Source organism: Coloeus monedula (assembly GCF_965178545.1).
Source record: "Coloeus monedula genome assembly, chromosome: 19".
Classification (NCBI taxonomy): Eukaryota; Metazoa; Chordata; class Aves; order Passeriformes; family Corvidae; genus Coloeus; species Coloeus monedula.
The window spans coordinates 11,081,630-11,216,944 of record NC_138799.1 but is presented as its reverse complement, the minus strand read 5'-3'; the positions used below and the strand labels follow the sequence as shown (position 1 = coordinate 11,216,944).

Genomic DNA, 135,315 nt, shown 5'->3' with positions numbered 1-135,315 from the left:
CTGGTGACAAATCCTGTCACTCGCCACACTCGTGTTGTCTTCGCAGGGAGATATTTGCTTTGCCTCGGGGGCTCCTTTCCCCGAGGGTGGCATTTGTCACCAGCGTTATGGATGCAGCGCGTCCCCTCTCCTGACACCACTTTCCCATTAGCAGGAGCGCATCCCGCTCCTCCAGCCCTGCCTGGAGCATCCTCCGGCACAGGTGCAGAGATCCATCTTCCCGGCGGGGACCTGCCACGGCCCCGGCCCCGCCGGCCCCGGTTCCCATTGGCATTCAGCCGCCGCGCCCGCCGCGTGCTCCCGGTCCAAATGCAGCGGAGCCGCCGCCGCGTCCTCGGGGGCCGGGGCCTTGATTGCATCCTTGTGCTTCCATAAATCAGCCCGGGGAGCCTGGCAGCGCGAGGGGGGAATGGCAATGTCACAGGCAGGGGACGAACACCGCCGTGCCACTGCGACGGGACGCGGGGAGCAGCATCACTGTGTCACTGGGATGGGATACAGGGACCAGCATCACTCTGTCACTGGGATGGGACACAGGGACCAGCATCACTCTGTCACTGGGATGGGACACAGGGACCAGCATCACTGTGTCACTGGGGTGGGACACAGGGACCAGCATCACTGTGTCACTGGGATGGGACACAGGGACCAGCATCACTGTGTCACTGGGGTGGGACACAGGGACCAGCATCACTCTGTCACTGGGATGGGACACAGGGACCAGCATCACTGTGTCACTGGGATGGGACACAGGGACCAGCATCACTCTGTCACTGGGGTGGGACACAGGAACCAGCATCACTGTGTCACTGGGGTGAGACACAGGGACCAGCATCACTCTGTCACTGGGGTGGGATGCATGCCAGCATGCCAGGAGCTTTCCCAGGAAGAGAAGAGCTGCTCCCATCCAGCACCTGCACCCTGGGGCACCTTTGTGTCCCGTGGTGCCCGGGGATGGTGCTGGAGCTGGGACCTGCCCCGATGCCCTCTGGATCCCCAGGTTTGGGCAGCCACAAGAGGTTTCCCTTGGGAGGGATCTGCTGCCTCCTCCCCTTCCTCCTCCTCACCCCTCCCAGAATCTTGTCACAGCCCCTGGGTGACCTGCCGTGGCACCGTGCCCGTGGAAATCTGCAAACCCGACCCTCAGCTGCCAAAACACCGTCAGAAAAATCAGGAAATCAGGTGCAAATGGCAAGAGGAGATTAACGGGAGAGGAGCGATTGAATCAGGGGCCATTAACAGATTAAATCATTACACGGAATCAGATCAGTGCACAAATAATATGAATAATAAACGTGGCTCAGGGGCAGCAGCTCCTGCTTCCAATTTATCTCAACCAGAAGGCGAGGGCTGGTGACTGCACCACCCACGTGGTCCAGGGACAGAGGACACATGGAAGAGCTCCGGGGTTGGGGACAAGAGCACCAGATGTGCCAGTGTGACCCTGCCCCTTTCTGCGGGTCCCTTTTGGGGTCCAGGCTCACCCCACCAGCATCCTGCTCACCCCAATGAGGCCTTGCCGCCTCCACAGCCCCAGCAGCCCTGCAGGGACTGCCCTGAGCCACTCTCCTCATCCAGCCTTTCCTTCTCCTCCCAATCTCCTTCCCGGTTGTATTTCCTTCCCTGTCCAGGTTCCCCTCTGGAGAAGGGGAGCAGCCACCTCCCTGCTCTGCTCCAAAAGGTTCAAAAGCAGTGGGGACACGTCAATAAAAGACTCCAAACAAAGGGAAAATGTCTTTTCTCCCCAAGTTCATTTCATTCCCGTCACCAAAAATCCCAAGGAATGGGAAACAAAGCCTGAGCAGCCTCTTCATGGGCACGGGGAGGGGGTTGAGTCCTCCCTCGGCTGCCACAGGGTTAACTCACATCTCAGAGCCATCACATTTATTCTGCTGGTGAATCCTTTCTTCCCTAAATTCCTGCTTGCCCAGGAAGGCTGGAGAAAGTCTGAGCTGCTGCGACAACACCTGGGAACAAGTATTATTATGTGGTGTGACAAGGTTTGATGAATTCCTGTGTGCCTGGGGGAAGGGACTAAGTAGGTGAATGAAGTGCGAATATTCTCCGTGACAATCAATACCCTCGATTGAGCCGTCTCCGCAGATGTGACATTTGGAGTTCACTTCCTTGGATGGACTAACAGGATTTATGTCCTCGGGAAGAGGAGGCAGCAGGGAGTGAAGGGCTGGAAGTGGCTGGCACGGCGTGGGCACAGGGTTGGGGTGGGGCGATGGGTTTGGTGTGATGGGTTGGGATCATTGTTGGGGTTATGGAATGGGGGTGATGGGATTGGAATGACAGGTTTGGGATGAAGAGCTGGGGTTGTGGGTTGGGAATATGGAGCTGGGGTGGTGGATTTGGGGTAATGGGTTTGGGATGATTGGGTGGGAATATGGAACTGGAATGATGGGTTGGGCTGAAGAACTGGGGGGATTGGCTTGGGTTGTAGAACTGGGGTTTGGGTCATGGGTTGGGGTGACGGAGATGGAGAGACGGATCTGCGGTGCCCTGTTGGGGTGATGGGGGTTTGGAGGATGGGTTGGGATAATGGTTTGGGGTGATGGTTTGGGGGGGTGGAGCTGGCGCCGCAGACTTTGCAGGGAGGTCTTTTCCAGGGTGAGGGGGCGCCTGGCCCTCACTCTGGAATTGCAGCCGGTAAAAGGGAAAGAGGAAACTGGAGCAGGGGCACCGCCACATGCACAGCCTGCGGTGGTGGGAGCCATTTCCCACGGGATCCCGCCCCGCCATCCCCACGGATCCCCCCAGCCGCCATCCCAGGAGCCCTGGCTGTCATTCCCTCAGCCTCTCCCTGCCGGGACTCACGGCCCCTCGCCCCAGGTGCCCCCACACCCCGCCGCCTGCCGCGGCTCCGGGATTCCCGTCACATCCCGCAGCCCCGGAGCTGCTGCCTCATGCCCAGCACGGCCATTTGTTTGTGCTGGTTTCAGGCAGACTGATGGTTTTAATGGCACATAATCATTTTTCAGGAGTCATTTGATGCCACTAATCATGGCTGTGATCCGGCACGCCGGGATGTGTAATGACAACGCTGAACAGGAAAAATGGCACTCGGATCCTCCGCTCTTCCCGCTCTAATCTATATTTTACCACATCTTTCTACCTAATGATACTTATAACTGTTAATAAATGACTACTTAGGCACTTCCTTTTTATTTTTTTTTTGTGGCAGTGGGTGATAAAATAATTCTGGATTAAAATATCAGGATGGGAAAGGGAAGTGGGGGGTCAAGCGTTTGCCTGGGCTTTGGAAGGAGCTCACGTGGTGGGAAGTTCGGAGAGGCTTTCGCTGCTCAGAACTTTATGGCCTCTGGGTTAAAATAACAACCGCTAAAAAAGAAGAAAAAAATGTAAAAGAAACCGTCTTTTGATGAAAAAATCCTTGCTGCAGGAAGAGGATCCTCCTGGCCAGGTGCCCAATGTCTTCAGGATGGATTATCGTGCCGTTCCTCACACTCCAACTCAGTTCACGGCAAAATTAAAGAGAATCAGGCAATTTAAAAAAATATATATAATTTTCTTACTATGTTGTCTTCCCTGAGCTACTAAAAGCCAGGGACGTCAGACAGGGAACGAACTCGGACGGAGCATTGAGAGTTCCCTTCCCTTCCCTTCCCTTCCCTTCCCTTCCCTTCCCTTCCCTTCCCTTCCCTTCCCTTCCCTTCCCTTCCCTTCCCTTCCCTTCCCTTCCCTTCCCTTCCCTTCCCTTCCCTTCCCTTCCCTTCCCTTCCCTTCCCTTCCCTTCCCTTCCCTTCCCTTCCCTTCCCTTCCCTTCCCTTCCCTTCCCTTCCCTTCCCTTCCCTTCCCTTCCCTTCCCTTCCCTTCCCTTCCCTTCCCTTCCCTTCCCTTCCCTTCCCTTCCCTTCCCTTCCCTTCCCTTCCCTTCCCTTCCCTTCCCTTCCCTTCCCTTCCCTTCCCTTCCCTTCCCTTCCCTTCCCTTCCCTTCCCTTCCCTTCCCTTCCCTTCCCTTCCCTTCCCTTCCCTTCCCTTCCCTTCCCTTCCCAGGATCCCTCTGAAGATGTAAATCTTAGAGTTTTCTCTTTTTTTATTCCCCTTATTTTTTTTTTCCTGCTTTCCCTCTTTTTTCCCCCTGTCTTTTTCCTCTTTTTTCCCCCTCTTCTTCCTCTATTTTCCCTCCCTCCCTTCTCAGAAGCAGCAAATCACTTTGATGGCAGGAGCGAGGTCCTTCACCACTACATGGAGTCACCCAGTCCCCTCTATCCATCATCCTTAACTGATTAGAATGCAATTACTCATGGATTCCTCCTCATTATTCACAGCCCCAATACTCAGGATAAGGATTCCCTGGGATAAGGTTTCCCCAGGATGAGGATTCCTCCTGGATGCTCAGGGAGATCCCAGGCAAAGCCCATCCTTGGGGCGCATCCATCCTGGTGATCCCGGATCTCTGCTGGCACAGGTTGGATGGGGCTTGGAGCAACCCGGGACAGCGGGAGATGTCCCTGCCCATGGCAGGGGGTGGAATGGGATGAGCTTTGTCTCTTCCAACCCCAAACCGTTCCATGATCCCACGATCGCTCATCTTGCTCCATCAGCAGAGGCAGCATCTGGGTGAGGGGACGACCCCTGGGACTCCCTGGAGCTCATTCCCAGCCCTTCTCCCCCTGCTCCCGCCCTGTCTCTGCCCTCAGAGCTGCCTGAGAGGTTTTCCTTCTGCAAAGGAACAGAGCAAAGTGCTGCTGCTCCTCTGTCCCGGTCACTGGCGCTTGGATTATCCCATCAATCACGGAGCAGTGCCAGCGGTGGCAGGAGCCAGGCAGGCTCGGAGGGGGATGGATCCTTGGTGATGCAGGAGAGATGGATCCAGCCTCAGCATCCCACCTGGACTGGGAAAACCTCCCCAAAACCTCCCAGGGGACTGGGCATCCCAGCCTGGATCCCTGCTGGCCTCAGGGCAGGGCTCCGGTGGCACATCCCAGTGGCACTGCCAGGTCCCCTCCCAAAACACATGGCTCTCACCCAGGATGGCCGTCCCGTATCTGGGAAATCCCCTTTGGTTTTCTCTCCTTTTCCTCCCTCAGAGGCAATTTGGCCATGCAAAGTTGTCCCAGGTACCTGCACATCCCACAACCCCCCGGCCGAAGCCCTGGAGCATCCCAGGATTGCCCCAGGACTGTTCCCGGAGCCAGGTGCTGGCAGCTGGCGCAGCCCTGCCGCCTCCCGGCTGTCAGCTCAGGAATATCCCGATGGATCCAGGGGCACGGGGCTGCTTGGCCACCTCAGAGCCCGGCTGGGCTCTCGGCCACGGAGCGGCATCCGTCGGCCTCGCCATCTGCTCTGCGCTGCAAACGTGTGGAGACAAAGCGAGTGTCACCTGTGCTCATCCTCCAGGATGGTGGCAACTGGATTCATGTCCCTGGAAGAGCTGGCATGTGGTTCTGTGTGCCCCTGCCCACCCCAAAACTTGGCACTGCTGCCCTGGTGCTGGGTGCTCCCCATCTTTCCCCTGTGCCCTTTCAGGACGTGTCACTGTCCCCACCACTGGCAGCATCGTGGCTCTGCTGGGAAACATCTTCCCTATTATTTAAAGTGTAGGCACAGAATATTTTCAGCTCTTTTGTGTTTTTTTTTTTTGGTGTGCTATTTTTTAAAAAACTCTGTTTTTAGCGTGTTTCCCTCCCCTGGGAAAGTGGCAAGAGGTGTTCCCACCAGGGGGACGGGGACAGGGACATGTAGGACCCATCAGCAACCGGTGACGAGGAGGTTGGAGGGTGACAGTAACTCCAACCCTAATAAATCATGGTGACACCTTTACACGGGGCCACATCACATCTCAGGAGCCACCTAATTAAAAACAGGAACAAAACAGGACAAGAAAATAACTTAATTTGGGTGTCTCTGCCTTGCTCACCTGGGGACAGCTCTCTGTGGGGGGAGGGTATGTTTGATCCTAATTAGGCTCCAGTTTGGAACAGGGATGGGGACAGGTTGCTGTCCTGGTGATCTGGGACACCGTGACCCCGCAGAGGGGGCTGCTGGCCCCAGGAGTATTTTTTCCACTCATTCTTTTCTTTTTAATCCAACCTTCCAACTGGACCCAAAGGGGCTGTTTATAGCCCTGCCAGGACCTTGGAGTGTCACCAACAGGTTTTTGGGGAGTAGGATGCTCTGGATGAATGGGTGGAGCTGGCACAGGGCTTGGGGACATCATGGCACAGGGACTGGCACTGTGGCACAGGGCTTGGGGCATCTTGAAGCTGAGCTTGGGAACATTGTGGCACAGGGCTTGGGGACTTCATGGGACAGGACTTTGATTAAAGCACAAATTCCTGCCTGGCTTTGCTGGTTCTCATCCCAACTTGTTCTACAATTTCCCAGTGGGAGGAAAAATTTCCATAATGGGCCCCTGGGGAATGGCTGGAGAAGGATCCCAAACATCCCTGATCAGCCCCTTCTGTCACAGTTATCTCCTGCTTTTCTTCTCCCAAGGAAAATTAAACCATCAATGGGATCGGGGAGCTCCAGCATCTCCCCGGTAATTTTTCCTAATTGCCCAGGAAGTGGAGGGTAAAGGCACCCGGCCCCCTCAAAGGGAATGTGGGATCTGTCTCTGGAGGAGCAGGGAAGGGAGACGGGAAGCACCGGCCTCTCTCCAGTGAGGAGAACACAAACCCTTTCATGTGGCGCCGTGGAAAGGGAACGAAAATCTCCCGGAATATCCCAGGGAGACCACCCAGCCCTGCCCCTGTGATCCCCGTTTTGTGATAAAGCTTTGGGGCAGCTTTGGAGAGGAGAATTCCAGGGATGTGGGCACAGCTGCCTGCTGCTGCCTGCTGCTTCTGCCGATGGATGGGGAATTCCTGGCATGTGCCCGGTTGTCCCAGCATCTCCCGGCATGACACAGCATTTCCCAGCACCTCCTGGCACATCCCGGCATGTCCCAGCACGTCCCAGGGGGCCCAGCGTGATTCCCACATCCCAGTGCTGCCTGGGCAGGCCCCAGGGCTCGCCCAGACTTCCCTTTCCAGTGATTTAGTTTCGGGGTGCAGGGAATGTGGCTCCTTTCGGGATGGCGCTGAGAGCATTCCGAGCACTTGGTGCCATCCTCAGCCCCACATGGCCACGGCTGCTGATCCCAGCCAGCAGCTCCGGAAAATCTCCAGGAATTGTCCTCAGAGTTGGATGATTTTCTGCTGGTTTGGAGCGGAGCCACGAGCCTGGGATCGGAGGTGCTCGAACGAGTGATTTTCCGTGTAGATCATTCCCTAATTAAACCACATCCTGAGTGGCTGCGTGTGAGCAGGGAGCGCCGGGAAGGCGACAGCTCCCGGGAATGTGGGATGTGCCCCCGCCAGTCCCCACACTGGTCCCTGCCAAGCCTGGAGCTGGTCCAGTCTCCCTGATGGAAAACTGGAGTCTGGCTGCCATGGCCGTATGAAGAAGAAGCAGGGATGGAGCAGAGCCAGCCCCGACCCTTGCACAGCTGGAAAATCCCCTCGAGTTTCCATCCTTCCCATTAAAACCAATCGCTTCCTGCAGGAGCATCGCTAGCTGCTCCAGGCAAACCCTGGAAATGGGTGGATGTGCAGGAAGAGGGATGAGTCCATGCAAACCCCCGGAGGGTGGAGGAGCTTTATCAGCCCTGCTCCTTCCTGGGAGGTGAAGCTGCCGCTGCCAGCCCCAGGCGCCCCCATCCCTGTCCCCTGTCCCACCCCGAAGCCCTTGGAACTTCAGGCCCCCACAGGTGTCTCCCACTCCCACCCACCCCTTGCTGGGGGCCAGGGCACGACCTCAGCGGTGCAGGGACACGTCCCTGCTGGAGATGCCACCGAGGCACTACGATGTCCCCAAGGGGTGGGGACGGGGGTCAGGTGAGGGACACGACGTTCCTGGGCTCACGGAGCATCCTCCGGAGCCGCCGGCGCGGAGCCAGGCGCACGGAGGAAGGGGCTGCACGGGAGGAATATTTTTAGCTTTCTCATTAACCGAGTCCTTTCAAATTAGCCTTCCATTAACCTCAAAGCGCAATGAAAGCGCTGCAAAGCGAGCGTGGGATTTTTTCCCCTTCCCTTTCAGGGCTTAAGGCTCCTGCGGAATATCAAGGTTTTCCTGATTAGCGTCACATCTGCCTTGAAGCTCTAATGAAGGGAAGTTGTGTGGGGGCAACTTTTGGGAAGAGCTGGGCCTGTGGCAGTGGGGTTGAGGCAGCTCCTGCAGTGTGGGACCCCCTGCCCAGCCCTTCTGCGAGGATCCATTGGGATCCTCCAGGAATTGGCACCTCCATGCCCATTCTGGAGGTGCCCGAGGTCAGGGTGATCCACTAAACAACGGAGAATCATCACAGCAGGGCTCGAAGCTGCCCAGGTGCTTCCTCGTTGGCACCGGCTCTTCCCATCTCCACACTGGGATTTTCCCTGGGTTTTGGGGGTGCTGGTTTGGGGCTGAACATTCATCTGGGTACTGGAAGGCTGGGAGAGCTGGTTTGACACCCCTCTGGCTCCGGTGTCCTCCAGTGTGGTCTTGGGTGGGATGGGATGGAGATGAAGGGAGGGAGATGGAGGAAGGAGGGAGGTGGAGGGATAGAGATGGAATGAGGATGAAGAAGGGATAGAAATAGAAGGAGGGTGAAGATGAAGAGAGAGAGATGATGGAGATGGAGATGGTGGAGATGTGGATGGAGGAAGGAAGGAGGCAGAGGAGGGAAGGAGCAGAGCCTGGGACAGGATTGCTTCCAGTGCAGCAGCTCCTGGTCCTGTTCCCTGCCACGCGTGGGGCTGCTCCGGGCTCAGGGGACCCTCCCCAGCTCCGAACCCACCTACGGAGCCAGACCGGGAACCCAGGGCACTGGGATGCTCCGGGCCAGCCCCTTGGGATCCCCCAAATCCTGCCTGTCCCCCGCACACCGGGATCCAGCACATCCTGAGCCGCCTCTGACGAGAGGCCGCGTGTGCAGCACTCACACACCCAGGGCTGATTTCCATTAAAGTGGAAAGCAGAAATAACGGGAACATCAAAGGGAAATTGGAAAGACAGAGGGAAAAAAAAAAAACCAAACGGGGCGGAGGAACGGGAGACGGAGGAGAAGAAAGGGAAGGAGCTGCTCCGCGCCGGCGCCTGTCCTGCAAATTGGAAGAGCTGCTCGGAGGTGTCCACAGGCGACCCTGCCAAATCAATTGATTTCATCTCTGGGCACAGAGGCCTTTTTTTATTTCACACCAATTTTCACGGGCAGCGTCGGATGAAAATGGCAGAGACGCCGAGAAGGGGGAGTGCCGGGGGAGCGGAGGGGGACAGGAGGGACCGGCTGGTGACAAAAAGAGGATGAGGGGAGGGAAATTCTGCTGCCAGGAGGTGCCTGGGGATGGTCCCCTGCTGTCCCCCGCTGTCTCCCGCTGCCCACCACGTCTCCAGTCCTTCCCCACCTCCCCCTGGGGACCCAGCGCGGGGCATTCGCATCCCCCTCCCCCCTGGGACACGGGAATGAGGGCGAAGCCCCGAATCCCGGCAGTTTTCCCGAGGTGTGGTGGGAGCATCCTGGTTCCTCTCTCTCCCGCACGCAGCCGGAGACTCAGGCAGAGAAAAATACCCGCTGACATCAAGGTTATGTAGTCCTGGGCTGACAAGATGGATTATCTCCCGCAATCCATCATTTCCCTGGCTCCTATTGCAGTTTTCCTTTTGCTTTCTCTTCCCCCTTTTTTCTTCCCTCTCCTTTTTTTTCCCTTTTTTTTTTTTTTTCTTTTTATGAGCAGAAAACGTTTTTAGCAACCGTAATAGCCACGGCTGGAGGCAGGAATGGGAATCCATCATTTATTTGGCGGGGTTGGATAATAAGTAAGCCCAGGCCTAAATCCCATGACCTTGAGAATTAAATAATAACAATAATAACACTAATGAAATCCCACGGAACTTCCCACTCACAGCAGCCCCTCTCCCGCCTTGGCAGGTGGAAAAGGGCTGGGATTATTTTTCCAGTAATGAGGGTTGTGAGAGCTCCCATGGAAACGCTGCAGATGAAGGGATGGGGGCTTTGTCCTCCCTCCCTCCCCCTGCCCTTCCCGGGCCCCCTCGGGTGGCACTGCCAGCAGCGGGAAGGCTCCAGGCTGTGGGGATGGGGGCACTGAGACATTTCCCTCTGTGCTTCATTTTGACATTTCCCAAGGAAAATTTCCCAGCCCCTTGTCGCACAGCAGCATCTTGCTTTGAAATCCAGGATCTCCAACCTGTGACAAAAACCCAGAGACAGGGAGTCAAAACATTTCCCCTGCCTTGACTCCCCAATTCCCCTTTTCCTCCCCTCTCCCCAGGGATTGGGGTCCCAGGGCAATGCTGGCATCCCTGGGCAGGTGCAGACCCCCGACGTTTGGACTCTCTGATCCTCACGGATCCCTTCCCGCTGGAGCTGCTCCATGGTGCTCTTTGCAGCCTTATGGCGCCTTCAGGGAACAGCGAGGCCCGAGCCAGACCGGCAGCGTGGAAAATGGAGAGGGAAAGTCAACTCATCGCTTAAAGATGGGAATAACTCCCTCGGCGTGACGCTGTGCAGCTCTGGTGGAGCGCAGGAGTGGCAGGGACTGGTGGCACGGGACGCCCTCGGGGTGGCAGGGCTGGTGCGGCCGCCCAGACCATGTCGGTGCCTCAGGGGTGAGAGGATGGAAAGGTGAGGAGAATTCCCGTCTTTCCCGCACTGCCCAGACCCCAGCCCGGTGTAGGAACGCTCCGGAGGGGCTGGGATGGGGGCAGGAGGGTGAGTGGCACAAGGGTGGCGTGGTGGCAGCGCATGGGTGGCAGTGGCTCTGTGGCGTGAGCTCTGGGACCGTGCCCTGGCGAGACCCAAAGGAGCTCCAGGGAACTTTTGTAAAGGAAAATGTGAATTTCGGGAATGCGGGAGTTTTCCTTCCTGCAGCGGGAGCAGTGATGGAGCGCAGCCACTGCCCGGGGGTTTATTCCGTCTGGTCTCCAGGGGCGGAATCCTCAGGGTGTTCAGGGTGTCACATCAGGGTGTTCAGGGTGTCACATCAGCCCCGTGTCCCCCCAGGCTGGTCGGGGACCCTCGGCATTCCAGGGACAGCAGCTGCTGCCGGGGGTGGCCAGACCCGCTCGGTCCCCGCTGCTCCTCCTGCTGATGAAGCCATTAAAAATCTACCAAACGTGCGAAATTAAACAGGGCTTTTGCACGCATTGAACGAGGCTCTGCCGGAGCCCCGGGGCGCGTGTGCGGCCACCGAGGCTTTGGGGGCTGTGGGGAGGACGTGCATCCCCACGTCGGGGCTGAATATCCCCAATTTGGGCCTCAGCATTCCGTCTTGGCTTGGACAGGGACTCAGAGCCCTGGAGCGGTGCTGGGGTGCCCCAGGAGAACCTCCAGGGGATTTCTCCAGATCCAGAGGCTCCTCTTCCTGGAGCAGGGGGCCTGGGAATAATGGCAGCGTGGGGAGCGGAGTGATTTGCTGCAGGTTTTGGGGTGCTGGGGTGGCAGCTGGCCCCCACTGGGACGATGGCTCTGTCAGTGCCCGGAGCCACCGCAGCCGCGGGGTGCCCGGCAGAGCCTCGAACGCTCCCCATTAATAATTCCCGGCTCCGGAGCGTTGTCACTCGGTCGGGGGTTGCAATTACAGCGAGCCCCGGGGCTGGAGGCATCACCTCGCTCGGCTGCGCCGGCGGAGCCCCGGTGTCACCCGGGCTCACGGAGCGGGGACAGGAGCACACGCACCCGTCCTCTGCGGGGACCTGGGCTTAATTAATCTTCTGTCGAGCAGAGAAGTGGGAATGGTCCCGGAGGAAGCCGAGGAGATGATTGTGCTGGAGTGAGACAAAAGAGAACAGTTAGACTGTGACAGCTGATATTAAAATGACTACAACTCACTTCACCCCCCAGTCAATGCATTATATTCCTTATAAATAATGGGATACTCCAGGTTAACTGTCTGTTGCTGCATTCCAATTGTTGATATTTAATTAGCTCTAAAATTAAAGTGTTCTTTTATTGCCCTATCGTTAAGGCTGCCTTACTTCTAATTGATTGAGATTGAAGTGCCTCCTCTCCCTCCCTCCGGGGGCGCGGCGCCGGGGGCAGGTTTGGTGACAGCGTGTGACACCTGCAGGTGCGACAGGAGCAGAGCTCTGGGACACGTCCCCAGGGCGTGGGGGGGGTCTGGGCTGGGCCCTGTCCCCAGGGAGGGAGGGGACACTGTTTCCCCCAGCCCCTTCCCCAGTGCACCCGTGGGGGACATGGAGACATTCCCCGTGCTGGATCCGGCCCCTGCAGGTCCCAGTTCTCACTGGGATCACCCCAAATTGATGAGGGCCCCTTTTCCCTGGCTCGTGGTATAAATCCATCCCGACAGCGGGCTCAGGACCCTCCACACCTCACCCTCGTTGCCTTCATTGAAAACCGCCCCAAAAACTAATCCTGGAGCAATCCAAGGAGGAATGAGGCACCAGAACTGAGCCTGCTCTGCCGGGCACCGCAGTGTCCAGGCGCCAGGGCAGGACCTGCTTCCTACATCTCAAAAATGGGAGGAATTAGGAGCCCTCTGATCACCCTGGGATGAAATTTCAGAGCCCGAGCTGGGCACCAGGAGTTTCTACAAAACCCCACCAGCTCCCTGCGAGCTCTTTAAAATCCCGATGCATAATTTAACTGGAGTGACTGAAAGCAGGAATGTGGGAAACCCTCACCCTCAGGCTGCGGGAGAACGCTCCCTGCTCCCCAGCATCCCAAATTCCTCTAGTTGCTCCATCCACATCCATCACGGCTGCGGGAGGTGAGGGGTTTTTTTTGGCAGGGCCGTGCTCCAAACCCAAAGAAAAACCAGTGGAGTTTGTTGACTGCGGGTGCTCCTGGTCCCGCTCCCGCCTCATCCCGGTGCGGGGACCGCGGGATGCGGAATTTCGCGGTGCCTCTTTCATGTCAGAGCAGCGCCGAAGCGCTTGGGAGAGTTAATAATAGAATAGCAGCGGATTAAACAATGAATAATGGAGGAGGGTAATAGAGAGAATAAATAATATATTTACAGACTTGCAGTCCTGCTCCCCGGCGTGGGGCTGGCAGGGTTGTCCCCGTGGCACAGCCGGTGCCAGGTCAGGGCTCGGGGCAACCTGGCAAAGCCAAACTTTGCCGGAGGGTGCCAGTCCCCGCGCTGGGTGACACGGGGACGTAATTGGGCAGCAGCTCCCAAAGTGGTGCTCCCGACCGGGGCTTGCAGGCAGAAATCCTCTCGCTGAGCCGTCTTTTCATGCTCCCTGGCTCCTGACGAACTCGATCTTGCTTGGCTCTAATCCCCAAACGCTCTAATGAGGGGTTGTTTTCCAAGCAATGCGCCAAGTGACAAGGACGGCTGCTCCTCGCCCCGCGCGGCTGGCACGGGCCCGGCGCTGGGGGACAGCAGGGTGGCACGGGGGTCCCTCGGCTGGCAGCGGGCTGGCGGCAGCGCGGGGCAGGTGTGGGGTGCCGGAGGATGGTGATTCCCGGGATCTGCTCCCGGGCACGCTCTGCTCGCTCCCCAGCTGCTCCCGTGTGCCGGCCACCAGCTGCTGCCGGGATGCTGGGGATGGTTGTGGCTCTCGCTGTGGCACAGGGCTGGCGTGGGGGGTCCTAATGAGCATCCCGGGCTGGGGTTCCCCCAGGCCGTCCCTGGTGAGGGTCACGGTCCCCGCGCGAGGCGCAGGTGGCAGGCGGCAGCGGGACGGTGATGATGGATGGGGCTCGGCCGGTGGCAGCGCCGATGACACCGAGGGCTCCGGCTGATTTATCACTCACCGCGATGGGCCTGGAGGTTGGGAAGCTGGATGGGAGCCAGAGGCAGGGAGAGATTTCCTTGCGAGAGGGTGCGACCCCGGGGAACCACCAACGCTGCACTGGGCACCCCAAAATATCGGGGGGGGGGGACACTCAGGGAGGGACTCCTGGTGCCCAGAGCTGGAACCACTCTGAGTCCTGGGTCTGGCAAAGGGCTTTGCCCCCTCAAATAGCCCCGGGGAGGGCTCTGCCTGCCCCGAGCAGACCCCTGCCTGTGCGTCCCCGCGTGTCCCTCCCGGCTCCGTGTCATTAATTCACCTGTCACAGGCTAACGTGGAGTCGGGATAATATTGATGTGGCCATTAGAGCGCGGGGACAACAAGGCACAGCGCCTGTGCCACCTGCAACTGGATCATCCCCACCTCTCCTCCGGGTGCCACAGGCGGGTCCTCCCCTCCGTCACCTCCCGGGACCAGTGTTCCCACCCCCCCCGTGCCGCGGGTCCCGGTACCCGGGAGAGGAGGGAAAAACGCTGGGAGCCCTTAAAATAACACCCAACTGTTTAAGGATGTGAGATCCGTACTAAATCTCGGGGAAAAGGAGCAATTATCCTGTCAGAGAAGGTGATATAATTTTGGAGAGCTGGCTCCGCAGCTGTAATTTTTTTCCCAACCGTTTCTCCCCCGGAGGGATTTAGTGGCCAATTATCCATCAGGGAGCGGGAAGGTGCTGGCTGCCAGCTCGGGGTGCCGTGTGTCCTTTGCCATGTGCCATGTGCCGTGTCCTGTGTGCCATGTGCCCTGTCCTGTGTGCCATGTGCCGTGTCCTGTGTGCCATGTGCCCTGTCCTGTGTGCCATGTGCTGTGTCCTGTGTGCCATGTGCCCTGTCCTGTGTGCCGTGTGCCATGTCCTGTGTGCCATGGGCTGTTCTGGAGAGGGTGCCCAGTGCCGGGACGAAGCGTGCTGGGGCTGCTGGGGCTGCTGGTCCTGTTTGGGTGCTGGCTCTGTTTCGGGGACTGGTCCTGGTGTGGGTGTTGGCACCGTTTTGGGTGCTGACACTGGGATGGGTGCTTGCACTGGTTTGGACATTGGCAATGCTGTGGGTACTGGTTTGGGCACTGTCCCTGGTTCTGGCACTGCTGTGGGTACTGGTTTGGGCGCTGTTACTGTTTTTGGCTGTGGGTACCGGTGCTGGCGCTGGCACGGGCTGGGGTCAGGAGGGCGGGCGCTCCCACCCGTTGGGCTGCTGGGGAACGTAATTAAGTGCGAACTTGTCATTTTTTTAATGAAGTGCCAGCGCTGGAGTTTATAATTGCTAATGAGCCCGAATAATAATTAGCTGGGTTTTAATGAGGGCGATGATCACTGGGAGGGAGAGAGCGGCCGTGCTTTGGCCTCGTTCCCTGCCGCGCTTCTGTGCTGTGTCCAGCAGCCGGGGTCACCCGTCCCCAGCGCGGGCAGCGGCCCCGTCACATCTGTGCCATCCCTCAGAGCAGGGCCACCATGTCATGATGCCACGCTGGGGCTCAGAATCCCAGGAAGTACAGTAGGAATCATTGGATGCCGAGAATGTTTCTGGTGTCACTTGGGAGCACGGTGGCACCAGGGACCTCCAGGATGAGTTCTGCACTCCGGGATGGCCCCACAGCCCTGGCACATGTCCCCACACCCCATCAGAGGGTGCCATGGGGAGATGCCACCACTGTGGCACACGTGGCTCTCTGGGCAGCTGGAGGGGTCCGGGACACTCCCGTCCCCCTGAGGGCCACGCTGGGATGAGGTCTGTGAGCACCCAGGTGCAAAGGGGATGTGGAGGGTTGGCCACCCAAGCTGTCCCTTCCTGGGGACACCTGGGTGCTGTGTGACCCCAGCGTGTGGGTGTGGGTGCTCCAAGCTCATCCAGTCCCAGGGGAACGCGAGGACTACGGGATCAGAGGGCAAAAATTAGCCAGCTAATTAGGCAATTGCAGGTGATTATCTTTAATTAGAGAAAGAGAGAGGTGTGAAAGGATGGGGATGTGGAGGCTGCCAGGGAGATGCTGAGCTGGCTATCCAAAATGTGGAGTCTGGGACTGCTGAGCCTCCGACCACCTCGGCTCCTCCTGCTGAGCACCTGATCCTCGCTCTGGAAAATCTCTCTAATTGCAGCAGAAACCTTGAGAGCCGCCGGTGATTGCATCCAAAGGTTCATAAAGCAGGAAGCAAATTCGGGAGACAGCTGTGATGTTGCTTCAAAGAAAATTTTAAAAAAACAGGAAAAAAGAGCGGGGATGGAAACAGGTAAAGCTGGCTGGGCAGCTCCACGCTCAGTGTTCTTTATGGAGATAAATAACTGAGCCATGCTGGGGGACCTCCTGCACCCCCAGCATGGAGCTGCACGGTGCCAGTGGTGTTGTTTCCTCTGGATGCTGCTGGATTCCCAGGAAAAGTGTCCAGGATGTGCCCTGGGATGGGTTTGCTGCTGGTGATGGAGCACACCCCCATGCCGAGGCCATCTCTGGTGTTGGGGTCCCCAGAGCCACTGCTCAGCCCCGCAGCTGCCACCCCACCCTGGCAAATGGTGTCACCACGTCGTGGATGTCACCCCTGCTCCACCTCACGGAGTGGGAGGAACCCACCCTGCTCCAGACAGGCCCATTAACCCAGCGCACGCTGTTATTTCTCGGAGGTGTAATTAAATTTAATTGTCAATTACAGAGTGACAATGTGGGATCGGCACCACCCCGCCCATCCCCCGCAGCGGGGAGCGGATCCAGCGCCGGGACCCCCCCGTGCCCCCAATCCCTGATCCCCCAGAACCAGGAGGCTGCGGCTCTTCACGCTGCTCTGGTTTCTGCTTCCTCACAAGAGCTGAAATCTGACCTTTTTTAATATACAGGGCTGCGATTCCAGAGCCGGGAGCAGCTCTGGGAGGGAAAGGTGGGAGACTGAGATGGGAGCGGGGGAACTATCGGAGTCTCCAAACAGATGGGTGGTGGTGTGGCACCTGCCAAGGGCCGGGCTGAGCTGGTGGCAGGGATGCTCAGGGAGCACTGGGGGGATTCAGGAGCCTGTCCCGGTGTCCGTGGGTTGAAGGACAGGAGGCAGAGATGGAAAAGTGCCCGTTTAAAAATCAATGGAAGTGTCATGCACTGGGAGCGGGACTGTGCCTGGAAATTGCAGCCGTGTGCGGCGCCGCCGAGGCCCCGATAATTGTGCTTTTCTTCTCTTCCTTTCTTTCCCTTTCTCCCGCTGCGCTGCAATAATTGGGAGCTGTCGCCCGGCTCATCCACTCGGCTCCGGGCGGCAGCGCTGCAATTATCCAGCGGCTCGGGAACGACGCCTTCAATAGCCACACACACGGCACACTCTGTCCCGGCCCCATCCCTGTCCCTGTGTCCCTGTGCCCATCCCCAGGACAGCCACATCCTCATCCTCATCCTCATCCTCATCACCATCCTCATCCTCATCACCATCCCATCCCCATCGCATTCCATTCCAAACCCATTCCCGTCTAATCCTATCCACATCCCATCCCCATCCCCATCCCCATCCCCATCCTCACACTGTCTTCATCCCAGCCCATGCCCTTTCCCATTCCTATCTCCATCCTATCCCTGTTTCCATCCCCATCCCAACCCCATCCCACCCCTTTGCCATTCCCATCTCATCTCATCCCATCCCATCCCCATCTTCATGCCATTCCCATCATCATCTCATCCCATCCTTATCCCATTCTCATCCCCATTCTCATCCCCATTCTCATCCCCATTCTCATCCCCATTCTCATCCCCATCCCCATCCCAGGACACGGTGCAGCAACTGGAGTGAATCCCAACCCCGGGCCGTGCCCCTGAGGCCACAGGTCCCATCCTGACCTACTTTCCCAAGCAAATCCTTCTCCGTCAGCGTTCCGGCGCCGGCTCCTGCCTGGGAGCCCCGTGGGGGGCCGTGACTCCCAGGGAGCTTCCTGACAAACGCTCACAATAATGCAATTATGGGAGAAATAATAAATGTGTCAGTCCTGCAGGTGGGAATTTCCCGGGAGCAGGGAGCTGTGCCACTGTGGCCACGGGCACTCCCCGTGCATGGAATTAAGCGGGAAAAGCCCTCCCCAGCCCTGAGTTTGTGCATTATTGATGAACCTCTCAGGGCAGCCATGACTTAGGGGCTCTCCTGCCTTGCTTATCCCTCAGATTTCTTCCTTGGATTGGTGGGATCCATGGCTGGCCATGGCACCATGGAGGAGAGATGCCTTTTCCATGACGCAATGCCAAGGAGCAGCCAGGTCTCCCACCAGCAGGGAGGGCTGGGGGCTGCAGGGCCGTGCCTGCATCGCTGGTGGGGCTGGGATGGGTGTGAAGATGGGGACAGGGGTGGTGGCTTCCCCATGAAACCCCTGTCCCCAAGGTCCTCGGCTCGGCTGTGCTCCCACACAGCCCTGGCAGCCGAGGGATCTGCATTCCCCAAAGGATTTTCTTAATTAGGAGACTTGACAACCGCGCTGGCTCCCGCACCCACCCGGCCCCGCGCTCCAAAGCTCTGCCCACCCCCTGCCACAGCACTGCGGGGACACCGCGGTGGCACCGGCACCGCACGGAGGAGGGGACAGGGACCCTGTCCCCCGTCCCGCGGTGGGGCTGAGCTGGGAGGAGAGGCTGGAGCCGCTCCTGCCTCCGGGGTTCCTTTCCCTGCTGAGGCTGGTGCTGAGGAGATTCAGAACTTTGGGGTGGCTTTGGGATCCTCCTGAGAGGGGGATGCACTGCCACCTTTCACCCCCTGCTCTGTCCCTGCTGTCCCCAGCAGGGATATTCCTGCTTGGTGGCCTCATCTCCATGGCACCTCCAGATGGCTTTGGTTTGATCCTGGGGCTGCCCATGGGGTCAGGGCTGGGCATAATGGCCACATCTGTGCCATAGCTGCGCCGAAGCCGCCGTACCCGTGCTGTACCTGCCGTACCCACACCCCCGAGGCAGCAGCACGTAGGCACGGGCGCGTTCCCACAGCGAGGAATTGATCCCTGCTGTTGCGTTTGTGAGGTGGCGTAATCCCACGGAATCGTCTCCGTAATATCCCAAACGAAAGCATTTATTCTTGCCAAAAATCCAATAAAGAGCTCAGGCCTCCTCCACAGGCAGATAAAACCCAGATTAACGGGGGTGCCAAGATCAAAAAAAAAAAGTAAAAAGAAAGAAAGAAGGAGGAAACTCTGGGAAAATGAGCGCGGGATGGAGAGGAGACTCCTGCCACCTTCTCCTTTCCCGAGGCTGCTGCAGCTCAGGGTTTTATTACAAAAAGCCACCTAAGTATTACAGACTAATCCCTAAATCCCAGCCTAGTAAAATATGGAATGGATTTTGTAAATTGTGCCCTTTACAAAGCTGATTGAACTTTTTTTTTCCCTTTCTCTTCTCCTTCCCCCTCCTCTCCCAGGGGATCTTTTATTCTCCTTGGGGACCATGATGGTTTTTGGTGCCCATGTCCTGGCTCTGTTCCTTCTCCAGCCCGACCCACCTGCTCCCAGTTTGGAGCTGCTGGATGGTGGGAGGAACGTGGTAGTGAGCCTGGATTACGGTGAGGATGATCCATTGGGATGGGATGGGATGGGGATGGAGATGAGGATGGGGTGGGATAGGATGGGAAAAGAGGTGTGATAGGGGATGGGGGAGGGAAAAGGGAAGGGGAAGGGGAATGGGCATGAGGGAGAGAATGGGAGTGGGGAAGGGAAATGGGATGGAGATGGGGATGGGAATGGAGATAAGGATGGGGAAGAGGAAAGGAATGGGGATTCAGGGTGTGCCAGTGGCCCTGTGGCCAGAGCTGGTTACCTGTGCTGTGACTTGCTCTGTTCCCCATTCCATCCCCGCTTCCCCCTGGCACCCGGCTGCACAGAGGCAGGGATGTGGCTGGGAGCACCAAACCCTGTGGGAAAACCCCTCCTCCTCCCCTTGGCCTGATTTTAGGGCTTTCTGCCTTCCCTGGGGTTCCCTGAGGTGATGTGGGGCTGACACAGAGGTCCCTGTGGGGATTGGTGTCCCCTGGGGCTGCCAGGGCACCCACATTCCCTGCCGAGCCAGCAGGGCCGGAGCCAGGATCCGGGAGAGGCTGCTGGGGTCACGCAGGGACCGTGCTGTCCTTGGCTCCTCCTCGGAGGCTGCGCAGGGCCTTGGCTGCCTGTGCAGGCAATAAATCCGAGTGTCAGCCGTGCTGGGTCAGTCTGTCACCTCTGCACGGCGGTGACTGCGAGGCGCCACCAGCCCACACAGCGCCTGGCCAAGCACCCTCGGGCTCCTCGGGATGCTGGGATGCTCCTTGGGGCTGTGGAACCTGGAACTGGGATTCCACACAACCATCCCTCCGGGATGAGCCCAGCGTCACAGAGCCTGTTTGTGCATGGGAGGGGGATAAATTTGGGCACTGCTTTCCTTCCTCCAATGTTATTTCCTGTTTTTTTAATATTAAAGCAAGATGTTGCTGGAAAAATATTCTTCCTTCCCTGTTTTTCCATCAAATTATTTTGCAGAAGAACATCTGGCAACAGCTCACGAATGGGCTACTCCTGCCTGTCGTGGCAGCGCTGCCCGTTCCCCGCAGCTGCTGGGGCAGCTGGCAAATGCCACCTGCCACCACGGTGCCATCATCCCGTGCCACCGGCTGACACGGCGGGCACCGGGGATGGGGACCGGGCAGCATCGTGTCCCACGTAGCAAACGGGGGAGCTGGGGAGAGGAGAAACATCTGCCACGTCTTTCATTTGACTCCGTTCCACCCCGAGCTGCTGTTTCCTTTGGTTTGAGGGAAGTGCGGAGGCTGACGGACACCTGGGATCAGATCCCAGCTCTGAGCCGGGCTCCAGCCTGCAGCAGCTGGAGCCAAGGCCGCATCCCTGTGTGGGCTCGGATCCTGAGCAGGATTTGGGGGTGTTTGGGGGGTGATTGTGCATTGAAGCCCCCCCCAGCCGGGCCTGGGCTGAGCTCTTGCTGCTTCTTGCTGAGGGGCAGCCTCAGTTTTCCCCAAAACCAAACGGCACAACCGGGAGCCATCCATCCCTTCCTTCCCTGCCACAGCCCATTCCAGGGATGCAACACCGGCGTTACTGCTTGGAGCCCGTGCTGGAGGATGTTAGGTGGTAACCATGGCAACGGCCAGGTTTCTCTTTCCTTGCCCTTGCCAATCACCTTGAGATGCCACCACGTCCTGGGCACCAGCCGGGCACCTCGTGCCCCCCCCCCGCAGCTGTCCCCGAGCTGTCCTGGTGAATGTGGCACCAGACACAGTGCTGGGGATCCCCACCATGGTCCAAGGACTGCATCCAGGCATCCAGCACCACCCAGGGATCCCCTCGCCGCGGGGTTGGACGGAGAAGGGACCCCCACCCCGTCCCACCGCCGCGTCCCCACGCTGGCAGTGTCCCTTCCCTGCAGTCCCGGCGGAAGGAGCCCTGCGAGGCGCTCCCAGCAACATCTGCAAGTGCTTATCCCCGCAGCCGGCCTGGCCCTTCCCGAAATAGCTCTCCGGGATGGCCGCCCATGCCAGCACTGATGTAATTTGCTTTTATTTCCCTCCCGTCTGCTCCTTCCCCGCCGAGCCACGATTCCTGTCAGGCGCGCTCTGCGTCGGGGGCTCTGCTGCCGCAAGCCCGGCACAGCCGGGGCGCTCCTGGATGATGCTCCCGGTGCCGCGGAGGGGCTGGGGGGGTCCCGGTGCTCTGGTGGATGTGGTGCCATCGGAGGCTCCTCATGTCCCTCATCAGAGCTGGCACGATCCTTATTTCTCCAGCGTGGGGGTGAAATTAGGGGAATACGGACTGTCGGCTGCTCTGGTGGGGTTGGTGCGAGCGGGGTACAGCAGGCCCTGAGGAGAATCCCGATGTTCCAGCTGTGCCTCCCCCGGCCCAGGAGCTCTGCAGAGGGGTGATTCCCTGGCTCATGGCTCTGGGTGTGCAGGGTTCGCCCGCAGGGTGCCACAGGGATGGGCACCATGGCCATGGGCAGCATCCCAGGGCTGGAGGTGCCTTTGCCCCTCAGCTCCCGGCCCCTCTCCGTGTTCGGGGGCTTGACTTGGCCACTTCCACGCAAGCAGAGACAGCTGGGCGCTGATCCAGAGCGGAGCCGGCCAGCTGGCGGCCTCCCCTCGCCTGGCTCCGGCACTCCCTGGCTCCGGCTCCGGCACAGGCCTCAGGAGCAACGTGTCCACACAGCTCTCGCCAGCACAGCTCCATCCACCCCAGTGCCTCCCACCACCACCATGGGGTCCCGCCCTGGGGTCCGGCCTCTCCCTTTCACCAGAGGCGTGGAGGAACAGGAATCCCGGGCAAAAATCCATGGAGAAAATACCGTGCCCCCAATGTCCCCTCAGCCCCCTCAGGGGATGTGCCGTGTCCTTGTCCCCTTGCCTGTGCCCACTGCCACCGAGCCGCTCTGAGACTGCGTCCCCCATCCCTCCCCACCCCGCAGGAACACATGGCACCACGTCCTCAAATAATTGCTTCATTACGGGCTAATTACTGCAATTAGCTGAGCAGAGCTCCTGCAAGGCGAGGCACATCCCTCCAGCCTCCAGCCCATGGAGGTGGCACCGTGCATGGCACGGACGGACCTGCGGATGCTCCACCTGGATCAAGGGGTTCCAGCTTGGCACCCTCAGGGTGCTCCGTCCCTTGGGGGTTCTGACAGGAGCCCAGGGCCAGGAGTATGGATCTGTGGCCACCCCAGAGCTGCATTGGCCGTGCCAATCCTGGCAGCAGCACCCGCAGTTTGCCGTGGGATGGGCGCGTGCCAGTGGCCAGTGGCAATCCATGGTGCCGGTCCCTGGCTGCATGTGAGGTTGGTGACATCCAACACCAAGGGATTGCTGTTCCCTGATGACCTTTAGTGGCTTTTCCCATCTGCCTGGCTCCTGGCACTGGTGCAGGAGCTCATGGTGGCTCTGTGGCTCTGCCGAACAGGAGCAAGGCTGGGTTTACCTTTAATCCCTCCCCTGGACCTTCTTCTGGACACACTAGAGATGGGAAGCAGAGGCACCTCCAGCTCTGGACACTCCAGAGGTCCTGGGGTGGTTCTTGCACCACTCAGCACTGCCACCACCTGAAGCCTCTGCAGGAGATGGGGTGCAGTGGGCACAGAGCCGATTGTCCGCATCTGCCCCCCAAAATGGGGAAGCTGTGACAAGCAGAATGCACAGAGCCCTCATCCTCCACTGTGATGCTGGTGCTGTCACCGTCCTGGTGCCACTGTGAGATCTGGGAGTGCCAGGACCGCCGTGCCCCGTGCCAGGGGTTGTGCTCAGCTCCGCTGTCATTGTCACGGCCGCGCTTATGAATAAATGAAGTGCGAGCAAAGCGTCTGCCTAATGGCACGATGACAAATGTGTACGAAAACCGGAGGGAAAAGGGAACGATTTGAGGAATTCAATTATTTAACAGAAGCTTGTTACTGCCATTGCACTGGGGAGCCTCTGCCGGCACAGCCCTGGCTCCGGCAGGGGGTGGCAGGAGGTGTCCTGGGGTGCTGAGGGGGGTGTTGGGGGCCACAGCTCCCAGGGGTTGGGGAGACACGGGGTGGGGGTTCTGCAGGAGCTGGTGGCAATGGGAGGGATTCATTGGCACCTCGGGAGGTGCACATGGACTCAAACCCCCTTGTGCTCAGCCTGATTCCTGAGGCTGGACATGGCACAGAGTCTCATCCTGCTCGGTCAGCACCTCGTGGATCCAGCCCTGGTGATGCCACAGTCTAATGTCACATGAGACAGAGAGGGACTGACACTTCAAGTGGATTTAAATCAGTCCCACTGTCCCCAATGCCCAAGGGCCGTGCATGGCGGGGCCGTGCTCACACCAGCGTGGCACAGGGGACGAGGGGCACCAGCTGCCTGTCCCCGCTGCCTCGAGCTGGGTGCTCGGAGGGTCCATTCCTCCCTTTTGAGGTCACGGAGACCTCCAGCTCCTCCTGCACTGCAGCCAGTGCTCGCTCCCCGGGGCTGTGGGGCCGTGCCATGTCCTTGTCTGCGGGTGCCAGGAGCCGAGGCCAGCACGGATCAGTGCCCACGTCCCTCCCCAGGCAGCCGGCGGTGACGGATCCTGGCAGGGGACAGGAGCATGTGGATGTGGGCAGGCTCTGGCAGGGCCGTGCGCTCCTGGGGCTGTTCCCCGTGCACGCCCCGCCGCTGCCTGGGGACAGCTGGCTCTGAGCTCCATATGCTGGAGGAGATGAGCTTTATCCACCTCCAGCCTCCTCTGGCTGCAGCCCAGGCTCAGGCTGGAGTAGGGATACTGGGGTCTGGCACAGGATCCCTCCACCTCTCCTTTCCCTCCCTGCAGCTCCGTGGGGCGGCAGCAGACCTGGCTGAGCCCCGGTGGGACACCGGCGTCCTCTGCTTGATCACTTAACCACAAAATCCAACAGGAGCGCGGCACGTGCTGAGCATCATCCACCGCCAGATCTGCACAGGGCCGTGCATCCATCGCCGGCCGCTCCGCGGTGACAGCCGCCGCCCGTCCCAGCGCCCAGGGGACACCGATGCGAGCATTTAGGGCCCTTTTGCCAAAGGAGCTCCCGGCGCCGCTGCCCCAGCAGCCTGGATGCTCTCTGGAATTCTCAGCCCTGGCAGCAGCCAGAAGGAAGCTGCTGTTTGCCAGGGAGGCAGAGCCTGGCAGGGGCTGCGAGGCTGCAGCCGGTGCCAAGGCGGAGAGCCGCGCCGGGGAACGAGCCCGGGCTCATCCGCAGGGCCGGGGAGAGCCGCGGGTTTGGATGCCGACCTCTGCTGAGCAGGACCCCGGTGCTTCCTGCCGCGGAGGAGCAGGATTGGTGCTGGGATGTGCGTGGCCGGGCACCCCCTTTTCTAGTACGAGGCTCCCCAAGGATTAGGGGCCAGCTCGGAGCCCCGCTGTCCCAGCCCCCCCTCCGCGGGGTCCCTGCGGAGCCGCAGCCAGCGGGTGGCTGTTTGGAGAGGAGAAAAATCTCGGCATCAATCCCAGCGGGGAGCAGGGGCGGTGATTTAGGGGACCGGTCACCGCCGGAGCTGATGATGAGCTGCGAATGGAGGGGAGAGAAATCAGGCGGTGACACAAAGTGGCATCTGCTCGCACGGAGTCGCCCGCCCCGAGGAGGGGATAAATCCCTGTCGGCACGTTCCTGCTCTCCGGAGAGATGGATTTGGAAGGGAGGCAGAGGCTTGGGTGTGAATTATCGGCTGAGGAGCACTTGTGCCAGCTGGCAGGGGAGCCCAAGGATGATGGGACTCCAGTCTGGGGCATCAGGGATGACGGGACTCTGGTGTGGGACCGCAGGGATGACAGGATTCCACCACGGGACCCCAGGGGTGCCGCGTCTCCAGTGTGGAACCCCAGAGATTCCAGGTCTCCGGTGAGGGATGCCAGGCCCCCTTTGCTCCACACGGTCCCTCCTCTTCCTCCCAGCCCTTCCACCTTCTTTAACTCTCAATTCCAAACAGCCCAAGACGAGGAAGGAGGAGGAAAAGGAGACTCCGGAGCCTGTGGTTTCATTCCTGCACATTTCTTCCCTGCATGCCAGATGGGCAGAAGGAAATGATCCATAATTCTTTATCTGGAAGTGCTGCAGCAGGGCAGAGTCACCTTCTCCTGGTGACTCCAGCTCCACGGTGGGGGGTTGGGGATGGGGGGGTACCCCCACTCCCAGGCCCCCCATCTCCAGCCCCCTGCCTCAAAAATGGGGTCACGACCAGGGATCCTGCTCCATCCCCTCTTTCCCAAGCCACCCCCCATCCCCGTGCCCTGTCACTCACCTCCCCGAGCCCGACAAATGATTTACGGGGAGATGATGTACGACTTGCTTGCTCATCCAAGTTTTCCTTTAAATGAGGTTTTTTTTGGAACAGCCTCACAAATCGATCCCCTGTCACCCATCCTCTGCTCCTGCCGTGGGTAACGGCAGGGAAATGGATCCCTGGGTCCTTGGGAGGAGCGGGGGCTCTTCCATGCGTGTGTCCACAGCCTCCCCGTGCACGTGTGCTGGGGGTTGTGGCACACGTGGCTGCACATCAGGATTTCGGAGTGTGCACCCTGGCTCGGGCTGTATATCTGGGTGTGCAGAGCTTTATGACAACTGAAATGGAAAAGACAATTGGATGTCAAAACCTATCCCAGGAACCCATTTATACCCACTGACTTTTATGGGATTCCCACTGATTGATTCGAGCACCATAAAACTTTCCACAGCAGCTCCCAGCCCTCCCAGCCTCGGTTCTGTAGGGATGGGATTGACTCCTCTGCCTGTGTCTGGCATTCCTGGTGGTGCAGCTTCTTCCCAGCTCCTTCTGGGAGAAATTCCAGATCAGGGATGCAGCACCTTGCCATCCATCCCTCTACTGGAGCAACAGGCAGGATGGGGCTGGAGGCCATGGCTGGATCCCGCATGTTTTCCTTGGGAAAATCCCTCCTCATCCTCGGTTTTCCATTCCCAGTTGCTTTTTCTCCTCGCAGAGGTGAACTTCACACTCCTCTGACGGTCTCCAAGTGACAGCCCTCAGTGCCACCAAGGCAGGAGCTGGGATGCTCCACGCTGTCCCCAGCGGGACAATCCATCACCCTGCACCAGTGGCACCGGCACTGCGCTCGTGTGCCACGGGCAGCTGGTGGCTCCAGGAAGCCAAAACTCCAGGTGTGGACACAATTCATCACCCCCAAAACCCAGCGAAGCTCTGGAATCCTCCAGAGAGTGGCACAGGGACATGGGGCTCTGTTCGCCCAAATCCTAATCAGAATTCCCCAAACCCCCGTTTTCCCCTTGATTCCCCCAAATCCTAAGCAGGCTGCAGAAATGAAGCACTTCTGGATAGAAAGGAGTGGAATATTTCCAGTTGGAAGGGACCTGCATGGATCACCTCCCCACAGCCCCCCAAACCGGCCTAAGCAGCGGATGTCCAGGGAACCTGTGCCAAGCAAGGCCTCCCCTGAGCTCCCAAAAATAAAATAGTTCCATGTCAGAAAGCTTTAAAAAGAGGAAATGGGAACCATAATGGAAAAGATGAGGAATACGGAGAAGAAACTGGAATGTTAAATAGAGGACAAGCAGTGAAAAGAAGATTCTGGTGGGGGAAGGAGCGGGAAGGATGGGGGGATGTCCCCAGGGAGGGCATGGCGGGGGGGCTGCAGGAGGTCCCCAGTGTCACCAGGAGCCATCGGTGGGCACGGAGCTCGGCTCAGCCCACGGGGCTCCAGCGGCCCCCATGTGTCCGCGCTGGGGGGGTCTGTCCCAGAGGAAGGTGATGGGGAACCCTTCCCCAGCACCCCCGGAGCCTTTGGCACGGGTGGGAGCGGCTCAGCCGCCCTCCAGCGCTCTCCTTCCCATGGCTGAGCGCGCTGACCTTTCCCGGCGCTTCCCGGCTTTCCTGCCGGCTGCTGGATGTGCTGGGAGCTGCGGGGAGGCGGCAGCCGAGCAGCCCCGGCCCCTTCCCCCTTCCCAGCACCTCCTCACATGGATACCTCCGGGTGTGCGCGGAGAGCTTGGACACAATCAGGACACGGGAAGTACAGCACGGGGACAGGCAGTGGGCGGCTGGCAGAGTGTCCCCAGTGACAGCGCGGAGTGATGGTGGCAGATGAGGGTGACAGGCAGAGTCTGGAGAGGACGGGGGGCACTGCCAGGACTTCCCAGATTTGGGCTGGGAAGGTCCAGTGCAGGCTCGTGCCGCAGCTCCAGGGAGGGGGTGACGCAGTGCCCGGCGTGGGGTGCAGCTCTCGCATTGCCATGGCACTGCCATGGTGTCACTGCTGCATTCTGTGTCACCGCTGCACTGCCATTGTGTCACGGTTGTGTCATCATGGCCTTGTCGTGACACTGTCGTTGTGTCACCATTTCACTGCCGTGGTGTCGCCGTTGTGTCACCACGGCACTGCTACCCCATCCCTGCAGCACCATCACCACACGACCCTCCCCCTCCCGCTCCCATCCCGCCCTTCCCAGAGCACCCCGGTTTGTCCCAGTGTCCCTCACCTCGAGGTCTCCTCCTGATGGCTTTTCCCTGTTGCCCCAAATCCTGGTCCCTGTGGGGCTCCTCCATCCCGGTCTCGAGCTCGGGAAGCCGAGGGCAGCCCAGGGCACGGCTGAGCTCCCGGTACAGCGCGTCCTGGGAAGGGCAGGCACACACGGCTCTGTGCTCCCGCGTGTTCCCACCCCTCGGATAAAAGCGCTACTCCTGGAATAAAGGATTTCAGAACCTGCTGTGCCTGTGTGGATAGAAACTCATTTGTTTAATAGGCAGCAGTTTGGCTTTGTCATGTTCATTTAGTTTTTAATGACGCACAGTTGTGCCAATATTGATTTTAGCTTATAGGGACTCAAAAAATTTACTATCTGGAATTATCTGAAATGTAGCTGTTTCATCCAGCGGGCAGCAAGATGGATCTTTCCCGGCCTTGCTCCCAGCAAGGCGGTGGCACCAACCAGTCGGGAAGGGCTCCGTGCCATCCCTGTCCCCATCTCACCCAGTGTAGTGGGGCTGGACCTCATCCAGGGAAACTGAGGCACCAGTTCAGGGGTGGTTCCCCCAAGTCTTGCCTGCAGGGTTGTGCTGGGAATTTGCTCCAGTTGTGGGGTCTTTCTCCCTGTATCCCACAGGGATGTTTGCTGTGCGAAGGAATGTGCTGCGAGAGCAGTGCCAGGGCTCAGACCAAGAGCCTCGTCCTTCGCCAATGCTTAACGAGTCAACAGCTCTCAGGGGTGACAAGAGACAGCAAATCCCATCCATGGCCCCTTGGAAGCAGAATTCCTCGGCGGGAGCCAGCCAGAATCCATTTCCTGAGCGTCTCCGCGCTCCCTGGGGTGACAGGGGGGTGATGCTCGGGGTGTGGTGACCCGGAGCCCCTGGGGGAGCAGAGTTGAGCTGGCTGGAGCAGCAAATCCAACAGGATGGGTGGGCTCTGCGTGGGGAGGGGGCTGGGCAGGGACCCTCCCCTCCTGCCTGGGTGCCCCCACAGCCCGATCCCAACCCAATTATGGGATAATTCACTTTGAGGTTTGGCTGCTGCTGACGGGATTGATTGAGGAGCTGGTAATTACATCTCCCTAAAAGGCCCCTGGGGCTTTGTGGGAACACAAGTGGGGAAGGGAAAGGCTGATTTTTATGGGGGGACAAGCTTGGGGAGCTGGCCAGAGCCACGTGTCCCCCTCGCCGTGTCCTCACTTGTGCCCACTCCCCTGCCAGGCAGGGATCTCTTGCCGCAGCCTGAGCTTGGTGTCATCCATTATGCAGGTCTATAAATATATTATTTACTATTTCCCCGATTTTCACTCATTATTTATCACCTGCAGGCAAGGCTGGAGCCCCCAGCCAGGATCCTGCCCCACTGTCAGGGCCGGGGCTCCCCCCTTCCCTCAGCAGCAGAGGAGGGTGCTGGGAAGCTGCAGGCTGGGGGCCCCAGGTACCCCCTGAGCACGCCTGGCGGGGTTTCAGCTGCAGGTGGGTTAAATCTCCTGCCTCAGTGCAGAGCAGAGTTGGGATGAGGTTTCTGTGCAGCTGCTCTGGGATGCCCACCCTGTGCCAGGGCAAGGAAATGCTGGAGCCGGCCCTTTCCATGAGGGATGAGCCACGAGTCCCACCCGTTGGGGCCTGGTAAGGTGGGCTTTGGGCTCTGATGCTTTTGTGGGGTTCTGCTGGCAGGAACCCCAAATTATGGGGTGTGAAGAGTGCCCAGGGGTGCTGTGGGCATCCACAGATCTGTGGGAGCTTCAGGTGGTGATGGCAAGGTCAGGGGTGCTGGGAGAGTGAAAGCACATGTGACATCTCCTAAAAACTGATCTGGTGTCCCCCCCAAGTCTCTTTTGGTCTGGATTGTCCAACAAAACCCCCACTTCTCTGAGCTTTGGATGTGGGAATCAGGGATGGGGTTACTGCAGATGCTCTGGTTGAGGGGAGAGGGTTTGGGGGGGCATTGGCACCCCCAGCCCGGCCCTGGCTGCTGGGGGGGGGGGGGTCAGCAGTGAGCGCCTCGAAAACCTCAGCTCCTGGAAGCGTGTGATTAAGTGAGAGACTTGGATGCAGCCCCCAGCAAACCTGGCTGGTCCCCAGCTGCTCTTCCCGAGGAACGCTCAAAGGTGGCCTTTAAATGTTAAGAAATCATGTTAAAATGAGCCAGAGCCTTAGTTTAAATTTTTAATCTCCTGATTTAAAAACTCAGCCTTGAGGTCTGGGCTGTTGGTGGGGGCTGGTGCTGCTGAACGGGCGTTTCTGTGCTGGTGGTCTTGGGCTGTGGGGTCAGCTCTGAAACTGGGGGTTGCACCTTTGCCCTCCTGCTGCAGAGTGGAGCCAGCTTTCGCCATGGCTCATCCTCGGGCTTCTCTTGGCTCTTTCCAGCCTGTAGGAAAAGGAAAACTTGGCTTTGCAGGGCGGTGGAGGAGCAGCTTGTGTGTCTGGGAGGGTCCTGGTTCCATGGTTCCGGAGAAATGTTTCTGCCCACAGTACCTGCAGCCTGAAAGGCGTTCTGGAGGAGGATTCACCAATGTGAGCCCTCAGTTGAGGATGGAAGGGTCTGGAGAAGCAGGAATGGTGTTTCCCCCATCCTCAGCCCCTCTCACATGGAGCAGCACACGGGGATCCAGGTGGGAACCCCCACATCCTGCTTGTTACGTGGGAGAGAGGCCCCCCCGCCGGTGGGAGCAGCTCTTGCCTCGCTGCCCTGAGCTCCTCGGGAGCCGCCGGCGCAGCGGGGAGGAGGATAAAAGCTTTGGACGAAGCAAAGGCTCCTGCTCTGCCCGCCTCCCCGGCTGCTGGGATCAGTGCCTTCCACCTGCGCTCTGCACAGGCAGAGGGGAAGGTGAGGAGCTGTCCCGGGGTGCTCAATTAGAGGGGCTTCAGAGCAGGAGAAGGAGCTTTAATGCCAACACCAGAGGGGGTTTGGGAGTCCGTGGTGGTGCTCCGTGTGCCAAACCCTCGTGTTTGGATGGGAACCAGGGGTGGTTTGGCTCGGTGGGGGTCCCATGGTCCCCACACCCACCCTTAACCCCCTGCTCCAGCGGTTCGTGGATTACTTGTGCCCATCTGATGGGTGCAGAGGTGGAGCAGAGCGAAGGTAGCCACGGGTGGGTCTCCCTGCAAAATCTCTGGCCCTTTGTGGCTTGTTCCCAAAGCTCTCCAAGGAGAGAGCCAGATTCCAGCTCGGACATGGGAGTCCTGTCCCCAGTGCTGGGGAGGTGACGCTGCGCTGCTCTCTGCCAGCTCAGAGCCCCCAGCATCGAGCACGGGCTTGCTGGGGGCTTGAAGGAAGATCTTAATTGGGCTGAGATGCCCCGAACAGCTGATGCTGGGAGAGAGCCCCAGGGCTGGGAAGAGGAGCAGCCCTGGCAGGAAGGAGAGGGCACGCTCCTGGTGCTGTTCCTTTCCTTGGTATTTTTTTAACTTATAAAAGATTTAAGATGTTTCTGTTCTGTGCCTCTTTAGAGGCTCCTTGCACAGCTCCCGAGGGCGGTGTGGAGCCCTGTTTGATGCCCTTCAAGGAGAGGCAGCTTCAGCCCTGCCAAAAATGGGGCCTTTGCCTGTGTGTGGCCTTCCAGGGCTGGGAAGGGCCCTCAGGGCCCAGGGAATGAGGTGGCTGTGATTCATCCCAAGCTGCAGCCCTGGGGAGAGGGGACCTGTGCTAAGCCCAGGTTTGAAGGGAGCAGTTAAATGATTGCAGAGGCTGCTCTGGCCTGCAGCGCTACCCCGCATTGACTCTTCCAGCAGAGCTGATGCTTCTGGAGAAAAATGCCTCTTTCAATCTTAATTACAAAAAAAATAGGTGTTAGGGAGCCTTGCTGCAGCCAGAGTTATCCTCCCTGTTAGAAATGTGCACGTTGTTGCTGGTCTGGATTGTTCTGGCTTCTCTTGCTGCCTGTGGGAGCTTGTTACCCTGCTGTCCGTGAGGCTGCCGAGCCTCCCGGATCCAATTTCTCTTCCCTGCGTCGGTGCTGACAGCCTGTGCTTACATCCATCTCCTCTCCCCTTTGATAGCACAGAAGGACTGAGCTCCTGGAGTCTCTCACTCACGGGCAGCGCTTCTGACCTCTCCTTGCGCTTCCCAGCCCTTTCCCAGAGCAGGGATTGTGGATGCTGCTCTCCTGCTCAAGGAACAGGGATGCTGCTGGGAGTCGGTGCCTCCTCTGAGGAAGGTGAGGGATGCTGAGGACGGCTGAAGCTCTTGGCTGTTTGTCCTGCAGCCTTTGGATAATGCTGGTCCCCAAAGCTCCTGACAAGCCAGCAAAGACTTTTACATTTCAAACAAAGCCTTGATCTTTTTTTGGAACTTGCCTTGGTTTCAGACAAGAGTTTTTAATTCAAGCCCAGCGCCGTATTTTGGGTTTGACTTTGATGCGCCCTCTTCAAGCAGGAGGCAAAATAACAGCGTTCACATCCGCAAATAGCCCCGGGGCGGGTTCCTGCTGCCCGCGGCCGGCGGCTTCGCGGGGCCAGCCCCTCCTTGGCCGGGGCTCCGGCCGCAGCTCGGAGATGTGCAGCTGCCGGTGGGGACTGGAGACCCCCGTGCCGGGGTCAGCGATTGAGAGAGGAGCTCAAAAGCACCTTTTAGAGGAGTCTTGGAGAGGCAGGAGCCGTGTGATGTGGCTCACGGGGGTCTGTAGGGATGTGCTGTCATGATTCCTGCTGTAATTGTAAGTGGTGCTGCCCCAAATTGTAGGCCAAGTTGGGATTCCCAGTCATATTGCTGGAGGAGGGGGCCAAAACTCATGGGAGATGGAGAAATGCTCTGTGTGGGGCCGGGGTGACCCAGCAGCACGAGGAGGACACAGCCTCCTACCCAGCCGTCACCTGGAATGTCCTCAGGGACACGGGGTGGGTGGCAATGTGGGGCCACCGGAGCCCGCTGCCCTCTCTGATCCTTGGCATGTGCCAGCGCTGTACAGAGCAGCTCCGGGCTCTTCCACACGTGTCTGGAGACAGGTGTGTTGTTACCTGCTGGAACTTGCTCCTGCTTGGAGGGATTTGGGCAGAGGAGAGCTGGCACAGAGCTGGCGGCACTGGGAGGGGGGGATGTGCTCTGGTGGGAACATCGATGTGAGATCCAGACTCAATCAGTCTGGGTGACCGTGGAGAACCAGGTACCTGTGCAAGTGGGTAATAAACTACTCACAGCTCTGCAAGATTAATGGTAATAACCATAAATCAGTGCTGGCACCAGGGTCAGACCCGGATTTATGGCCCTGGAGACAGGAATTCCTGTTCTTCATGGAACAAAGCCCTGATCCTGCATGGGCCTGGGAGCGTGCTGAGTGTTATTGTGGCTGCAGCTCGTGTAGAGGTGCCTGGGGAATGGATCTGAACCCCCGACGGGGGCTGAGCTCACCCTGGCAGGGCAGCCTCTCCCTCTGCTTGTTCCAGCCGGCAGCGGGAAACACCTCCCTGAGGGGTGAGCCAGGATTGCTGCTTCCCACAGCACATTGATCCCATCATCTCGGTTGAGAATGCCAGCCACGGAGCTGATTAATGCCGGGGTGGGCAAGTGCTGGGTTATTGTTCAGTCTCTCTTCAAGAGGTCGATGGGAAATTTGGCAGTAGCTCTCCAAATATGCAACGTGCACACAGGCATTGTCCCTGCAAGGACTGTGCAGGATTTACACGTGAGTGTTACATTGTAGTGGAAATGCACACCGGTGCCCGGGCACTGTCACACGCAGCTCTACCAATGCCTGTGGGAGAGTGTTCCCTCCGTCCCTGCCCTGGTGTGACCTGGCAGTGCCGGGGCTGGCTCCAGGCTAATCTGCTCATGCTTTCATTTCACCCTGATCCTTGCAGGTCCCTTGGCTCAGAGGTGCCGTGTGTGCTCAGGAGGTTGATCCAGAATTCCGGATGGGTATTTCCTCCTGTGCAGATGGTGCAGGTCCTTGGGTGTTAATGCTCGGTAGCAGCCGTGACTGAGCTGCTTTCCCCTACCTAATGCAAGGCACTGTGCTATGTGCTAGCAGAAAGCACAGACATCTTTTAAGGATGTGTGATCCTATTGGGAGCTCTGGGCTTGAGGAATTGCAGGATCAGGCCTGATGTGGTGGTGTGTTGTCAGGGAGGTGCCGCTGGGTCATGTCTGGGGTTAAACGTTTTGTTGGGTTTTTTTCTGAGAAGCCTAAAATGTTTGCTTTGGTAATCCTGTGTCATTGAGTTCTGCCTTAGAGCTACCTGGGGGATGTGCTGTGTCCTCTTCACTGGGGTCGAGCGCTGATGCTCTGAGTGCTGTTGAAGGGACTGGAGCACCGAGGGGTTAGGGTGGGAGCTGCAGACAGGAGCCGCTGCTTCTACAGCGGGGGCACCGGAGGAGGGGGGGACCCGCCCGCTCCGCACGAACCGGGGGCGGCCGGTGGGGACGCGCCCGCTCCCTCCGCGGCCGCTGGGTAGCGCTCGGGGCCGCGCCGTCTCCCCGCCTCCCCTGTTCGGGCTGCCCCCGGCTCCGCCGAGCCCCGCCGCCGCCGCTCACTCCGCCGCCGCACCGCGCAGGAGGAGCAGCAGCGGCCGGAGCGCCGAGAGGGGTCGGCGCGGCGCCGCCAGTCCGCCCGCGGCGCACCGCCGGCGGCTCCGAGCGGGACCCCGCGCCGCCGCCCGCCGCTGCCGCACTTTCCCCCATTCCTGCCGGGGACGAACCCTCCCCCTGTCGCCCGGAGCCGCCGAGGAGGGGATGTCCCTAGGCAAAAGCTGAGCGCTGGGGAGGGGCCGCCCCCCGCCCCCAAACTTTTCGCTCGGCCCCGGAGCGACGGGGACCCGGCCCCCATGGAGCCCGGGCGGGCAGGAGGGGCCGGGGGCGCGGCGCCCTGCGCTTCCCGTCCCCTTCCCTGACGCGGGGCGCAGCGCTCGGGGAGGGGCTCGGCTGCCGGCTCCGCTCCGGATTTGGTGGTCCCGGCTCCGCACGTCCCTGGGGAAGCTGCCGATGGTGGGGAGCTGCCTGCGGACCGCCCCCAGCCCCACGAGGAGCCCTTCACCCCGGCGCCTTCGCCTCCCCCTGAGCAGCGCTGCTGCGGGGGTCCCTGCGCCAGAGCCGCCCGGATTATAAAGTCGGGGAAGTTCTCCCCCCGCCACCCCCCCAGCTTGTCTCGGCGGAGCCATGGCCCGGCTCCGGAGCTGGGGGCTGCTCTGCTTCGCCGTGCTCGCCCTGCCCGGCCCCCCGGGAGCCGGCGCCCAAGGTAAGGGGATGAGAGGGGCGGCGGGAGATGGACTACGGAGAGATGGAGGGTCCCCGCGCTGCACCCCTCGACCGAGCCTTCTGCTACCCCGGGCTGGGAGATCGGTGTGCCAGCCGGGGGGTGGGAAGGAGGCGGCTCCGGAGCTCCTGCCGGGGGAAGAGCAGCATCCGTGATATTCGCAAAGCCTCCCCGGAGCCAGGACTCGGGGCCCGCCGGTGCCGGGTGCAGCGCGGTGTCCAGGGGGGTTCAGGGGGACGAGCAGCATGGCTCTGCTCTGCCTCCTCTTCCCCATAACTGCCCTCAGGCAGGAGACGGGGGGAACGTGTTGCACTGAGCATGAAGTAGAGTCTGTGCTGGACCACACTGGGAGGGTGAGCAACCGCGGGGGTAGCGTCGCCCATTCGCCCCCCCCCCCCCCTCCCCGGGGACCCCATTGTACCCCAAAATCCGGGGTGCAAGTTTGGGGGATTCCCAGGGAGCAGCTCCTACCCTGGTGTTGGTCCATCGACTTCCAGCTGCTGGTACGAGCTAGCAGGGGGCTGGGGGAGTCTGCACCCCCGAGCCCCTGTGGGTGCCTGGGGTTCCCACTGCACCTCAACAACCCTTGGGGGCTGCAGGGCTGCCGGGCAGGGTGAGCCCCTCTCTGCTCCTCGCCCTTGGGGCTCGGGCACAGCACAGGCTGGTTTTAGCTGCTCCACTACCCCACAGGGATATAAAAATAGTTTGTGGCCCTTTGGGGTGCAGCTGGGGTTCAGAGGGGCCGGGGGGACCCTGTGGTCCCCTTCCTGGCCGTGAGGGTACCTGCGGGCCTGAAGAGGAGGCTCCCGGCTGGCAGGGCTGCAGCGTGGCTGCCTCTGTCCCTGCGCTTGGACTGAGCAGATCCAGACTGGAAACGGGGGGGGCACAGCTGAGCGCAGCGCCGGGGGTCCTCACCCACGACATTTCTTGCCCTTGTTTGTGGCAGCAAGTGGAGCCAGAAGTCCCTGTGCGCTCCCGTGCTCCCGCTCCCCCTGAGCCTCCCCCAGCACTGCTATAATTTCTCAGTAATTAAGTTCAGAACATAACATCTAAAGCGGCAGTATATTATCCGGGCAGGCCCTGTGTGGGGAGCTCTGAAGGTCTCTTTGATTGATTCACTCCCTTGCCGAGTTTCTCTTCTCCTGGCTGGCGTCTCCGGCTGGCGGGTCCCCTGTGATCCGTTTGTTCCCTGCCCGCGGGACGGGCTCCCGGGGTGACCCAATCTCCTTCCATTCATGCGTGGGGCTCCGGGGTCTCGCTGTGGGGTGGAAGATGTGGGGCTGCCTGTGCCCCAGCCCTCTGGAGGGGTGGGGAAGGGGCTTTGCTCTGCTCTCCTGGCGCAGGAGCCGAGCTTTGCGGCTCTGGCTCTCTGCGGCGCGTGTCACGTCCTCTCGGGCGCTGTGACATTGCTCGGTGCCCGGCCCCGGCGTGGCAGCGGCCACGAGCGAGCTGGATCTGCTGGAGGGATCATTCCCAAAGCCTGGCACGTGCCCGCCTCCCCTGCCGCGGGTGGCACTGGGGACGCGCCAGCAGGGTCACCTCCCGGCTGCGGTGCCCGTGGGGTGCCGGCGCTCTCCGCTGCATCCCGCTGGGATGGACAGGGAGTGGGGCGATGGGGCTGGGAACAGCCCGGCACAGGGCTCCAGGCTCCGGTTTGTCCCCACTGCGGTGGGGCAGGCAGGGCTGGCAGCGAGGGGCAGCAGCGCTTTGTGCCGGGGCTATCGATTCTGGCAGCCAAAGAAAACGGGATCAATCGGGAAGGGAAGGAGGAGGCGACGGCTCGAGACCTCCCCGGCCGGGGCGCAGGGGCTGCCCGGGCACGGGGTGAGGCACCTCCATACCTGTGGTTGGTAGAAAAAAGGCCCCTCGCTGCCCGTGAGAGAGGGGATGGAAGTTTAATCACAGCCCGTCTGTGCTGTGTGATTATTAATTACCCGTGGCAAAAAATAACTTATTGATTAGGGGCCTCGTGCTAATTACCCGGAGCCCAATGCGGAGCCGGGGGAAGGCTCAGCCGGCAGCGCTGCCCGGGTGGGAGCTGTCGCAGTGCGACCTGTGCCGGGCCCGGGGGCTGTGCCAGGGCTGGGGGCACGGGCAGCCCACCCTGCCAGCAAAGGCTCCTCTGGCTGAACAAGGCAATAAAGGGCTCCCCAAGAGCTGGGGGGAGCCTGGGGGTCCCCAGCCCCCTCCTGCTCACTGTTTGTAGATTTTCTGACACCCAGAGATGTGGTTTCCCCACATCCGGTGCTGGGGGCACAGCCCGGGACCCCCCGCGCTGGCACAGCACCTCTAATGGGATTGAGAAGGCTGCGGCCAGTCCCAGGAGGGATTTGGGAGGCTTAAGGTTCCAGACGGGATTTGGGGCAGGGGCCTGCCATGGGCAGCTTCCACCAAAGAGGCTTATTAGAGGTGGCAGCAGGGGAGTTCCAGCATCTTCTCTCCCCGTGTGTGGGGCCTGGGCACGTCTGCACACACGGTGCCCTGTGGGGCTGGGCGGGAGGGACAAGGACAAGTCCCTGCCCTTCCTGGGAACGTGATGCTGGTGCCGGGCTTACGCCGGGACTTCAGTGACAAGAGCTGCTGGTTCCTCTGTGCTGATGGCATCAGGGCAGGAGGGGATGGCTGAGCCCAGGGTTTCCTTCCCTGGCTCGCTCGTCCCTGCCAGCGCTGCCACATTTGCTGGTGGCCTCGTGCAAGGCTCCGGCTCGGGAAAGAGAGTGCCTTTTAGGGGAGAGGAAGGGAAGATTAAAATTTGATGCTGCTTGGGAAGCCATTAGTGCTTGGGCACAGCGATGATGAAATTTTGATGACCTGATAACGGTAAGGGAGGGGAATACAGTCCTGTCCCAGGCAGACGGTGTCACTGTGCCCTGTCACTGCGCTGGTCCCCAAAGGTTTGGGGTGCCAGCTGAGGAGAACAGGCAGGATGAGAGCTGCCAGTGGGATGGTGATGGGAGCTCGTACTCACCTCCAGCTGGCAGCGCCGGTGGGAAGGGAGAGCTGGCGGCGGCTGAGCAGCTCCTGCCCCGATGCCATCCGGGGACCAGGGTGAGTGACAACGTCGAGTGCTGCTCGTCCCTTAGTGACGGGGACTGGGCTGCGGTGGCATTTCCGCTCAGCAGGAGCACACGCAGGAGCTGGAGGAGAGCGGGAAGGAGGGAGCAGGCGGATGCTCGGCTGCTTGAGAACCTGGGAAAACGCTGATAATTAAACCGGGAGGAGGGAGGCTGGCGGGTGCTGTGACGAGGGGTGACCCTGCCCCCGCCACTCCGCGAGCCGTGTCCTTGTCCCCAGCCCGAACCAGGCTGGTTCCTGCCTGGGGATGAGCTCCAGCCACACACGCATTACTGTAGGCCCTACACAAACTGGTTTGGGGCTGTGTTGGTGTTTGCAGCAGCGGCACAGGCAGTGCCTGGGGAGAAATGGCCCCGTGGGGCAGCGCCGTGTGGGAGCAGAACCCGCTGGGTGCTGGGAGGGTGGGTGAGTGGAGGGTGCCCTCCTCTCTGAGCCCTCGTTACTGCCCCGAGCTCATTAGCGAGTGGCTGGCGTGTGGCTGGGTGAGAAACGGCCGGGGAGAAATATGCTGCTGTCAGAGGTGATGTGATTGTGCTAACGAAGGGCGAGCTGAGCCCCCGCCGTGCCCGCGGTTGTGCCAGGGCTGGTGGCTCTGGTGCTCCACTGGTGCCCCATGGCACTGCGCCTTGGGCTTCCAAAGCACCCGAGGGGATCCAGAAGCTCTGGGGGGATCCAGCAGCCCTGTGGAGCTGGGATGGCCCAGGGTGGGGGGCACTGGGGTGTCCTGGGAGCTTCTCTGCCAGTGTAGCGGAGCATGGCATGGAGCTGCTGGATAGGACATGGGGCCAGGATCACTCAGATGTGGTGGTGATGCCAGGGACCACCCTCATCCCCACGGCTGCTGCTCTGTTTTGGGGTTCCCCCATCCAGGGAGGTGGATCCAGCCTCAGGACCTGTTTCTGTCACTCCACCCCGCCAGCAAGCAGGAATGTGCTGGCAGCAGCTCCCTGCTCTGCTGGCCACGCTTGGCATCCCTCACATCCTGGCCATGCTGGCGATGCCACTGGCATGGGCACTGCCCTCAGCACCCTCCATGGGTTTGGGGACCGGCTCTTGGGGTGCATGTCCCACTCCCAGCTTTGGGGATACATCCTGCACCCCCCTCCCAGTGCTGCCTCACCTTCCCGTGCCTCTCCCCAGCCTGACTCCCAGCACCTGCCAGTGCCCGGGGCAGGCAGTGGCCCCCTTGGCGGCCCCCTCCCCACCCTCCCCTCGCCCCCAGCCCCGGGGGTGCAGGAATGCCTGCCTGGAAAGCCATGCCGGGCTCGGGTTGCCTGGGAACTGGGAAACCTGATCCCTGGGAACGGGGGCCGAGGGCAGGGGACATTCCCGGGCTGCAGCTGGTCCCCGGCCCCCTTTGTCTCTCTGCTCTGATGGGGCCCCCAGGAATGGAGACTTGGGGCGTGGGGGCTCTCGGCCCGGAGCAGGGCCATCCCTGGGGACGCTGTGACTGGATGTTCTGGGGTGTCACCTTCCCGTGTGGATCAGTGTCACCACCGTGGGCTGGGGAAGGGGACCAAGGCCAGGTTGGACGGGGCTTGGAGGAACCTGGTCTATGCAAGGTGTCCCTGCCCATGGCAGGGGTGGGACAAGATGAGCTCTAAGCCTCTTCCAACCCGAACCATTCCATGACTCCCTGAAGGCCTTGGGATCAGCTGCTGCTGCGTGCCAGCAGCTGGGCATCCCGGCTGGCCCTGGGATGGCACGGTGGCGATTCCAGGAATGCTGGGGTCCCCTGTGCTGAAGCCACTCTCCCTCCCTGCCAGCCATCATTGTCTCCACCACCCACCCTGACACGTGGCAGCTCCTGAGCATGCCAGGAGCTTCCCTCCAACCTGGGCAGTGAGGGGAAACCGAGGCACAGGGCAGGGGTGGTGGTGGGGACGGTGGCAAGGGGACTGTGGGGCTGGCTGGTGTCCTGATGCCTGATGGCGCTGGGTACAGTGGGAAGGGGACCCAGGAATGCGTGAGCTGCTCCCATGCCTCCCTCCCTGTCTGTGCCGAGGCCCCGGGTGCAGGGAAGCCTTGATGAGTTTGACCATTAGCAGGAGAAGCCGCTGAACTAATTTTAGCCCCGGTAGCTAATTGCTTTCTGCACTGCTGGGTGAGCCCACAACCTGCGAGTCCTCAGCTGTAACCTTGAGCCCTCCTGGCTCCGTGCACGGCACCACCGGGGTCCTGCCAGGGCAGAGAGTGGGATGGGGATTCGTCTGTGGGATCGCTGGGCCCTGGAGGGACTTTGGGGTGTACAAAGCTGGGAGGGGTTGGGGTGCCTGGCAGGGTCCTGCTACCCCTGGCTTGGATCGGCATCCCTTGTGCCTTGCATGGAATGGGGACAGGCGGTGTGGGAGGACTCTGGCCATCCCCTGGGCCAGCAGAGGTGGCCATGGGATGTGGACCCCCCAGTGGTGAGTCTCCTTCATCAGCTTGGTGAAAGGAAGTGCTGGGTTTGGACCCCCTTAACCGGGAATTGCTGGATCCAGGGGGCATTTCCCCAGGGCAAGAGGGAGGCTGAGGACACACGCGCTCCCTGTTCCTGCCTGTGGGGATGGAGCTCTTCCCGGGATCCCCAGCTCCCGGCAGTCCATGAAAGGCTGGTTGGGGATGGAGCGGGATGCGGACACGCTGCCAGCCCCCGGCCCAGCGTGAGGCCGGGATGGATGGGTGGATGGATGGATGGATGGGTGGATGGATGGATGGATGGATGGATGGGTGGATGGATGGGTGGATGGATGGATGGATGGATGGCCGGCCGGCCGGAGGGGGCTGGGACCGGCGGACACAATAGCTCCAGTTTCAGCACCCCGCCTCCTGCATGCCTGAAAAACAGCTGATGGCCGTGAAGGGGGATGAAATGGGATTAGCTGCTGCTTCCAAAGGGAGCGTGTCCTGCGGAACCGGACAATGCGCCCGCTGCGCCCCCGCGTCCCACCACAGCCCTGCCCAGAGGGGCTCGGCGCTGCCTCCTGCCCTGGCTGTCCCCAGGGGGACCTGCCGACCCTCTGGTGCTCCAGCACTGGGTGCTGCACAGGCTCCCGGGGGTGCTGGAAACCCCGGGCTGGCCTGGAGGCTTCTCGGTGCTGCTTCCAGCTCCGAGCAGCTCCCAGGGGACCTGTTGGGGTGGCAAGGGCTCGGAGCTGTCCCAGCCCAGCGAGCTCTGGGTGCCCAGCCTGGAACCCCGCAGTGAAAGGGAGAAGGGAACCTCGTGGCACAAGGGGCTTGGCAGGGTGGGCACCTCGTGCCCTGGCCCCCCTGGTCGGTGCCGGGGCACGAGGGGGACCCGCGGGGTGTCCTGGGGCAGGAGCCACGCGCGGCCGCAGCTGCGGCGCTGCCGGGGCGTGCGGTGCCGTGCTCGGTGGAGTGAACTGATGTTTATTTTGATAACGAGTTCCCAATGCATTCGCAAACTAATAAAATCAACTCATTAGGGTGGGATGTTTCATTCCGAGCTCTGCCGCCGTCGGAAGAGCCCTCCCCGCCGGCTGAGCACCGGGAAGCGCTCGGCACCCGGCCCCGGCGCGGAGGGAGGTGATGGGTGCCTTCATCGCCTCCTTGTCTCCGCTCTCCTCGCTGGCAGGGTGGGCAGAGGGGCTGTGCAGGGCGGTGGAAGCAAAGACGCGTGCGGCGAGCAGGGCACGGAGCTGCCGGAGCCCTTCCCCCGGGGCGCCGGGGGAGTCTCGCTCGCTTGGCTTCTCCCCATAAGCTTCACGTCAGGCTGGAATCGCTGGCGCGGCGTTGGCTGGAAAAGCCCCTCTGGCTGCGAGAGCCACAAGTGTGTGAATAAATGCGATGACCAGAGTTTGCTGCGCTGCCCTGGAAATTCAGGGCTGGCTGGGGGGGGATGCCAAGCTGCCAGTTCTTCCCCCACCCGAGATCAGGGTTGTCTGGGAAGGAAAAGCTTTGGAAAAAAAGCTTTTCCAAGCAAAACTCATGTTCGCTGTCATGCTACAGCTATTTCTGTTTCAAGTGAGCAATGCAATGACTAATTAATACTTAGGAAAAAGGATGTCTGGGCAACACCCCAGTAAATGGGCGAGTGCCCGGTGCCCGCTGGCTCGGGGCCGTGCCGTGGGGAGGGGGACTGTGGCCGCCAGCGCCTTCATCCCGCCTGGCACGGGCAGGGTGGGAGCTGGCAGAGCATTTTCCATCCCGCGGGGCTGGTGACTCGATTGCGTCAGTGCCCTGGGAAGGGCTGAGTGGGGTTTTTCTTGTGGTTTCTCTCTCCTGTTTTTCTTTCCCCGCCGGTTTTTCGGTTGGGAACGCCGCCTCGTTGGGATTCTCTGGGAAGCGGCTGTTGTGTGTTTGTCTGTCCGTCTGCTGAGCATCCTGCGGGGCCGGGGGTTGGCGGGACACGGGTGCCCCTGGCAGGAGGGACATCTCAGGTGCTGCTGTGGCTCCCGCAGGGCAGGTCTGTGGTGGCTTTGCTTTCCCACCCCCTTACGGCTGCTGTGGCCCCAGGAGCTGCCACAACGCAGGGCTGTGGTGTCCTTCCAGGAATTCCTCGAGGATACACTCAGCGTGTTCCGTGGGGCCAAACCCAGCCCTGAGCTGTGCTGGCTGCCCCGGGCTTGTGCGTCAGTCGGTGGGGTGGGTGGCAGGGGATGACCCCCTGGGGACGGGGTCCGGGCTCTTGGGACCCCCACCTAGCTTGGCAGCTGGGTGCGGAGCCTGCTCCTGCCAAATCCTCGTGGGGAAGCGCCGGTCTCGGCTGGGAAGGGCTGGGAAGGGCTGAAGTGCAGGAAGGGGGATGCACTTTGACCCCCTCTCGTGCCCGGGGAGCGTCCGGCTGGTGGCCGGTGTGGGGGGGGGGGTGGAGGTGATGTCCGTCGATCCTTCCCTTCCTCAGTGTTTTGGAGCCTCTCCCGGGAAAATCAGCCGCAGGATCCGGCCCCTCTAATAGCGTTGAGTCACTCTCCGGGTGTCCGTGACTCACAGCAGTGACCCAGATACGGCGGAGCTGCGTAATCGCGGGCTTCGGAGGATTTCTGCCGTCGGAAGGAGTTTGCTGGGGAATGAGTTTTTGTCCAGAGCCTGGAGCTTGTTAAACGTCCCCAGCTGGGGACGGGGCTGTGCCTTTTGTGGGACAGGCTCAGCAGGACAATGTCTGTCTGTGCCACCCGCAGCAGGGCAGCCCTGGGGATGTCCCTGGGCTGGGGGGCTCCTGTCCCCTGTCCCCTTTGCTGCAGGTCCCTTCCAGCTCCTGGCAGCGTTTGAGTTTGGAGCTGCGTGCCCTGGGGCGCCGGGGCTGGGATCAGACTCCGGGGTCCGTGTGCTCGGAGCCGGGTGTGGGGGTCCGTGGGGGCTGCCCGGTGCCTCGGAGCACAAAGCTCTGCTTGTCGGCCCCCCGGGCTCGGGGCTGGGCACGCACAACGGGGCCGTGTGTGTGTGACTGTTTGGGGTTTCCCGGGAGGGAAATGTTGGTTTTTCCAGCGGCAGGGATGGGCAGGCACACAGCCCCGCTCTGTTCCCAGCCACGGTGCTGAATAAATCCCTGTTTCCCGGCCAGGGCTGATGCTTCTCCGTTGGCTCTGGGAGCATTTCAAGCCTTACCTTACCCACGTTGTCACCGGGGTGCACCTCGCTGGGTCCCCAGTGCCACCGGGCTGGCTACTGAGGGCTGTCCCGGGCTGTGCTCCGGGGGAGTCCCGAGAGGATAACTCTGGCACAGCCCTGGCTCTGCTGTGGTGGGCAGAGGAGGGTCTGTCACCAGGTTTGAGACCCCTGATGGCCGGGGACATGGGCTGGGAGCTGCTGAGGCATTGGGGAAGGGATTGCCGGGGTGAGAGTGCAGGGGAAGGTGGCATCAGCTCCAGCACCGCTGCTGGGAGAAGGGAGATTCTGAGCCTTTTCCAACACCCCTCATCCTGGGGGAGCCGAGCTCCCCCCTCCCCACATCCCCCATCCCTGGAGGGGTTCACCCGGGCGTGGTGAGGCTGCCCACAGCCCGCTGAGCCCGCCAAGAGCCCCGGCTGTGGAAGAGGAGCTTGTTATGGAGCCATCCTGCTTTTAATTAACAAATTAAAATCCTAGTTAACAATCCAGCCCCAGGGCTGTTGGAGGCTGGGAGAAGCTGGAGCGTTTGTTATGAAAACAGCAGTTAATTAACAAATAAATAAATAAGTATGGGCCTGGAGACAGATGTGGGAGGAGGAAGGGGAGATGGCAGCGTGGTCGGCGTGTCCCACCGGCCTGGCCTGGCGGGATGCAGTGAGGGAGGAGGATATCCATCCATCCATCCATCCATCCATCCATCCATCCATCCATCCATCCATCCATCCATTTGTCCTGGGGGATGCCATGGCCCTGCTGGGCATTGCCAGCTCCACTCAGAGCCACTGGGTGCAGAGGGCTCGTGCTGGCAGTGCCAGGGCAGATCTGGCCACGTTCTGTGCCGAGGCCACCTTGGCTGGGCTTGGAGCTCCTGGTCTCTGCCTGGGCTTTTCCTGAGCGCCGCTGGCTCCGGGAATCACCCCCCTGCGGCCTCTCCCCCACCTGGGCCCGGGAAGCACCGCGGCAGATCTCCAGCAGAGATGGATGAAGTGTGACACCGGCAAAAGTGCTGTGCAGCCTGCAGGTGACACCAGTGCCGTGCTGGGGACCGCAGGAGGAGGGGCACAGCGCTTGGGGGGCATTGCTGGGGCCTGCTCCTGCATCCCTGTGCAGGGACTGCCATGGTCCCCATCAGTGTCACCTTTGCCCTGGGATGGGGCTGTGGGGGGGATCTGGGGAGTGCTGGGCACTGCAAGGAAGGGGGTGCTGTGGCCGTGCCCCCCCTGGCCGTGCCCTACAGTGGTCAGCTTGGATTAGCCACAGGGATGTCACCGAGCGCCCCGAGCGGTGCCTGCTGCCAGCGGGGATTATCGCCACGGGTGGCTGGTGGGTGCTGACGGGGCCCTGCGGGGGTTTGGGGTCACTGTGCTGCTCCCCGAGGCGCTGTGGGGTCACCTGGAGTTCCCAGTGCCAGTGCCGCGGGCAGGGGTGGCTGTGGGATGTGACCCAGTGCCGCGGGCAGGGGTGGCTGTGGGATGTGACCCAGTGCCGCGGGCAGGGGTGGCTGTGGGATGTGACCCAGTGCCGCGGGCAGGGGTGGCTGTGGGATGTGACCCAGTGCCGCGGGCAGGGGTGGCTGTGGGATGTGAGCCAGTGCCGCGGGCAGGGGTGGCTGTGGGCACCAGCGTGGGGATGTGACCCAGGGCCTGTGTGAGGACGGGAGTGGCTGAGGGGATCACCGTGGGGACGTGACCCCTCTGCCAGCCCACGTCAGGGCCCTGCAGGGTTTCCTGTGGGGTGAGGAGGGGGCAGAGCCCACGTCCCTCCTGCAGCTTCACCTTTCCAGAGGCTTAAGGGAAGGAAATCAGTTTAAGGTCTGGCTCTGCAAGGCCGCGGTGTCACACAGGCAGGAGCCGTGCTCTGCTGAGCAGCTCCTCCAGGTCTGCATCTCCGTCAGCCTCCCCCTTAATCCCATTACCGCACCTCTGCAATCATTTTATGGCATGTAGGGAACCCCAAATCCCCTCTGAGGGAGGCTCAGGGAGCAGGGCAGCAGTGCCAGAGCTCTGGGCTTTGCCAGGTCCAGCCCGGCTCCTCATCAGCTTCGGCTCCCCTCCTTTGCCAGCCCTGCTGGGGTCACGGGCACATGTCCTTGCACCCTTAATGGGAGACGTCCCCACATCCCCAGAGCTACCCATGACCCCAAAAGCCTTTTTCCCGTGTGAGGGAACTGCTGAAGCAGCTGCACAGGGAAGCAGGGGGTTGGATGGAGATGAGATGCCCCTCCAGCAGGGCAGGAGCCGTGACGTGAGCCCAGGGAACAGCGTGCCCATGGCCAACAGCCCCCTCCTGCAGCCCGTGCCCCTTCCCCAGGGCAGAGCAGCAGCCCCCAGTGCTGTGAGCAGCCTGGCAGCTCAGTGAGGCATCGAAGCCAGGACGGACGCGTTCCAGCAGCAAGGTCGTCGCAGGGCACGTGCTGGGGGCAGACGGCTGGAGGGCACTCAGTGCCAGCCCTTGGAGCCTCCCAGCTCTTCCCTCGTCATGGGAAGGACGGGTTCAGCACCTGGCACGGCTCCGGGCTCCGCTGCTGGAGGGATGTGGCCGCTGTGAGATGCTCCCGCATCCCGGAGCGCCGGCAGCGCTTCCGTGCTCCACGAGGGTGGTTCATCCCTGTGATCCCGGTGTGCTTGGAGCCGAGGGACGGGCGCTGTCCAGGCTGCTCTGCCTCGGCTGAAAACCCCCTCAGCTCCTTTTTGGTGGGGCTCCCACCGCAGCCCCCGCTGTGTCCCGGAACGTGGTGCTGTGGGGGGTCCCCAGCCCGAGCCCACCAGGGAGGCAGGGCCGCCTCTGCCAAGAAGGAAAATCACGCCCAGCACTGTTTTTTCTGCATGGCAAAGGGGAGGGCTGGAATTCGCAGCCCCAGAAGCTGCAGGGCACCATGTCCAGGTGCCCCTCTGCCCCTGCTGTCTGGGAGTTCTGTGGGATTGGGGAACTGGCAGCTCAGGGGGAAGGGCTGGGGCGTGGGTGGGGACAAGGAAAACCTCGTGAGACAGGGATGGGGAGCCAGGCTGGGGGACTGGAGGGACGCTGTTCTCCAGTAGAAACTGGAGCACCGTGAGCTCACAGGTCCAGGAATTGACCCCCCAAAAGCTGCGCCGTGGCCCTGCTGCCTTCGCACACCCCCAGCTCCGGCTGCAGGACTTCCCACCGTGGCTCTCACTGCCTCGGAGCACCGAACCCCTCCTAAATAATTCAGGAAGGCGAGTGCCGTCCGCAGGGGCTGCGGATAAACGCGGCAAATGGCTGAGAAATGGAGCGTGTCCTTTGGGAGCCACCTCTGCGCGGGGTGGCCGGGCCCCTCTCCTCCCTCCCGGCCCAGGTGGCGACTCCGGGCCCGCACAGGTACAGACGCCGGGGAGGAGGGGACGGAGCGGAGCTGTCGAGGCCACTGGAGCATCGGGAATTGCATTTCACGGCTGGGCAGGCTGGGATACCAACCCGGCCCCGTGCGCCGGGCGCTTGGAGAGGAGATAAGATTTGATTAAGAAGGCTGCTATTAATTTATGGCAAGTACACTCACGGCAGTGGAGAGGTTGCTTTTAATTAATAGCCAGAAGGAGAGTTTTAAAGCTCTTGGTCTCAGTGGGGGGAGAAGGGAGGGAGGGGAAAGCAGGGAAGGAAGGGAACAAAGTAAGTTGGGAGGATTAATGGTCACATCTGCAATTATAAGTCTTTTTCTTAGTAAAAAGGGCAAAAAAACCCACATCAAAAGACCTGCCGTGAGGGGTGGGGGGTGGTGTGCGGGGCAGCCGGGCTGATCCCTGGGAATGGGATGGGTGGGACTGTGCCGGCTGCCTTTGGCACTGCTCCGTGTGGGGAGCGGGGCTGCCCTGTGGCACCAACCCAGCCTGGGGGACAGCAGGGCACAGCTGGGTGTCCCTGCGGCTGCTCCAGGGCCGGCTCTGCCGGGATCGGGACCGAGGGCCAGTGCTGGGCTGGATCTCATGGAAGAATTCTTTATTGTGAGGGTTGGAGGCCCTGGCACAGGGTGCCCAGAGCAGCTGTGGCTGCCCCTGGATCCCTGGCAGTGCCCAAGGCCAGGCTGGACACTGGGGCTGGGAGCAGCCTGGGACAGTGGGAGGTGTCCCTGCCCATGACAGGGGGTGGAACTGGGTGGGTTCTGAGGTCTTTCCCAACCCAAACCACTCTGGGATCCCGTGACTCTGTGATTTTGGCTTTGGTGGTGATGGGATGAGGAGGATGGAGCCGTCCTGTCCTGCTGCCAACCCTGTGGGATCCCCTCGGAGGCTGCAGGGAGTGGCTCAGGTTGCTCTGCACCTGCCCCGCTGCTGGGAGGAGGGCGAGCAGGGCTCGGCCAAGGTTCCCAAACCACACTGACCCGTTCTTGGCTTCATTCTTGGCACCCCCAGGCGGTTCCTGGACCCCTCGGTCCCCGCCCGGCAGCACCGTCGCGCTCCGTGGCTCCCCAGGTGCCGGCAGCGCTCGGCATTTCAATTCCATGTTTGCTTTTTATTAAGGGGATGGAGCCGTGTCTCAGGAATACTAATGGCTCCGGCAGCGGCGGAGAGAGCCGCTAATCCCCCTGCACCTGCCACCCGCCCGCCGGGGACCCCGGGAGGGCCCTGCCTGGGGACACCGGGAACACCAGGGGCCGTGCCGGGGTGTGGCGGTGGCTCGGTGCCCTTGGGGACACCTGTGCCATTGAATCGACCCGGTGGCTTTGCCAGCACCCACTGAAAAACTGGTGCTTCCCAAGGGCACCTGGCATCCGACAAGCTGGGAGTGGGACTCAGCCGAGGGGTGGCTGCTCGGGCAGGGATTCGTTTGTCCCCAGGGCCACCGCGTCCCCATCACCCCTTGGATGGCCAGCATGGATTCCCTGGGGCCACCTGTCCTTGCACCCAGCTGAGGCTGTGACCCCACCGCGGTGCTCAGGGATGCTCTGGCCCCCCATGGGTGCTGTTTTTGGGGGCCATGGGTGACGTTCCCCCCCTCCCCAGCCCCCCAGATGTGGCGTGGCTGCGGTGGCGCCGCGGAACCGTGCTGCGAATATGTTCCACAAATGAATAATAAAAACAAAGGAAAATTACCCTCTTATTGAAACTCATTTTATGAATAAAACAATTATTCTGCTAATTGAAAAAATGTGTCGTTAAATTAAATGCAGTGGTTCCTATTAAAATTTTAGTGGATTTCTTCTTCTCCTCTGTTTCTTTTCCCCCCTTTTTCCTTGCCTCCCTCCCTCCTGCCTCCGCTGGCGGCTAAAGGCTGGTAATTATAGCGGAGGGTTTCGCTTTCTCTTTATTGTTTTTTAATCTCTTCATGCTGCGGAGCCAGCGAGAGTCTGATGCCGAAGAGATTTAGCTCCATCTCCCCGTGCTGGGGGGGACGGGGGGGACTGGGGCGGGAGCTGCTCGGTGGCAGTGCCAGGTGGCCGTGACACTGCTCCTGGAGGGCTGGCATCTTCCTTACTGGGCTGGCATCTTCCTTTCCAGGCTGCCATCCTCCTTTTTGGGTGCTGATAGCCTGGGAAGGATGGGGGAGCCCTGGAAAGCTGTGGGGGCAGCAGGGACATGGCTCTGTCCTCTCTCTGTGGTCCAGATGGGGTGTGGGCAGTGGAGTGGGCACTTCCCAGAGCTGCACCGACCAGAGAAGGGCTGTTGGGAAGGAGGAAGAGGATGGAGCTGTTTCCCTGAGGCAGTTGCTGGTCCCTGGTGTTGGCTGGGCTCTCCTGGGTACCTGGAGCCCGGAGTGAGGGTGGGCTGGGTTCAGGACATCCCTCTGGTGCCGGTGGGCATCGGCTCCGTTGGGATTCCCGGTGCATCCTGCTGGATTGTGGTAATTAGCAGGAATGGGCGCTGGGCTGGTCACCTCCCGGTGGGTGAGCTGGGGAGCGGATGGGTGTCACCGCTGTCCCTAAGGGGGGTGGCCCTGTGCTGAACACGAGCAGAAGTGGGGACTGTGTTGTCCCCTGGATGGTGGTGCCAGGCAGGAGGGGACCCGGGTGTCCCATGAGCCGCTGGTGCTCCGGGGGTGCCCGGGGGGGCCTGTGGAATTGGATCTCCTGCCCCCATCCCCATCTCGCCTCTGAAGGGGAAGGGGAAAGGAGGGGGCTGCACCCTCCGTCCCTACCACCCCCCCGCCAGCAGCTGCCAGGCAGAGCCGTGCCCTTGGCAGGCATTCCGGGATTCCTCCAGGCTTAAAACTCCCCGTCCCTTCCCATCAAGAGGGATTTGAAGCCGGGGAGAGGGGAGCTTAGTTCCCAGCTCGCCCATTACGGCCGGGAATTACGGCTCTTTCGGGAGCCCTGCCCTACATCCGCGCCCGCTCCGGCTCTAATGCCCCGCCGGCCCTGATGTAACTAAAGTGCAGAGGCCAAGATTGTGATCCCATTAGGCGGGATTAGTGCCGTGCCAGGGCCTGGCATTAGATTGTCGTCGGCAGGGGAGGGAGAGAGCTGGGACCGTCCCTGTCCCTGTCCCCCTTCCCTGTTGCCAGCCCTTGGAATCCCATCCGCCACCGCCGGCAGCTCGGCCCAGCCCCGGGGTCAGCGGTGAGGGCAGGATGGCGACAGAGGGGCTGGGTGGCACTTTTCTTTGTGGAGGGGGCACTGCTGGCATGGCCTGGCATGGGATGGTGTGGCGGGGGGTGGCACGGGAGCTCCGCACCGTCCCGTGCCGCCGGCAGATGTGCAGATGTTCCCGGAGACGCCCCTCGCGGCCGCCTGTGCTTGGAAAGTGATGAATTTCTGCACCAACTAATTAGCCTCTAATTAGCAAGTGGAGTGTAAACAGTCACAACAGATGGGGGAGAGGCGGAATGAGCAGTAATGACCCTTCGTTTGGGAGGGACGTGGCTGTCACCCACCGGGAACCCTCCCCCTGGGCCCAGGGCAGGGGGAATGGCAGCTCCCATCCGTGCCAGCTCCGTGGTGACGTGGTGGGAGCTCCATGAGCCTGGATTTGGTGACGCCATGGCCTGTCGGGGATGGTGGGAGAGAGGAGCTGTCCCCAGGGAGCAGAGCTGGGATGGCTGGTGCAGCTGGAGAGGGAAACTGAGGCCGGGAGGCTGCAGAAGGGGCTGGGGATGAGGGGGACAGCGCTGCTCAGGACTGCGGCCCCCACTCTTCTCCCCTCCAAAGGCTGCTGTGGGCATCCCCTGGGAAGACCAGGAACACCCGGTCTTGTCCCTGGAGGCCTCTCTGGAGACCTCGGAATTAACGAATCACGTTCCCCTCCCTGGATCCCTCCTCTCCTCCAGCTGCCCCTGCTGCTGGGTTGGGCTCCTTGGAGGGGCACGGGGCTCCCAGGAGGACGAGGAGGATTCCCCCTGAGCTCGGTACCACCTTCACCTCCCACAGGGGACCCCCAGGATCCCCATCCCTGCTGTGCCCTGCCGTGGTCAGGGTGGGTTTGCCTTTCTGGGGGCACGGGAGGCGCTGGGTGCGAGGCGGCCGCCGTGACCTTCGCGGGCGGATCACCACGGAACGATCCATGTGGAATCAGGAGCCACCTCTCCTCCTCCTCTGCGCCGTTTTTCACCCCTTAATGCAGAACAGATGGCTCGGGCGCTTCAAAGCGTGATGAGCCTTAGCTGCTTAAAATCAAATTAGGATGGATGCGAACGGCGGGCGGGCCCAGGGGAAGGTGCGCCAGCAGCACCCTGCTTCCCAAACGCTTCCCAAACGCCTCCCAAACGCCTCCAGAACACCTCCCAGGTGCCTCCCAGACACGGGGTGCTGGCTGGGCACGGGGGGTGCACTGGGCAGTCCGGTCTCAGTCCCCGGAGCGCTCGGCTGGAACCCGGCAGCACAGCCCATGGGATCAGCATTCCCTGGGGATCAGCCCGTTGTGCCGTGCTTGGATCCTCCCTGCGGCTGCATGGTGCCCAGTGGACCCCAGTCTGGTGCATGGCTCATTTACTGGTTTCATGCAGGAGGTGTTTGGATCCAGAGCTGCCATCTGGCTGTGCCACGTCCCCATCTGGGCCCTGCTCTAATTCCAAAGTCTCCAGGGTGGCGTGGGTGAAGCCCCGGCCTTGCAGGTCAAGCTCTGCCATGCTGTGGTGGGGACACGTGTGGCCACCGCCGTGCACAGGTGACACAGGTCCTGCACTGGGATGTTCCCGTGAGCCCTGTGGCAGCTGTGTCCCTGCTCCTGGGGCACCCTGAGGGCTGCAGGGCTGCCGTGAGCTCTCCAGCCAGGGAGCAGCGTGGCCGTGGATCGGGCTCACAGCAGTGGTGCCAAACCTCACAGCCAGGGCACCGAGCTGCCACTGGGCACCGCTCTGCCCCTGTGCCACCCGGCACACGCTGGGCTGCTGTGCCCTGGTGTCCCAATGCCCGGATCCATCCCGGATCTGAGGCAGGGACACCAGGATGAGTGAGGGCTGCCCTGTCCAGCCGGCACTGTTGAAGGTCAGAGAGGAAGATTAAATTAACAAGCCACGAGCTGCTCCTTCCCTTCCTAACGACTCGCCTGGCATCCAGCACCGCCATGCCCTCCCCTTCGCCAGGCAGGGTGGTGTAAATCCACTGGGCATTCCCATGTGGGTGTGCAGGAGCCAGTGCCGAGGAAGGAGACCCTCAGTGCAGCTCTGGGGGTGTCTCTGAGCTCCCACAAACTCCTGTCACACCCCCAGGGTGGTGGGCACTGCCTTGGTGCTGCTCACGGCGTGGGGATCCACGGCAGGAATTCAGCTTGAGCAGACAAGAAAGCAAAGCCCTACCCCAAAGAAAAAACCCAGAGCTGTGATTGAACGTGCACTTGAAAGCTGCTGGGGAATATGAATGTGCCTTTGAAGTAAAAGGGCTTCCATTTGTTACGCAGAAAATGGAGCTGTGTGGTTCGATTTATAGTTTTACTTAGCAAATAAAACAGGAGAGGAGTAAGTGGCTCTGCCTCGCTCCGCTCGCAGCCCCTCCGCCCCTTCACCCCCCGAGTTAAAAGCTCGGAGATGCTACAAAGGGAGCCGGGAATAAAGCAAAGAAGCAGCTTAGATAAACCTGCAGCGGGCTGAGCCCTTGCGGGTGGGCTGCTGGAATGGCTCAGGGAGGGACAAGGGACAGGGAAGGGGGCTGGGTGGCCTGGCTGGAGCAGAGCGTGGGGAGGTGGCTGCGGGGTGATGGTGGTGCCAATGGAATCATGGAATGGTTTGGGTTGGAAGGGACCTTAAAGATCATTTTGTTCCATCCTCTGCCGAGGCCAGAGACAGCAGTGCTGAGTGTCCATGGGGCTGGCAGGATGTGGGTCCCTGATCCCTCTCCCTCCTCTCTCCACAGACGATGTCTCCCCGTACTTCAAGACGGAGCCGGTGCGGAGCCAGGTGCACCTGGAGGGGAACCGGCTGGTGCTGACCTGCATGGCCGAGGGCAGCTGGCCCCTCGAGTTCAAGTGGCTGCACAACAGCCGGGAGCTCACCAAGTTCTCCCTGGAATACCGGTGAGTCTGGAAAGGATGGTCAGTGTCACGGTGGGCTGCCCAAGGAGGTTTGGAGTCCCCATGCCTGGAGGTGTCCAAGGAAGACCCGGACATGGCACTCGGTGCTCTGAGCTGGGGACGAGGCGGGGATTGGGCACAGCTTGGATGTAATGACCTTGGAGGTCTCTTCCAGCCTCAGTGATTCTGGGATTTTGAGTCTTCCTGAGCATCCAGGACAAATCCTGCCTGGAACACCGGTCCCTGGCAGGTGCCAGTGCCAGGGCTGCCATCCTGGAAGGCGGCACAGAGGCAGCGCTTGGCAGCCCAGGAGCTGCTGGCTCTGTTTGCAGAGCAAACGGAGAGTTTAAGCAGGTCAACACCGGGGAGAAGGTGTTTGCACAAGCGGATTAACACCTTAACACCGGGCTGCGGATCACAGCCCGCCCGTGGCTGCCTGGGAACAGCCGGACCGGGAAGGGGCAAGGCGGGGAGGCATGAGAGAGTGCCCAGATCCAGCCCCATGTGCCAACTGATCCTGGCACAGAGCGACTCCAGCCCCTTGGAGATGGCCTGTAAATCAAGGCGGGCACCTCTTGCCGTCTCCTGTGAGTGTGTGTGTCGTCCTCTCTGTTTCAATCAATAATTCAGGTCGAGACAAGCCGTTCCCCCTTTCCAGGCATCGAATCCAAAGGCTTCGTGTTGCTGTAGCAACGCGGAGCTGCTCCGGGATGCCGGGAACGCGGAGAGAGTGGCTGGGTGACGTCGTGTGCCGTGCTGGGATCCTGCAGCCCGGGCTGTCCTTGGGGACCCTGGGGACTGTCCCCCACTCAGGCGTGGTGGCTGCAGCTCTGCAAGGCCCTCCGAAGGGGCTGGGGGCCCTGTGGGACACCCTTGTCCCTTGCCATGGTGTGGAAGTTCAGAGACTTGTTGAGCCCCACAATTCCCAGAGCTCCCTCCTGTCAGGAATGCGGCTCTTTCCCAGGCAGGAGGAACGAGTCAGGACCCTGACCCCAGGCTCTGCTCTGTCCTGGGAGTGGGTTGGGGTGCCTGGGCGTCACCTCCAAACCCAGAATGGGGATTCTGACTTCTTCTCCTGAATTTCTCCTGGGTTTGGCCCGTGCCTCAGTTTATCCTTCAGTAGCAAAGGGGCCAAGCACTGGTGTCTGTGCTCCGGGATGCCCGGCAGCTCCGCATCCCTGCATCCCTGCATCCCTGCTCCAAGGTCACTCCCCTCCCCCGGATCTCTCAACCCCCAGTTCCAGCTTCCATCCAGAAAGGATGAAGGAAGGAAGCGAGAAACCAACCAAACAAACAAACACGTGGGGAAAACCCAAACAAACCCAGCACAGCCAATGGAGCCGAGAAGGCACCGTGCAAATCCCTGCCGGGCTCCCACGGAACCTGCCAGCATCCCTTGGCTCTGCCCGGGGCTCTGTGGGGATTTAGAGTGTGGAGATGAGGCTTTGGCTGTCTTGCCTGGCACTGGAGGCTGCTGGTGAGAAGGCGAAGGACCAAAATTAGTTATGATGGGCAGAAATTGAATTTTAATAGAGCTGTCGGTGGCGCGGAGCCAGCCCGCTCAGGCAGTGGGAAGGTTGTAATTAAAAGTTAACGAGTTTAGAAACAGAGTAATCCTTGGAGAGGGGAGGGCCGGTGCTGATGGCCGGGGAGGCTCAGGGATGCTCTTGGCCGAGCGGGATCCGGGACGGCTCTGGGGGCGTCGGTGCCCTGGGTGAGGGGTTTGGGGTGCACCAGTCCCTCCCAGCTCGCTGCTGCCGTGTGTCCCCCGCTCCAGGGACAGGAGGACATTCCCCAGAGCTCGGCTGTGCCCATGAGGGCGGCTTTGGAGGGGACGATGTGCTGCGGGGGGCTGTGCCCAGGGCCTGGCTGGACTTGGTGGTTTCACCTCGTGGTTCCCAGCCAGGGCACTGTGTCTCCAAGCATTTCATCCTCATCATCCTCACCGCTGCTCCCCAGATCCCCTCCTGAGCCGGGCATCCCTCTGGCACTGCTGGGCTGCAGTGGCCCTTGTGCATTTTCCCCGTTTTGGGGGGCTGCGGGCAGGGGGTCGCGGTCCCCTCGCCCCCCTCGAGCCGCCCCACTTCGTGCTCGCCGGTGGTCGGAGGAGCTCACGCCATGTTTCCAGGGAAGGAGCCGCTCTCCCAGTTTGGCAGCGTTTCCATGGCGACCGCCCTTTCCTTCCCGCAGCGGTTCCGCCGCCACCGGAGCGGCTCTGGGCGTTCGCCCGGTGAGCGACGGGCTCGGGCAGCTCCTCCTCTGCGTGGAGCTGATCCCCCGGGAGCATCCCTGGGGAGCACGGCGGGATCGCTTGGCTCTGTGAGCTTGTGGAGCCAACCTCCCTGAGCAGCATCCCGGGGGATTAGGTGTGATGAGGGACTCCAGAAGGACTGGGGACCAGCCTGGGGCTGTGTGTTCGTGGAGTCTTCCCCCCCCCCCCCGGGAGCCATCCCTGGGGACTGTGGGAGATTGGGCACCAGCCTGGCTCTGTGCCTGAGCATGGACCCATCCCCCCGGAGCATCCCTGGGGATGGGAGCATCGCAGCTTGGTTCCACACGCACGCAGAGCTGTCTTCCCTCAGGAGCATCCCAGGGGATCGAGCAGGATGAGGGACCCTCGAGGGATTGAGCAGCAGCCTGGCTCTGTGTGTGTGGGGGGACATCCTCCCTTGGGAGCATCCCTGGGGACCATGGCGGGATCAGGGATCAGCCTGTGGCTCTGGGTGTGCCCACGGACCAGTGACCCCAGGAGCACCCCTGGGGATGGAATGGGATCAGGGACCAACTGCCTTCCCCTCTCCTTGCTCTCTCCATTCCCTGCCGCTGGCATGGGGTGCAGGAGGACATTTTCCCATGGGATCCCTGCTGTCTCCTGCTCCAGGGACCCCACAGTGACAGCCCTCCGATGCCCACCGAGGTGACAGTCGTGCCCACACGCTCGGGTGCCCTGGCCCTGCTGTCCAGGGCCAGCTCTATTTCCCCTCTCCAGGGTCTCTCCAGTGCCGGGCTCTCCGCGAGCTCTCCGGAGCGGCTCGTACGAGGAATCATAACATGCAAATCAGGCAGCTTGATGTCTTTAATGAAATCCTCGGAAGGGAAGCTCTTCTCTGGTGAATTGAGGATATTTATTCCTCATACAAGAAATTTAACATGCAGATTAGTTGGGTCTGGTAATTTATCACATGAGATTGTCCTATTAAGGGCTGCATCGAGTCCTGCTGCCTTCAGAAATTACCTTACACATAGATTACCTCCGGACAGACTCCCATCCATAGGGATGCATCTTCCAGCTCCTAAATCAGCCCTTGTGCCTCTCCTCATGGCCTCCACAGCTGGTGCAGGAGTCCAGCAGCTACTGAAGGATTCCCCGCCTCCTCTCAAGAGCCCAGATCCCCTTTGCTGGAGCTTGGAAAAGTGTAATTCCATCTCTGACTCCGGCTGGCTGTGCCCCAGCTCCTGCTAGCCAAGCAGGGCTGGCACAGCTGAGCCTCCCAGTGCCACCTCCTGCCAACCCTGGGGTGGGTTTTCCAGCACAGGGTGCCTCTGATCCATCTCCATCTCCTTCCAGGAGCCTTTCTGTGTGGGCTCACCAAGATTTGGGGCAGATTTGGGGTTCTTTCAACCCCCACTCCTTGCTGGGCTGTTTTGGGGTGTCCCCTGGGGGTGCAGGGACAAAACTGGCTGCACGTGCAGGACCCCAATGAGACTCTGTGGCCTGGTGAAGATCCCAAATGCTTGATGCCCAGAGTTTATCCCCACATTATGTAAAATACGGAGCCAGGAGCCCCTGAAATTCCCAGACCTGGGGCAAACAGGATGGATCATCCCCGGATTCCTGCTGGAATCTCAATCTGTGCTGCTGCTCACCGGGAGCTCATCCCTGCTCTGGGGGGCCCAGCTCTTTGCCAGCTCAGGTGCAAAGCCCAGCCCTCTGCCTCGGGGAGCTAATTACCATGCAGTGAGTTAATTAATGGGAGCTGAAGAACATTGGAGGGGTTGTATCCAGGCTGGGTGGGAGCCCAGCAGGGCGTTTCTGCTTCTGGTGGCTCCAGCCTGGCCTGTGTCATCTTTGGCATCACCATGCAAGTGGCAAAGCCCCAGGAGTGCCGGTGAGGAGCTCGGGCAGCATGGGGCGGGTTTTCCTGGGAATGCTTGTGCTGGGAAGGCTCCTGCTTGTCTCTGTGCCTTGTTTGGAATTGGGGGGACACTTGAGTGTTGGCGTGAGGAGCCGTGGGCACAGGGCAGTGGTGCCAGTGAACCGCAGCAGTGTCGGGGCTGGCAGGAGGCACCTGGTGGGATGGCAGTGGAGGGAAACTCCCTGCTGGGATCTCACAGGGGCTCAGGAGCCACGGCAGAGAGGACAGGGAACTGTCAGGTGAGAGATGCCACCAGAGCTGGGAGGTGGCCAAGCTCGTGGTTAGCAATGCACCAGAGCCCTCCGGATGCCGCAACAGGGATCGAGGCTCGCTCCGTCCCTGCTCTGCAGGAAGGAGGCTGATTAATACACGGGCATTAATTATTAAATGGCTCATTGTTCTGGCAGGGCCAATTGAGGCAGCGATTTACGGGGCTGCCGGCGCCCGCCCAATTCCCACGGCCGAGGGAGGGAAAACACTCCGGGCAGGCGGAGAGGCGGCGGCCACGTGGAGCCAAACGGAGCCTGTTGCAATCGGGAGCTAATTGAGATCCAATAGCCCAGTTAAGCGGGGCTGATGGAGCACCAGGGGGGTGCTCCCAGCCACATCGAGCGCTGGCCCGGCGCGGGGGCCAGGACACGCGCTCGGATGCTTCGAGTCGTTAGAGCTCTGCTAAGTGTGTTTTAATGCTCACTTGACATTTCATTATCCCACAGTAACTATTCAAACACACGTCCCCTCCAGAATTAATTAGTCGTTATACAGGATATTAATCAAAGCGGACTGTGCCAGTGTGCTTCCATCCCAAATCTGATCCAGCTGTTGCTGTTACTGGGCGGCACTGGAAGAACCTCACAGATTTCTGTGCTCTTCTGGCTTTCAATTTGATGGATCAAATCCTTTGGCTGATGCTTTTCCCGGCCCTTCTCCACCCCCTCAATCTAAGAATAATTCGGCAGCGTCAGCCCCACGCTCCTCAGCAACCCTACAATAACAGAGCCACGGCAGCAGCCGGAGCTGGGGCACGGCTGTGCCGGAGCGATGGGAGCAATCCTGCGGAACACGGCGGTGCCGTGCCAGGATCGCACGGTGAGGAGCTGGGCACGCTGCTGTGCCCTGCCCTGCCTCGCCGACGGCATCAGGGATGGATGGATGGATGGATGGATGGATGGATGGATGGATGGATGGATGGATAGGTTGTCATTCCTGGCATGCAGCCATCCATCTGTCAGACTGATCTGGTGCCAAAGCTGCTGCTGCAAACCTGCCGGTCTCCCGGCACGGGGCTCCTGCCTCCGGATCCCCCTCCTGACCCCGGGGCCGAGCGGGACACAGCCGCTTCCTGACGGAGCAGCGTGGGTCAGTGCTCGCTCTGGAAGGGCTTTTCCCCACGGACGATGCCCTGTCAACCTCCGTCTTCACAGAGAAGCCAAACAAACCTCTGGAACAGCAGAGTCAGCAGCGAGGGCTGCGCTGGGAGCTGGGCCAGGCTGCAGCTCCGTCCCGGCTGGAGAGGGGGCGGATGGACAGAGACACCCGGCCGGGGCACCGGGATCGGTCCTAGCTGGAGGAGCGGCTTCCTTGCGTGGAACAATGGATCTGGGAGCTCTGGCCGTGGAGCTGTGGCTGTGGCACAAACTGCAGTGGGGTGACATTCACCCCTCCTGCCTGCAGCACGTCCCCTGTGAGGGGGTGACATTGGGGGTGAAATCGATTCCCGTCCCCTTCCAGCCAGGCGTGATGCGGGAAGGAAATCGAATCCGAGTGGTCTTGGATAAAAGCCTCGGTGGAAGGCGAGCGGGAGAGAACAAAGTCTGTGCTGGTTTGGTTGATGACTGCGGGCTGGGCTGCGCCGGGAATTGATTTCCTTTCTCCGGGCTATTTTCAGCTGCTGAGGTGTGTGTGGAAGTGCTGCTGCTTTAATAACTCCACCAGCTCCCGTGTGTGGGGACCAGGCCCCCTTAATTGGATCTGCCGGAGTGTCCTGGGCTGGGGACAAGGCTCCCGGTGCCCATGGAGCTGTCCTGCCTGTGGGGGACAAGGTGCTGCCAGCGCTGTGCATTAAAGGTGCTCCCTGTGACCCCAGGGGTGGGGCTGGTTTGGGTCTCTTGGGCTGTGCTGGTGGCTTTGCATCGTCCCTGCCCTGGAATGAGGGTCTGGAAGGGACATGGCAGCGAGGACACGGATCTGTTTGGGGACACACGTGTCCCTCTGCTGCTGCGTGTCCGTCCACCCATCCGTCCATCGGTGTGCGTGTGTTCGGGAGCCACGGTGTGATTTATTAACGAGGACACCACAAGGAGAGCGGGGCCATTATTCCTGGCGTCTGCAGCCGTTCCTGACAGCTCCGTGGAATTGAAATATCTTATTTAAAGCCTCTGGGGAGCATTTTTAAATATCAGCCGTGACACTCAAGGACTCGTTCCCAAAGGGCACCCTCCCTCCTCCCGCGGGGACGGGTGACCCCGGCACGCCGCGTGGGTGGGCGGCCGGGTGGGTGTCACAGCGGGTTTGGTGCCAGTCCCGCCGTGCCCGCCCCATCTCCGCGGTGTCGCCGGGCCAGGGGTGAGCCCCGTGTCCCCTGTCACCCGTCCCCGCGGGAGGAGTACGGGGAACGCGCTCCTCAGGTCTTATGAAAGTTTAATTTACCCTCAGTTCTCAGAAGAACAAACAAAGCTCTGCCGAAAGAGCCCGCGGCGGGTTTTAACGCAAGATTAGATTTTGGGCAAGGAGGGCTCAGCTTGCTTTGTTTATTCCCTCTCTGTTTTATCTCGCAGCGCTCCCCGTCGGGGACGGCGACGCTGCAGCGCCTGCCCGGCCCCCGGAGCCTCCCCCGTGCTGTGAGGGGGTTGAAACAGGAGCTCCAGGGGTGGGGACTGCCCGGCGAGGTCTGGTGGCAGCAGGGTCCGGCTTGGGGATCGGGGCAATGCTCGGGGGATGGGCGAGTGGAGATGTGGTGATTTCCTTTATCTCCTCACCGGCTGCTGGTGCTGGCGACTGATAAGAGCAGGCGTGGGGGTGATAAGGGGGTTCAGCCGGGATTCATCGGAGCAGTGCCGGACTTGGCTGCTCTCGGGTCCGGGCTGAGTGACACCAGCAGGCCGCGGTGTCACGGCTGGGATGGCGAGTCCCAGGTCCCAGCTCATGGCGATGGGTCACGTCCAGCCTCTGGACTGGGAGGGTGACGGTCACCAGCTCGTGCGCAGTGAAAGCGCCTCCAGTGTGGGTGGCCACGAGTCCCTGTGTGACAGTGAGGGACACGGGGGTGTCCCCCCAGCCTGAGCACACATCCATGCCTGCGTGGCCATGCACATCCATGTAGTGCATGCGCCTCCTTCCTCGGGGAAAAGGAGCTCCTGGCACAGGTGCAGGAAATCGGGGGGGTGGGCAGGACCTGCAGCCTCTCCGGGGGGCTGTGACAGTGACACGAATGTCCCCTCACTGCTGATACCCCTCCCACAGGTACATGATCACCTCGCTGGACCGCACCCACGCCGGCTTCTACCGCTGCATCGTCCGCAACCGCATGGGAGCCCTGCTGCAGCGCCAGACCGAGGTGCAGGTGGCCTGTAAGTGACCGTCCTGCTCTGTGGCGAGTGCGTGGGGACACCCAGCTCCCGGCAATGGGGGGCTGCTCTGGTGTTGGAGCCACTTGTGGCCAGGACGCGTGAGCTTGGAGCATCCCTGGGGTGATTCTGGCGGGGACATCGGAGCATCCCTGCGGCGATGCCGGGAGGGACGTCTGAAGCATCCCTGGGGTAGCTCTGGCGGGGATGTCCAGAGATTTAAGGAGGAGATGGGAGTGCTGAGGCTTGGCATGGTGGTTCTGTCCCCCTAAGGGACCTGCCGCTCCCTGTCACCCCTTGCCTCCGGGATACCCCCAATCCCACGCCCTTAAACACCTCCTGAGGAGCAGTGACAAATCAGGAGGATAATGAGAAATTAATAAGACAGCTGTGCTAACAACTAATGATAATGGCAAAGTCGTTAAAAAAGGATTCTTTACATGTTTTTAATTACAGCAATTAAGGAACTCAATAAAATCCCCTGTCCCACCCCCCTCCTCCGTGCTCCCCGCTTCCCTCAGTCTCCCACAACTGCTGTGTGCTTCCAGCCTGGGAATGCAGGCTGGGATGGAGGCAACTGTGCCCCACCTTGTCCCTGGAGTCAGGGTCTCCTGCTGGGATGCTCCCAGCGCTGGGACATGGGATGGGACACGAAGAGGGGCCAGGGAGCCCCGGGACTGAGCCCTTCCTACAGTGGCTGCAGCCTGTCCATGGTGGGGGACATTCGGACAGGGGTTCCTGACCCAGGACACGGGTGATGGGGCTCCAGGAGCTGGAGGGATGGCTCACCAGGAGCAGCTGGTGGGATCTGAGCCACCCCACATCCCTGAGCCAGCCAAGCCACCCCAGCCGAGGAGGGTACCAGGAGCAGCCCCTCTGCATCATCCCCTGGGGAGCCCATCCCACAGAGCCCATCCAGAGCCGGGGCTGGCTCCCTGGGTGCACTCCCAGCCTCTCCCCAGCCCCTGTGACGGTTCTCTCCCCTGTTCTGCAGACATGGGGAGCTTCGAGGACAGCGAGACGCAGCAGAGCGTGTCCCACGGGGAGGCCGCCGTCATCCGCGCGCCCCGCATCGCCAGCTTCCCGCAGCCGCAGGTCACCTGGTTCCGCGATGGACGGAAGATCTCCCCCAGCAGCCGCATGTGAGCAGCCCCAGGATGCCCCTGGGATCCCCCTGGAACCCCCCCAGCATGCCCGGGGCTGCATTTCCCATTGTCCCTGCACTGAGGATGTTTAACCAAGGTCTCGAGCGCGTTGTGCTAAAACCCGGGGACACACTCGGTGACTAACGGCTCTGTTTGCCGCCAGAGGAAGGGATTTCTTAACAAAAAATGAAAACAAGGGGGAGGAGGGCGGGGGAGAGGGTGGGAGAGAACCAAGCACGGCACGCACGTGTGTGCCAGGTGTCCCCACGGAGCTGTGGCAGATCCCGGTGCTGCCGGAGCCCCGGCAGCCTCAGCCTGCAGGAATTGAATTTGTAACCCCCATTATGCAGGAATTGAACTGGTCTCCTTTCGATTTGCAGAGCGGGATTGAGGAGATAAAACTCCTTTATCTCATATTTAATGGTAAAAAAATATATTCCCCACAGCATTTTATGTTTCCAGCAGATTAGATTGTTCCATTAAATAAAAAATGAAGAAAAAAAAAAAAAGATAAATCCTAGGAATCTGCACGGTCCCATGGGCTCTGCTTGGAGAGAGGGGTGCGGGGCTTGGTCCCCCCATCCCGGGGTCGGTGCCTGGGGCAGGTGGGGGTGCTGGGTGGGGAATGAGGGTCCCAGCTCGATGTCCCCTTTGGCTTCACTCCCACCACCCTCTCCTGCCCCAGAGCCATCACGCTGGAGAACACCCTGGTCATCCTGTCCACGGTGGCCCCGGACGCGGGGCGTTACTACGTGCAGGCGGTCAATGACAAGAACGGGGACAACAAGACGAGCCAGCCCATCACCCTGACCGTGGCCAGTGAGTGTGGGGGGCACTGCCCCCCTCTCCCCATCCCCAGCCTCGCCCCCCCAATTTAATTTGCAGTAAATCTCTTCGGAGGCTCCGGCTTCTGCTGACTTAACAGTTCAGCTGCCTCAGAATTTATTTAGGCGCTCGGGGCTGTGCTGCCGGCGCTGGAGTGTCACAGGCAGAGCTCCTGCTCCAGCTGCACCCTGCCGTGCCCCGGGGATGGGCTGCGGAATGGGGGCTGCAGTGTCACCCCATGGACACCCTCCCCCACCCCTGCCCATGTCCCCCTGTCAGCTCCCGGTGCTCTGGAGCTGCCCCTGCCTGGGGGCCCCCCCTGCAACCTCATCCCTCCAGTTCCTCTGGGCCCTCCAGGACTTCCAAGGGTCCCCCAGCCCATTTGGGTGGTGACATCCCATCCCATGGGACATGCCCTGAAGTGGCATCAGTCCTGTCACACTCTCCCCCATCTCCCCTCCTGCTGCTCCGCAGGGTTAGGATAGGTTATCCCTGTCTGTGGCGGGCTCTGCCTGTCTCCCATCCCCATTAATCTGTTTTCCCATCCCTTGGCGTCCTGGAGCGCCATAAACATCCCGGAGCCCCTGTTTATGGATTCAGCTCTATCAGCAGCTTTCGAGCTGATCGCGTTTTTACAGCGCTTACATGAGGGTTTTTTATTGTTGCCATCATTTTGCTTTATGGACTCCCTGCTCCCTCCTCCCTGCTGCCACCAGTCTGGTGGCCTGCCCAGGGGTGCCAGGGCTCCCACGGGAGGACACGGCTTAGGCACACCTGGGAAGGCACCGTGATGCCACCAGGATGGCATCAGGTCCCTGTCACCTTTGTCTCCTCCAAGCCGAGCAGACGGGGGTGTGGGTGCCCTCTCTGGGGACGCCCCAGGGTGGGCAGGGGTTGCTCATGGCTGTCCCTCTGGCCTCCTTCTCCCCAGATGTGGGTGGCCCAGCTGATCCCATCGCACCCACCATCATCGTCCCACCCAGGAACACCAGCGTGGTGGCCGGCACCTCGGAGGTGACCATGGAGTGCGTGGCCAACGCCAGGTGAGCCGTGGGGTGGGGATTGGGATGGGGATGGGGGATCCCCCTGTTGGCATCGTCCAGCCTCGGGGGTGGGTGCCCTCAGATCCCTTCCCACCACATTCCTGAGTCCTGCGGGATGGAGGGAGGTGAGATCCTCCAGGGAAGCCGGAGCTGGCTCTTGAGACACCCCTGGCCCCCCAGGCCGCTGATCAAGCTGCACATCATCTGGAAGAAGGACGGGGCGCCCGTGTCCAGCGGGATCAGTGACTACAGCCGCCGGCTGACCATCCTGCACCCCACACTGAGCGACAGCGGCTTCTACGAGTGCGAGGCTGTGCTGCGCAGCAGCAGCGTCCCCGCCGTGACTGCCGGCGCCTTCCTGTCCGTGCTGGGTGAGCTCCTGCCCACGGACACCTCTCCCTGTCCGTGCTGGGTGAGCTCCTGCCCACCACGTGTGCCATGAGCTGGGCTGGGCTCAGCCCCGGGGCTGGGATGGCAAGTGACAGGCAGGGCACTGGGGGTGTTCCTTGGTCAGTCCAAGGACAGTGGCCGGGTTCCCTCGGCAGAGCCCCCACAGTTCGTCAGGGAGCCGGAGAGACACATCACGGCCGAGATGGAGAAGGTGGTGGCCATCCCCTGCCAAGCCAAAGGTGAGCTGCTCCCCGGCACCCTCCGTGCGCTGCTGTGAGCCCGTGCCTGATGTGGCTGTCCCCGTGCAGGTGTCCCCCCTCCCGAGATGGCCTGGTACAAGGACGCTGCCCTGCTCCACCTGGAGAAGCTGTCCCGCTTCCAGCTGCTGGAGGATGGCAGCCTGCAGATCAGCGGGCTGGTCCCCGATGACACCGGAATGTTCCAGTGCTTTGCCCGCAATGCGGCCGGCGAGGTGCAGACCACCACGTACCTGGCCGTGACCAGTAGGTGCCAGCCCCCCTCTGCCCTGGGGATGCCCTGTCTGGGTGGTGGGCGGGATGAGTCCCACAGGAGGCTCGGGGACCCCAGGAAACTCTTCTGGGCCAGGTCCAGGCTGGGCACAGGGAGGGAATTCAGGGCGGGCTGTGCATCTCTGTGCCCCACAGGCATCGCCCCCAACATCACGCGGGGTCCCCAGGACAGCACGGTGATCGATGGCATGTCCGTCATCCTCAACTGCGAGACCTCGGGGGCTCCACGCCCGGCCATCACCTGGCAGAAAGGTAAAGGGCTGGGAACAATCCTGTCCTCCGAGCCATGGCGTGGAGCTCAGTGACCACCCCACCGGTGGCCGTGGCACTGACGGGGCTCCACCGTGTCCCCAGGGGAGCGGGTCCTGGCCAGCGGCTCCGTGCAGCTGCCGCGCTTCACCCTGCTGGAGTCGGGCAGTCTCCTGGTGAGCCCCGCGCACCTGCCCGACGCCGGCACCTACACCTGCCTGGCCACCAACTCCCGCGGCGTGGACGAGGCCTCTGCAGACCTGGTGGTCTGGGGTAAGGGACTCACGGTGCGCCTGTGTCACCCGCAGCCAGGAGGGAGGGACCGTGCTTGGCTCCGGGCACCACCCTGGGTGGCGCGGGATGGAGCTTGCCAGGGATGGGTGCTGGGTTTCGTGGGTGCAAACGGGGGCTGTCCCTGCCGGTGCCACCCCCACAGTGCCGGTGGCTCATTGTGTCCCCCCGCAGCAAGGACACGTATCACGGACCCGCCACAGGACCAGAGCGTCATCAAGGGCACTAAAGCTGTCATGAGCTGCGGGGTCACCCATGACCCCAGCGTGGACGTCAGGTGAGTGGGACAGGGCTGGGAGAGCTGGGGGATCCAGGCGCCCCCGGGTTGCTGAGCTGGCTGCTGTCACCGCTGTCTTGTGCCTGGGGAGGGAGATGGGGGTCCTCCTCCTCAGCCCTGCGCTGGTGGTCCTGCAGTGCCACCTGGTGCCCTGCCGCCGGGAGCCCCTGGTCCCCGCTCCTTGTTGGGGGGCTGCGGGGCACCAGCACACCCGGGTCCCCCTGGCACAGGTACGTCTGGGAGAAGGACGGAGCCCCGCTGGGCCCCGAGAGCGGCCCCCGGGTGCGCCTGGACGAGGCGGGCACCCTGCACATCTCCCAGACCTGGTCGGGTGACATCGGCACCTACACCTGCAAGGTGATCTCGGCCGGGGGCAACGACTCGCGCAGCGCCCACCTCCGTGTCCGGTGAGACCCCCCCCTCACCCCGCCAGCACCCCTCGCCTGGGGCTGTGCCCCCTCCCTCCCTCCCTAACCCCCCTGTCCAGGCAGCTCCCCCACGCCCCCGAGAGCCCCGTGGCCGCCCTGAGCCCGCAGGAGAAACGGGCCATCAACCTCACCTGGGCCAAGCCCTTCGACGGCAACAGCCCCCTGCTCCGCTACGTCGTGGAGGTCTCCGAGAACAGTAAGGGGCTGCTCCCACCCCCCTGGCAGCGCTGGCACTGAGAGAAGTCCCCAGCGTCACCCCAGCACAGGGGATGCTACAGGGAGCTTGGGGACCCTGGGACTCGTCAGCCGGGAACCCCAGTGTCCTGCAGGTCACGTCCCCACCCTGCTGTCCACTCTTCCCCCAGACGCGCCCTGGACCGTGCTGCTGGCCAGTGTGGACCCCGAGGTGACATCGGTGACAGTGCGGGGCTTGGTCCCCGCTCGCTCCTACCAGTTCCGCCTGTGCGCCGTGAACGACGTGGGCAGGGGACAGTTCAGCAAGGACACGGAGAGGTGAGTCCCGGCCGGGGGTCCCGGGGGGGCTGGTGGCCCTGGATGCTCACCCTGCCCTGTCCCCACAGGGTGTCCCTGCCCGAGGAGCCACCCTCTGCACCCCCCCAGAACGTCATCGCCAGCGGCCGCACCAACCAGTCCATCATGATCCAGTGGCAGCCGCCCCCCGAGAGCCACCAGAACGGGGTCCTCAAGGGCTACATCATCCGGTGGGTGCCAGCGGGGGTGCCCACGGGTCCCAAACCTGGTGCCGGTGGGGACACTGCAGCTCTGACGGCTCCCGGTCCCCAGGTACTGCCTGGCTGGGCTGCCCGTGGGGTACCAGTTCAAGAACATCACCAACGCCGAGGTCAACAACCTGCTCCTGGAGGACCTCATCATCTGGACCAACTATGAGATCGAGGTGGCCGCCTACAACAGCGCCGGCCTGGGGGTCTACAGCATGAAGGTGACAGAGTGGACCCTGCAGGGAGGTAGGCAGGGATGGGCAGGGGCAATCAGGGGTGGGCAGAGACTTGGTGGGCACCCCAATTGCAGCAGGCGGTGCCATTGGGTTGCTGAGATGGGAGGCAGGAGGATGGGTAAGGAGGTCCCAGGGGGACTGGGATGTGCTGGGCAGGGATGACCCAGGGGGTCCCGAGGGCTGGCACCCAGCTGATGGAGAAGACCTCGTGGAGCTGTCCCTGTGAGCTGTCCCTTCATCCCGGCAGTGCCCACGGTGCCTCCAGGGAATGTGCAGGCTGAGGCCACCAACTCCACCACCATCCGCTTCACCTGGAACCCCCCCAGCCCCCAGTTCATCAACGGCATCAACCAGGGCTACAAGGTGAGGGCGATGCCCAAAAGCGGGACAGCTTGAGGGGAGAACTTGGTCAACCTTCACAAACAGTTTTGGCTCCTCCTCGCCAAAATCCCAGATTTTAAGGGGATCTCCGCTGACTGTTAAAATAATATTTACTGTTATTTAACACTTGCATGGGCTCGGAGTCTCCCATGCTCTGTAATTAATTCCAAATTGCAATTAATTCAAATTTACATTAATGAAATTGAGTTAAAACATTAAACTTGTGTCTTAATCTACTCCGAAGAAGTTCGGGAATTTAATTGCCGGTGGATGAGATAACCAGCGTGAGTAGGATATTTAACATTCTTATTAAATGCCACTTAGTATTTTTGATTAGTACTTTTAGGGCCTAATTAGTGCTTAATTAAGTTGCTAGAGGCTATCTTGCACAATACCAATTAAATGCCCAGCCACCCCTCCTGGATGCGGGCGAGGGGGAATCCCACGCCGTTATCGACGGAGTTAATCACAGCTCCGTAAACAGCGCTGGCACAGGCACCGAGTGCTCCCCGCACCGTTAATTGATCGTTAATCAACACCGAACTAGTAAGAGGAGGCCGGAGATGGTTTTTTGTGGCGTGGATGCAGCGAGGCCGTGGCCCTGGGCATCCCCATCCCGGCTCCTTTCTCCCGCAGCTCATCGCCTGGGAGCCGGAGCACGAGGACGAGGCCACGGTGGTGACGGTGCGGCCCAACTTCCAGGACAGCGTCCACGTGGGCTACGTGGCGGGGCTGCGCAAGTTCGCCGAGTACTTCACCTCGGTGCTGTGCTTCACCACGCCCGGCGACGGCCCGCGCAGCCCCCCCCAGCTGGTGCGCACCCACGAGGACGGTACGGGGAGGCTCCGACTCCCGCGGGATGGACCCTGCCCAACCCCCGGCTCCGTGCCGCTGCCGAGCCCCGGGGAGCCCCGTCCAAGGGGAGCCCCCTCCCCGCTCGCTCCTCGCGGGTGTTCCGTGGGTGCCGAGGGCTCCTGCACTTGGGTGCTGAGTCTGGGTGTCTTTGGGCAGTGCCTGGCCCCGTGGGACACCTCAGCTTCAGTGATATCCTGGACACGTCCCTGAAGGTCAGCTGGCAGGAGCCGCTGGAGAAGAACGGGATCCTGACAGGTAAGGGACCACCAGCAGGTATCGGCTCCATCATCGGTCCCTTGCCCACCCCACAGCATCTCCCCCGTTCCGTGTCCCATTCCCACTCTGCACCATCCCCCCTTTGTCCCATTCCCACGCCACAGCATCACTCACGTGTCCTTTTCCTCCCCCACAGCAACCCCCCCCTTCTCCTGTCCTCTTCCCACCCCGCAGCATCTCCCACCTGTCCTGTCCCACCCCTGTCCCCTCTCAGCCTCCCGGGGTGGGTGACTGGGGGAGGTGACACAGGGGTGCATTCCAGGGTACCGGATCTCGTGGGAGGAGTACAACCGCACCAACACGCGGGTGACCCATTACCTGCCCAACGTCACCCTGGAGTACCGCGTCACCGGCCTCACCGCCCTCACCACCTACACCATCGAGGTGGCCGCCATGACCTCCAAGGGACAGGGACAGGTCTCGTCCTCCACCATCTCCTCAGGGGTCCCCCCAGGTGAGTACGGTGGTGTTGGGGTGCTGGGGGGCTGTGGGCGGTGCTGGGGACAAGTGGCCGGTGCCACCTGCCCTGCCCTGTCCCCACAGAGCTGCCTGGTGCCCCCACGAACCTGGGCATCTCCAACATCGGCCCCCGCTCCGTCACCATCCAGTTTCGCCCGGGTTACGATGGCAAAACCTCCATCTCCCGCTGGCAGGTGGAGGCACAGGTATGGGGTGGCTCAGGACAGGGGGTCAGGGGGTGCTGGGGGTGCAGCTCACCCCACTGCCATCCCACAGGTGGGCCAGAATGGCGAGGCCGAGGAGTGGGGGCTCGTGCATCAGCTGGCCAACGAGCCCGACACCCGCTCCATGGAGGTGCCCAACCTGAAGCCCTACACCTTCTACAGGCGAGTGCCAGGACGGTGCCTCGGTGTCATCCTCATCCTGTCCTCACCGTGACCCCCCTCATTGTCCTCCCCAGGGGACTGGAGCCCTCTTGCCCCACCCCGTGACCCCCTCTCCTCTCTCAGTTTCCGCATGCGGCAGGTGAACATCGTGGGCACCAGCCCCCCCAGCCTGCCCTCCCGGAGGATCCAGACCCTCCAAGCACCCCCGGACATGGCCCCTGCAAATGTCACCCTGAGGACGGCCAGCGAGACCAGCCTGTGGCTGCGCTGGATGGTGAGGGGGGACAGGGGGGCTGTGCCTGCATGGGCTGAAGAGGGATGGAGCTGGGGGGCTGTGGGACACCCCAAGTGACAGCGCCTGTCCCTGCCAGCCCCTCCTGGAGCAGGAATACAACGGGAACCCCGACTCGGTGGGGTACAGGATCCGGTATGCGCGGGCGGACGGGCGGGGGCAGCCGGCGCTCCACGTGATCCGTGACCGCGTGGAGCGGGAATTCACCATCGAGGACCTGGAGGAGTGGACGGAGTACCGGGTGCAGGTCCAGGCCTTCAACGCCATCGGCTCAGGGCCCTGGAGCCCCTCAGTGCTGGGACGCACCCGGGAGTCAGGTACTGCTGCCCACCTGGGCGCTGGGCACCCACCTCGGCCAGTCTGGCCGCTGACCCTCTCTGTCACCCCACTCCAGTCCCCTCCTCCGGCCCCAGCAATATTTCGGCAGTGGCCACCTCCTCCAGCAGCCTGATGGTCCGATGGAGTGACATTCCTGAGGCCGACTGCAACGGGCTCATCCTGGGCTACAAGGTGAGCCCCTGCCCGTGAGAAGCAGAACTTTCCCTGGGGGAGCCACCCCGCAGGCTGCGGGGTCCCCAGCTGTGCCACCCCCAGGAGCTGGTGCCCGTCAGTGCCAGCCTGGCCCGGCCGTGTCACACGGGCTGTGTTGCAGGTGCTGTACAAGGAGAAGGGCTCGGAGGCGCGTGCCCAGTTCTGGCTGGTGGAGGGCAATGCCTCCCGCAGTGCCCAGCTCACCGGGCTGGCCAAGTACACCCTGTACGAGATCCGTGTGCTGGCCTTCACCAGGATCGGTGATGGTGTCCCCAGCCGACCTCCTGTCCTTGAGAGGACTCTGGATGACGGTGGGTGACAGCACCTGGGTGGGCTGGGGGTCCCCTGGGTGCCTATTCCCATCCTATCCCTGTTCTCTGGGGCGATCCCTCTCCCCCTGCCAAGGACACCCAGGGCTCCCATTCCCAGGGGATGGGATCTGGCACTTTTCCCCACTCTCCCTGACCCCAATCTCTCCCCCTGCAGTGCCCGGGCCCCCCGTGGGGCTCCTCTTTCCTGAAGTGAGGACCACCTTGGTGCGGCTCATCTGGCAGCCGCCGGCAGCACCCAACGGCGTCATCCTGGGTAGGTGGGGGATATCCCGGGCGTGCCGCACTGGGATGCTCTGCAGAGGGATGCAGAGGTCCTGTGGGAGCAGGGATTGGCGTGGGGAGGCAGAGACCAGCTCCCTGGGATCCCCTGAGCATCTCGGAGCCCTCAGGGTTGAAGTTTGCTGCTCGATGCCGATCCCGGGCTAGGTGTGAGGTCCCCACTGCGCAGGCTGGGATGGAGGGGGTGACACGGGGACTGGTGTCCCCTCCCCATCCCCGCCACTCCGCTCCCTCCCCGCAGCCTACCAGGTCAGCCACCGCCTGAACACCTCGGCGGTGACCGCGGCCGCCGTGGAGGTGCTGGAGGCCAGCGCCCGGCAGTTCACGGCCACCGGCCTCCAGCCCGAGGCCACCTACCTGTTCCGCGTCACCGCGCAGACCCGCAAGGGCTGGGGCGAGGCGGCCGAAGCCCTGGTGGTCACCACCGAGAAGAGAGGTAACCACGGGGGGTCCGGCCGGCGGCGGGGGGCTGGCGCTGCCCCCGCAGTGCTCCCAGCCCCTCGCCTCCCCCAGCCCGGCCGCAGCCCCCCGGGAAGCCGCTGGCGCAGCAGGAGGAGGTGCGGGCCCGGAGCGTGCTGCTGTCCTGGGAGCCGGGCAGCGACGGCCTCTCCCCTGTGCGCTACTACACCGTGCAGAGCCGCGAGCTGCCCGACGGCGACTGGGCTCTGCACTCCGCCCCCGTGAGCCACAACACCACCGCCTTCGTCGTGGACAGGTGAGGGGCTGGGGACACGGTGGGTGATGATGCTTTGGGTGGTTTCCCTGTGCCTCAGTTTCCCCATCTCGGGAGAAGTGCTGGTACAAGGCTGGGAAGCGATGGCCCGGAGGGAAGGAGGGTGGCTCGGGGGGTCACCCGCTGGCTGCTCCGTCCCCATCCCGCTCCGCTCCCTGCAGGCTGAAACCCTTCACCTCCTACAAGTTCCGTGTGAAGGCCACGAACGACATCGGGGACAGCGAGTACAGCGAGGAGTCGGAGTCGCTCACCACCCTGCAGGCGGGTCAGCACCTCCTGGGGCAGGGACAGGGCCTACCCCCGTGCCCAGGCAATTCCTCCTGTGCCCAGGGCACCCCCACGCCCTGGGCATGTCCGGAGCCTCACCGCCCTCTTCTCCCCCACAGCCCCCGAGGAGGCTCCCACCATCCTCTCCATCACCCCCCACACCACCACGTCGGTGCTCATCCGCTGGCAGGTACCGTCCCCTCCGCCCTGCCCTGGCAGGTGGCACCGAGGCGTACTGGGTGGCACCTCGGGGTGCCAGGGAGCCCTGGATCAGAGCAACCCCTGACTGCCTTCCCTCCCTCCCCTTGCAGCCCCCGGCTGAGGACAAGATCAACGGGATCCTGCTGGGATTCCGGCTGCGGTACCGGGAGCTGGTGTATGACAGCCTGCGGGGCTTCTCCCTGCGCGGCATCGGCCACCCCGGCGCCAGCTGGGCCGAGCTCACCCGTGAGTGCCCATGGCTCCCCCCGACCCTGGGGACGGGGGCTGGGGTGACCTGGGGGTGACAGGGCCCTTGCAGGGGAACCCTGGCCCGCCTCGGGGTGAGGGCTGTGTTGGGGTGGGGGCTCAGAGGCGGGGAGCCCGCGCTGACCCCTGCCTGCTCTCCTGACCAGCCGTCTACGCCGTGCACAACCTCAGCGAGGTGTCCCTCACCCAGTACGAGCTGGACAGTAAGTCACCACCCCCTGTGTCCCCCTGTGTCCCTCTGTGTGTCCCCCACTGCCCCACCTGTGTGTCCCTGCACTGTGGGGTGAGCTGGAGCCCCTCTGCCCCTCCCCTCCAGCTGCTCCTTGGGGACACCCCCATCTTCCCAACAAGGGGGGCTCTGCCAGGTCTCCCGGGGGTAGCGGGGCTGCCCCATCACGGGGAGGGTCCCACTCACCCTTTGCCCCCCAGACCTGAGCAAGCACCGGCGCTACGAGATCCGGATGAGCGTCTACAACGCTGTGGGCGAGGGGCCCCCCAGCCCCCCCCAGGAGGTGTTCGTGGGGGAAGCAGGTGAGTCCTGGCGGGGGTGCCCCTATTGGGGGCTGCAGGAAGGGGGCTCGGCTGTCCTGGAACCCCACGTCCCCCGGATCGGTGCGGTGACCCGGTCCCCTCCCTCGGCACAGTGCCCACCGGAGCGCCCCAGAACGTGGCTGTGCAGGCGGCCACGGCCACCCAGCTGGATGTCACCTGGGAACCGCCCCCTGTCCAGAGCCAGAACGGGGACATCCAGGGCTACAAGGTACCTCCTGTCACCGGGAGCGGCACCCGGCCGGGGCTCCGGGACACGGGGGACTCTGGGGAGGTGCTGAATTCCGGGGCGGTGGCACTGAGGGTGCTGGGCATGCCTTTGGGAGAGGGATTCTGGGAAGATGATGGTGATCCCGAGGAGATCCCGGGTGTCCCATCCCGGTGCCGAGCGGCGGCGGGGCAGCAGATGGCGCCGTCGGCCCTGGAATGCGGCGGGGATGTGTCGGGATACAGCCGGGATGCCTCGGGATGTTGTTGGGATGCATTAGAATGCAGCCGGGGTACCCAGCCCCATGCTCCAGACACCTCCTGTTCCCCATCCATTGTGATTCGTCGTGCGTGTCCCCATCCCTCGGCAATGAGGCACGGCTCGAAGGTGATCTCAGCACACCGGAGTGACCTGAGCCGTGGCTGATGCCCAGCACAGCCTGCAGCCCTCCTGGAGGAGAGGCTGTTCCGTTCCCTCCGGCACACTCGGAGCCCCAGCCAGGCTGGGGCAGGGGCTCAGGAGCCCGGGCAGGGCAGTGTGGGGTGTTTGGGCACAGTGAGGGCTCAGGGAAGGCGAGCTGGGTTGGATCCGTGCCTCACCCAGCTCCCCACGCCCCCTCCTGCAGATCCACTTCTGGGAAGAGCAGCGCCAGAACGAGAGCGCGCGGGTCAAGACCCTTTTCCTGCCCGAGACTGGGGTGAAGTTGAAGAACCTGACGGGCTACACCTCCTACTGGGTCAGCGTGGCCGCCTTCAACGCCGCGGGGGACGGGCCCCGCAGCCCACCTGTGAAGGCACGGACACAGCAGGCAGGTGGGGCCCATGGCACGGCTCCCCCTGCACCCCCCTGCCCCCGGGCTCCGTGGGGAGGTGTCTCCATGGGTCCAGCTCCAGGGATTCCCTCTCATCCTGCGATCCCGAGCAGAACATCCCTGAGCTCACCCTGGTGGGTTTGTGGGGTGGGGGCACGCAGGGATGAAGGTTTAAGCTGAGGTTTGAGGGGGATGAAGGTCTTGGGAGGAGAGACAAGGAGAAGGAGACTCATCATTCCCCCATGGAACCTTTGCTGCAGCAGGGATGGGGCACGGCGCTGTGAATTGATGACCAGCGTTAGGGTGGAGGCAGGGACAGGGGCCGGTTCGTGCTGGGGGTGTCCCCTGGAGCGCTGAGCTGGCCCTGCCACCCTGTCCCCTCACAGCCCCCAGTGCCCCCGGCTCCATCCGCTTCAGCGAGCTGACCACCACATCTGTGAACGTGTCCTGGGAGCCACCACCGCTGCCCAACGGTGTCCTCGAGGGCTACAGGCTGGTGTACGAGCCCTGCACGCCCGTGGATGGTGAGGGCATGGCCAGGGGGAGAGGGGACGGCTCGGGGAGAGCCGGCTCAGCCTCCGTCCCCGCAGGCGTCAGCAAGATCGTGACAGTGGACGTGAAGGGGAACAGCCCGCTGTGGATGAAGGTCAAGGACCTGGCTGAGGGCGTCACGTACCGCTTCCGAATCCGGGCCAAAACCTTCGCCTACGGGCCGGATGTTGAGGCCAACATCACCACGGGGCCTGGGGAAGGTACGGGGGACACGCGGGGGACTTGCTGGGCGAGGGAGGAGATGGGCTGGGGGCTGGCACAGCCCTGTGCCAGTTTGTACCCCCTGCCTCCAGCTCTGCCCTGGTCCCCAGGTGCCCCCGGCCCCCCCGGAGAACCCTTCATCTCCCGCTATGGCTCGGCCATCACCATCCACTGGTCCAGTGGGGATCCCGGCCAAGGGCCCATCACCAGATATGTCATCGAGGCCCGGCCCTCAGGTACCGCAGCTGCCTCTTCTCTCCATCCCTGCCTTGGGGGTCAGGAGAGGGGGAAACTGAGGCAGGGAGTGCTGGCCTGGGTTGGGGGTTAGGACCCGGTGTCTGGGGTGTTGTCCGTGTACTGATCCATGAGGAAAATGCTGCTGAGAGGGGCTGATGGAAAGGGCAGCGCCTGGACGAGGGAGGGACATCACCCCTCGCCCTGGGGTGTCCTGCAGAGCCAGCCCTCCCCTCCAAGCCCTGCGGTCTCTTCCAGATGAGGGGCTCTGGGACATCCTCATCAAAGACATCCCCAAGGAGGTGACCTCCTACACCTTCAGCATGGACATCCTCAAGCAGGGGGTCAGCTACGACTTCCGTGTCATCGCTGTCAACGACTACGGCTACGGGACCCCCAGCACCCCTTCCCCCTCTGTGTCAGGTGTGTTCCCAGGGAATTCTCTCCCCCTGTGCCAGAGGGAGGGTCCTGGTGTTGCTCTGTTCTCGTGGCCATCACTGAAACCCACTCCTGGCTCCTACAGAGTCCCAAATCCCACTGCCAGCACCCCTTTTCCAAAGCCCTCTGTTATCCCTCTTTCCCATGGATCCAGGCCTCACAAAGCCCCAAGTGACCCCGTGCTCTGCAGGGGGGTGTCCCCATCCAGACTGGTTGTCTGTCAAGCCTGTACCCCTCTGATCCTCCCTGCTGTGCCCCAGCCCAGAAAACAAACCCGTTCTACGAGGAGTGGTGGTTCCTGGTGGTCATCGCCCTGGTGGGGCTCATCTTCATCCTCCTCCTCGTCTTTGTGCTCATCATCCGCGGGCAGAGCAAGAAGTACTCCAAGAAGTCGGATTCAGGTGAGTGAGGGAGTGTGGTGGGTGGTGACAGGACCCTCCTGCTCCCATGGGAGCTTCTTGGGGGTCTCCTCCTGCCTTTGGGGTCTGGGTGGGGTGGTGGGAGCCTCCCTTCCTGCCTGCCTTGGGGACAACTGCTGCAGAGCACCCGATAACGATGCTGTGGTGTCCCGGAGAGCACTGGGAGCTCAAGATGAAATAAAGGACTTGTCCCACAGACAGCTGTGGAGGCAGGGCAGCCCCGGGGGCTCGCAGAGGTCACTGGGATTAGCCAAACACGGCTCTGTTTTCTTAGCTCTGTCAAGGGCTCAAATTGTGGGGAAAATCCAGAGCTCCTCGTTAAGCAAACAGCCCGGAGTGGGAGCTGGGGGCACTGGGGCAGGGCAGGCGGGCTGGGCACGGCTGGCACCTCCTGGCCGTCCCCAGGCCGTGGTCACTCTGGAACCAGCACAATCCCCCCCCCGGGGCCATCCCCAACCCCCCCTCGCTGTGCTGCGCTGCCTGGGGAGGGGCTGGGGGAGGCTGAGCATCCCATCCCCTAGGGAACAGCTCCAAGACGGCCGCCCTGAGCCACGGGGAGATGGTGAGCCTGGATGAGGGCAGCTTCCCTGCCCTGGAGCTCAACAACCGGCGCCTCTCCGTCAAGAATTCCTTCTGCCGGAAGAACGGCATCTACACCCGGTAGGGACCCCCAGCCACAGCCCCCTCCCCGGGCAGGGGGAGCATTTTTCGTCATTCCCCTGATCCGTCATGGGGTGGAGAGGGCGTGGAACCCAAGGGGGTGACCCTGATCTGCCCAGTGTCCCCCCCCGAAAGGCTGAGGGTCCCTGACAGCAGGATCAGAGTTCTGGGAAGGGGGTTGGCACAGCTGAGGGGTGGTCCCTGAGCAGTCCCCAGGGGTCTGCTGGGGTTGACCCCCAGTGGCCCAGCCCCAAAGGAAAGGGGACACGCGCTGACCACCCACCTGCCTGTCCCCGAGGTCCCCACCCCGGCCCAGCCCCGGCAGCCTGCACTACTCGGACGAGGACGTGACCAAGTACAACGACCTGATCCCCGCCGAGAGCAGCAGCCTGACCGAGAAACCCTCCGAGGTCTCCGACTCCCAGGTGACCCCCGGGGCTGCACACGGGGACAGGGACCTGGGGCGGGGCGGAGGGTGCTGGGAGCCCTCCCTGAGCACCAGCCCTTTCCTCCGCCCGCCACGAGGCAGGTCCCGCTGCGCGTTTGGGAGCAGCGCTGCTGCTCCTGCCGCATCCCGCTTTGGAGGCGGCAGCATCCCCGTGGCTTCGTGGCACGGAGCCGGAGCGAAGCTGGCACAGCCCCCGGCCCGTGTGCTGGGGATGTGACACTGCGGGGGGCTGCCAGGGCTGCTGGGGACAGGGCACGGGGGAAGGGAGGTCAGCGGGGCTGGGGGCTGTCCCGCTGCCCGGTCGCTGGTGGCAACGTCCGCGGCTCTGCCAACTCCACAAAATGCCACCTTTGTATTGCCCCGGGGCCACGGGCAGCTGTGGCCGGGCAGGAGCGTGGAGCCCCAGGGAGGCCATGGGACCATCACCCCCAGGATGGATCCTGGGCGGCATCTGAGAGCCTGACGCCCAGGGAAAGGTCCTGCGGGTCCCTCGGGCTGTCCCCAGCAGGAGGGGACCGTGCCCAGGGGGCCCCCCCGTCGCTGCCCGCACCGGCTGTTTCCTTGGCAGATGCCGGCTTCTCTCGCTGCGGCCCGAGCGGGGCTCGAGTGGCTTTTGAGGAGCTGTGAAGAGCTGCGGGAGCTGGCGCTGGCGCGGGGCAGTTCCCACCGCCCTCAATGGGCCCTTTGTGCGCCGCCGGAGAAGCTGAATCCAATTACCGGCAGAGCCCAAAAACACCCTCCCCGCCAGCCCGGAGGCAACGCGGGCTCGGCAGCGCTCAGGAACCTTTTGTATGAGGTTTTATTTTGTTTCAGCAAGAGGCAGAAATCCCCCAGTGATGCTGCAGCCGTCCCAGCCTTTAAATACTTTCGGGATGTGCTCGCCAGCATTCCCAGAAGAACACTGGGAAAGCACCGGGAAAGCACTGGAAATCACAGAGCCATTGAGGCTGGAAAAGACCTCTGAGATCATCGAGTCCAAGCTGTGCCCGATGCCCACCTTGTCCCCAGCCCAGAGCACTGAGTGCCATGTCCAGGCCTTCCCCGGAGACTCCACCACCTCGCTGGGCAGCCCCTTCCAATGCCTGGCCACCCTTTCCATGAGGAAATTCCTGCTGCTGTCCCGAACTCCCCCGGCGCAGCTTGGGGCCGCTCCCTCTCATCCCGTTGCTGAGTTTTGGGGCTGGCGGGTGCTGTCCCCACCTCACCCGCCCCCCCACCCCCCCCCCGCTGTTTTTCAGGGCAGTGACAGCGAGTACGAGGTGGACCCCGGGCACCAGAAGGCGCATTCCTTTGTCAACCACTACATCAGCGACCCCACCTACTACAACTCGTGGCGGCGGCAGCAGAAGGGCATCTCCCGGGCACAGGCCTACAGCTACACCGAGAGCGACTCGGGCGAGCCCGACCACACCCCCCTCTCCAACAGCACCTCCACGCAGCAGGGCAGCCTCTTCCGCCCCAAAGCCAGCAGGACTCCCACCCCCCAGACCCCCGGCAACGCCCCCAGCAGCCAGCCCGGGACCCTGTACCGCCCGCCCAGCAGCCTGGCCCCCGGCTCCAGAGCCCCCATCGCTGGGTTTTCCTCTTTCGTTTGATATTTAAACAGAAGAAAAAGAACCAGGAGAGGGGGGGGGGAAATTAGGAAGAAGAAGAAAAAAAAAAAGAAACAAAACAAAAGCCCCAAGAAATTAAGAGAAAAGGAAAAAGCAGCGAGGGGGAGAAGAGGAGGAGGAGGAGGAAGGGGAGTAGCCCCAGGCTCCAGGGGTTTTCCGCTTTCTCGGCAGCACCGGAGCTGGATGCCAAGTGCCGACATCGCCCTTGGCACCAGCTGGGGCAGCCCCGGACCTGCTGCCGGACTCCAGTGGGTGCTGGGGGCCGGGTGAGGGGCTCCTGCCGTGCCAAACCCTGGCCCCTCCACTTGTGGCTCCCCCCGGACCTGGGGCCAAGCGGTGACACGGACACCCCTGACTGCGGAGGGCGAGAGGAGCTCTGCTGATGTTAAAACCTCTGGACTTGAACCCCCGCTCTGGACCCTCACAGCTTTTGGGAGAAGGGGGAAGGATCCCAGGGGACAACTCATTCCTCCTCTCCTTTGTGCCTGGCCCAGCACAGCCCCCCAGGAGAACCCAGGACTGAAACCCCAGGAGAGCCCCGGCGGGGTGCACGTGGTGCTCGACCCCCCTGATTTTGCACCTCGGGGGCTCTGGTGAGGCCTTGGATGAGGCGACTGAAGCCTCCCCTTGGAATTTCTGGTGGTTTGGGGCTTTTTAATGGGGTTTTGTGCAGAGGCCTGAGGGCACTCGGGGGTGTTGATGCCCGGGGGGTCCCTGGCTGTGGCTGTTTTGGGGGTGTCTGCACAGCACAGCCCCTGCAGTGCCTATGGGTGAGCCAGCACCAGCCCGGCAGGGCCGTGGCGCCCGGGCTGAGCCGAGGGAGATGCCAATAAACAGCCTGAGGATAAGCATGTCCCCTCTCTGTCACCGTGCTCTGCCGCAGAAAGGACCGGTGTGCTGTGTCCGTGTGTCCTACTGCCCCACTGGGCTGGTGGCAGCCCTGTGGCACTGGGGAAGGACCTGGGCAAAGGGTGCAGAGGTGCTGGATAGAGCCCAGAAGGGTGCAGGGAGCTGTGGTGGCCGTGTCCTGCGTGTTCCCATCGCAGTGGGGTCTGGAGCTGCTGGGGAATGAGGTGGTGGGACAGGAGACCGCACTGCACCAGCACTCTGGGCACTGCCAGCAGCAGCCCTGGCACTGGGGATGGCTCCTGGGCTGGTTCACAGCCGCCCTTTCTTGGTCTGCCCTTCAGGCCTGGCAGGAAAATCCAGGTGACGCGTTCAGGTTTCATCACCCGTCACCCCTGGCAGTGAAAGCGGGGGCTGGGGGTGGGGAGGGCTCAGCTGCCGACAGCGCTGGCAAAGCACCAGCTCCATGCCAGGGGCTGCCAGGGCTGTGAGGTCTGCACACTCCCTGTCACAGCACCTGGGAGCCACATCCCGGGACCCTCACCCTGGCGTGGGCAAGGGGCTGCCAGGGGAGCGTTGTGCAGGTGCTGCATTTGGGGACCTGGTGCTGCAGCTCCCCCTTGGACCGGGAGAACTGAGCTGCAGTGGTGGCTTTGCTGCTGAGCCACAGTCACCGTCTGTCCCCACGCTGGCTCACGGTGTCCCCAGAGCAGAGGGCATTGCTGGTGGGTAACTCCTCTGACCTACCTGGAGCCGGTGCCCAAGGCAGCGCAGCACCCACGGGTGCCCATCCCCTCCTGGGCAGTGCCCAGAGCCCCAACACCCCGCTTGTGGGGACAGTGACGTGAGACAGAGGGGATTCTGTGTCTGGCTGGACAAATCCTGCTCCTCATGTGCGGCCCCAGGCGTCCCAGCTTGTGCAAGAGGGATGTTCCTGCCACCGGGGCTGGGACACGGAGCCGGGGCAGAGCAGGTCTGGGGAGTTGAGCAGCACAGGCGAGTTCCCTGTGCAAGGAACACCACGCGTGGAAGGGACATTCCCTGTGCCAGGGACGCTCCTGGTGTCGGGGCTGATCCCTGGGTGAGGGACGGGCCCTGCTGTGAGGGAGGTGCCAGCCCTGCGAGCAGCGAGCACTGAGTTCCTTGTGGGAATAGGGGAATGCAGGTCCTGGATCCCATCTGTGTGGGATCTCTGGGGCAAAGCAGGGCCCAGGCCCCGCTCACCTGCCCTGACCCAGCTCGTCCCTGGCTGCCAGGAGGAGCCGGAGGGTGCAGCCACACCTCTGGCAGGTTTGACGCTGGCACCGTGCCGGGAGGTGACACCACCGGCGTGGCTGTGGCCGGAGTGCCCGAGCCCCGCGGCAGCGACGAGGAGCCCTTGGAGCCTGCGGTTTCCCACGGCTGAGGGATGCAGCGCCTGGGGAAGCGGGAGAGATCCCACATCCCGCCACGGCAGAGGGTTGGGCCTCTGCTCCCAGGGACGCTGTGCAGGGCGCAGGGCCCAGCTGGGGCACAGCAGGGATGGGCTGAGTGCCAGTGGCACCGTGAGAGCTCTTGCTCACCTGTGCTGCCTCAGTTTCCCCATGGAACAGAAGGAGTGGAATCAACCAGGCTCGCAGGGGAAGACTGAGCACGACCACCTCTCTCCCACCTCCACTTTGAACCAGCTCTTTCCCAAAGTCCCTCCCCACCATCCTGGCCCCTCCAGGCAAGTGTGGGCTGCCCGTTCCCATTCCCGGTGCTCTCCAGGCTGCTCTGTGCTGCAGCGGGGCAGGGCGAGCTGTCAGCACCGATCAGTCCCCGAGGACCAAATCGGCCTTGACGTTTCTCCTGAGTGCTGCTCCCTGGCCTGTGGTTTTCCCAAGGGCAGAGCAGCGCTCGCTGTCAGGGCCAGGAGAGCCAAAGTGGGGCACAGGGGAGATGAGGCACCCCCAGACCTTGCTGGGTGGACAGGGCAGCGTTGGAGCAGGAGCTGCTCCCTGCTCCAGGTGCGATGGAGAAATGCTGATGTGCCAAAAATGAGGACTGTGACCAGTAAAGCTGGGCTGAAACCTGTGATTTGTTTTAATTTATTTCTTTTAGAAGCAGCCCCGCAGCCTGGGCTCTCCCTGTCCTCCAGATATCTCCGGTTCCCTGCCAGCTCCTGGGACAGAGCCAAGTGTGTCATGTCCCCACCTTTCCCTTGCCTTGGGCCTTGGGGACAGGGACAGCCCCTCCTGCCATGCCGGGGGCCAGATGGGACTCGGCGCATCCTCAGAGCCCCAGTGCCCAGGGCACTGCTCCGTGCCGGGGGTGGCAGGAGAGGAGAGAGACGGCGAGGATGGACCCAGGTCTGTGCCCCCTGTCCCACCCCCCTGGAGGGGTCCCTGTGCCAGGGCGGGGGCTTTCCATGGGCGCTGCAGAAGCCACGCTCCAGGTGGGATCATGGAATCAGGGAATGGTTTGGGTTGGAAGGGACATTAAACACCACCATGTTCCAGGCTGGAGAGCCAGCTGTCCTGGGAGAGGCCGGGGTGGCTGCAGCCCATCGGGGTGATGGTTTCAGCGGGTTGGGGGAGCCCATTCCCTGGCACTGCTGGCCCGGAGAGGGCTCCGGCCGGGAAAGGTGGGAGGCTGCACAGAGAACCTGCCACGGCAGGCTCCCACCTGTGCCCAGCTCGTGTCGGTGCCCACCTGGGCACCCCTGGGTGCTGAGGTGACAGCAGGGAGCAGGCAGAGCATCCTGCCAGGATTCGCTGGGTAACTGCTCAGCCCCGGGTGAACGGTGTGGGGAAGGGGCCGAACCCCCTGGCTGTGGGTGGGGGGCTGTGGGTGGGGGTTACTGGGGAGGTTTCTGGCAGCAGCCAGCGCTGGGCCTGGGGCTGGAGGGATTTGGGGGGAGGTCGTGGCGGCAGTGCTTTGTTCTGGTACCCTGGGGTGTCCGGACAGTGATCCCCAACACTGGGGCTCAGGGAGAGCTCCCCGCTGGCTCGGCAGCGTCGGCAGACAAAGCTGGCAGGCGCTGGCAGCAGGAGGAGGGGATGGGGCTGCCGGGAGCTCGGGCGCTTCTCCCTGCCCTGCTTTTCAAAGTGCTTTTCAAAGTGCTTTTCAAGGCTTTTCTTTTTTTTATTCTCTGCTTTCAAAAGCTGCTGAGAAGCAGCGAAAGGAGCCGGCGATGGCTGAGGAAGGGCGGCAGCGATCCGTGCTCCGGAGCCGCCCCGCACCCCGACCTCTCCTGCCCGGGGCCGGCTGCAGCCGCGGGGCTCTGCGCGGCGGAGGGGGCCCGTCTCTCCCAGGCAGTTTTTCAAGTTGAGTGGGTGCCTGCTCTTCCCAGCCGGAGCCAGGCCAGCCCGCGGGAGCCTTCCCGGCGGCTCCCACCAGCCGGGTGATGCTAATCCCTCCCGACTGCGCTGTCTCAGCCATCTCCACGCTCCCATGACGGCGTCAGGTGAGGCGAGCAGCGCTGCACCGGTGTCCCACCAGCCTCCCAATACACACTGTGTCTCCACGTGAGTGGCTCGAGCTGCCTCTGGGGGCTGGGGCAAACTCTCCTCCTCTTCCTCACCCACTGTTGCATCCAGCAGTGGCTCCCAGGGCCCCCCTGCTCAGCTGCGGGCCCAGGGCTCTGCCTCTGGCCTCAGTTTCCCTGTATGGAAGTAAAATTTGCCAATAAAATGGGCTATGGAAACGGCCCTGGAGGAAGGAGCACAGCCCAAGATGGAGACAGGCATGAGCAGGAGGGTGCTGGACACCCGGGCTGGGGGCAGAGGCTGTGCCCTGGGTGCCAATTGCGGCATCTCCGCCGTGCCACGCTGGCCCTCACCGCCCGCCAGAGTGCCAGCTCCGCGGTCACACCACTTCCCTTCCCGTGGAGGGAAGCGTCAGCCCCAGATGAGCCATCCCAGAGCCCGGTGCTGCCCACCCAGTGGGCCCCGGGGTCGGGCACTGGAGCTCCTTGCACCAGCGACGTGAGAAACCTCCGGACCTCACAGTGTCGTGTCCCAGTACCTCAAGAGCTGTATGACCAGAGCATCCCAGCACCCCACTCGCCACACCCCCCTGCCTCCCTCCCCAGAGACGCCAGATGCTCCAGAATAGCCAAGAAACGCTGCATTAGGCAGGTTCGGGATAATCTCGGCTCTCCCGCCCCTTTTCTCCCACAAAGGTCTTGTCTTAATCCCCGCGAGCGAGCGGCTGTGCAGCCCAGCACTCTCCCTTTCAGCCCAGTGTCAGTGGGGCTGGGATGATCATGGAATTCACTGCCAGGGCCGGGGGTCCGGGGTGGCCATGGATCCATCCCTGGGGCCATGGAGCCCCGCACCAGCACCAGCTCTGGAGCTCTGGGGTGGCCACAGAGCCCCTGCCATCGCGTCCTGGCCACCGCCCACCCAACCCACCCACGGCCTGGAGGGATCCCACGGCCCCCCAAAAGGGATCGAGCAGTGGGACTGGCTGGGGACAGGGAGATGGGGACAGTGGAGGGAGGTGGGTGCAGCCTCGCGGGTGTCACGGTCACGGGTGGAACGGGGACATCGCTGCTGCCCTGGGGCTGAAACCGCGTCCTTCTGGCATCTCCGTGAGTTCTTAATTCCCCGTAATTAATTAGAGTCGGTCACCCACCGTCACCTCAACCCCGCCGCTCTGCCAGGGGTGCGGCCAGCTCCTCGCTCTGCCTCGGGGACCCCACTCGTGAGCCCCGGCGGGAAGGGACCTGTGAACCGCCGCTCCCTTCGTCCCCCCGGGAGGTGCCGAGCCCCCGCTCATGACCCCGCTCATGTCCCCCCCTCCCTTGGGACCCCCGGGCGGGGCCGTGCCGGGGACAAGGATCCCCCCCCCCCGCCCCACTCGGGTTTGAATGGAGGGCGTGGGACCGCCCCGTGACGTGGCGCTGTGCCATTGGTCCGGGCGGGGCGATGATGTCATCGCCGGGGGGGGCGGGGGGCGCTCCGTTCCGGCGCGGCGCGGCCATGGACCGGCGGCGGCGGGGCCCGGGCGAGCAGGTACCGGGGAGGGGGGACACCGGGGGTCGCGGGGGCCCGGGGTCACTCGGCTCCGCTCGGCCAGGTCCGGCCCGGCTCAGTCCGGCGTGGGGGCAGCCCGCGGCGCTCGGCTCGGCTATTGTCCGGCGGGCGGGCGGGGTCCCCGGCGTTGCCGCGCTCCGGTACCGGGCAGAGGGGCGGCCGGGACGCCCCGCCTCGTTCCCCGCCGGGCCGTGGGGCCGGTGCGCGGCGCGGGTGGGCGAAGGGGTTAACAGGATGCGGAGCGCTGTTTGCCCAGCGCGGGGCACCGGCCCGGCTCACCCCGCCCCACCGGCGATCGGCGCCCGTTCGCCCGCGGCTCCGCCGAGCCCTGGGCGGGGGTGGCGGAGGCCGGAGCTAGCGGTGGTCGCGGCCGGGGCGGTGGCTGCCCGCGGCCCGTCTCGGGAAGGTGGATCCTCGCCGCGCTGGAGCGGGTCCAGCGGCACCCCGGGGCTGGGCTCCGCCGGGTGCTGAGTCAGAGCTGCCCGAAATCCCCGTCCCGTTCATCCCCCCGGTGGCTCCGGACAGGGCTCGGGGTCCCGGCTGACCGCAGCCTGCCCTCCGTCCTGCTGCCCGTCCCCGGGCGGCACACACCGCTGCCACGGGTGCCCCGGAGAGGGGGACCTGCCCGGCTCTGCCAGCGCTGGGCACGGGACTGGCTCCCAGACCCGCTCCGGTGCCCGTAGAACTGGGGCTCGGTGGGCAGCGACCGCTCGTGGGGCGCTGGACTCGTCCCACGCTGCCCCGGTTTGACCCCGGCAGCAGCGGGAAGTATAGATGTTTCCAAGCGCCGAATCTATGGATCAGGAAGGCTGTTCCAAAGCGAGTTGGGATCTATAGAGCAGGAGGGCTGTTTTAAAGGGATCGTTAATGGGCTGTGGGGGGAAACTGAGGCACAGCATGCGATCTCTGCACCCAGGGCAGGGCTCGCCCCCGAGCCGGGCACGCAGTAAACAAATCTGTTTTGGACGCAGCTCCCTCGGAAACCGTGGAGCGACTCCAGCTGAGGTTTAGCACCGAAGAGGCTCCGTGTGTTTGGGTGTGGGGTGCAGATCGAGCCTCAGCTGAGCCCCGATGCCCGGGGCAGCGTCCCGGCTCCGCGCCACGGGCTGAGCGGCCGCGGGGCTCCCTCCCCGGCCCCCAGCGCCAGCCCCGGCGTTGTGCTGACCTTGCCGGTCGCTCCCTTTGTTCGCTGGGTTTTGTGCTGTGCACAAACAGCCGTCCTGGGCCCCCGAGCCGGCCGGCTGCGGGCTGCGGGCCCCCGGCAGGTAGGGAGCCGTGGCCGCGCTGTGGGAAGTCTGCCTGTTTACTTCCCGTCCACCCCAGCGAAACCGCAGGAATCCGGAGCCCGGCGCAGGTCGGGAGGTCTGTTCAGCCCCGGTATCCTGTCGAACCCCGGCCGGCCCCTGTTGCGAGAGCCAGAGCCAGGGCCAGCGAGGAGATAACCTTTCCCCCCGGAAAAGTCCCCTCCTGGCCCTGCAGAGCCGCGGGCTGGTTCGTGGCCCCAGAGCTGGAGGATTTATGGTCCTGTGCGTGTTCTGGCGTGTCCTGCCAATAGTTCCTTGCTGAACTCTGGCTACCTCCTGGCTGCTGGCAGTCCCTCGGGGAGCGCTTCTCTGCTTTTGGCACTGACGGTGAGTTCCCAGCCTGGTGCTGCTCCGTGTGCCGAGAGCCCTGGCGAGAGCCAAGCTTCTCCTCCCGCCCCGTATGCCATCATCTCTCCATTCCCCGGCTCTGATGCTCGCTGGCAGTGGCTTTTCCACTTCCAGAGGCTGCTCCGTGCATCCCACAGTTGCTCTGCAGCGGCGTGGCGATGCCAGGGACAGGACCAGACCTGTCACCGCGCCGGGGTGGAGGCGGTCACCGGGGCGCCGGGGCTGCCCGCACTGACAGGACCGTCTGCCCCCAGGCCCTGGGAAGACTCGCTGGGGAGCTCGACGGAGGGTGTGACAGCGGCTGATCCCCTCCTGGGCCGGCGGTGGCAGGGTGTGATCCGTGCCCTGTCTCCAGCTGCTGTCTGCCAGGCTCCGACATCAAAGGATGAAAGGATCCCTGAGGGGCAGCACACCCGAAAGTGGAGCTGAGCAGGCGGGGTGGCCTCCCTGTCCCGTGTGCAGGTTCTCCCTGGCCCTGGGCAGCGTGGGGGACCCGACCAGTCCAGCACAGCCCCTGTCCCAGCGCCCGACAGGGCGGGGAGAGCATCCTCTGATCTCGGGGTGCTGCCTGGGGGGCTCTGCATGGCGAAGCCGGGGAGCTCGTTTGGAGCCGGCTGGGCCGGCCAGGATGCTTTCCCAGTTTGGCTTTCCCAGTTTGGCTTTCCCAGCCTGTGAGCGGGAAGAGCTGGGGGCAGGATGCTTGGGAATGTGGCTGGACTCGGTGTTTCTCCTGTGTGCACTCATTCGCTGGCCTCCTTCTTTGAGCCACTTTCCCTCTGGTCCCCACGGGTGACTGATGCTGAGCGGGATGAGATGAGGAGGATTGGGGCGGGGGGTCTCGTGGGAAGCCTGCACCATCAGGGCACGTGGGCCTGGCCAGGGCTGTCCCAGTTCTGTGCTGGCTGTGCTGTCCTACAAGCAGACATTCACTTACAGGGACAGTCGTGTCCCTGGGCCCCTCAGGTTCTCACTCCTCGGAGCTTGTGATCCCAAGGGGCTCAGAGGGCAGGTGGGAAGCAGCACAGAGCTGTCAGTACAAGTTACCCCTCTTGTCCTCGACCCGTGTGTGCAGGTCCTGTCCCCTCCCCTTGTCCCAAAGCCCTGCTGGGGCTTGGCTCTGCTCTGGGCTCGCTGCCCTGGGATGGTGCCTGCGAAGTCTCTCGGGTTACCAGCAGCTTCCCCTGGTAGGTGGCTGGAAAGGCAGCACCAGCGATGCCTCCCTGGCCTGGTTTCCTTTGTGAAAGCGCCAGCAGTGGGAATGTCACAGGATCTGCTCTCCCCGAGCGAGAGGAGGAGAAAAGGGCTCTGTGTCCAGCTCCCCTGGGCCGGGCTGTGTGGGCAGCAGTGTCCATCTGTGCTGCCGTTGCCTCTCGGGGCGAGCTGGGAGCGAAACATCGAGGAATGGGGGGAGATTTTGGCTGCTGTGCAGAGGCTCGTGGGCTGCAGCGTTCAGGGGAGGGGGACACGGTGCTGGTTTGGAGGCTGTGACGGTGATGGAGCATTGCTGGCCTGGCCGGTCCCGCTCCAACCTCCCGGTGGCCCCTTTGCTGCGGCTTGCAAAGTATCTCACAAATGCTGAACTTGGCCCCGAAATCTAAATACAAGGGAGGGACAGTCCCCAGATGGCCTAAATCAGCAGCACGGTTGCCTGGCCCAGCTGGGGAGCTCGCCGGGAGTGTTTGTTTTATGGAAAACCAAAGGCTGGAGGAATGCTGGCCTGGAAGGAGACGTTGGAAAGGGGAAGCGTTCGTGCCATGCACACGCGCCCGGCCGGGCGTGCGGGAGATCCCAGACAGGGAGCAGGGTCCAGCGAGCTGCTCATCTGCGCTGGGACTGGCTGAGGGTGGAAGGAGTTCCCCCGGCTCCTGGTTTGAGGTGCGGGGAAGCGGGTGTGGCTCCTTGCTGGCTTCCCCCGGCTGCTGGGAATGGACTGGGGGCTCCTCCAGCCGGCCCCTCATGTGCCATCATCGCCCTGGGTGGCCGTCCTGCCGAGGGGGCTCAGGCTGTGCCTCCCTGGGGTGGTGGGATCCTGCACGGGGCTGGACAGGGAGCGTGGCCGTGTGCCGGCGGTGCCGTGCCACGGGGCACCCCTGCCCTGGCCGGGCCCATCCGGGACCCATGCACGGCAGGGTTGGGCAGCGGGACTTCGCCCCAGCGTGGGGCCAGAGTCCATCCTGCCCGGGCACAGCCTGCCTGAGGTCCTGCTGCTCCTGTGGGGACAGCGGGGTGTCTCAGGGTGGGTGTGGGGGGCCAGGGGGGGTGGACCCCTAGGCTCGCTTTCAGCTGCACGCTGGGGCCGGGTGGGCACCGGGCGGGACGTGGCCCCCGCCCCGAGGCTCGCTCCGAGGACACACGTCCGGCCCTTCCCGTGCGTGTCACGGGGCGCGGTGTCGCCGGCGGTGCCCGGAGGGAGGAAGAGGGCGGCCACGAGCCCTTCCTCCCCGGCAGCCTCTGCCGGGACCACCTGGGGCTGCCTGGCGCCACGGGATGCAGGGACACGGTCGCTGTCCTTGTCCCCTCCTGCGTGGCTACGGGCGCTGGGCTGGACAGGTCGGCTGGTGGCCCCGTGATGGCCGAGGGAAGGAGTGAAGTGCCCCTTCACATTCTGGTCAGCCGGAGCCCTCGTCATTTCTGTCACCTCTGAGTCACAGTGGTGACGATGAGGTGGCCGGGGAGGGTGGGGATGGCCACGCGTGGGCTCAGTTCCGAGCAGCAGCACGGAGGGTTCTGGGGGGCTCCAGGGCAGCAGCAAAGCTGTGTCCCCACGTCCCCATCCTGCTAAACATGAAGGGGTCCCCATCCTGGTCCCCCCGTCCCCCTGCTCGGCTGGCGGTGCCTCCCGGGGGCTCTAGGCCCTCCTCACACACTTCCTGCCGTCTGTTTCCAATTCCTCCTGGCGTCTGTTCCTCCCTGCTTTCTTCCAATTAAAAAAAAAAAAATCCCAGGCATCTTCTCAGCGTGCAGCTCGCAGGGGCTGGAGCTGCTGTGCCCCTCTCCAGCGGGCTGGGGCTGCATGAGGAGGGGACAGAGGGTGCCCACGGTGCCCTGCATCTCTTTTGGTGCATGCGGGGCACAGGGTCAGGGATCATCCTGAGGGATTTCTGTGCCCAGGTCTTTCTCCTGAGGTTCTCTCTGCTCCAGGGATGGGTCTGGGACCCGCTTGTTCAAGGGGTGTGGGGAGCTCAGGGGGGGTCTGAGGATGTGTCCCATGTGGAAGGATGCCCTGCATGGGGGCAGTTCCCGGGAGAACCAAGCAGCTGGTGGGCACAGTTTGCAGCTTGGTGGGATGAAATCTGGTGCCCTCCCATGTCCTCGAAGCCTGACCATGTCCCTCCCTCCTCTCCCCTAGGAGTGAACCATCCGTGACGCCGGTGAGGTGCTGGCCGTGGAGCCCCAGCTGTGAGCGCCAGGCACGGGACCCAGCGTGGCACAGCCTCCCCTGGCCGCCACCATGCCGATCCTCAAGCAACTCGTGTCCAACTCTGCCCACTCCAAGCGCCGCTCGCGGGCCGACCTGACGGCCGAGATGATCAGCGCGCCCCTGGGGGACTTCCGCCACACCATGCACGTGGGGCGCGCCGGGGACGCTTTCGGGGACACCTCCTTCCTCACCAGCAAGGCCGGGGAGCCGGTGCCGGACGTGGGAGAGGAGCCGGGCGCGTCCAAGCCCAGCCTGCTGTCCCGCCGCTTCCGCAGCAGCAAGCGCTCGCAGTCGGTGACGCGCGGGGACCGGCGCGACATGCTGGGCTCGCTGCGGGACTCGGCGCTCTTCGTCAAGAACGCCGTGTCCCTGCCCCAGCTCAACGAGAAGGACGTGGACAGGAGCGCGGGGCAGCTGCCCAAGAGCCTCTCTTCCAGCCCCGTGAAGAAGCTGCCTGAGGAGATGAGCCCCGAAGAGCAGCAGCGCCCGAACGGGGCGGCCGCGGGGCCGCTGAGCCCCGGCTTGGACGAGCGCGACTTCGGGGACATCACGGACCTGCCCGTGGTGGTGGCCAAGAGCGGGGCGGGCTTGAAGCACGCCGAGTCCATCATGTCCTTCCACATCGACCTGGGGCCCTCCATGCTCGGAGACGTGCTGAGCATCATGGATAAGGATCAGTGGGAGCAGGACGAAGACCCCGATGTGGAGGAGAGCCGCGAGGAGGAGGAGGGGGAGCCCGCCCCGCCTGGTTCCCCACTGGTGGCCGTGGCGGCCCCGCCGAGCCAGAGCCCGGCCCGCGGCGCCGGTGGCCGCAGCCCCAGGGACAGCAGTCCGGCGTCCAGCTGCACCTCGGGGCCCGAGGAGCGCAGCCCCGTCCCCAGGCCACTGAGCCAGCGGGGGGGGCCCCTGAAACGCCCTGACAAGGAGTTCTCGTTTGCTGATGAAGACGATGATGAGATCCGGGTATAAAGGCGGGCGGCCGAGCCGAGGGCCTGGTTCTCACTGCGGTTGCTTGGACACAGGGCTGAACACCCCTGTACTAGTTTGAAAACAAACCAGTGGGAGGCACCAAGTCAGAATAACAATTTAATGGGGAAGTTTAAAGAAAAGGAAAGAAAAAACAACTAAAAGAAAACACTGGTTCAAACTGACAGAGTCAAGATACAACCTGAGTCCCTGTTAGGCAGGGTGGTGGTAGCAGTCTGCTAGAATTATGGCTGCAGTCCTCTGAAGCGGTGATCCTGTAGAAAAGGGTCTGCTCTTCCTCAGAAGGTCCGGTGGCTGTGTAGCTCCTGTCCTCTGGAAATCCAGTGGAAAGGTCTCCTCTCTGGTTTTCAACCTCAGCTTATATCCACGCTGGGATGCTTGGTTCCTCCCTCTGGGTGGAGCATCTCACAATGGGGTAATGAGTCATAAGGCCAGGTGTTGATTGGGCTCATTAACAGATGATAGTCCAGAGGGAGTTATCTCTGAGTCATGCGGCAGGACAATGATGGGCCATTAACAGCAAGATAGTCTGGGGGGAGGAGGCAAGGAAACACTGCCCCACCTGATTTCAACGGCTGATGGGGATGGTAATAGAATACACTGCAACCCAGGACATTATCCACCCCTTATTCTATTACCATCTACATCATCCCAAATCAATACCTTCTTTAAACTCTACACATACATATGTATATATATATATATATATATATACACACAATGAAACCCTACGCACCGTTCTCACCTAAGATTAGGTCTCCTTGCGGTACACAATGGGTTTCCCCATCTTTTTGCATTACCCACCAAGTGCAACCAGGTCCTTGAGCAAAGACAATCCCACGGATGGGTTTGCCTTTGCCTGAGGTGGGATTGATCCAAACAGTCTTTCCTAAAATACCCCTCAGGTGTACCGCAGGGACTCTATCTCCATCCACTGTGTGCAAGGGTTCAGACTCGGCGGGACCAGCTCGATTGATGGACCCTCGGGTATTGACCATCCAGGTGGCCTTTGCTAAGTTCACTTCCCAATTTTTGAAGGTCCCCCCACCAAGTGCCTTCAGGGTGGTTTTAAGTAGTCCATTGCAGCGTTCAACTTTTCCGGCAGCTGGTGCATGATAAGGAATATGATATATCCATTCAATACCGTGTTCTCTGGCCCAGGTGTTGATGAGGCTGTTCTTAAAATGAGTCCCGTTGTCCGACTCGATCCTGTCAGGGGTGCCATGTCTCCACAGGACTTGCTTTTCCAGGCCCAGGATGGTGTTCCGGGCTGTAGCATGAGGCACAGGGTAGGTCTCCAGCCATCCAGTTGTCGCTTCAACCATGGTCAACACGTAGCGCTTGCCTTGGCGGGTTTGGGGAAGGGTGATGTAATCAACCTGCCAGGCTTCCCCATACCTGTACTTTGACCATCGTCCACCGTACCACAGAGGCTTCACCCGCTTGGCCTGTTTGATTGCAGCACAGGTCTCACAACTGTGGATGACCTGTGAGATGCTGTCCATGGAAAGGTCCACCCCTCGGTCACGGGCCCATCGGTATGTTGCATCTCTCCCCTGATGACCAGAGGCATCATGGGCCCAACGAGCTAGGAATAATTCTCCCTTGTGCTGCCAGTCCAGATCCACCTGAGATACTTTCACCTTAGCAGCTCGGTCCACCTGCTCGTTGTTGCGATGCTCTTCATTAGCCCGACTCTTGGGTACGTGCGCATCCACGTGTCGAACCTTCACGGTCAGCTTCTCTACTCGGGTGGCGATGTCCTGCCAAATCTCAGCGGCCCAGATGGGTTTCCCTCTGCGCTGCCAGCTGGCCTTTCTCCAGCGATCCAGCCATCCCCACAGAGCATTAGCTACCATCCACGAGTCGGTGTAGAGATAGAGCCTCGGCCACTTCTCTCGTTCAGCAATATCCAAAGCCAGCTGGACGGCTTTAAGCTCTGCAACCTGACTCGATCCACCTTGTCCCTCGGTAGCTTGTGCAACTCGTCGTGTGGGGCTCCATACTGCAGCTTTCCACTTTCGGTTAGCGCCTACAATTCGGCAGGAACCATCAGTGAAGAGGGCATAACGTCTTTCAGTCTCCGGTAGCTCATTATATGGTGGGGCTTCCTCAGCACGAGTCACTTGCTCTTCCTCTTCTTCAGAAGATAATCCAAAAGTCTCACCTTCAGGCCAGTTTGTTATAATTTCTAGAATCCCAGGGCGATTCGGGTTTCCAATACGGGCACGCTGTGTGATGAGGGCGATCCATTTGCTCCATGTGGTGTCGGTGGCGTGATGCGTGGAAGGAACCTTTCCCTTGAACATCCAACCCAGCACCGGTAGTCGGGGTGCCAGAAGCAACTGTGCTTCAGTGCCAATTACCTCAGAGGCAGCTTGGACTCCTTCATAGGCTGCCAAGATTTCCTTCTCTGTGGGAGTGTAGTTGGCTTCAGACCCTCTGTAGCTTCGGCTCCAGAATCCCAGTGGTCGGCCACGAGTCTCACCAGGCACCTTCTGCCAGAGGCTCCAGGACAGACCATTGTTCCCGGCTGCAGAGTAGAGCACGTTCTTCACCTCTGGTCCTGTCCTGACTGGGCCAAGGGCTACCGCATGAGCGATTTCCTGCTTGATCTGGGCGAAGGCTTGCTGCTGTTCAGGGCCCCAGTGGAAATCGTTCTTCTTGCGGGTAACCAGGTAGAGAGGACTCACGATCTGGCTGTACTCGGGAATGTGCATCCTCCAGAAACCTATGGCGCCTAGGAAAGCTTGTGTTTCCTTCTTGTTGGTCGGTGGAGACATCGCAGTGATCTTATTGATGACCTCAGTGGGAATCTGACGCCGTCCATCTTGCCACTTTACTCCCAGGAACTGGATCTCTTGAGCAGGTCCCTTGACTTTGCTCCTTTTGATGGCAAAGCCAGCTTCCAGGAGAATCTGGATGATTTTCTCTCCTTTCTCAAACACTTCCTTTGCTGTGTTTCCCCACACAATGATGTCATCGATGTATTGCAGATGTTCTGGAGCCTCACCCTTTTCCAATGCAGTCTGGATCAGTCCGTGGCAAATGGTGGGACTGTGCTTCCACCCCTGGGGCAGTCGATTCCAGGTGTATTGCACACCCTTCCAGGTAAAAGCAAACTGGGGCCTGCATTCTGCTGCCAAAGGAATGGAGAAGAAGGCATTGGCAATGTCAATAGTAGAGTACCACTTCGCTGCTTTGGACTCCAGCTCGTACTGAAGTTCCAACATGTCCGGCACAGCGGCGCTCAATGGTGGCGTGACCTCATTCAGGCCACGGTAGTCCACCGTCAGCCTCCATTCTCCACTGGACTTACGCACTGGCCATATAGGGCTGTTGAAAGGTGAATGGGCCTTGCTGACCACCCCTTGGCTCTCCAGTTTGCGAATCATCTCATGGATGGGAACCACAGAGTCTCTGTCGGTGCGGTATTGCCGACGGTGCACTGTTGCTGTGGCGATTGGCACCTGTTGTTCTTCAACTCTCAGCAGTCCCACAGCAGAGGGGTCATCTGAGAGGCCAGGCAGTGTACTCAGTTGTCTGATATCTTCTGTCTCCACAGCAGCTATCCCAAAAGCCCAACGATGTCCTTTTGGGTCCTTGAAATACCCATTTCTGAGATAGTCTATGCCGAGAATGCACGGGGCCTCCGGGCCAGTCACGATGGGGTGTTTCTGCCACTCATTCCCAGTTAAACTCACTTCAGCTTCCAGTACAGTCAGCTGCTGGGATCCTCCTGTCACTCCGGAAATAGAAATGGGTTCTGCTCCCACATACCTTGATGGCATCAGAGTACATTGAGCACCGGTGTCAACCAAAGCCGTGTATTTTTGTGGGTCAGATGTGCCAGGCCATCGGACCCACACAGTCCAAAAGACCCGATTCTCCCTTTCCTCTACCTGGCTAGAGGCAGGGCCCCTCTATTCCTGGTCATGTTGCATGTTGCTCCCTTCCGGTGAATACGTTCCTGAGGTCCCTTCAAGAGGATCGGTCATATTATCATTCCGGTACCGTCTGGAGTTCTGTGTGCGAGAGACCGGAGCAATATTGACTCTAGATGCGCTTCTTGTGGTAGTTGTCCCTCTTTTTAGTTCACGTACCCGAGCTGCTAAGGAGGAGGTGGGTTTTCCATCCCACTTACTCATGTCTTCTCCATGTTCCTGAAGGAAAAACCAGAGGTTACCTCGTGGGGTGTATCCTCTCTCCCTGGTTGGGGGACGCCGGCTCCTAATGGCAGAGACTCTTGTTGGTTCTGGCGAGATCGGGTAAATCTCTTCCTTAAGTTCCTTTTTCAGTTTCTGATGGCCTTCTTCAATCAAGCTCCGGACTTGCTCAGCCAAAAGACTTGTTTCCACGGATGAGACATGGGTGCGAAACGGGGCTGTGACGGTGTCCTCGTAAATCCTCAGCTTGTTCACCAAGACGCCCACCCTGTCCTCGCCTTCCCTCCATTGCAGCGTTGCCAGGTAACGGGAGTATATCTCTGGTCCAAGGCGTGCGAACCTCAACCACATCTGTGACGTGCACTGGACACCATCTGGGCTCTTAGGAAATCTCTCGTCTTCTGAGAAAATGATCTCCAGCACAGCCAATTCCCTCAGGCACCGGATACCTTGTTCCATTGTGCTCCATTTCCCTTGGTGCACCTGGAGGTCTTCTTTACAAAGGTACCTGTCCCTTACACTTGTAAGCAGTCGCCGCCAGAGGCTGAGAGCTTCTTGGGTTCTCCCGATCCCCTGGTCAATGACCACATCCCGGGACAGAGATCCCAGCTGCCTGGCCTCACTTCCGTCCAGAATGGTGTCATTGGCTGCAGCGTCCCAGATGCGGAGCAGCCAGGTCAGGATAGACTCGTTTGTCTGGCGGGTGAATTCCCTCCGCAGGTCACGCAGCTCACCCAGGGATAGCGACCGAGTGATGATCTCTGGCTCTGCCTCTTCTGCTGGGTGCGAAGGTCCTGCTGCATCCTCGTCAGTCACAATGCGGGCTGATTTGCTTTTTGATTTCTTCTTCTGAACGGGGGCAACTGCAATTGGTTTAGGCTGTTCTGGTTCGGTGACGGTTTGCATGGGGACACTGAGAGTGCTTTTGGTTCCCTTCTCCTCGGTGTCAGTCTGCGTGGACATGGACGCTGTTGTCTTGCATCTGGGTCCTTTCTCCTCTGTGTCAGTCTGCGTAGACATGGACGCTGTTGCTTTGCATTTGGTTCCCTTCTCCTCGGTGTCAGTCTGCGTAGACATGGACGCCGTTGTCTTGCATCTGAGTTCTTTCTCCTCGGTGACAGTCTGAGTAGACATGGACGCTGTTGCTTTGCATTTGGTTCCTTTCTCCTCTGTGTCAGTCTGCGTAGGCATGATGTTTGTTGCTCTGCTCTTTTTCCCTCCCTCATCCTGAGGATGCTGTGCCATGGCTCTGATCCTAAGCATGGTGTACATGGTGCAGGCTGTACAGAGAAGACAAAGCAGAACTGACAGCAAGTTTATGCCGTCTTTGACATCCAGAGGGAATTCAATATTTTCAAAAACTGCTGTGCCTGGCCTGAAAGGCTGGAAGAAACCACTCTCTACTCCTCCCACCAGGGGCTGGGTGCGATTGTTGAGGAGATCCCAGACATAGGAGCCCAGACTAGGACAGCCAAACAAAACTGAGTATATACTCCGAATGGTATTCATCGCCTCGCAGGTTATCATGCTGTAGACATAATAAACCATTAAAGCAATTCTCATACCATTCCCTGGTTTTAACAGGAGTAATACTACAGGCAGGTAGTTCCCCATGTGAGGAAAAATATAGAGAGCAAGATACAGTACCCACGTAGACAAGCTGAGCACCATGGTGAATAGGTTTCTGTTAACACAAAATTGTAATTCTGACTTTCTCTCAGAGCTGCCCCACGTTGGGCGCCAAATTATGTACTAGTTTGAAAACAAACCAGTGGGAGGCACCAAGTCAGAATAACAATTTAATGGGGAAGTTTAAAGAAAAGGAAAGAAAAAACAACTAAAAGAAAACACTGGTTCAAACTGACAGAGTCAAGATACAACCTGAGTCCCTGTTAGGCAGGGTGGTGGTAGCAGTCTGCTAGAATTATGGCTGCAGTCCTCTGAAGCGGTGATCCTGTAGAAAAGGGTCTGCTCTTCCTCAGAAGGTCCGGTGGCTGTGTAGCTCCTGTCCTCTGGAAATCCAGTGGAAAGGTCTCCTCTCTGGTTTTCAACCTCAGCTTATATCCACGCTGGGATGCTTGGTTCCTCCCTCTGGGTGGAGCATCTCACAATGGGGTAATGAGTCATAAGGCCAGGTGTTGATTGGGCTCATTAACAGATGATAGTCCAGAGGGAGTTATCTCTGAGTCATGCGGCAGGACAATGATGGGCCATTAACAGCAAGATAGTCTGGGGGGAGGAGGCAAGGAAACACTGCCCCACCTGATTTCAACGGCTGATGGGGATGGTAATAGAATACACTGCAACCCAGGACAACCCCAACGGGTGGCACTGGGGAACACTCGACTCCTGCCTCGTTCCCTCTCTGTGCTGCAGCAGGACAGTGCTCTGCTCCCGGGGCCAGGGGCGTTCCTGCCGTCTGTCAGACCCCAGAGAGCTCCAGCACTTCCTGGGAGGGGAAGGCAGACTTGATTTCGGTTCTTTCTGTTGGACTTTGGATATTAGCTCCTTTCTCCTGCCCCCTGCCCATGTAAAGCGATTTAGGATCTGACAAGACGAGCCTTTGGAGTTTTAGCCCCTTTAGTAATATATATATATTTTCCGCCATACAGTTTTTACTGTTTTCTGATTTGTACTCACCTTTCTCTACTCTCTTTTGGTTTTAACTGAGGGAAGATTTCCCGTGAGGAAGAACTTGGCTCTGGAGCTCAGAGGTGGCCTGGGACTATGGGCAGCTCCAGCTTCCTGGGTTTCTTGGGGGCTTTCTGCAGACCAAGAGCCTCCCAGTGGCGTGGTGGCTGCTCGCTCCCCATCCCTCGGATGGATGGATGGATCCATCCCAGATGCTTGACCCTCTAACCAGCCCGGGGGTCGCGGGGATGCTCCCAGCCAGCTCCAGGGATGCTGATGGAAGTGTGGGTCTGTCTCCTGTGGGAGGAGCACCTGGAAGCCACCGGAGCCAGGGAATTCCGATGTCCTGGTGGGGCCGGGCGGTGCTGGGAGCAGGCGGCTGGGACAGGAGGTTTTATACTGTGTATGTACAAATGCAAGGAATAAAAGGAAATGGTAGTGACCGCAGTGGCCTGGGTTCCTGAGGGGTGACATGAGGGGGGGCCTGCTGCCCAAGCAGGACCAGTGTCCCCGTGCTGCCGCCAGTCCCAGCCCCGTCCTGCTGCCTCCACCTTCACTGCCCATCCCTGGCTGTGCTGCTGGCTGCAGTTTGGGCACCTGCCGTGGCTGAGCTTTCTCTGCCCGTGGCCTGAGGAAGTGGGAGAGCTCCTGCTGGCCGGATCTGGCTCCGGGCTGGGACCCTCGGGCCAGGCGGCTCCTGCCAAGGGACGGCTCTGCCAACGCTCCCCTCTCCTCCCCCAGCCCTGCTCCTGGCCAGCTGGGGAGGAGGGGACGGTGCTGGGGGGGCAGGACTGGCTGTCCCTGCTCCCACGGGCTGGGGGCCAAGGGGTGCCCTGGGGGTTCCTGGCCCCGTGGGGCTGCCGTGGCCCTGGATGATCCCGGCATAGCGAACAGGGCAGGTCACTCCCATCCCACAGCCAGCTTCCCACAGCTCGGCCACTGGTGAAATGGGGCTCTGCCAGTGCTGGGAATGACTTCCCTCTCCAGCCCCTTGGATGGAGCTGGGCTGAGATGGGGCAAAGCGCCAGGAACAGCCCCACAGCCCTTCCCTGAGCGGGTGGAGAGCATGGAGCTCTGGCCAGGCTCTCCTCTCTGGAAAGGGAATGATTTATCCCCTTCAACATCTCCCTGCCTTGGGAGGGGCTGGATGCCCCTGTCCTCCCAAATGGATCTCCCTGGTGAAGCCAGGGGAGCAGGCAAATGCTGTGCCACAGTGGGGACACAATGGGGTCCTGTCCTGTCACCCCAGGCAGGGGACATTGGGCCATTGTCTGGGACAGGGAGAACAACAGCAGCTGCAGCTGGAGGCTCTGAGCTCACCAGGCTGCCTCTGCCCCGGTCACCGTGCCCCCCTGCCCTCTGCCAGGGTCCCATGTCCCACCCCCTGAGCCAGTGGCCCTGGTCGCTGTCACCTGGGAGGTCGCCAGGCGGCTGGGAGACACCTGGCTCCTCTTGTCCCTTAGGGGTGCCCTGGCACAAAGCAGCGAGGCTCGGTCCCTGGGGTTTGCCCGCCTCGTTCCCCGGGGCTGTGGGGTGGGGAGAAGCCTGGGGTGACCCTTCACGGGCCGCCTGCCGCTGTCACTTGGCCGTCCTGATCTTTGTGACGCCTGTCGGCTCCAGGCTCGGGCTCAGCAGCGCCGCGGTGCCGCGAGGTGATGGGGCAGAAAGCGTGTGTGGGGCTGCTGAGCACAGCCGGGACACGGCCCCGCCGCGCGGGACAGGGGGTGGCCCTGGAACATTGGGAGGGAGCGAGGACAGGGACAGTCCCACGGGTCCTGGGCTAGTGGGCAGTGACACCAGCACCGCCAGTACCTGGCCAGTGCCGGCTGCAGGGAGCGAGGCTGCACCCCCAGCCTCCCAAACCCCTCGGTGGGCACAGTGACATCGTGTCACATCCCCGGGGTGGCACCTGGGATGTCCTGCACGGCTGCCGGCTGGGCGGTGGGTGCCCAGCACCCTGCAGCACCCACGGGCAGCGCTCTGGCAGCGCTGGTCCAGTGGTTTGATCCCAAGTGACAGAATGGGAGCAGGGCTCCATCGGCCGTGTCAGCCCACGGCGCCCCGGGCGCTGAGCATGGCCACAGGAGCCGCGTGATGGAGCAGGGATGGAGCACTGGGATAAATCCAGGGGCTCTGGGGCTGCTCCAGGTGGGCTCTGGCAAGCCCGTGGAACCCTGGCCATGCCTGGAATGTGCTACTGGAGCCTGGCACCTGGGAAAGCCCAAACACAGGGATGGAAGAGGCTTCTGGGCAGCCCAGTGGAAGTGTCCCTGCCTGCAGATGGAACGAGATGGGCTTTAAGGACCCTTCCAGCAGAAACCATTCCATGCTTCCATGATTTATTGGGATGCAAGTTGTGACCCCTTCCAGGAGCTCAGGGATGTGGGTCTGTCCTGCCAGGCACTGGAGAGCAGGCCTGGGGTGGTGCTGCTGTGCACTGAGCGATGCTCACAGCACCCAGAGCATGCTAAAACACACCCAGGATCCATCCTGTGCTGTTGGAACGCTCAATCCCATCACTCCAACCATATTTGGCTCCATTTAAGGCCTCGAAGTGAGGGGTTAACCCAGCTCCCAGGCAGCCCCAGCCGCTTTTTCTGGAGGAGAAGCAGATGTGGGAGCGGGGAGGCTGAGGGGGACTGGCTGGGCCCGGGGCTGAGCTCCCCAGCTGCGGCACCAGGCAATCGTGGCTGCAAATTGGGATCAGATGTGGGCAACCTCCCTCTCTAAATGCAGCACTCCGGGGCTGCCGGGCTGGTTTAGCTCTGCCTGGGGAGGAGAAATAGGAGGGGTTTTGGGTGTTGGTGGGCTCTAGGGTGACTGTGGGGACCTCCAGAGTGTGGTGCTCCCTTGGGAGAGCTGTGTTTTCCTTGGGGAGCGTCCCTGCCAGCCCTGGGAGCTGCTTCCCTGCCTCTTTCTCTGCCTGTGCCAGGCTGGAGCAGGCTCTTCCCGGAGCAGGGATGATGCAGGAGCTGGTGGCTGGTGTGGAGAGGATCAGGTTTGACTCGGAGGCTGACGTGGAGCAGCAGCGAGGAGCTCGGCCCCTGCCCTTCCCGGGGGTGGACAGTAAGCTGGGGACAGCGTTGCGGGGGCTTTTGGGGTTCTTCTCTTGCTGCCCTCCCACAACACCCGGGTGGTTTTTGTCCTGCCTCCGGGCGTTGTCCCCTCAGGGGTGCAGCCGGCGATGCTGTCGGGGGGGCTGCCAGGGTCCCCCGTGTCCCCGTGGTGCCAGCAGCGGCGGTGGCAGCTCTCTGCCCCCCGGGGCTGTGGGTGCAGTGGGGACAGGCTGGCTGTGACAGGGCTGTCCCAGGCGTGCAGGGCCGCCCCCGGCACGGCGGGGCCAAGCCCGCGGTGTGCAAGCATTGGCTGCGAGGGCTCTGCAAGAGGGGCGGCGGCTGCGACTTCCTGCACGACTACGACGCCACCAGGATGCCCGAGTGCTATTTCTACTCCCAGTTCGGTGGGTGCGGGGCTGGGCATCCCACGGAACCTCTTCCCACCCCTCCCCGAGCCTCTCCCGTCCCAGCGCTCGCGTCCCTCGGGCCTGGCCTCGAGCAAGCGGCTGATGCCACCTCCTGACTGCGGGAAGAAGTGCCACTGTCACGCAGCCAGGGTCACCGTCCCCCCCCCAGCCAAACCTGGGTGTTCCCAGGGCACCCCAATTCCTTCCATCCAGCCCATCCTTGAACCATTCCCGCCGCGTTTGGCTCGAAGGAGCATTGTCCCAAATGTCCCACCCCTTCTCCTGCAGGTGAGTGCAGCAACCAGGACTGTCCCTTCCTGCACGCCGGTGCCACCGCCAGCGCCGTGGGCTGTCCCTGGTACGACCGTGGCTTCTGCAGGCACGGTGAGCTGGGCCAGGGCTGGGTGGGCAGGGGGTGCCCGGTGGGGATTTGGGCTCGGGGCTGCGGGGAAAGCGGAGCTCCCACAGCCCCGCTGCGAGGCTGTGTCCCTGTGAGTGTCCCCTCTGCCTGGCAGGTCCCCTGTGCAAGTACAAGCACACGAGGAGGGTGATGTGTGCCAACTACCTGGTGGGCTTCTGCCCGGAGGGACCCAAGTGCAAATTCGTGCAGTACGTAGTGGGCAGGCTGGGAATGGGGCTGGGGGGGAAAATCCCCTCTCTGAGGCGGCTGTGGCCCTTGCAGGGTCAGGGACAAGGACCTGAAGGGTCTGAATTAAACAACCCCCACACCCAAGCTGTGCTGGTGACCTCAGGGTCAGCGGTGGGTGGGCAGGGGACAGCCCTGGTCCCCATGGAGGTGCCTGTACCAGCTCCAGGATGTCCCTGAGGGGCTCAGGAGGATCTGGGGGCAGCACAGGGAGTAACTGCCCGTCCTCTGTGTCCCCTCCAGCCTCAAGGCCGGGCTGATGGCGAGCAGCACAGACCCGTCCAAGGTGAAGCTGTTTTCCCTGTGCCCGTGGGGGTGATGCCCCAGCTGCTCCCAGCTCCTGTGGGGCAGCAGCTGCCAACTGCCCCTCCTGCCCTGTTTCCCCCAGGAAGCTGGATGTCCATGGGGGCTGGTACAGCGGGATCTGGCTGCTGCAGAGGAGAGGGGAGGTGAGGACGTGCCACCCAAGGAGCCACCTCCACATGTCACCCAGCACCTGGCAGCTCATCGGTGTCCCCCGAGCCCACAGAGCCTGCTGGAAGGAGGCACCTGCTCCAAGGTGAGAGATTTTTGGGAATGGGAGGGCTGGGAGCAGTGGTCTCACCTTGGAGGGAGGGTGAGGGCCAGCAGGTGCTGTGGGGATTCCCGCAGTGCTCCCAAAACAGCCTCCTGGACTGGAAATGTCCTTTCCCTGTGTTATTTGGCCATGTTCCCCCAGAGCTGGGGTGGGCACCAGCAGGGAAGGAGGGATGTTCTGGGACTGAAACAACCTGACTGCGGGGTCTGAGTGATAATAACCAACGGGAGAACCCTGGGAGCAACAAACCCCTCTGGGTCAGAGGTTTGGTGTGGTTGGAGATCTGGGGGTGCTGTTTCCATGATCCCACTCCACTGGAAATGGGATCAAAACGAACGTGTGGGAACGTGGCAGCGGCTGATGCAGCCCAAACCCATTCCCTGTGTCCCCAGAGAGGATCAGCCAGTCCGTGCCGGTGAGAGCAGGAGGACTCCGCTGGAAATGCTGCTGGGGAAGTGACTGCAGTGCTCCCACACGGACCAGGGAAGGAGGACACCACACAACACGATGGAGACGGCACCGGGGCAGCTGCTGGACTAGAGAAGCCAGCGGGGTTTGCCCAGCACCAGCTCACAGGCTGCACAGAAATCACTCCATACAATGGGGATTGGGACTTCCCACGGCTGGCTGCTGGCTGTGGGCAGGCTGGGACAGCAGCAGCAGCATTCCCAGGGTGTGAACAGGGGCAGGACTGGCTGGTGCCAGGATCCTGGGCACAGGGGTGAGGGTGTACTCATCCCTTGGGAAGGGGACACAAAGCACCACGTTTGAGATCACAACCCAAGCAGGAAAGGAAAACCCACACAGGTTTTTATTGCTGGTGAGAGAGTTTTTGGTGCAACACCTCTGTCACGGCACTACTGCACTCTGCAGAATAAAGAGCTCAGACTTTTAATTCTTGGCTTTTCTTCCATGCCTGCAACATGACCAACCCTTTCCCAGACACGTCTGGGAATGGCAGGCTCCAACTAGCACTCCTGACTGTCCTGGTTTGTCTGCTGCAGACATGGGTTTGCCCCTTGGGCACAACAGCTTATCCCATGGATTTTTCTTCCCTGGAATTAGGGCGCTGTGGTCTGAGCTGCTGCTCCAGTGCCTTCATACAGGTCCTGGCCAGTCCCACCAGCACCAGGGGTGAGTACAAACTGGGCTGGGCCAGGCACAGCTCTCAGTTTAAAGGGAATGGGTGTTGAGGTTGGAGTCCACCCTGCCACAACCCTCAGTGCCCACACTCAGCTACAGCAGAATGACCAAATACTCTCTAATGCCAGCTCAGGACAAGGCGCTGTCCCATGTCCCAGTCAAGGGATGTGGGACTCTCCAGCCTCCAGGAGCTCTGCTGCCCACACAGATCTCTCAGGGTGGCTCTAATGCTTTCTTACCTCACTACTAAAAGCTGCCTGACCCACGGAGGAGTGAGCACAGGCTGGCCCTGTCACCTCTCTGCTACACGAGGGGACCTGCAAAGCGGCCCCTCCTCAGCTCCAGCCCCAACCAGGCCTCTGCTGCTGGGAATTCCTGCTGGGATACCGGTCCTGGGTGCTTCTGCTGCCTCCCAAGGAGACGTGGCTGTTCCTTGGGTGCTGCTCCAGCTCCTTCAGTGGTATTTTCGCCAGCGGTGCTGCTCTGGAAAAACAGGGAGAAAACCATTCCAGTGAAGCACAGGGATCTGTTTGAGGGCTCCAGCTGGGATGAGGAGCCCAACTGCAGCTTCTCTGTTTATGTGCTGCAAGGGGCAACCACCCAAATACCAGCAAATCCCTTGTCACTTGTCAGGGAATCCAGGGAACAGGAGCTCCTGTTGGAACATCTCCCTCTGCTTTGAGCAGGCTTTTCAAAGGGCTCCTGACAATCCTGGAGCTCTCCAGGGAGGAGCTGTGAGTCAGCTTTTTATTAACTTTTATTAACCAAATTCCTCTGCCCACCTAGAGAATCCTGCTCTCTCAGCTCTGGGATTAAGCTTAAATGGGGGGAGTATTTAAATTATTCCAGAGCTTTAATTAACTAAAGCTAAATAGACTTTCCAAGTGCTGCAAAAGGAAGGACTCCTGAAACAGAAGACCCCAAGGAAGTCTTACTGAGGTGCTGATAGTTCCAGCCATAGCTGAGCAGGCAGTACCCAGCCAGGAGCATGGAGATCCCAGCGGGTCCCCCCCGCCTCACGTGGATGTATTTGGCACAGTAACTGCTCCAGGCTGTTGGGAGAGAAAGGAAAGGGAGAAATCATGGGCTGGTCTTGGGAATTCACTGTTTCCATGCAACTTTCCAAAGCTAAAATGTTGGGGATGTTTGCTTATTCCCAGTTCCAGAGGGCAGGGATGGATTGGATGTTGGGAAGGAATTGCTCCCTGGGAGGGTGGGCAGGCCCTGGCACAGGGTGCCCAGAGCAGCTGTGGCTGCCCCTGGATCCCTGGCAGTGTCCAAGGCCAGGCTGGACAGTGGGACTTGGAGCAGCCTGGGACAGTGGGAGGTGTGGGGGTGGCACTGGATCATCTTTATGGTCCCTCCCAACCCAAAGCATTCCATCACTCCATGATTTGTGCTTCGTAAAGATCCGGGCTGGACACTTGGACCAATAAAGCACATCAGGGAAGTGGGATGAATCTGCCCCAAAAGCCAGGAATTCTCACCTTTCTGCACTGCTCCCAGCAGCCCCTGGGGAGAGAAGTTGCAGGTGCTGATCCAGGTGTGCAGCTCCCCCAGCCTCACCTCCATCAGGGGCCTCTCCGAGAGGGGACCTGTGGGGTGACAAGTGACAATGCTCACAACGTGGTGTCCCTGCTCCCTGTGCTGGGTGGGGAGCAGGGAGCTGGGATACGATGTGGAATTTGGGCTTGGAAAAGGAGAGGGAATCAGCTCTCCCACAAAGCCTGGGCTCCACCAGCCCAAACACGCAAGAGCCTGACTCCAGCCTCCATAAAAACATCAACCATTGGCTTTGCAGGCTGGAGGAGGCGCAATTAAACCTTGGATTCTCCTGGATCCTTTCCTGGGTGAGCCCAGCAGCTCAGCATTCCCTACCCCTCCTCTCCCATTCCCAGCTGCCATTCCAGCAAATCCCAGCATAGAGCCTTTTGTTTACCTTGTTGCCCCTGCGAGAAACCGCCCCTTGGTGTCTCCACTGTGATCCTCACATCCTCTTGGAAACGCTTCCCTGGAAAAATCCTCAGCCCTTCATAATCGGGATACAAGTCTGGAAACCACTCCAAGCCCCTGGCGCCGGCCCTGGTGCTCCTGCCAGAGGCCTGGCATGAACAGGTGGGCTGGATTTTGGGGGCGTGGAGCAGAGCCAGCCCCGGGTCTCTGCCCAGGCTCAGGATGGGCTCGGACACTCCGTCCATCTGCTCCCTGCTGTCCCGCGGCCCCGGCAGGCTGCTGAGCTCATTTTTGGATGTCCCCCGGCCGTGAGCTCCGAACGCCTCCGTCAGTGACAGATGGAGGTTCTTGGGGTGCAAAGCAGACACGGGGGCTTTATGTCCCACCCCAACTTCCAGGTGCACCTGCTCCTCCTCTCCTGCCGTGGGTTTGTCTCTCCCCTCCTGCCGGACGAGGTCACCGGGGCTATTTCTGCTTTCAGGGGGCTCTTGAAGTACCTTTGTTGCCTTTAAACGGCTTTTTTCTCCCTTGGAGCTCCCAGCCCCGCTCCCCACGGCTCCCTGGCTCCGAGTCTCCTTGCGCTTGGATTTTGGAGCAGTTTTGGGGCGCTGAGGGGGGGGAGCAGGACCGGGATCCGTCCCTTGCCCGGGCGCCCCGCGGCCTCCCGCTACCCCTGCCCCGCTCCCGGGCTCCTTCTCCCGGAGCACCCTGGCACGGTGCTTCTGGATCACCACCTTCAGCCCCTTCTCCAGCTTCCCGGGAACATCCTCCACCTCCTCGGGGTGCAGATCCAGGCTCCTGGCCACGTCCTGCACCGCAGGCTCCGCGCTTCCCTCGCTCCCTCCCGCCGCCGCCGCCTCCGGGGGCTGCCCGTGGCCGGAGCCGCTCCCGGCGGTGGCGACGCCCGGACCTCGGGCGGTACCGGGGGACGGGCCGGGACCTGGCGCTGGTGTGGATCCCGGTCCCGGTGCGCTGGCGGGGGCCGGGCGGGGGCTCGTTCCCGGTGGCGGCGGCGATCCCGGGGGCGGCGGCGGGCGCGGCGCGGCCTTGCAGTGCGGGAGGTGGGCGCGGAGCCGCTTGAAGGGCCGGCGGCAGTGCGGGCACAGCTCCAGCCCCGCCGCCATCGCCGCGCGGACCCCCCCGCCCCTCACGGGGCCGCGCGGTGACGTCACAACGGCGCGGCTCCCCCTGCCGCCGGCGCGCGCGGCGCGTTGTGACGTCACAATGGCGCAGCCCCGCCCGCGCGGGCGCACGCCGTGACGTCACGGGGGCGAGGCGGCCGCGGCGGAAGCGGCGGTCGGGGCCGGGCAGGGCCGCGCTGCCGCCCCTCACCGCGGCCTCCGCCCCTCACCGCGGCCTCCCGCGGCCTCCCGCCCGCCCCGCCGCGCTCCGACCCGCCATGAGCTGCCGGCAGCCGCTGCCGAGCGAGCGGGGAGCGAGACAGAGGTGGGCGAGGGCAGCGCGGCCTGAGGGCGGGGGGGAAGGAGGGGCTGGGCTGAGGGGAGGGGGCTCGGCCGCTCGGAGCAGCCCCGGGGGCACCGCGCGGGGAGGGCGTGGGTTGGCTCGAGGGGGGTGCGGGGGTGAGGGGTGGGAAAGGGGAGAGCGGCCCCCGAGCGCTGGGAGAGATTAAATGGGGCTGCGGGGTGAAAGGTTTCGGGCGGGGAGGTGCGGTGCGTTCGGGAGGTCGAAGGGACGTCGAGGATGCAGAGGATTCGGGGGGGATTCTCGGCCTGGTGGAGGAGGAACCAGAGGGATCATGGAGCGGGTGGGAGCTGGGCCGGAGCTGTGAGGCAGTGGGGGATCATGGAGTCAGGGAATGGGGTGGAAGGGACCTTAAAGCCCTTCCCGTTCCACCCCTGCCATGGGCAGGGACACCTTCCGTAGCCCAGGGTGCTCCCAGCCCTGTCCAAGCTGGACGGGAGGTGTCGAGGTCACTGCAGGTGTTGAGGAAAGGAAGGATCCAGAGGGAAACGCGGGGTGAGGGGGGAATGTCCCTTCCGCAGAGAGCGTTCCGGGACCGGGGGCAGCCGGTGGACAGCGTCTGGTGCCTGTGCTCGCAGGGATGGCGAGCGGGGAGGCAGCGCTGGGCTGTAGGCGTGGGCCAAATCCTGGCAGCTGAGGCTGCTGCACAGCCAGGCTGTGAGAAAGGATCCAGTTATAAATACCTCCCTCGGTCTGTTTTGACTCATTCGAGCACGGATTAATTTTAGGCACCAAAACAGCTCCGTCCTGTGTTTTGGAGGCTGCTGAGATCCTGGCTGACTTGTCACATTTGTATGGTGGGGGAAAATCGTTTGGTGTTGGTGTGGGAATTCCGTGGACAGGGATTCTGGGATGCTGCTGGGGATCAGCTGCTGTGTCGATGTCACAGAATCGCTGAATGGTTTGGGTTGGAAGTGACCTTAAATCTCATCCAGTCCCACCCCCTGCCATGGGCAGGGACGCTTCCCAGTGTTCCAGGTTGCTCCAAGCCCTGTCCAACCTGGTCTTTGAGGTCTTCCCTCTGTCTCCTCTAATCTGGGAATATTAGCACCGCCCCCCTCCCATTATCCTCCTCCAAACTCCGCTTTGCCTTGATGTCTGCAAAGATTTGGATAAAAATTAGGTTAAAACTTGTACCTACCAGGCCAAACAGTACAAGATGTCACGAGAGGGTGGCAAATACATCAGAAACAGGGACGAGTTTGTTTTCCACTAGGTGTTTCCTTGACAAAACCTTATTTCCACGTGGGAAATATGATTGTTTTGGAATGTGGCTTGACTCCAAACACTGTCAGAGTTTGGAGAGACTAAAGAAAGCCCTTGTGGGGTGGTGTGAGCAGGTGAATAATTGGGTGTTCATTGAAAATGTGGTCACTGCCACTTGTCCTGGTGCTGTCCCCGGCCTGTCAGGTGTCACTCCGAGCGCAGGGATTATTTTTAGATGTGCAAGGCTGACAATTGTTAAACGAGTTTATTTAGAAGGATGGTTTTAATGTGAGTCCACGTCCCTTAAACTGACAGGAAACAGCTTGTGAGAAACAGGATCTTTTCCTCTGTGCCCTTAGGCAGCAGCTAAAAGGGGAATATGAGAGTCCACAGCACCTCGGGGGTCTGGATGCGTCCAGACCTGCTTTTTTGGGTGTCTTCAGAGAACAAACCAGAAGGTAGATCAGCGAGCTGATCATTTATTTTCCCCCTGAATTTCCTGTAGGAAGAGGAGAAGGAATGGCAATGAAGATGATGGTCACGTTCCCCAGACAAAGCGTAGCACCAGGAACACTGTCCTGCAGGACTCGTGGGACACTGAGGTGAGAGCCTTCCCAGGCACATCCACTTGCCTTCCGTGCTGCATTTCCACAGCAGCTGGAGTATCTTGTGCATTTTTTAAAATTTTTGTTTCTTAGCTTTGTGTTTGACGTGGTGAAGTTTGACTTGGTGACATCAGAGGCTGAAATCTGTAAAGGGCAGTTTGGAAATCAGCATTTCCAGTGAGCCTGGTTATCCCTGGTCTGAATATTTCTGGGAAGAAATTCCAAATCCTGCTTTGCAACACCCAGGGAAATAATTCCCTGCCATGTCTGGTTTTGCTGTGTGGGATGAGCTGTGACCAGAGCTGAGGGGATGGTGAGGGTGGATGTGTCCCTGTGCTCGCTTTGCCTGACCATCAGCTCTGCCTGTACTTACAGTGAGGTGGTTATTTGTGGGAGAAAGACAAAACACATTCCAGGCAGGCCTTATCTGATGTGGAAAAAATGCTCTGATAGAGCTGCTCAGCTTAAGCAAGACTTGTTCACAGCCAGAACACTCAGACTCAAACGATTTGGTTTTGTCTCATATTTTCCACGATTTTTTTTTCTGGATGTGGGATAAACTCTCTTGTTTTCTTACCCCTCACCAGACAGGTGTTCTCTTGCTGCAGTTTGAGATTGCTTTTCTTAAAAAAAATTCGCTGATTTCCCAACTGCTGCCAGATTTCCTGAGATGTCACCTGTGTGAATCACCTGAAAATTCACTGTGAGCAACGTCCTTGTGTTGCAAAACATTCGTGGAGAAGAGGGTGCAGAGCAGAGGCTCCCTCCTGGTCTGCATCCCTGGAAGTTAATGAAATTAATTTCTTTGAAGGTTTTGCAAATATCCTTGGTTTTTTAGAGCCTTTTCTCTTTGAAGGTGGACTGTAATGAGCAATTACAGTCTGAATTATTACAGAATTAACTGGGTTATTCAACTGTTAATTATACTCCGCAGAAAATATTTAATTGCTGTGTAACTTTGAGCTCTTTTATAATCTGGAAATGGTTTCAAATGTATATTAATACATTGCTGTTGTGAGGGAGACTCTTTTAACCTATACAGGTAGATTATGTGATAGGACACTGCTGGAAAATGCTTTAGGAGCTGCTGCCCATCCTGAAGGAATTCTCCAGGATTAGAACTGCCCTGGTTGCTGTGTTGCTGTTTTTTCAGGAGGGAGACTTTGCATTTTGGGGTGTGATGGGGAGAAGCAGCCCTGGTTTGTTGCCATCTGACACTGAATCACTTGTCCAACAGGTCAAACCCCTCCGTGTGTGTAGAGTAGTTAAAGGCTAAAGCAGCTTTGTGGCGGGAGGAGGACGGATTTAGTGTGGAACGAGGGATTGAAGTAGGAGTAATGAAATTAAGGATATCAGGAAAACCCCTGATGGTGAGTGGCAGAAGCACCTTTGCTTGTCGTGTAAACACCTGGTGTTTGGGCAGAGCCACTAAAAGCAGGACTGGCAGTGGGTTTGTGGCCACACAGGAGGGGTGACCTTAACCCTGGCCTGGTTTCCTGGGTGCTGCGAGGGAACAGCTCGGGCATGGCTGACCCAGGGCAAGGTCACTGCTCAGCCTAACAGAGACTCTGCTTCTTGCATGCACTTGCCTGGTAAAAGTCTGGTTTTAACACATTAAACCCTGGTGGGAGGCAGGGAGGAGCTCTCACTGCTGAGGAATGTGGACACAGCTTCCCAAACACCACCAGCCCCGTTCTCCGGGGAACAGAATTCCCAGTGTTTTTTCCTGATGAATGGAGCTTTTTCTATCTTTTTTTTTTTTTGGCTTGTTTTCTTGTCAGATCCCTGAACTGAGCATGCCCAAAAATTCAAGCCATGAGATTAAATCTGTATTATTCCAACATTTGGTTAAGGACTTCCTGTGCCAAAGGGAGAAATCCTTGTGCCCATTGTGCATGAGTGCTTCCGATTGGTGTCACTTGGAAAGTCTCAGCCAGTTTGTAACACTTGTATTTAGTTTCCTGATACTTTGCTGCCTGCAAAGGCACCTCTTGCTGGTTAAAAATCCCCACGGGTTTTGGGGTATTGACTGGGAAAGGGGGAGCGGGAGCAATTTGTGACTTCCGAGAGCACGTGAGAGTCGCTTTTCATCGCAGGGGGTTACACACCTGCTTTCTGTGAAACATTACCCAAAGTCCTGATTCCTGTGGCCTGTTTGAGTTCAAATGCACTGTTCCCTCTTTGAGAACAACACAACCTCAGGGTGGCAGTCAGGCAGCTGCACTTTAAACAGGACTTGGCTTTTGGCAGGATCTCTTCCCATTTTTTTTTTTTTTTTTTCAGGATCTCTTACACATTTTGCTCTGGAGAATGAGGTGAAGGGAGGTTTTTCCTTAGTGGCAGTTCAAACCTGGGCTGTTCTGTGATGTTATCCCTCAGTCCCTCACTTTGAATCCCACTGCTCACCGAACCAGATCCGATTCCAAAGGATTTGGTGTTTTCCCCCACTGGATTATCCTTTCACCCAGGACAGGCAGCACCCCTGACTTCAGCTTTCACAGGATGGAAACAGATTCCCTTCAATCTCCATCAGTGCTGCTTTTTGGCCAGGTGCTGTAAGGATGTGCCATTCCTGCTGCTCCTGGAGAAGCCACTCCCAGGTTACAGCCACCCTGAGGGTGACAGAAACCTCTGCTCTGGGGTTCAGTCCGTGGACAGGCACAGGCACGGGGCTGGAACTGCAGCCAGCGTTAAACATTAGCGAGGCAGAGCCTTTGCCACGGAATTTCACTTCCTGTTCAGCCTGTCCTCCCTTTTCCAGGAGCTCAGCTGTGTTGTTTGCCCTGGGATTTGGGTAGAAATCCATTGCTTGCCCCCAAATCAAGCCAGGAGAAGTTGTAGTGGATCCTGCAAGGGGAATCGCACTCACAGGAATGCTGAGATTCCCAGTTGTGCTCTGCAGCCTGGGGAATCACCAAGGAAAACCCTTTGCTCTCATTTTCCCAGGGAAGGAAGCGAGTCCGAGTGTTCTGGCTGACCCTTTCCTTCCTGAATAACTTCTGCAAACCCGAATTTCTCAGTTCCTCTTTGTTCCGGCTGGTGCCAGGATTGAAGCACCGCTGGGTTCTTGGCAGAGAGCAAATCAAAGTTCTTGTTCGCCTCTCTTGCGGGAAGGGCTGGTCTTCAGTTCTAACTAAAACCAGATCGTGGCTCTGTTAAACTCACCTCGGGAGATGCTGAGAGCAGCGGGGGCTGAGTGGCACAGGTGGCACAGATCTGCACATTTAACGGGACATTTGTTTGCTTTAAAACTTAAAGTGTGATGTTAAGGGTTAATGAGCCCAGTAAACCTTGAAGATGCCCTTTTGATTATTCATAAATGTCACTGGGCTGCTTTGCTTTGCCCCTGTAAAGCTTTGTTGATGCCTGTCTTGCTGACTTGCTGACTTCAAGGATTCTTTTCTTGTCTGATTGTAGTCCAAATGCGTTACAGAATGCACACCACAGCCTGGGGACATGGTAGGTGCTCCATGTGATTTGGGCAATGACAAAGGGGTGCCAGTGCTAGTGAATCTTTGCATAGAGAACTGGAAATAAAGAGGGTCTGACCAACCACATCTGTCACCAGCCTGAGGTGTCAGAAGCACGTCCCAGGACACTCTGCCGGCTTTACAAACCTCCGAGATGCACAAAATAATCGCTACTAACAGCTGGAAAATGTTTGTTGAGATGTGAAACGCGAGCAGCAAGCGAGGCCAGGTTCTCATGTGCATTTTTACCTTGATTTGCAGAAGGTGGCTGTAACGAAGCTCACTAAGGAGCGCAGACTAAAAGGAAACAAAGTGTCCTGTGCGGTGGGTTTCTCTCCAAGGCTGCCGTGACCCCTCCAGCATCGCGTGTGACTCTTTGTGCTGCTCTGCAACAGCAGCTGGGCTGCCCAGCACCACCCCCAGCTCCTCCCTGTCCTTCCGGGGCTCTCTCCCCCTCTAGATTTAGGAAGAGGAGCTGGTTGCTCCCGTGGTTCCATTGTGCTCCCTCGGGAATGACCCCGCTGTGTGTTTCTCTCTCCTCGCAGCCTGGGGCCCTTGGCTTGGCTTGCTGTGCTCCCTCAGAGCTGAAGCATTTTTGCTGCTCAGCAAAACAAAGGAATTTGTTAGGGTTGGATGGTCGGGATCGATGGCGGATCAGGGCCGGGGGGAGGGTTGTGTTCCACCCCAAACAGCCACAGTGCCTCCCTGGACACACTGCTGGGTGCAGTTTGCACCATTCCTGAGTTACTCCGGGCACTGGAAGTGGTGCTGACTGGTAAATCCCTGAGGATTTCTTGAAATTTGTCCTCCTCTGCTGTGGCCACAAAGCTTTGACTTCTGTGGCTTAATCCTTAGAAAAATGTAGATTTTTTTAGCTGCTGTCACTTACTCTGCTTTTATGAATCATTTATGGGACAGCAGAGTAGCCACTTGCTGATTGACTCACCCAAATATTTGCAGGTCCTGACCAGCAGATCACACAGAACTAAAATATTCCAGCTGGGACTAATGGAACCTTTCCTTAGCAGCCCTTAAAACGGTGTGAGCCAAGCAGTTTTAGTTCTTTGAATCCCTTATGATGACGGCAAATGCTCTTCCAGCCATTCCCATGAAACGTGGTTATCCTAAATGCTGGCAGATGAGCCCTGGCCTCTTATTCCAGTCCAATGCTGAGTTCTTTTTGCTGCATGAGGACATCTTTGGTGCCTGTTGCTCTTTCACTGTCACGTCAAGTAAATTGGTATGGAATTGCTATGGAACACTTCCAGTTAGCACTGCCATGGAGTGCTTAACTGGGAGAGGAGTACTCGATGTCAGGGTGTTCAGAGACTTTGAATGGGTGTTGTGTGCGTTGGTTTCTAACAGCCTCTTGCTTTGGGTGCTTCAGGTGTCACTTCAGGATTGCCTCGTAGGAAAATGCTTGCATGGTGCTTCCCTCAAACCTCTGCTAGAGCAGATGTGCCAAACCTGCCCTGCCTGCCTGTACTGACACGTGCAGCTCCCTGGGAATGCTCTTTATTTTCCAATTCTCAGATGAATCCAGCAAACTTCACTAGTGCTAACGTGGGGCTGGGGGCAGAGCTGAGGGGTTCAGCTGGGAAGGATTGAAATCCAACATCCCAGAGGTCACTGAACCCCGGGTGAAGGCTTGTCCCTTCAGCTCTGTGACACGGGTGTGGGCAACAACAGCCTCTCCATGCCAAGGTGGATTTATTCAGTCCATCAGGCTGGAAATGTGGAAGGGAGGGATTTCTCCTAAAGGTTTGCTTCCGTGGGGTGAGGAAGAAATGTCTGATGTTGCTGTTCACCCTCTGTGTGTCCCAGTCCTCCAGCAGTGACAGCGGGAGCAGCAGCAGCAGCAGCTGTAGCAGCAGCAGCATCAACAGCCCCGACAGAGCAGAGTCCAGCCTCAACCCCAGGATTGCAGGATCCAGCCCTGTCTCCTCCCAGCCCTTCCACGAGCAGTCTGCACTAAGCCAAGGTCCTTACTTCCACATCAACCAGATCCTGAAGGAAGCCCACTTCCACAGCCTACAGAGCCGGGGACGCCTCCCTACATGATGACCCAGCAGCTCCCTGCCTTCTGTGAAGGGACAGCACTGTGTAGATTTGATATTTCAACTTCAAAGTTTGTTAAAATGGAATTGCACAAAATTGCCTGTTGCCTTTTCAGTCTATATTTGAAATAACAGGTTAACAGGAGATTGTTTACTTGTGGTTTGCTGCACTATTGCAATGCAAAAGGGGCTTTGAAGCAATTTTTATAGGATTCTTTTTGGGGTGGTTCTAAAGTACGTGGCAAGAGGAGACTGAGGAGTCCACATGTGTGTTATAGGATTGCAAACTGTCCAATTCCAATCGACTGCCTAATCTGTTTGTTAGCAAGTTGTTGCTTTCTGTAAAGTTCTCTTAAGCGTTCCTCTTCAGTTTTATAAGTCTTTTTTTAATTTCAATAAACTAGTTAAAAAATGATTTGGGCACCATAATTTTTTGAGCATTTAGAGCTAGTGAGAATAGGAGCAGTGAGTGCAGGTCCTTAGGCCTGTGAGCTGTGAGCTCCCACCCAGCTCAGGGTGATGAGTCTTCTCTCATGAGCTTCACTGCTGCAGGACTGGAAGGGAAATGTGAATTTAGACCCAGGACAGGTCAGGCAGGTGCTGCAGGGGCCACTCAGAGCAGGGTGGTGGTGCCTGAAGGGCACGGGAGTCCTACCCGGCTCCAGCACCCCTTTCCAGCTGTGAAATGTTTTGTTTTCTGTTAGTGTGTAGGTTGTTTTGGCATTTTTTTCTTTAATTTGACTTTACAATGTAAGGATAGGAGGTGAAAGAGCAGCTCCACCTCCGTTCCAGCAGCCAGGGGACAAGGACAATCCAAGCTGTGCCTGGTTCCCGTGACACGCCCTGCTCTGGCTGAGGATGGGAAGTACTGACAATCCCGGAGGTGTCACTGCTCCTGCCAAGGGGACACAGAGATCTCAGTGAAGACAAACACGCAGAGCAGTTTTATTGGTTGCTGCCTCACTTGGTCATGCCCGAGAGCCAGCCCAGCTTGAAGAGGGACGGTGCCACCGTGTCCTCGTCCTCGGTGACGAGCTGCCGGAACAGGGAGCCCGGGCGCGCCGCCTCATCCTCTCTGGGCAGCACAGGAGCTGCAGCCTGGCCCTTTGGAAAGACAAAAGTGACTCTGACTATCACAGCACGCCCCTGGCTCCCTCCATACCCTCATCAACAGGAGCTGCAAGGTGGAACCACGGCACAGCCGCTGTCCCCAAGCAGTCGGAGCCGTAGCTGGAGCGGCGTCACTGCTGGCGTTAGTGACAGACACACACGGGGCCACGGCACAGCACCTCGCTGCTGTCAGCAACAGGCGCTTGGCAGATGCCACTCACTGCTCATGAAACCCCTGAACGCTCCTCAGAACCCTCTGGGCAGCAGGGCAGGGGCTGTTGCTCTCAGAGCAAGGGATCACAGCGTGGTAGAAGCACAGCTGGTGCCCTTGCAGGAGCTGTTCTTGGAGAACTGCAGATTTTCACCTCTCCAGAAGGGTTTTAGCATTGAAGAAGGAGCAAGCATCTGTCAGGGATCCTGGGAAGTGTGGCTAGCACAGGACACAGGTGTGCTGAGCACAGCACAGCAGCTGAGGGGAGTGACAGAACGAGCCAGACATCGCTGCACACTTCTATGCTCTACTCCAGCTGAGCTGTGAGAGGAAAGGAATACCTTCATTGGGAGGTTCTGGGCTTTTAAACACCCCTTCTGCTGGGTCTGATCCTTAATGGTTCTGAGTAATGGAGAAGGAGAGTTGCAAATTGAACATCATCTCAAATGACACTGGTAAAACCAGGCCTTTAACTCTTGTCTTGGCTCTTGTCAAGACTCAGCAACTTGTCCCACTTGCCAAGACCACCACAGATGGATTGGGCTGGTAATAACCAAAGGAAACATTAATTGCTGCTTCCCACGGCAGTGAGGTATTCCTTGGCTCTCACCCAGCACACAGAGCTCCATCTAAGCAGATGTTTTAAACTGGGTGAGATGGAGCAACAGAAAGATTGGCTGCTACAGCTCAGGAGCAGGGGAGCAGCAGGACACTCCTCACACAGCTGGGGTACCTGGCCAGGCCTCCTCGGGGGTTACAGGGCAGCATCCCACTGGAAAGAAGTTAAATCATTAGCTAGTGTCCTTCGGTCTTTCTTGCAGCCCTATTTAATGAGTTGTCTTTGATGCATTGCCCTCATCCGTGTAAATCCCCACAGCCTCTGCAGGGTGGGTGTTGCCTGCTCTGCCACAGAGCAGTGGCCCCAAAACCACAGGGGCAAAGGGAGGGGGGGTTTGGAGGATCCTGGAGAAATCCAACCCATCTCCTGCTGTGCTGCCGTAATGATTCATTTTACTGAAAATAAAAATCAGGTGAAATAATGCTTGGCTACTTTCTTCTTTCCCCACAAGCTCGAGTGTTGGGGGAACAATGAATATCGGGAAAATATTCCTATTTTTACAGCTCAGTTCAAACACCAACCTGGACTCTTTCTGTGCTCCTGGCAGTGGACTTGCTCTTCCGGGAGCTTGACATGCTCAGTGGCAGAAGTCCAAACCTTGAGAGATGGAAGAAAGAAATGTAGGAAGCAGTGCTTCCAGAGCAGCTTCCCAGAGGCAGGAGAATGCCTGCAAGAGCTGGGTGCCTCACCTGATCTGGCTGGACGCTAAGGGCAGGATGTTGTGGAGCTCCTGTGAGCTCAGCGTGCTGCCCCTGCTCGTGTACTGGTTCTCTGTCCCAGTCAGCAGGCCAAAGAGAACCTGGAAGGCACAAGGAGCCGCTTGGATTTGGGGAAGAGAAGCTGGAAGGCACCAGGATTTGGGGTTCCTGCAGAGCTGACCCCGCAGTACGTGGTGAGTCCACGGGCACACCATCAGCGCTGAGTTTGAACATGAAGTGTCTCCCTTTCCCCTCTTAAGTCTTGTGTTTAATTATTCCCACAGCTGAGTCCCAGACCTGTTTCAGCACTACTTAACTCAATTAGTGTTGCACAGGCTCCAGTGAATCCTGTTAGATAAAGTTCAGCCAGCCCCACACACAGCCGGCTCAGCCAGCTCCTCTTATCTTCAGCTGGCACCGAACGCTCTCCCCTTGCGGCGGAAGTGCCAGTGTTTATCTCGAGCATGACGCAGTTCCAAGGCACCCCAGCTGCCCTGCTGAGGGCATTCTGCAGCCCTGCTCCCGCCCTGCTCCCTACCGAGGTTCTCTGCACCAGGCGGTTCAGGTTCCCGTTCAGGTGTGGGGTGAAGACATCCAGGTCGAAGGGATCGATGTGTCCCTCCAGGAAGTCAATGACCTTCTCAATCCTGCAAGCAGAGCAGAGGGCTCCTGTCAGGGCTGACAGCCTGGTGATGCCAGCTCTGAAGCAGCCAGGGATTTCCTGTCTGGGGTGACTGGGCAGAACAGGAATTACTCAGCAGAACGGCAGCTGACCCAAGGGTTCCCAGCTCTTACACAACCCCAGCAGCAGGAACCTGCTCCCGGTGGTACCCCTGCAGAGATGCCTCAGTGCACAAGGCTGGAGCTTACACAAGCTTTAACTCTTGGCTGGAAGCTTAACTGCCCTCTCTGGGGCATCCTCTGAGGGTATCCCCATGGACACGAGGAGGGGGGTGCCCACTGCCTCAGCCCTTGGCCACAGAATCCCAGCCCTCCTCTGTTCTGAGGATGAGCTCAGTGTTTGTGCACTGTTTTAGGGCCCCCCAAAGCACTGCTGAAGGATGTGAGCCCCAGAATGCACCATACCCGGAGTCCTGCTTGATCCTGCTGGGTTTTGTGTCCTCACTCTTGGCTGTCAGGATGATGCTGAGGTACCTCAAGTCATAGAGTAACTGCAGAGCCCTGCTCTGGGTCAGGGGGAAGCTGTCCGGCCTCTGCAAACAGGACAGGCAGGAATGAGGCTCCTCCCTGGCACAGGGGAGGCTGCCCAAGGGAGAATGCTTGAGAACACCAACCCCAAGGCACAACCAGAGTGTGAAATCTGGTGTCTGCTCCCCTTCTGCCTCAGTTTTGGGAGAGGCAGGGTGAGTGTAAGGGTGTCCCCTTTCCAGCTGTCATGGACAGGCATTTTCTGTTCCAGGAGCTGGCTGTGTCCCTGCCTTCCCAGCCCCGCTCCCATCCCACACCCCGGTACCTTCTCCTGCTTCTGCTCCACCAGCTTCTCATAGGCAGCGAGCACCTCTGCCAGGCAGCTCCTCAGCAGCTCCTGCAGGGTGACCTTGGGCAGGGTGTGACCACCGACCCTGTTCACCTCCTGGCACAGGCTGAACAGGAGGCACTGCACGTGCCACGAGGGCTGGGGAGAACAGGGTTTATTTGCACATGGTCTGTAAGCTCCATTCCCTTCCACGTGCCTTCAGATGGGTGCTGGGGGTGTCCCACCTCCTCAGCAGCCACAAAGCTCTGCCCCATAGCTTGGCTCGGGCATCTCACAGGGTCTGATTTACTGACACCCCAGATTTTGGGTTACAGCAGCTTCTTAAGTCCCCAAAAGACTTCACCAGACACTGAGTGCAGTGAGAATTGCTTGTGCCTCTTCTGTCAGCCCAGACCCTGCTCTGCCCACCCACCCCCTGGGGCTGTTACTCCCTCCCTCATCTCCTGGGCCTCCCGGGTTCCCCCCCAGCTGCTTTTTCCCTCAGATCCTCACATTCCAGATAGAATTCTCTGGATAAGGTTCACTGCATTTCCCCATCCAGCCCCTCCCATGCTGTGCAAATGCAGAACTCACTCCAGGCCTGACCCTCCTCCCCGTCCTCACCACTGCCACCTGCTCTGGCCCTGTGAGGTCCTTCCTGTGCCACCACCACACCCTTGGGAAGCCACACGCCTCAGTTCCCTGAGGATTCCACAGTCCCACCGCTGCAGCCCTGTCCTTCAGTGCATCCAACTTCCATGAAATCTCTCTCCTGGGACCTCTGTGTTTAAATCAGGCCTAAGTCCTCCTCTGGCTCAGTTGTACAGGATCTGGGCCAACCTTACTCATAAGCAGTGACAATGACCTATTTCCTTCCTCTGACCTTTGTCCTCACGAGGTGAGTGTCTCAAAGAGCACCAGAGAGTGTCTGGTCCTCTGCTCGTGACACCCAACCAACCTCCCCAGCAGCTCAGCAAGTGGTTCTGGCACACAGTGCTGGGCTCCTCCCACAGGCTGTTCCTCATACCTGCACAGGCAGCCGGATCTTTGACGTCACGCTGCTCCCAGACTCGGTTTCCTCCTGGATTTCAATCTCATCCCAGTTGGTGGCCGTGGCCAGGACTGACCCAGCTGTGTCAAGCAGCAGCGTGTGGGTGAAGCCCTGAACCAGACCCTGGAGCAGAAAAATGAAAGCCCCGATCACAGGACAGCTCTAACAGGAGCAAGGCCAGCCAGCCCACCCTGCCTGTGACCTGCTGCATCCCTGCACCTCCCAAAGCGAATCCTAATGGAGACCATTCCCCTGGAGCCGCCCCCAGGGAGCTCTCGGCAGCCAGCGCTGACCCCAGTGAGGGAACCCCTCCCCAAAAAGCATCTCTGAGGAGGGGAACAGCTCCTTACTTTGGTGACAGCTGAGCTCCAGAGCTGATAAGCCAACAGGCTCTGCTGCAGGAGCTCTGCCTTCACCCCCTGCCACTTGGCCAGCTCGGGGGACACTTCCTGGGCTTTGCCCTTGCCCAGTTTCTTGGCAGAGCGCGGTTCCTTGGGTGCCAACTCTGTGCCGCCTGCCTGGCCCAGGACACAGCGCTGCAGGTGCGGGCACAGCTCGGGCAGGGCCTGGCACAGCCTCGCCATGAAGAGCACGGCGTTGAGCCTGGCATCCCCAGGGGGGCCCAGCTGGCTCTGGGCACTCTGGAGCTGCTCCCGGACGCAGCCCAGGAGGTGCTGGACGCAGGCGACGCAGTGGTCACGGAGCAGCCCCTGCACGGTGCCGGCGTCGGCGAAGCGGTCGAAGGCAGAGCGAGGCGGCCCCGCGGGCTCCTTGGGGACAGAGTCATCCATGGGGAGGTAGGACAGGACATCCTCCAGCATGGCCTTCAGCTTGGAGTCCAGCGTGGAGCAGAAGCTCTGCACGCACGGAGTGAGCGCCTGTGCCTTCATGGCCAGCCCGCTCCTGGCGAAGGGCCCGCGCTGCCCCACGCTGACCCACGCCGCGTCCCCGGGCAGGTCCCCGGGGCTCTCCGACCACAGGAACAGCGCCACGTTGTGTTCCAGCTGGATCTGCTTGCTCAGGGCACAGCTGCCGGCTTTCACTTCCAACTCCTGCAAGGCTAAAGCCAGCAGCTGCTTGGAGCTGCTTGAGATGGAGTCGAAGCCTTCTTTGGTCAGAGTCTGCAACACAACGAGGAGGAAAAAACCAATTCCAATGTGCCACTTCAACACACCCTCAGTGCAGCGTGGGCGCGGTGAGACAACAACTGGGGGCACAGCACAGGGCTCCCCACAGCACAGCACCCACCTGCAGCCTGTCCAGGAAGAGCTGCTGCAGCAGCTCCTCCCAGAAGGACACGGGCCTGTCCAGCAGGCGACGGCACACGGCCTCCCAGTTGTGGCTGCCGGACTCGCTGGACAGCAGCTCCCACACGGCGTCACGGATCCCTGCCAGCCCCTTCATGCTCTTCACGTACACCAGCAGGGTCCTGACCCCTGTCCTGATGTCATCGCTGCACCTGGAGGCAAAGTTTCACCTCTGTGAGGGCGGTGAGGCCCTGGCACAGGGTGCCCGGCTGCTGGATGCGCTGTGCTGCCTCTGGCTGCTTAACTGAGGGCAAAGGATGAGGAGGATGAGGGGATGAGGAGGAAGTCAGCCAGGCTGGCATTGCCCTGTCCCACTCACATGGTGATCCACTTCTGCAGGGTCTCCCTGAGGTACTCCTGGCTGATGGGGTGTGCCAGGGTCCGCAGGGTGGGCTGGAATTCCACCACGGACTCAGGCAGGTACTCGAACCAGCTGCTCAGCTTCAAATCCTCCTCCAGCACCCCTCCTCTCCCTGGAATCACAGTCAGGGATCAGCCCAGCACGGTGCACCCTCCTGCCTGCACACCTGGGCAGCTGCAGGGCTCACCTGCGGGGTTCTGGCCCGTGGTGCTCTCCAGGGTGGAGAAGAGCAACCCACAGGGCAGGGCTGGATCCGGGGCCATCCCCTCGGGCACGGTGTAGAAGACAGCGTGGGCCTGGTACAGGGTGGTGGTGAGCAGCTCCATCAGGGAACACACCTGAGCTTTGATACCTGCACCTGCAGAGAGGTGACTCTGAGCCAAGGCAGCCCTTCAGCACAGGTCAGTGGCACCGTCTTCCAAGGCCTGTGGTCCCTTCCAGGTAAGGGCTGGAGGGCAAAGGACTCATCCTCGTGTCCCAATGCTTCCCCATTACTGCTGGGCTTGGCCTAAGCCCCTGAGAACTGTTAATTTTTGTGGCAATCACCCATCCCTGCTCCGGGGGCAGGAGGAGAGGAAGGGAAGGCTCACCCCGACCTTCCCAAGGAGCGGCCCCGTGGCACTGACCGTGGTGCGGCTGGTTGAGCAGCTGCTGGATGGCCAGTTTCCTGGCCAGCAGGAAGTCGGCCAGGGCCTGGCGTGGGGAGCTGTCCTCCAGCAGCATGATGGCACACAGGGCTTCGGCCACCGCCTGGTCAGAGCCTGTCGGGCAGCGCAGCAGGGCCTTGCTCTCCTGCAGGATGGTGGATCTGCCACGGGAAGCGGGAGTCACCGCCCGAGCCACGCGTTCAGGTGTGGCTGTGTGGGGACTGCCAAGGCAAGGGGGTGCTTTCCCCACACTGTCCCACTTGTATCTGGATGTTACAGGACTGGTGAGATGGTTTCCGTCCCAACCTCGTGGAACGGTTTGGACTGGAAAGGATCTCCCTAAATCCCTGTTAGTCCTGTCCCGTTACCTGATGGAGCCCCCTGGTCCCTGTCAGCTGCAGCCCCCAGGATATTCCCTCACATCCCTCTTTCCCCGCCTGCCGGCTTTCCAGGGGCATTCCTGGAGCACTGTGCTCCCACCTTTGACACCTGCCACAGCCTGGGCATCCTGCCAGGGGCTTTCCTGTGCCATCCAGGTGCAGCTGCCTCAGGCAGAGCCTCCTAGGACCTTGCTGCAGCTGATTTCTGTCCTGCCTTCCCTGGGCCGTGTCTGAGGTGAATCAGGGAACGGTTTGGGTTGGGAGGGAACTTAAGGATCACCCAGTTCCAAACCCCTTCCCCTAGGCCAGGTTGCTCCAAGTCTCATCCAACTTCCAGGATGGGGCACTAGGACACTTCAGGGGATGGGACAGCCACAACTTCTCTGGGTAACCCGTGCCAGGGCCTCACCCCCTCCTCATCCAGCCCTTCCCGTGCCCCGGTCCCGGCACACCTGAGGTGGCTGGCGGCCGCCACTTGTCGCAGCAGGATGGGGAACCGGGCGAGGATGGGGCTGGAGCGGGCGCGGGGGGTGTCCAGCTGGAGCTGCCGGCGCAGGTGGGCCCCGAGCAGGTGGAGCCGGGCCGCGGGCAGGTACCGGCCCCCCTCCACCGCCCCCCAGAGCTGCTCGGGAACCTCCAGCAGCAGCTTCAGCTGCGCCGCCGCCCCGTAGAAACTCTGGTGAGCTGGGGGGCGAGCCTGGAGAGGGGACACGGGTCAGAGGAGAAAGAGAGGATGAGGGGAAAAGAGAGGGGCATAAAAGAGGGGGCAAGGGGGGAAGAATAAGGGATGAGTGGAGAGAAGACGGGATGGGTAGGAGAAGAAGAAGGTGGGAAAGGGGGCGAGAGGACAAGAAAGGGGGGAAAGAGGGGCTGAGAGGGGGGAGAAGGGGCCAGGCAGGGAGATGGAGTGGGGGAAAAAGAATGGGTCGAAGGGGGAAAGAGGGCACGGGGGACTCGCTGGCCGCCCCCCGCCCCTCACCGTGCTGGCGGGGCCGGGCCGGGCCGCGCCGCCGCGCTGCAGCCCCCGCACGGCGCCCAGCAGGCTCTCGGCGCTCCGCCGCATCTCGGCGATGGTGTCGGCCGCCTCGATGAGGTCGCGGTAGCGCTCGCCCACCATCTGCCGCAGCTCCTCCCGCTTCTGCTCGATGCCGGCGCGCAGCCGCCGCTCCGCCGCCCGCAGCTCGGCCGTCGTGTGGGCCTCGAACAGCGCCTCGGCCTCGGCGCCGCGGGCCGCCATCACCGCCACGGCCCCGGCCCCGGCCCCGGCACCGGCCCCTGCCCGCGCCGACGGGGCCGCCGCCGCCGCCATCTTGGCCACGGGAAGGGGAGGGCACTTCCGGGCGTCTCCGCGGGGCGGCGCCGCCATCTTTGTGCCGGGCACAGCCGCACCCGAGCGCCGCTGCCATGACAACGCCGCCATCTTTGTGCCGGGCACAGCCGCACCCCAGCGCCGCTGCCATGACAACGCCGCCATCTTTGTGCCGGGCACAGCCACACCCGAGCGCCGTTGCCATGACAACGCCGCCGCCATATTTGTGCCGGGCAGAGCCGCGTTGCCATGGCGACGGGGCCTGAGGGAGAAAACGCCGCGTTACTTATCGTATTTAGTTAGTTTATTTATTTAATTGTAGGGTTTTTTTCCTTTGCCGTTTCCCGGGGAAACGGCTCCGCGGCCTGCGGGTGCCGCTGTCACTCCACACACCCCGGGAGGTCTCATCCTCGAGGCCCTTTGGGTTGGGGGGGGCTTGGCTCGGACAGGGCTGGGGGTGTTTCCCAATCCTCCCATTCCAACAGCACCGCTCTGAGCACCGGGATATTCCCCCAAAATCCATCCAGGATGGGGTGGAACAGGATTGAGCTTTAAGGTCCCTTCCAAGCCCGAAGGGAGAGGCAGATCTGCAGCCAGGCAGGATTCAGCTCCATGGGAGATGCTGGCGTAACCAGAGCGTGTGGGCTTGGGTGTGAGGTTGTTGTACTCAAATCCAATAACCGCCCGTTTGTGTTGGAAATTGAGATGGGAAGAAAAAGAATCACAGGTGTTTGGGAGTGATCTGGTTTATTTGCGTGGACAGTGTTGGTGTTGCTGGGCTGTGCAGCTGCTCAGAGCCAAACTCACAGTTCCTAGGAGTTGATAACTCTGCTTCGAGGGAACGAGGGGCAGGACGACACGAAACTGCCTCAGTTAGTGCCAGGGGAGGTTCAGGTTGGACATCAGGAGGAATTTCTTCATGGAAAGGGCTGTCAGGCATTGGAAGTGCCCAGGGCAGTGGCAGAGTCCCCATCCCTGCAGGGATTTAAAGCTGTGTGGATGTGGCACTTGGGGACATGGTCAGTGGTGGCCTTGGCAGTGCCAAGGGGGATGGTTGGACTCGGTGATCTTTGAGGGCTTTTCCAACCTGAACAATTCTGGGATGCTCTCCCAGGGAGGTGTCCAAACCTGGGTCATATCCTGCTGTTCCTCCCAGCTCCAACACACACAAACAGCCAGAAACTGTAGGAAAACTCTTTTATTTCCCTCCCGCACCATCCACAGCCCCCTCCCCGTGGCACAGACCGTGGCAGTCAGGAGCCTTCGCTGCGGGAAGGCCCAGTCCCACACCAGGACACCGAGGAACGATTGCTGGGGAGGAAAACAGGTCTGGGAGCAGGGACACGCTCTCGGCATGTCCTGGTCACAACGGATCCACGGGCACTGACAAGAGCACAGCTACGGACACGGGGGGGATGGATGGCGCTGCTGGGGGGCCCTGGAGCTCTGCAGGGAACAGAGACTAAACCTCAGCTCCCTGGTCCTGCAGAAGTCACCTGGCAGAGTGGCAGCAGCCTCCGTGGTCCCTCCCGGCTCCTGCACGGTGCCACCAATCCCCTGGCACACAGGGAGGGTGAGGGGGAGCCAAGGCCCCCCATGGGGCTGTGTCAGGTATCAGAAACCCCCCGGGCACATCCAGTATATACAATTTACATATATTTACAACCAGCCATCCTGTCCCTCCTCCCAGACGCAGCATGGGGTGGGATGGATGGATGCATGGATGGATGGATGCATGGATGGATGGATGCATGGATGGATGGATGGATGGATGGACGGATGGATGGATGGATGGACGGATGGATGGAGTGGCCAGGCTTTGCATCCCTCAGTGTCTCCTGGTCAGGAAACAGCTGGAGGCAGGATGGCTCTCCTGTCCTGGCTTTTCACAGTCCAGGTCTTGCAGCAAGCAGGGAGTGGAGCTGAAATCCTTCACAGAGGTGCCAGGCTGGGCGTCAGAGGCTGGCAGGGCAGGGCAGAGGTGTCCTGGGGCTGGCAAGCAGCAGGTCCCATTCCAGGCTGGCAGCAGGAAGGCAGGTTTGGGATCTGCTGTGTCCTTTGCTTGTGCCTCGCTGGAGATTCCCCCTTGGAGCAGCCGCAGGGAGGGGATGGAGACTCTCCGTGAGTGGTTTGGAAACAGCTCGTTCACAAGGCCGGATCCGAACCTGGGAGCTCTCCTTGCCCAGGATGGAGCTGGATGGGGACCCTGGGCAGGTCTGGGAGGGAAGTGACCTCTCGGTGGAGTCTCCAACAAAGACGAGGATCTTCCCATGGTGGCAGGGTCGGGAAGCCCTCTGGAGACACAGCAGCACAGTTCAGGAGATTATTTCAGTCCAAGGCAGCGCTGGAGCCAACACGAGGAGCTGCAGAGATGCACCGGGAAGGCTCCAGGTCCAGCCCCAGCCTCTCTGGCCCATCCCAGCAGGATCTGGCTCTGGAGCACCGGGGGTCACTGGCCACCACAGCTCCCGGAGCCAGGCTGGGTGCGAGGGGGATACGGGTGGATGCCCAGCCCAGCCACAGCCCCGGCTCCGCACACGAGGGCTGAGGAAGGGCACAGCAGGGATGTCTCCATGCAGGTCGATCCTGTGGGATCGGGGAGCTGTGGAGCCGCCCCTCAGCCTCACTGGGGGAACCAGTGGTGAGGAGGAAAAGGGGAATTGGTTCCCACAGGCTTTGGGGAGGCCACACTGGGACTGGGAGGCTCGTGCAGAAGTGACCCAGCCCCCAGGGGACAGCCCCAGGTGAGGCAGCAGGGGAGCCTTTGGCACACCCCGACCCGTGCTTCCCATCACCTCAGATGTGGGATAACGCCGTTCCTGCCACTCCAGGCGGGAGCTGTCACTCATCCCTCCTGCCCAGGGCCAGGCTGTGTGTGAAGCACTCGCAGGCTCAGTCTCTTGGCTCCGCAGTCACCGGCAGAGATTCCTCATCCCACCGCCAGCAGCCCTGCGAGGCTTTGCAGAGCAGATCCAATCTGAGGTCAAGTTCCCACTAAAATCAAGTGGCTGGGAGGGAAAACTTCATTACTGGCAGCAGCAGCAGCAGCGGTGCTGATGTTTATTAGTCAGCAATGAACAGCAGAAGGTTTTGTTTTGCTGCTTTTACAGCCAGCGCTGGGCCGTGGCTGCAGCTCCCTCCCGGCACTCCAAGGCAGCACATTTCACTTTCCTGCCCTTTTTCCTCAGTGAGCTGTGGGAAGGTGGCCATGGAGGGCTCTGGCAGACCCCAGGAGCCACCTCGTGCCCCTGCCCTGTTGCATCCTGCCTTGGTGGCCTTTGGGATGTTGGTGGCAGCGCCCCACGCCCCTCATTGCTCACCTGCAGCCCCGTTATCCCCATCCCAGCAGAGCCCCTGGGTGCGAAAGGGGGACACATTTCAGATCCCAGCCCCGAGCAGCCAGAAGTGTCACTGCCTGGGGGGTTGCCAGGACAAAGCTGACCTGGGCGCGGGTCCTTCCCAGGCCTAGGAATTCCCAGGATTTCCATATTTCCATATCAAACCAGAGCAGAGAGGGGGTGATCCCAGCTGCAGGCTCCTGCTGGGGACTCCTGCGGGGGTGCAGCTGGGAACAGGTGTCCCCTCTTCCATCCATCGAGATTTTGGTGTCCGGGCTTGCACAGACACGGCTGGGATGGAGTCAGACACCGGCAAATCCGGGTTTGGCCTGGCTGCAGGTGAGTGCTGGGGGCTCCACACACCCCCGTCCCCATTCCACGCCCGCTTTCCACGCAGACACCTCCTCCACGGAGTGCCCACGGCTGCACTGACGCATCACTGCGGCTGTGACACGGAGCCTCATCCCGGCACTGCTCCCAGCCCTCCCCAGCAGCGCTTCCCCGAGCCGTGACCTGCTGCCGGTGCTTCAATTCCTGCAGCGTCAGCAGGGAACCGCTCTGCCCCGGAGCCCGGGGTCAGCCTCGCTCCCCACGCCACAGCCGGGTTGTGCCCGGTGCCCAGCGAGGGGACAGGGAGGTGCCACACGGTGCCTACGAGCACCTGAACGCTGTCGCTGTTCCTCGGAGGAGCAGGAAAGAGTTAAAAGCAAACAATTGCTGACAATGCTCTGCTTTGTCTTGCAGAAAATGCCTGAGCCGTGCCCTGCACAGCCAGGAGCAGGTACCCAGCCTGGCACTGAGCCCTGTTGGGGGCTGGCAGGGGTGGCACAGCAGGATGGAATGCCCCAGGCTGGGATTTGCTGCAGGAGCTGGGCAGAGCCATGGGAAAACTTCTGCCAGGGCTGGTGCTCTCGGCTGGAGCATCGCCTGGGGGTGTGTGGTGGAGCAAGTGGGACCCCAAAGCGGGTGGCACCTTGTGGGCAATGCTCAGCCTCACCTCCCTCACTGTTTGTAGTGCCAGGTGACGGCTCCGTGTCTGCTGGCGACGGGGACACCAGGCTGGGCTGGGAAAGGGGAGGGTGTCCGAGCCCCGGCTGTTTCCCCCACCGAACCCCCCACGTTCCCACGGCTCGGGTCTGCAGCAGGAGCCTGTGAACAGATCCGGCCTCTGGCACGGCAGCTGCTCCGGGTGCTCCGGCAGGAAGCCGGCACTTCTCCCTCTCCCCTGGGCTTTCCCTCGAGCTCCCGCTGCGCCGGCCAAGGAGGGGCTTTGCTGGGGGGTCAGGGCTCCAGAGCCGCGGTCTGTGCTGAGCTGGGAGGGCAGGCAGGGATAGGGACAGGGCCGAGCGCTCCAGGACAGTCTTGAGAAGCCAAATACGGCAGATGTGGGGCCAGCCCCGCCACCCCTCACGCTGTGCAGGACCCAGGGGAATGGATCCGTGCTGCCCTGCTCTTCATCCCCAGCAGATGGGAGCCCTGTGGTCTGGTCTGCCCGGTGCCTTCGGCTCGGACGAGGGCGGGGGCCGAGTCCCCAGCACCCCCCTTCCCGTCCCCATCCTCTCCGTCAGCCCTGCCTCCAGCGTGACTTGCCTGGAAGGAGCAGGGAGGTGCCACCCCAGAGATCCTCGGAGCAGCAGCCGGACAATCCCCGATCTCAGCCGGGTGCAGTGGGAGGTGCCCGTGCCAGGCTTCTCCAATGCGTCCCCGCTGCTTAAATACTTCCAAGGATTTCCCAGCAGGGAGCGGAGCCGGGCGCCCGTGCCGCGGGTGCTCGAGCAGCGATCGCGGCTGCCGGTGCAGCGTGGGACCGGCCGCCGGCAGATGCGGGCGGTGGGAGGGGCAGCGGCTACTGGGGAGGGAGAAGGGGGAAATTCTCCATCCGAGGAGAAAATCTGCGGGCAGGTGACGCCACGGCAGGGGCCGGGAAAGGGCTCTCCAGCAGCGGGACATGGCAGAGCTGGAGGAGGCAGGGTGGGATCAGAGGGGCTGCTGCGGGGCTAGAGCTGCTTCCCGTGGGGAGGTCACCTCGGTCGTGGCGTGTCCCCTCCGGGCAGGGCGGCCGCTGCAGTCACACAGCACGGGGAGGCTGCAGGGCGGGCGCTGGAGTAACGAACAGCCCAGGGAAAATGCAATCCCGAACATCCTGGTGCCCTGGGAGAGAGACTCGCCGGGAGCTCCCCGCAGCTCGGTGCGTCCCCGTGTTGTCACACACCCGTGCCCTCGGCTCCTCCTGAGGTCCCCCTGTGTGTCCAGGTGCACCCACCCGTCGTGGGGCAGAGCCCCAAAGGCAGCCGGCCCCGAGGGTGGCACGGGGGACCCAGCAGAGCCGCCCCGGCCGTACCTGTGCCCGCGGTGGCACTTTGGTGCCGAAATGCGCCGCGTCGCCGTGAGTTGTCTTTGTTTTCCTGGCGAGGCAGCTCCTCCTGATGCATCTCCTTCCCAGCGCTCGAAAGCCAACCCAGCAGAGAGGAGCCCAGCAGAGAACCCCCGCGCCCATCGGGTGCTCACAGCCGTCCCCTCAGGTGGCATTCCTGCCCCGACACCGTGGTGCCACCCCTCTGCTGCAGCCGGGAGCCAGCGGGGAGAGGAGGGCGCAGGAGGGACGAGCCCTGCTGTCCCCTCAGATGCTCGTCTGCAGGTCACCATTGAGCAGGGTCCTCTGGGTTTCCGTGGTCTCGTTGAGCCGGGATTTGTCCTGCTTGCTGTCGCTGCGGTCGGCCTCGTCCATGCCACTGACCTTCACCAGGCACAGCACGTTCTGAAAGCTCTTCTTGAAGTTGTCGGACAGGAAGGCGTAGAGGATGGGGTTGGCACAGCTGTTGGCATAGCTGAGGACCACCACGAAGTCGAACATGCCCTTGAGGACGGGCGTGGGCACGATCATGACGGACACGGAGGAGACGTTGAAGATGTAGAAGGGGAGCCAGCAGAAGATGAAGACAGCGACCACGATGGACACCATCCTGGTGACTTTCTTCTCGGACTTTTTCCTCTTGGAGGAGCCCACCCGGATGCCCGAGGACTTGACTTTGATGATGATGAACAGGTAGCAAAGGCAGATAATGGTGAGAGGCACCAGGAAGCCCAGGATGAAGGCGTAGATGATGAATCCCGTGTACCAGGCACCCGACTCTCCCGGCCAGATGATGGTGCAGCTACTCCTGCCGTGGTTGTGCTGCACCCCAGCATAAATCATGATGGGCATGATCACCAGCAGGGAGACGCCCCAAACGGCCACGTTGATCATTTTGGCTGTCCTGGGCCGCCTCCACTTGGCAGATTTGATGGGATGGACGACAGCCAGGTACCGGTCAACGCTCATAACCGTCAGGCAGAAGATACTGGTGAACTGGTTGATGCCATCCACCGTCATGACAATCCTGCAGAGGGCTTTGCCAAAGGGCCAGTGCACCAGGGCCACCTGCATGGCCAGGAAGGGCAGCCCGAGCATGAAGAGCTCGTCTGCGATGGCCAGGTTGAGGATGTAGATGTTGGTGATGGTTTTCATCTTGGCATAGCGGAGGATGACGTAGATGACCAGCGTGTTGCCGCACAGCCCGATGATGCAGACCACGAAGTAGATGAAGGTGAGGATGGCGTTGCTGGTCAGGTCGAAGTGCTGGCCCGTGGCGTTCTGGGAGGTGTTGGTGGGCGCCTCCAGGGAGAAGTTGTCGAAGGGGGACGCCGGGGAGAACCAGAAGGCAGTGGCATTGGGCAGCTCGTACTCCAGCTCCATGGCTCTGCCGCTCCCTGGGCACTGCTGCCTCACAGGAGCCGAGATGTCATCTTCCCTGGCTCTGGGGAGAGAGGAGAAGATTCTAGAAATCAGGGAGTAAATAGAAATGAAGGGATTCCTGGGGAGGATCTGTCCATCCTGCTGCCAAGCTCAGCGGGAGAGAGGCTCTCTGGAGGGGGGGTCCCCACCCCACCTCCCCATGTCCCCTCCCGGAGCAGCCTGCCCAGCCACCCCGCAGCTCCTCCTGGCTCTGGCGATCCCGGAGCCTTTACGACTCCGCCAATCCAACCGGTGCATCCCGGTGGGTGCTACTAATGGCCCGGGAGCACCGAGCGCAGGGGGAAAACCTCCTCCTCTCCCGGCCGTTCGGCGGGTGCAGCCCCTTCCCTCCGAGCCGGCCCCGGCACCCCGAGCCCGGGCGGCTCCGGTGGGCGACGAACTCGCGGCGGGGAGCGCCCCACCCCCGGCCCCGTCCCTCCGCTGCAGAGGGCACCGGGCGGTGCTGCCCCGCCGCTCACCTGCTCCCGCCGCCGCCCGCCCTGGCCCGGCCCGGCCCGGCGGGCACCGGGGAGGCGCCGGCAGCGCCCGTGCCCCGCTCGGCTCCGCTCGGCTCCGCACCGCTCCGCGCACCCGCTCCCGGCGCGGCTCCGCCGCTGGACCAGCGCACCGGCTGCGCCCCGCCCCGCGCGGGGCGGCTCTGCGGGGCCGGGGCGGGGACAGCCCGCAGCGCCCTGCGCTGCCCATCCTGCCGTGCCCACCTTCCCCGCACTGCCCGTCCTGCTCTGCCCGTGCTGCCCACCCCGCCTGTGTTCCCTCTCCTGCCGTGCCCACCCTGCCTCCAGCCCTGCCACCCCGCTGCCCAGAAACATTTTTGTTCCAGCCATGGGCTCGGCTTCTCCAGGGCCACCAGGAGATGGACAGGGAGGTGACAGGAGCGTGATCGCCACGCTGTGACCCCAATGGAGGGTGACCCAAGAGGTGTCTGAGAGTCCCAAAGTCTCCCTGGAACGCTGGGAATGCCTTGGCCCCAGGAGTTTGCACCTTGCCTCCAAAGGCAAGCCAAGGCAGGTCCTTGCTGGTCCTCCCCTCTGGAAGCGGTCTGAAGGTTATGCCAAAATATTTGGGGTCTCTGGGGACTTGTGCAATACAGGTGGCTCCTGCCACGGCCTCTCCCTGGAGGAGAAAGACCCAAAAGGAGAGGTTTGGGGCAGATAACGTCTGCTCTGGTTTGTTTGGAGTCTTGAGAGCAATTAAATCATCTCCATTCCTGCCGCTCTTTCCATCACTTGTCCAGGAGACAATGGAAAGCAGGAAATTAGGAGTGACTGTGAACAAAGAGCCCCGTGCCGAGGCTGCTGAGTGCGCCGGGAGCCTCTCGTTTGCACTTCGCGATCCACTTCCCAAGGCGGATCTAAAGACATCAGGTCCTGGAGCACCGGCAGAGTCGTTATCAGCCTCATTAATCTTTAGGAGGCAGGAAAAAGCTGCTTCTGCTGAGGATGATGTGGAAATTAATGTCCCAGGAATAGTGGGAGAGGAGGGAGGCTGGGACGGAGATGTTCGGCTGATGTGAGCGGGGGATCGGATCTCTGGGGTGCTGCCGTCGGGGTGTCCCGAGGGATGGCTGTCCCTGGCTGGCTGCACCGGCCCCCCGGTCCTGTCACCGTGCAGGGGAGGAGGGAGCACGGCCCAGGAGAGGGGGCTGGTGCCTTGCGACCTTTTGAGAGCTGTTTTATCCTCTCCTGGCTGGTTCCCGTGGCCAGGAGCAATGTCCTGAGCGTGCCCTTCCCTCGGAGCAGCCTTGCTGTGTGCATTCCCAGCGCTGCACCCTCCAATCTCTCCCCAGACCAGGTGCCGCTGCCACGCCCCTGCCCTGGGTTCCTCGGTCACCAAGCCCTGGCACCGAGACCACCCCCAGCCCGGGCTGGCAGGGGCTTCTCGCAGCTGGAGAGAATCCGGGGGCGGGAGCAGCAGGGCAGGGGAGCCCAGGGATCCCGGGGTGCTTCCAGCTGGCTGGGGCTGCCTGAGGAGCATCAGGGCTCCAGCCTCTCCCTGCCTTTCACTTCCACCTCGCTGGGAATCTGGGGCCGGGGAGCTGGGGGAATCCAGCCAGTTCAGCCTGGCTGAACCCAGATCTGATCTTCATTAAAAACCCCATAAAATTAATGAAATGATGGCCCGGTGGGCATTGAGGAGCTGATCGGAGCTGATCTCCATCCAGGAGAAGGGCAGCAGCAGCTGGCTGAGTCAGGAAGCCATCCTTGAGCCTTTTGAAGGGATTTTTTTTTTCATTCTGCTTAGATTTGGGGTTGAATTAAAGCCTAGTGCAGAGTGTGCTCTGTGTCCCTGGGTGGTCCCTGGTTCGGAGGGACGCTGTGCCCAGCAGCTGGTTTGGTGCTGGCAGATAAACTCCTCTTTGTCCTTTTGCCTGGGAAGCATCCACTGCGCTGAAAAGCAATTTACTGGCAGGGCTGGAGAGAGGAGGAACACACAGCCCCTTCCCACACGGCCAAAATAACCCCTGGGAGAGGGGCACGGGGGTTACGTGACCACAGAGAGCCTTTAAAAGCCCTTCCAAGATTTCAGCCATCCATTCCCAGCTGTTCCGCAAGAGTCCCTGTGGAAAACAGCGTGTTCGACCCCTGTCCTGGAAATGAGTGTTGTAAGGAGCTGGGGCCGGGATGCCAACGGAGGGGTAGGGTGAGCTGGCCTTTCTCCTGGATCCATGGAGCAGGGGTGAAGGAGGCTGTGTTGGGCTGGACTGGGCTGTGAGGGGGTGCAGGGGCAGCTGCTGTTCCCCAGGTGTCAGGAGGGGAACGATTTGCTCCCGTGTGCAGCCAGCCCGGGGATCCCTGAGGATCCCTTGGAGATGATGATCTCTCTTTGGAGAGCCGGCCCTGAGCAGCGCTGTGTCCGTGCTGGAGCAGCCATGCCCCAGCCCCCTCCTCGCCAGCACTGCCCTCAGAGGGACCCCGCTGTCCCCCGTGGCCGTGGGGACAAGGCCAGCAGGGATGACCGTGGTGTTTCTCCCCCAGGGACACTTCGGCTGGCACTGCCCTTTCCCTGCCTTTCCCCTTCCCGGCTCCAGCCCAGCAGCCCCGGGCGGCTTCGGTGGCTCTGCTGATTGCTGCCCGGAGGCGGCCTGGTCGCGTTTCAGGGATGGTCGGGCTGAGGGGAGGCTTTGCTTTCTGCTAATTAGCCAGACAAACAGTCTGGGTCATGTCCCCGCACCCCGAGGCGCGGCAGGACCCGGCTGGTGGCTGCCAGATCTAATCGGGAGCGTCTGCAGCGCTGATGGATGGCGAGGAAGAGGCGCTGGCGCCTTCACCTGCGCCCGGGGCAGCATCCCGACCTGCCGGGATCCAGGCAGCACCCACACCCCGCGGGATCCAGGGCAGCACCCACACCCCGCGGGATCCAGCGCTCTCCGCACCCCGCGGGGGTCTCCCCTCCACCCCCCGCTCCGGCTCCTGCTGCTTCCAGACCTCCCCACAGCCGGTTCCTTCCTCCCTCTCCCGCCCTCCCCTTCTCGCCCTGCCGTTATTTGCCTCCGTAATTGGTTTATTGATCTCTGGAGGGGCCGGGGCAGGGCTCGGCCAGAGCGGCCGCTCGCGTTCCCGGTGAATCATATCCCGGAGCCCCCGACACTAATGAGCCTTTGGCAGCCACGGCCCGAAATCCCGGCTCCTGCCTGCGCCTCTCCCCGCTGTGCCTGGCTCGTTGGAGGGTCCTGCGCATTAAATCGGGGCTGAACAGCCTGGCTTTGGCAGCCGGGCTTTGTTCCAGCTGGAAATGTCAGGGCTGGTGACAGCGCGCTGCCTCCTGCTCGGAGCAGCTGCTGGAACTCCGCGGTCCCCCAGCCTTGCAGAGGGTCCCTCGTGTCCCCCACGGCGAGCCCAAAGCCAGAGCAGAAGGACAAAACCGGTCCTTTGTGCCCTGTGACAAAGAGGTGACCTCAGCTCGTGGGATGGGACAGTGACCCCGCCTGGCCCTGCCAGCGCTGCCCGGCTGCTCGCCGGCCCCGTCCTTGGGGACGGCCCTGGATGTCCTCGTTCCCTCGTCTCACCATCCAGGCTGGCTCCAGCCGCCGCCCCAGCCTGACACAGATGGATTTGGGTTGGGAAAGAGCCCGGCCGTGAGCCCAGCCGGCACGGAGGGGACACAGGGACACGCTCGCTGTTCCCAGGGGCACCTCCAGCCCTGCCTCAGCCGGCGGTGCCTGGTGCCATCCGTGTGCAGGATGTGCCTCTCTGCCCCAGACAGCACTGGGGCAGTTCTATGGCAAAAAATCCCAAGGGATTTGTGTCCTGGCTGCCCCAGGGCTCCCTGGAGCTGCCCCTTGTGACATCTCGTTCACCTTGATGAGAGATGGTGCCAGATTTGTGCCCCTTTTGTTGTTTAAAATGCATTTTAGGGGCTCTGGGTCTCCCCCTTCCCTGCTGGAACAGGCAGGGCCCGGGTGGGAGCTCCCGGCCCTCCTGCCCAGGGCTGTGACATTGAGGGGACAGCCAGGGCCGTGACACTGGCAGGGACAGGCAGGGCTGTGACATGGAAGTGTCCCTGCACACAGAAATGACACCGGGGAACGGGGCTGTGAGTTGATTTTGCTGATGCTTCTGCACCGAGCCACCACGACTGTCCCCATTGCCACCCACAGGTCCCCATCGCTGCCAGCCGCCCCCAGCCCATGGCAGCGTGTCAGCCGTGTCCCCAGGGCCAGCCCTGCCGGGTCACCAGCTGTCCCCAGCCCCGCCAGCGTTGCCGTCACAGCCGGCCGGGGATCCCGGGGGTGGTGGGGGAGCTCTGTGTGTCTGTCCCCGTGTCCCTCCAGCTGGCACCTCGCCCTGCATCTGCCTGGCCTTGGGCGCTAATGAGGGATGCAGCAATTACAGGGCGAGATTGATTAAATCCTAAATCAGGGAGGTTTTGGGTGGCCCTGACCTTTCTGAGCTGGGGCAGCGGGGGCCGATCTGAGGCTGTTTGAGATAAACTCACGAGGATGCGTTCTTCTGCCACCTCCTGCTCCTCTGGCGTGGCACAGGAGGGGACACCGGGGCTGGCCTGGCTCTGTGGCTGTCACTGCGAGCCCCTGTCCCTTGTGCCGGCACGGGGAGGAAGCGGTGACAGAGCTGCCTCTGCCCCCAGCCCACCTGTGCCCTGTGGTGACACTTTTGGGGACATCCAGGTCGGACATCAGGAAAAGGAAAGGGTTGTGAAACACTGGCAGGGGCTGCCCAGGGAGGTTTGGAGCCGCCATCCCTGGATGCGGCACTCAGTGCTCTGGGCTGGGGACAAGGCGGGCATCGGGCACAGCCTGGGCTCGGTGACCTCGGAAGCCTTTTCCAGCCTCCATAATCCTGGGATTCTGTGACATCCATGGGTGGGATCGGACGGGTGGCTCTGGCTGCACCTTCCGAGTGACAGGGACGGCTGTCAGCCACGGAGCGGGGTCCGCTGGCCCCCGTGAGCTGCCCCGGGCTGCCACGTGCTGCTCATTAAGGAGCCACCTCTGGCTGTTAATTAGCGGCGCTGATTGCGGGCGGCGGCAGCGCGAGGGTGGCCCCGAGGGGGGCTCTCGGGACACTCGGATGGCAGCAGCAGCAGCAGCAGCAGGAGCTGCCCTTAGGCTGCCAGGGGAAGCGGTG

General features: G+C 61.2%; 7 protein-coding genes across 10 annotated transcripts; 4 read left to right on the top strand and 3 right to left on the bottom strand.

Moving 5' to 3' along the window:
• Positions 1-34,753: 34,753 nt before the first annotated feature.
• On the top strand, positions 34,754-78,103 carry SDK2 (sidekick cell adhesion molecule 2; the record flags this gene model as incomplete). Its single annotated transcript, XM_082294204.1, has 44 exons — positions 34,754-34,832; positions 52,717-52,876; positions 60,472-60,578; positions 61,570-61,717; positions 62,406-62,539; positions 63,477-63,588; positions 63,769-63,959; positions 64,134-64,217; positions 64,287-64,481; positions 64,644-64,760; positions 64,863-65,030; positions 65,223-65,325; positions 65,556-65,732; positions 65,813-65,949; positions 66,119-66,266; positions 66,335-66,475; positions 66,558-66,739; positions 66,977-67,092; positions 67,747-67,942; positions 68,122-68,220; positions 68,504-68,695; positions 68,785-68,906; positions 68,977-69,086; positions 69,210-69,360; positions 69,458-69,695; positions 69,773-69,888; positions 70,031-70,220; positions 70,396-70,494; positions 70,762-70,956; positions 71,034-71,235; positions 71,415-71,518; positions 71,640-71,710; positions 71,832-71,967; positions 72,135-72,191; positions 72,418-72,519; positions 72,633-72,748; positions 73,371-73,557; positions 73,943-74,308; positions 74,420-74,545; positions 74,802-74,966; positions 75,242-75,382; positions 75,922-76,060; positions 76,359-76,485; positions 77,747-78,103. The coding sequence occupies 44 exons, from the start codon at positions 34,754-34,756 to the stop codon at positions 78,101-78,103; spliced, it is 6,603 nt and encodes a 2,200-aa protein (XP_082150330.1).
• Positions 78,104-83,898: 5,795 nt separating this feature from the next.
• Positions 83,899-90,764, top strand: CDC42EP4 (CDC42 effector protein 4). The gene is made up of 2 exons (XM_082294183.1): positions 83,899-83,946; positions 88,969-90,764. Exon 2 carries the CDS (start codon positions 89,071-89,073, stop codon positions 90,007-90,009), a length of 939 nt encoding a protein of 312 aa, XP_082150309.1. The 5' UTR covers positions 83,899-83,946; positions 88,969-89,070; the 3' UTR covers positions 90,010-90,764.
• A 9,020-nt stretch (positions 90,765-99,784) lies between these two features.
• On the top strand, positions 99,785-101,929 carry CPSF4L (cleavage and polyadenylation specific factor 4 like; the record flags this gene model as incomplete). The annotated part of the gene is made up of 7 exons (XM_082294203.1): positions 99,785-99,890; positions 100,135-100,284; positions 100,576-100,671; positions 100,803-100,896; positions 101,177-101,219; positions 101,322-101,492; positions 101,903-101,929. The coding sequence occupies 7 exons, from the start codon at positions 99,785-99,787 to the stop codon at positions 101,927-101,929; spliced, it is 687 nt and encodes a 228-aa protein (XP_082150329.1).
• Positions 101,930-102,340: 411 nt separating this feature from the next.
• On the bottom strand, positions 102,341-105,755 carry MTNAP1 (mitochondrial nucleoid associated protein 1). The gene is made up of 4 exons (XM_082293911.1): positions 104,593-105,755; positions 104,141-104,248; positions 103,589-103,705; positions 102,341-103,136 (listed from the first exon to the last, which is right to left on the bottom strand). Exons 1-4 carry the CDS (start codon positions 105,728-105,730, stop codon positions 103,108-103,110), a joined length of 1,392 nt encoding a protein of 463 aa, XP_082150037.1. The 5' UTR covers positions 105,731-105,755; the 3' UTR covers positions 102,341-103,107.
• A 128-nt stretch (positions 105,756-105,883) lies between these two features.
• Positions 105,884-113,841, top strand: VCF1 (VCP nuclear cofactor family member 1). Of its 2 annotated transcripts, XM_082294042.1 has the most exons (4): positions 105,884-106,052; positions 107,800-107,896; positions 111,631-111,693; positions 113,194-113,841. In XM_082294042.1, the coding sequence occupies exons 1-4, from the start codon at positions 106,006-106,008 to the stop codon at positions 113,428-113,430; spliced, it is 444 nt and encodes a 147-aa protein (XP_082150168.1). In that variant the 5' UTR covers positions 105,884-106,005; the 3' UTR covers positions 113,431-113,841. The 2 variants fall into 2 exon arrangements, with proteins under 2 accessions (XP_082150168.1, XP_082150169.1); XM_082294043.1 differs by lacking the exon at positions 111,631-111,693.
• Positions 113,842-114,347: 506 nt separating this feature from the next.
• Positions 114,348-122,653, bottom strand: COG1 (component of oligomeric golgi complex 1; the record flags this gene model as incomplete). 3 transcript variants are annotated; one of them, XM_082294039.1, is made up of 15 exons in its annotated part: positions 114,348-114,530; positions 115,481-115,519; positions 115,888-115,963; positions 116,056-116,165; positions 116,603-116,711; positions 117,151-117,278; positions 117,539-117,700; positions 118,569-118,715; positions 118,943-119,713; positions 119,841-120,051; positions 120,219-120,372; positions 120,448-120,618; positions 120,887-121,068; positions 121,740-121,984; positions 122,267-122,653. In XM_082294039.1, 14 exons carry the CDS (start codon positions 122,651-122,653, stop codon positions 115,502-115,504), a joined length of 2,871 nt encoding a protein of 956 aa, XP_082150165.1. In that variant the 3' UTR covers positions 114,348-114,530; positions 115,481-115,501. The 3 variants fall into 3 exon arrangements, with proteins under 3 accessions (XP_082150165.1, XP_082150166.1, XP_082150167.1); XM_082294040.1 differs by having other exon boundaries at positions 120,851-121,068; positions 122,267-122,594; XM_082294041.1 differs by having other exon boundaries at positions 120,448-120,612; positions 122,267-122,594.
• A 5,901-nt stretch (positions 122,654-128,554) lies between these two features.
• On the bottom strand, positions 128,555-129,670 carry SSTR2 (somatostatin receptor 2; the record flags this gene model as incomplete). The annotated part of the gene is made up of 1 exon (XM_082294322.1): positions 128,555-129,670. The coding sequence occupies one exon, from the start codon at positions 129,668-129,670 to the stop codon at positions 128,555-128,557; it is 1,116 nt and encodes a 371-aa protein (XP_082150448.1).
• Positions 129,671-135,315: the final 5,645 nt, after the last annotated feature.

Bases quoted from the DNA above. Each gene is read 5' to 3' on its own strand.
- CDC42EP4 (XM_082294183.1), top strand. From the start codon at position 89,071: ATGCCGATCCTCAAGCAACTCGTGTCCAACTCTGCCCACTCCAAGCGC.
- VCF1 (XM_082294042.1), top strand. From the start codon at position 106,006: ATGAGCTGCCGGCAGCCGCTGCCGAGCGAGCGGGGAGCGAGACAGAG. The intron at 107,897-111,630 runs GTGAGAGCCTTC...CTTGATTTGCAG, and splicing joins AGGACTCGTGGGACACTGAG to AAGGTGGCTGTAACGAAGCT. The intron at 111,694-113,193 runs GTGGGTTTCTCT...TGTGTGTCCCAG, and splicing joins GAAACAAAGTGTCCTGTGCG to TCCTCCAGCAGTGACAGCGG.
- MTNAP1 (XM_082293911.1), bottom strand. From the start codon at position 105,730: ATGGCGGCGGGGCTGGAGCTGTGCCCGCACTGCCGCCGGCCCTTCAAG. The intron at 104,249-104,592 runs GTAAACAAAAGG...GTCACCCCACAG, and splicing joins TTTCTCGCAGGGGCAACAAG to GTCCCCTCTCGGAGAGGCCC. The intron at 103,137-103,588 runs GTAAGACTTCCT...CTGTTTTTCCAG, and splicing joins CTGGAACTATCAGCACCTCA to AGCAGCACCGCTGGCGAAAA.